Consider the following 140,535-nt stretch of genomic DNA (forward strand, 5'->3'; position numbering starts at 1 on the left):
TGTATACAGTGGTGTGAAAAAGTGTTTGCCCCCTTCTTGATTTCTTATTTTTTTGCATGTCACACTGAAATGTTTCAGATCATCAAACAAATTGAAATATTAGACAAAGATAACACAAGTAAACACAAAATGCAGTTTTTAAATGAAGGTTTTTATTATTAAGGGGGGAAAAAAAAATCCAAACCTACATGGCCCTGTGTGAAAAAGTGATTGCCCCCTAAACCTAATAATTGGTTGGGCCACCCTTAGCAGCAACAACTGCAATCCAGCATTTGCGATAACTGGCAATGAGTCTTTTACAGCACTGTGGAGGAATTTTGGCCCACTCATCTTTGCAGAATTGTTGTAATTCAGCCACATTGGAGGGTTTTCGAGCCTTAACTGCTTTTTTTAAGGTCATGCCACAACATCTCAATCGGATTCAGGTCAAGACTTTGACTAGGCCACTCCAAAGTCTTCATTTTGTTTTTCTTAAGCCATTCAGAGGTGGACTTGCTGGTGTGTTTTGGATCATTGTCCTGCTGCAGAACCCAAGTGCGCTTCAGCTTGAGGTCACGAACAGATGGCTGGACATTCTCCTTCAGGATTTTTTGGTAGACAGCAGAATTCATGGTTCCATTTACCACAGCAAGTCTTCCAGGTCCTGAAGCAGCAAAACAGCCCCAGACCATCACACTACCACCACCATATTTTACTGTTGGTATGATGTTCCTTTTCTGAAATGCTGTGTTACTTTTACGCCAGATGTAATGGGACACACACCTTCCAAAAAGTTCAACTTTTGTCTCGTCAGTCCACAGAGTTTTTTCCCCAAAAGTCTTGGGGATCATCAAGATGTTTTCTGGCAAAACTGAGACGAGCCTTTATGTTCTTTTTGCTCAGCAGTGGTTTTCGTCTTGGAACTCTGCCATGCAGGCCATTTTTGCCCAGTCTCTTTCTTATGGTGGAGTCATGAACACTGACCTTAACTGAGGCAAGTGAAGCCTGCAGTTCTTTGGATGTTGTTGTGGGGTTTTTTGTGACCTCTTGGATGAGGCGTCGCTGTGCTCTTGGGGTAAATTTGGTCGGCCGGCCACTCCTGGGAAGGTTCACCACTGTTCCATGTTTTCGCCATTTGTGGATAATGGCTCTCACTGTGGTTCGCTGGAGTCCCAAAGCTTTAGAAATGGCTTTATAACCTTTCTAGACTGATAAATCTCAATTACTCTGTTTCTCATTTGTTCCTGAATTTGTTTGGATCGCAGCACGATGTCTAGCTTTTGAGAATCTTTTGGTCTACTTCACTTTGTCAGGCAGGTCCTATTTAAGTGATTTCTTGATTGAGAACAGGTGTGGCAGTAATCAGGCCTGGGTGTGGCTAGAGAAATTGAACTCAGCTTTCCAAAGATGTGATAAACCACAGTTGATTTATGTTTTAACAGGGGGGGCAATCACTTTTTCACACAGGGCCATGTAGGTTTGGATTTTTTTTCCCCTTAATAATAAAAACCTTCATTTAAAAACTGCATTTTGTGTTTACTTGTGTTATCTTTGTCTAATATTTCAATTTGTTTGATGATCTGAAACATTTCAGTGTGACAAACATGCAAAAAAATAAGAAATCAGGAAGGGGGCAAACACTTTTTCACACCACTGTATGTCTAAGAAAAGTTGCTTAGACTATTTTTCAAGTGACTGCTACCTCTTTACAAATGTTCCATTTTTTCCCTATGAATAAGGAATCTCGGGTGTGCTATACTAAGGAAGCAGAATGGTTCAGCTTGGCTTCTTTTTTCTGTGTCCTTTGAAAAAAATGTCATGACCTAAGGATGAAATGAAGCATTAAAATGTTTTGGCTTTAACCTGTTAGCCAGGTTATCAGATTGAGCAATATGGCTGGGTATCGTGTTCCACACTCCCACCATCCTTTGTGTAAAGAATTAGCTGCTGTTCTAAGTTTTATTGCATTTCAACATAGTTTCTGTCCACTGATCCAAGGTTCAGTATTGATTCTGCATTCACTTAATTGATTTTGTAGCCTTCCTTCTTCAAGATGAAAAGCTTCAGTTCTTTCTGCCTGTCAGTGTAAGACATTGCTTGATGTCCCAGAATGCATCAGGTGGCTATTCTCTGGACTATTTCAAGAGCAGCAATATCTTTTCTGTAATGTGGTAGCCACAATTGTTCAAACATTTTCTAAATAGGGCTTTACTAATCCATTGCACACTTTTAGAACCTAACATCCTCTTGCTTTAAATTCTAAAGGTTTTCCAATTCTACTGTCCCTCCAAACAAAGCTGGGCTTCACAGCCTAGCTTAAACTGCTGGCTTAAAAGGAGATATATGGAGCATATTTGTCATGTAGGTAATGATTAATTATCCATTACACATATTTTGTCTGCAGTTCAGCCAGCTACTTATAATGGGCACTATAAATATCAGTGTAACACTGACAGCTGTACATGTTGAACACAACAGATCGGTGACCATTACACATTCGTAGTGCTGAAAGGAAAAGTACACGTATACAGATTGTTTAATTAACATAGTGGTGTCATATGTATCTCCATTTCACTCCTCTAAAGCTATTTCTTTGCTCTTGTTGCTTGGTGTTTGGATATTTGGATAAGCAAAACTACAGTATTCAGAGGGGGAAGGGAGGAAATAATTATCACGATGATGACTATTAATCACATTCCAGAGTATTCCACTTGGTTTTTAGAAAGACTAATAAAATAAAGGGGAAATCCGGTGTATGGGTATTTTAGAAGAGACCTTTTTTTGTAATCATTATTAAAATTACACAACAAATCAGCCATTAAATATTCTGCATTTGACCTGTAATGGGCACATGCACTGTCTGAGGGATTAGGAAATCCAGGGATTACAGCACAGCCCCCACTCTCCAGGTACAGGAGGCGGGATTATCCCAGACTGCCTTTATTTCCTATAGCCTGATCATTATGTTTGTCTGAAGGGAAATAACACACCAGTGGGCAGCACACACGATGCCGCAGTGGTTAGCATTGCTTTTTTGCAGTGCTATGGCCCTGGGTTCAATTTTGGACCTGGGGTGCTATCTGTGAGGAGTTTGCATGTTCTACCCGTCTTAGTGTGGGTTTCCTCTGGGGGCTCCAGCTTCCTCCCACAGTCCAAAGAGACACGCTGGGACATCAATTGGCTTCTCGTGTGAGTGTGTGGATGTCTGTGTCTGTGTGTGCCCCATGGTGCAATTCAAAATACAGTGTCTACCATTTTGTCCAGCTGTCCAGAAAAACACATTATTTTCCGACCCTCACAAACACCAACAGCGCTGTTCCATACCGCGGGAACCACACCCTTTCTATCACAGTGCCATCAGCACTCTACACGGCGTGATGTAGGTCACAGACAAGCGAAGGCTCATGATGGTGACCTTTGTAAGGCCAGATGGCGTGGATGTCCCGTCTTGTTTGAAGTTTGGAGACGATCCCACAGCCGTGAGAGTGTGGTCCAATACTTTTCTCTAATCTCATCTCCTGCTCTGCTGCTCCCTGCCCCGTGTGGCACTACAGCTGCAGCATCCTCGTGTGTCCCTAGACATCGCGCCGGGTTGGATGGCTATGTATCATCTTGTTCTGGAGGAGGGCGCGAGGCTCAGGAAGCTACTGGCTGATATTTTGAGACCGGCAGCAAGACCTCCAGCAGGGAGTTATGTTGCGAAGGATATGATTGCTGTGCAATAACAATAAATCGGTTTCTTTTCCATTTTGGGGGTGCGTATCTTTGGGGAGGTGGGTGGCAACACCTCACCCACCTCAGGGGTGGACTGGTTACTCTCCAGAGCATTCTAACTGCCTTTGGTACAGTACATCTGGTGTTGTCTGGGGCTTTGCAGATCCCTGGCTCTTGACAGGTCTCTGTGACAGTAAAATGAATCCAGGTACCAGCTCCATACAGCACATGAACAGTCTGCTGAGACAAGACACGTCAAAACCCAGTCCTGGGCAGCTGGGCCTGGCAGTTCAGAACTAAAAAAGAGGAAAAGCAATGAACACAGTCACATTCAAATTGTCTGTGTTTGGTCAACCAGACTGGTTGGTAAAAGGTTAGATTGTTCAACGAAACCTAACGGACTTGACAGTAGAGAACAGACAGGCCAGGGTGGGTGAAACAGCCTTCTGTAGTTTCAGTCCATTTCTAATGTCCTTGTGCTGTCGTGGAGCACAGCGGGAGTCTGCTCCAGGCTTGACTTTTGCTTCATCACTCTCACTCTGGCTCTTTCTCTCTCTCTCTCGCTGCAGGTGGTTGGCTTGGAAAAACATGTGGGGAAGACACTGGAGTACCTGGAGCTGGGGGCAGCCGTCAAAACCCTGCCGTACGGCATGGCGGAAGTAGGCGGGGGAGGAGGAGAAGGAGATGGAGGCGGGGGGGTCATCAAAGCTCCTTTCCACACCTCCCGGATATTTTCCACAATGGACCACAACCCGCTGAAATCCAAGCCCCCGACCTACAGCTTCCTGAACCCCTACGACTGGGCCAGGAACCAGTCTCTCCTCCTGGACCAGACGGGCTACCGCTCCAAGCGCAAGCCCTCGCTCAAGACGGCGCTGAAAACCAAGAAGATCTTCGGCTGGGGCGACTTCTACTTCAACATCAAGACCGTGAAGTTCAGCCTGCTGGTGACGGGCAAGATCGTGGACCACGTGAACGGCACCTTCAGCGTCTACTTCCGCCACAACTCGTCCAGCCTGGGCAACGTGTCCGTCAGCATCGTCCCGCCGACCAAGGTGGTGGAGTTCGAGGTCCTGCAGCAGCAGCAGCAGCAGCAGCAGCAGCCGCTCGAACAGCCCCAGCAGGCCACCATCGACCACAAGGAGTCCAAGAACTTCAACTGCCGGGTGGAGTACGAGAAGACCAACCGGGCGCGCAAGACCAAGCCCTGCCTGTACGACCCCTCGCAGACGTGCTTCTCCGAGCACACCCAGAGCCACGCCGCCTGGCTCTGCTCCAAGCCCTTCAAGGTCATCTGCATCTTCATCTCCTTCTTCAGCATCGACTACAAGCTGGTCCAGAAAGTCTGTCCGGACTACAACTTCCAGAACGACCACCCCTATTTCGGGTGAAGGATGGTCGCGGTGGCAATGGCGGTGCTTCGATGATGGAGGGGGGGGGGGGGGGCTGGAATCGGGGTGGGGGTGGGGGTGGGGGGCGTTGGCTGTTAGGGAATGTGGGGTAGTTTGGTGACCGTCCTCCGAGATCGGATTTTATTTTACTCCTCATTTCCCCTCCCTGCACGGGGATAGTGCTGCCCGTCTTTGTGCGCCCCTGGGAGACACCCGGAGGTGGGAGCTGGGATATCTCATTCCAGTTAGAGAGACTGGATTTCCCACCTGTTTCTTTTTTCACCCCTACCCGAGTTTCCACCTGTTTTGTCAAACCGTGGGGAGCGTCTGAAGGGACTTCTCTGTGAACCGCATCTGCCAAGAAATCCCTGAACCTGAACAGAGGCCCGTTCTTCTCTTTTCTTTCTGTTGTGACCATTGCTTGAGCCCTGGAACGTCTCCTTTCTCCCTCCTGGAACTGTAGGACTGGGTCGGAGACATGCAACTTTAACAGAAATGCAGAGGAGGAGGAACTTTGACTTGGATTCTGTGGCAGAACATACGGCAAATGGAAACACAACAACAAAAAAAAAAAGACAGCAGGGGTTCTGATGTGATACTGCAGGGTTTCGCCTAAACAGACCCCGACAGTTGGATGACTGAGACCTGGAATTACGTGATTACTGCAAAGGATACGGCTCTGAATTCATTTGTTCTTTCCTTCCTGGCTTTTGTTTTAAACGAGGCGCCTGCTCGGTCCCCTTTGGGTCATGATGAGCCTGCAGCTGCACTCTCCCCGCAAAACGGACCCCTTGGTGGAGAAACAGATGGGAGGCGAGCCGAGCGGTGGGAGGTGCAACATCTATCAGATCATCAGCCGGGCCTAGCTGAAGCTCTCCTGTCTTCGGCAGACTTCTGGGGAGTTTGCTGGCTGTTATTCATGACGATAGCATGGGGAGGGTTAGGTTGCCTCCAAGACTGTTATGTATGCTCTGTATTGTTATTTGCATAGAACCCTTTCATTTATTGACAGAACCGTTTCCAAGTCCTCTTTCCTTTTCAGAGAAATCTCTCCCCCACAGCCACCGAAACCCTGAGGATTAACATAGCAGCCTTTGACCGAACTATGCCCAGGCATTTGTGTTCTGCTCCAGTTTGCAGAGATGACATCACACACTGCCAGGTTGCTGCTGTTGTCCTGAAAGCAAATTGGCGCCCAGCCGTTTTCAGTCCGCTTCATCCAATTCAGGGTGGGAGGACAGTCGGAGCCTCTCATGGCAGGACACACCCTGGATAGGCTGTCAGTTCATTGCAGGGCTGGCACACACACAGACACACACACCCACACCAGGGCCAGTTTTCCCCGGCGCATCTGGGGGAAGCCCAAACACAGGGAGAACATACAAACACCATGCAGACAGCACCACAGGTGTAGAATTGAGCTCAGGGCCCCAGTACAGGCAGAACAATACTAACCCAAAAGCAATTCATATGTATCATGTTGCAGGTTACATGTTTATCTAGAATATAATATAGAGGCCTGTAATTAAACAGCCAGTAGAACATCATGATAGTGAAACAATCTTTAACGCCCCCTTATGACATACTGTACAGGTGAAGGGGTACAGGTGAAGGGGTGTTTCTGCTAGTGTTCTGTTAGTGGGTCTGGTTCAACTCTGTGTTGGGATCTGGGATCTGCCCCCTGAGTGTTTTAATTAAGATTGGCAGCAATCTGATCAAAAATACCCAAGTGTCTAACCTTGAGATAGTGGGCCACAGACATGCACTCGAAAGTGCATTCGGACAGCGTGATAATGCATGAGCAGTTATGGAGACTGCATGATCCACAACCGTGGTAAAGCAAGGACAATGCGTGGCAAAATCTAAGAATATATGAGTCCTCACAGCACAGCTGCAAACTGGAGGCGGAGACAATCCACAAAGGCTCCTCACCTTCATCCCATCTGAGCTTCTCAGCTGCCAGCTGTAATATTGTTTCCCATGATTCCTGGCCCAGCTGATCGCTGATCAGCCGATTTCCTAGGTTTAAAAGTGCCGGACAGCACACAGTCGTGGGGAGCAACTCCCAAAAAGGAAAATTGTTTTGACTAATTTACGAGAAATTAAAGGGCTTAGAAATGTGTTTTGGTTTTGCTTAGGGTTTCTTTTTTATCTTAAAATTGTATTTTGCTCTTTTTGTTTGTTAAATTTCACCCGGGAATAAGTGGATTTGTGAATTGAGTCCTGCTTGTTTGTTCAAAGACTATCTGGCTCTGGAGAGATGCAAACAGAATTTTGAACCACCGCTAAAGAGCATTGTGCTGCTGTAACCAGTATGTGTAGAAAATGTATTTCAAAAGTACAAGATCTGTATATATGAAAATGACTATTAAAATTGACTAAACTGTTGCTGTGGGATTCTCATTTAAAAGAGCACTCCGTAATGATGAAATACTTAGAATATAACAAGGATAAAGGGCTACTGGAAAAACATTGTGTTCAAGATCTCAGGCAGGTTATCAGTACAGCTATCCTTTCATTTCCTATATCAGGAATAAAACATAAAAATTTACATTTCTATGGTAAAAGAATCCTTGATAATGCACAAGTTGAAAGGAGAAGCACTGTGTCTCTTTACTCCTTTTACTTCATTCAGTAATGTCCATTTAAATTAAAAACAGGGGTAGGCTTTAGTGTGACGGCTTTATTTTGTCTCCCCTAGTCATCCAGCTCAACATGGTTGTGGTTGAACACAAGTCACTGATACACTTTGTGTTGCTCGGCATCTGCACAGCCTAAAGTAGTGCTATACCAGCTATGCCAAAGGGCCAGTCCCCTGGTCCTTGGAAGTGATGTCACAGTAGCAGCCTCATCTTGGGCTATGAGACCAGTTGTACCAACTGCCAAAACTGCAACCTGCAATCCAAATAGTTTCCTCTTACTTTAGACAGACAAGGAGATCAAATTCATCTCTAGGGCAAAAACATTTGCTTGCCTTTAAGAAAAATCCATTAACAACAAGCTCAAAATTGCCAGCAACCCTCAGCAGTTCTTTTTCTTTAGTTGCCTGTTTCTCCTTTATGTACAGAGTTTAAATTTATAAAGAACACATAACAGTGAATCCTTCTTGCACCTGGGAGAGAACATTTAAAATCTGAATGATGTAATCAGGCTGCTGTACACCTGTTGTAAAAGTGTGTGGGTGTATGTCTCATTCTTCGTCTCTGTAGGTGAGTGCTTGTGTCTCTCCATCTGCACGTACTGGTCTGAGTGACATCTGGGCTGCAAAAAACACAATCTCTTCAAATGCAGTAAAACTAAATTATCCTTCATTACCACGGCTTTTTACCTGCTTAGTTTTGACAACTGATTGTATATATGTTTTTTTTCTCTTCATACATGTTAAACATGTATGTGTTTAATATGTCTTTTACCTGCCTGCAAAGCTGGAACAATAAGGAGGTAATCATGGCACATGTGCTGGTGTGGATACCAGCTTATGTATGTTGTTGTATTGATGGCTTAAATCCAGGGTCTTAGACCTTCCTGTGCATGTCTGCATATTGGATCTATAATCTCCAGTTCATTCCATTTCAGCACTTTCCAAATGCTTGATTTATGGGTTAAAGAGTGTTGTATTGTGTGGGTGGCCATTACCCACAAAGGCCTATTTCAAAGAATGGGTACCCCAATGTTTCAGACTCCATCTTCCACAACTCCATCCGAGTTATAATGCGCAGCAAAATTAGACAAGAATATTTGCTGCAAGAAATGGATCTTTCAGCATTGAAGATTGGGTGATTTTGATTTGGGTGCTTTCCCTCTTTCTGTGATTGAATCCAATGGGATCTGGCAAAGTGGAGCCTTTTCCTACCCTTCCATCAGGAACATGTGTTACAGCTGGGTATTTTCAGTGAATTTTCCCCAACGACCCAGAGTCAGAGAAAGGTCTTCACATGGGCAGTAGAGAGGTTTTGGAGGGACCAGTGAGAAACCCTGCGCTGGGGAATTCGTATTGCACAAAAAAAAAGAAAACTGAACAATCGCCAATGGCTTTAGCTGAAATGAGATTATGCATGTTTTCCCTCTCTGCAATATGTGAAGGATGAAACTCAATTGAGAGAAAAGGGCAGCTGTCCGTTGTGTTTGCAGGAAGGTATGACTTCTTCTCAGAAAGCCAATTAGCGTAAGGAAATCGCTCGGGTGCCATGACCCAGCCCCAGAATAGCAGGCTCGGCTCGCTCTCGCAGCTCTGGAGGAGGAAGGCTGCGATTGCTGCCTCTCTCGGGATGCTCTGTTTAATAACACAGTCAATACTAATTGAATCTTCGTTTTGCCTCGCTCGATATCCTATTATTTTCTGGATCAATGGCCCTGAGATCGCAACGCAGCTGGTCGATCACAATGCTCTCCCTGGGGTCCAGGAGAGGGTTCTCGTGGTTTTTTTTTTCCGGTTGTTATTTTTGCAAAGGAAAATCGCAGCAAAGTCAGAGCTCCTTGTCCGTAGGAGCAAAAATATTCAGGGATGAGCTTGCAGAGACTGATGCAATAAGCATGCTTTAGTAACAGAAGGAAAAATATGGCCTTTACGTAGCGCTGCCTCTTACAGAAAGTATTTAAAAGAATAATTCCTTTGATTTACGGTGCCCCTTTCATCCCAAAGGATCAAAGCACTTTACATAGAGGAGGGGACCCACTTCATCCACAACTGAGGCTCAGCGCCACCTGGGTGACACACAGCAGCCTTTCGGCGCCAGCTGTCCCATTGCACAGCAGACCAGAGGGAGAAATTGTGTCACCAGCTGAATTAGGGGAGAACTTTACTGAGGTCGGATGGTGGATGTCCCAAATGCAATACACCCCCAGACACTGGGGTTATTGCCCCTCCTTTTACAAGCAGTGCCAACGGGATCTTTAATGACCGAGCACTCAGGACTTCGGCGTAACATCTCATGTAAATGACAGCACCCCCGACAGCACAGTGACTCCTGGTCATCATAATGGGTTTGGAGGTCAGAGCGCCACCTGCTGCTTGAGGAACCAGTAATAAGTGCACTGTAATAAGTGTACAGCAAGTGTAACTGTAATACGGTCAGCCTTCATTTGAGTAAAAGACTGTCAAATCATGGTAAAAGCACCTGATAAATTGTAATTGCAGATTGCAGGGAGTCGTCATTTGCAGACCGTGAGAAATCAAATGTAAATACATTATATCAAATTGGAAAAACAGGTAAGAAATGCAAATCAAGTGTAAATTTATCTCGTTCAATTTTCACATCAGACCACAGTCTGTGGCTTAAGATAGAGCAGGAGCTGAATTTAAGTGCCACAGACTCCAACATGCTTTCTGGATAGATGAACAACAATCACCGCAGCACATATTTAATTCTTTGTGCATTGCTGATGTGAATGACAATAAAATGATTTTTTCCTTCTCTCCATCCCCGAATATGGAACAAATTAAATTAGTTTTCCGTCTCTTTTTTTCAGAATGATTTCGTTTTGCATGCATGCATGTGACGCACAGCCCCGAATCCAAATTTGCTCAGCACTTGCAAATTAGGAGCAAATGTAATAAGTGTGGCAAACAGTACAAAGAGACTTAGAGAAGATAAATTACGAGAACACAAACTTAAACATTGGTGTGTTTTAAAGCTCAGGTTAGGGATATACTGTAGGTTTGCATGCTCCAGTTTGATAAAAGTGACTGTATGAACATGAATTTCTTGACCTCGCCTGACCCCTGTTCAAGGACACATTGTACTTTTTGCTGAGAATTGTTGTTAAGCCTTTTTTTTCCTCTCTACTCCACGCTATTTTGACGAAAGCAGAATCACTGTAAATATTTTTGACATTTTCTTTTTTTAATTTGCAATCGCCAGTTATATTTTTTCTTATATTGCACACCCAGGCAAGTGTGGAATTGTCCACCAGTCCAACAACAACCGGCGCACATGTTTCTACAATAAGGTGGCCTTTAGGTCTTGGTCAGCTGATTGATGTGTTCCGCGAGCTCTACAGGGGGGTTAGCGTCCACGTGTGACGCCGGAATGCCGAGAGCTCGGGTCGACTAACTAAAGCTCACACTTACAGCGCCCATATTAGAACAGCCTCCTCCAGTCCTGTGTCCCTCCCACTGAGATTCGGCAGCTGTGCACCGTGACATGAACCCGGCTCGAACCAGCGGCAGCGAGCGCGCTTCTTGGCACGCCCACGTCAAACTAAAGCGTTCGAGCTCAGCGCGATATTCGTCACTTAAGGGGTTCGGTGACGTAACTGAGACCTCAGCTGGGATGAACTTAGTAAGGCCAAATAGCTTTAATCATGGTAAGAAGTCTTCGTCAATTATATTGGCACATGGTCGTACAAATGAATCATACACGTGCACAGTTATTTTATTTTCCATTAAAACATACAGGGTGTGTGGAAACAGTTCGCTGGTAGGTGCTTCGTTAATACAAAGCGACATGAATTTCCTGGCAGCAACCTGATTCAAGGCAGTGATGTTCCGCTGGCGCAGAGACAGCGCGGTGCGGTCGGCTCGCTGCTTTTCCGCCGTAAAGATAATCCTGCTGTATGTTCGTGCTGTGCCGGGCGGCTCCCTAACCGTCCTTCGATAGATTTACATGTCCCTAGATTTACAGTGTTTCTCAACCTGTTTCTCTACCAGGGATCGAGTCCCAATTTAGAACCATCTAACCGCTTCACCCAGCTGAGGGTCACGGGGGAGCCGGAGCAACGGGCGAAGGCAGGATACACCCTGGACAGGACATCAGTCCATCCCGGGACAGACAGACACAGACACAGCAGGGCCAGTTTTCTTAGCAGCCAACTAACCTTCCAGCATGTCTTTGGGCTGTGGGAGGAGCATGGGGAGAACATGCAAACTCCCCACTGAGAGGTGAGATTTGGACCTGGGCTCCTGGAAGCATTTCTGATTACAAGAGAGCCATTTAGGCCACAGAGCTATCTGGGCTCTGAGGCAAAATAACAAAATAAAACAATGGAAGGAAAAAATATTGAATTCATCCATTATAGCTGTGTCTCTCTGCTTCGGTCCGTGGGGGCAGGGCAAAGCATTGGACAGCTTTGCTCTGGTACCGGCGCCGAACCAGGGATGTCAAAACCAACCCCCTCATGCCTTCTGGGTTTTGTTCCAATACGAGTCGTCAATTAAACAATTAACCCAATTATTAACTTACTTAGAGGATAGTTCAGGTGGGTAGCTGCGTCAGCGTGCATAGTCTGCAAAGGAAGAAGTAATAGGTTTATTCAGTGCTGAAAAGAGAAGAGAGAAAACACAACGTTTCGGCTGTGAAGCCTTCCTCACAGCCGAAACGTTGTGTTTTCTCTCTCCTCTTTTCAGCATGGAATAAACCTATTACTTCTTCCTTAGACAGGGGAAGATTCTTAAGGTCGTTTGCAGCTGATAACACAAAGCGTTCCCTTCCTCAGGAGCGAGTCACTGCCTATACCTATAAACACCCATGAAACAGTTTGGGATGGAGATATTACAATTATGCAAATAATTAAGCCCACTGTGTAACTGAGAGCTGTTTCAACCCCGACTTTCCCACAAAGAGATGCTGTTCAGTGCCAGACAGAGAGACAGACACAACTCCTACGCCGAGAGATGCAATTTGTTTGGCTAGCCGGTGGGGTTTTTCTGAGCCGGGACTAATTGGCATTTTAAGAGAATTGTTATAATAAGTCTGTTTGAATGGCTTGACTTCCATCTGCAGTCTGTCGCATTTGCAGTACTCCTTTGAACTGAAAATTGGATGGAAACTACGCAAGTCTCCGCTCCAAGCTGGAACATTTCATGGCTTTTAAATGTTTCTATTTCTCCTCCTCGCTGTGGCTTTAAGCAAAATGAAGAAGGAGACTTCAAATAAAGAGAAATGAAATTAAATCTTAACCGCAATTATTCATTTATTTTGTCTAGGAGGAGTTAAAGTGTGAATTAAGAAAGAATTGGCAACCGCTCGTCTCCTCTTCATTGCCACTCTTTCCTGTAGTTTAGTGATGTGCGTGTAAGTATGTAGTAGTAATAATAATAATCTGGACACTCCACTCAAAGCGCTTTACAGGTAATGGAGACTCCCCTCCACCACCACCAGTGTGCAGCGCCACCTGGATGATGCGCCAGTACTCTCACTGCACACCAGCTATCAGTGGGGAGGAGAGCAGAGTGATGAAGCCAGCTCATAGATGGGGATTATTAGGAGGTCGTGATTGATAAAGGCCAATGGGAGATTTGGCCAGGGTGACACTCCTACTCTTTTTGAGAAACGCCCTGGGATTTTTAATGACCACAGAGAGTCAGGACCTCAGTTTTACGTCTCACCCAAAGGACAGCATCTTTTTTACAGTATAGTGTCCCTATCACTATACTGGGGCATTAGGACCTACACAGACTGCAGCCCCCTGCTGGCCCCACTAACACCTCTTCCAGCACCAACCTTAGTTTTTCCCAGGAGGTCTCCCATCCAGGTACTGACCAGGCTCACACCTGGTGAGCTTCAGTGGGCTGCCAGCTGTGAGCTGTGAGCTGCAGGGTGATATGCCTGCTGGGACATTTTAGGAATATTTTTGTAATGTAACATGCGGTAACAAAATAAGCATGCTGTAAGAGTTTGATGCTTAAAATGAAATGATAAGTACTGCAAATGCACGACTTGGTGAACTGCCTATTTTACTTTGGGCTCCGTTCTCAGCTTATTGGACATTCATCCATCCTAGCAAGCATTACCTTGGGTTTGCTGGAAATTAAATTGTTCATTAGGTGTTAATACGTTTTGCAGCTCCATTGACGTCTGTTATTGGTTATTATATCTAATTAATTAATAGCATGGGGAATGAGCGTACAAACGTATATCTTTAAAAATTCGCCCTTTATTTCCGATGTAAATTATAAAAGGAATATGCAACTAACATTACAATATAATTAAGGTACTAAGGGTTGATTTTTAATAAGCTATTTACTGTTCTTATGTGCCAGATGTGCGAGTCCGGCGAAACCTTTTTTTTTAAACACCGGTTGCATCATCTGCACAGTATAGCCTAAACAAAAACAACAAATCCCAGAAAGCCTTTCGCTGGCAGCTTTTTTTTTTGATCGTCACTGCGACTGCGCACCCTAGTTATGAAACTTGCTGCGCAAGCGTAATAGCGCGTTCCCGTGGTCTTATGCGCCTTCCTCCTCCTGTCAGCCTGTGGTTTGTGTTATCAACGTGGTACTTGGCTACAACTCTTCTTTTTTCCCTCGACACGACAAGACTTCTCTCGGAAAGAGCCCAGACATGCTGTCGTTGACGCTGAGGCAGCTTGCACGTGTAAGTACAAAGGGTTGAAAAGTCTGTCGCTTTTCTTTATAAAACATTGTTCTCGCAGTTAGTAGTGTGAGACGTAAACACGAGTGTTCAGTTTCGAAAAGTGCAGTGCAGCAAAAAAGCAAGAGAGACTAGCAGGCTTCTTCTTTCCCTTTGACTTGAGCTATTGCCTTTTTTTTTTATACAAGCCGATATATATTATTTGTCCCAAGAGCCTGTCAGTGAAGTGGCTGTGGATTAAACAAGCTTTGATCTGGGAAAGAAGACAGTTGTGGGGGTTTTGCTGTTAAAACACGTGTGACCTGGACGATTGATCCAGTCCAATAATGGCACATGCGTTATGGCTGCCCGGCGCCCATGCTCTCTCTCAGGCTGTGCAGCCCGTCCTCCTTTGCCGAGGTCTGTGTGTGTTGAGCGCCGAGACGTGGCACCGTCTCCTCTGCAAGAGCCACTGCAGTAACTTTCTGCTCCAGTAGTTTCTTCAGCCTCTTATGAGCTGCTACCCAGCTCAGTCCCGCTCCCCCCAGCTGCACTCAAGGTGCTGATGATACCGCCGTGGTTATTTCTTGCTGAACTGATATCGATTTGTTTCTGCTTTTACAACTAGTGGGTAGTTGCGAAACTTTGTACCTTGTATCGATCGACTTGGTTATATAACCCTTTTTTTTTCGCGTGCTGGAAAAGTGAAAGTTGACGATTAGTTTCCTCGCTTTGACTGTAAATCTATATCTTCAGTGAGTACATGCTGTATGAATGTGAGCTTTCTTTATATAGAATAAATGAAACGTGAGTGCTTTTGTACTGCGGGACTGCGTTTACCCGGATTGCTTGAAAAGGGACAGGGGTGTTTTTTTTTTTGTAATTTTAAGAGAAAATTAAGGACCCTGCAAACTTTTTTTATTTTTTTTTTGCCGGCTCCCCAACAGCTGAGTGCACTTTCCAAGCTGGCACCTCACATGATGCAACCGCAGACGAGCAGTTTCATCATCCTGAATTTTAAAAACCGCGGCTGCAAAACTAAAGAGAGTAAAGAGAAGATCGTGTCGGCGACCCAACTTAACTAGTCGCAACTCCTTTACAGAATTAGGAATTGGCGGTTTATATGAAGGTTTAGAAAGTTCGCAATGTTTTTTTTTTAGTTATTATATTAAGTGCTTACGTGTACATAATAATCTGATTCGGGCATCATTAAGTGTTAGCTGTCTTTATTCCGGAGTTTTATGGAGGGTTACTTTGTGATTTACTTTTGCCTTTATCGTCAGGCGCTAATGATCTATTTTAATGTGAAGAAATTAAAATAGATGGTCAGTGTAGGTCATCAGCGGTTGGACCAGTGGTATATTCTACAGTTACAAAAGACACAACAGAGGGAAAGCCTACTCGAGTATAATTACATCACAAGACAGAATCATTTTCAAATCGTGCTGGCCGACACAATCACCAAAGGGTGTTGGAATAGTCCAGCGATATGGTCTACAGCTGTCAAGGAAGAAGTTCACCTGAAGAAGGCTCCATGGCCGAAACGTTGTTTTCTTTCTTCTTTTTTTCAGCATGGAATAAACCTATTACTTGTTCCTTCAAGAAAGAAGTTGGGTCGGTCACTTTTGTCCAGTAATGATTCTGTTTGCCTTACAGAGATGCGGGTTCCCTTCCACAGCTGGTGTTGGTCTAAATCTGATCACATCTCGTGTTGTACTCCATCCACAATAAAGTCTTGGATATTAGTCTGAATATGCATCGTTACCAGGTTTATGGGTCTCTCTGTGAATTGGGCCCAGGTCTGCTGGCGGTGGGCTCCCTCTTGGTGTTGATCAGCCTCGTGTGCTGCTTTCTGCGCAGTTTAAAAACACAAGAGTGTCATTTGTAAGGGGAGCTGCCAGAGCGTCCTTGAACCGTCCGCATGGGACAATGTTTTATCCCACTGCGCTGACAGGAAGCCAGGTAATCGTCTGTAATGAAGTGCGCGACCTTGTGAAAAATATACTGCCTTGTTTTTTTTTTATGTGTTTTTCCGTCGTTATGCGAGCCGCGCGCGGTATTGCTGCAGCACCAGGCTGGTGTAATGAATGATGTCTCGGGACTAAGGGAGCCCGTTTCTCCAGCTCCTCCCCCCCCTCCGTGTGTCCCAGCGTCCTTACCTGTGCTGCGCATGTGACACCGTGGGCACTGGGGGGGGCCTGATCAGAGGGGCTTGCAGCAACCCCCCCCCCTCCAGCCGAAGTTTGTGGAGGTTGAGAATGAAGGAGGGGTGAAACCAGGCACCTCAGAAGCCTTGAGGGTCTGGTGATCATGCTGGGCAAGTGTCCGTGTCTTCGCCCCACTCCAGGTTGTTCCAGAGCTGGGAGGACGTGGAGTCTGGTGCGCACTCCAGGCTTCCTGTCCCGTGATCCGGTTCTGGTTCGGGGCTGCGTGCTGGCTTGCCCAAACCGGGTACGGATAAAATCCGGGCCTTAGCTGGGGAATCGGGGCTGAAAAACAGCGAGGAGGCAGTCCACACCTGAGCACAGGCCAGTCCTACAGAAACCTCACTGTGTGTGTTTTTTTTTTCCTGGTTTGGCTTTGAAGAGTAGCGTACCTGTTTCCAAGTGCTGTTCCAATGCACCTGTTTCCTGCTGCATTGCCTTATTCCAGGATAAACGCCATAGTGGGGATGGGCTGTAAAAGGAGCTGGGAGACTGATCATTCATTAAATGCAGGACTGAGCAGCAGCCAGCACTGCCTGACTGTCATGACTTGGGCATGTAGCCTTTGTAACCTTTAGAGGCCTTCATTATCTTGAAAAATGTGCATGGTGGGTTGACTGCAGAGCAGGGGTGCGCATTCCCAGTCCCAGAAGGCCTGAGGTTTTTCTGGTCTTCATTCCATCTGAGCCCTTCATTACCTAATGGGAACCCCTTATTTGTTTAATTGGACAAGTTGAAGCCTTGCCCTGTTGTGGAGAAGCTGAAGATTTGTAGAGACCCTGTAAAACCTGCTGGGCACCAGCCCCTGGGGAGTGGAGTCGGGCGCCCCCTGCTGGAGGGGGGAAGTTACAGTTCCAGCTGTGGCTGGGCTGCTTACTTGACAAAAGGGCCTTCGGGGGTGCTTCAGTCAGGAAACGAGACCGTCCCAGAGCAGAGCTACCGGAAGAGCGCTGTAACTGACGTAGCCGAAACTTTAAAAGGCGGAGATTGAGGAGAGCTGCTCTCTGGTACACAGGTCACCTTGAAATCAAGGGAGCTTGTGGGGTCCTGCTGGAAGAGGTGGGCAGCCTCCCTCCCCCAAAATGTGCACATGTTCCCAAATGTTGATTTGTACCCGGGATGGGCAGAGTCTGTCTTCGATGGCTGAAAGTTAGCGATTGATTTAAGGCCTAAGCTGAAATCCCAACAGACCCATTGAGCAATTGGTAATTGTTTGGAGATGGGCTGAAATCCCCTATGTAAACCACAACAAAATAACCTCCTGGATATAGAAAATTACAAACTTGTTGTTTTTTTTTTTTTAAAGAAGGCTCAGCTCTCCAAATTAACCATTGTGTACTCGCCTGTCAACAAAAAAATAAGTTGCACAGTTCCATAGGGTGAATCACAAACCCCCCCCCCACACTTTTAGCTACCTGTAAATGTGATTCGTTTATAGATCCATTAGCTAAAGGATTTGTTTCGATTCTTAACTCTACCGCCACCCTCTTCAAAAAAGCCGGGGGAGCAGTTGAGTGAGCAGTCATTGAGGAGAGCAGAGCAGCTCGCCTGGTCTAAACAAGGCCCGGAGTGCAGGTCTGCTGTGTCACGCCCTGTCCCTTGTCCCTGCGCCCTGTTCCTCTGATTCAGCACGCTGTGCCATCTGCATGTCTCCACACAACTGACTTCAAAATCTGCTGGATTTTTCTTCGCTGCCGTCTAGCTGATTCACATACAGTAGGAGTTTTCTTATGGAGCTTTAAAAAAGGCTGTGCTTTGGCCCAAGTGATAAGCTAGCGAGACTTGCTCTGCCCCCTCCCCCCCCCCCCCCCCACAGTGAGACAAGACGAGAGGAAAGATGGATCTGGGAGTTGGAGTAGGAGAAGGGGGTTCATTGGGGTGGTCACACTGCACACACCCTTGCTTTAGGCTCTGACCTTCAAAGTTCCCTTTTTTATAGTTCATTTTTTCCAGAAATAACTTTCCTTTTGAAAAAAGACATTCATGTTAATTAAGTTCACGTTGAATGATTTTTCCTTTCAGCTGTACTGAGTTGATTGATTTTTAAAGGCTTCGATGCCATGTGCTCTAGTAGAAAGTAGAAGAGAGACTCCTAATGTCTAGTTTTTCCATTTTTTTTAGCATTTGTTGTTTGGAGTGAAACTAAAGTGACAATCCTAATAGGGAACAGGAAGTATATCATTTCTAGCTATAACCCGAACCTCAAGGACTGTGTAATGGGCTCGAGTTTTGGGAAATCTAATTATAATAAGTGCAGATGAAAGGCGTTGTGATTCACATGATCAGGAATTTCACTGAACGCAAAAACACAAGACACTTTACAAACGAGAGGAGACTGACCCATATGCAGTAGCTTGTCTGGCTGCTAGTAACTGATCTAAGAATCTCGGTCGAGCTGTTCTTTTAAAAGGTGCCAGGGGTTCGACTGCATAGAGGAGTAGCTTGTTCCTCCTCTTCTCAGTATTATTAAACACACTTCTCTGGAGTTTCTGCTGGTGTATTCTGGTTCATGTTTCACTTTTCTGGAATTTCGAACTTGCTTATGAAGACGTCCACTGGGTTGTGTCTGATTCCCCTTGTAGTCCTCTGTGTGCGAGATCAAAAAGATTCAGATCCTGACAGTGGAGGACATTCCTAAAGTGTCCAGGAATGCATCTGATTCTTCATCAGCCTGGATAACATGTTTTGGGCCACATCCAGCAGATGTATTCTTCCAAATGGACGTGTCCCTTCATGGTTTCAAACTGCACTTTTGACTGTGTAGTTGATACAATAGCTTTACTGCATACCAGAACTCTTTGTTATTGTATTATTAGTGAGAGGTCACGTTAAGATGGGACTGTCTTTTGGCATTCCTACTTCGGGATAGTGCCGTAAGTTTCCTCAGTTTTCAAACAGCACTTGACTTCAACATCCTTATCTTAAATCTCTCCTTTTTTCATCAAAGCAGAATCGCTGTTGTGGATCCGCATCACACATTAGTGCAAAAATGGCAGCAAACTGAAACACATTGACATAAATACATATTCATTATGTAAAAAAAAAATAGTGACCCAGATCATGCTGTATCAAATATTCCATTAAAATTTTAAAGACCAAGTCCACTTAGATTTTGCAACTTTATAATCTTTTTTTGTAACACATTTCGTACCCAGGGGGAGAAATTCTGTGCCAGTGCAGTGTATTTTATTATTTTTTTAAAAACCAGTTTAAGATAAAATATTCAGGTCGCAGATCACAGTGTCTTGGATAAATAGAGGGACAGTGGAACGTCCCAAAATCGTCACAATGCGTAACTTGCAGAAAATACCTTTTTCTGTGCATCGTATTTCTTCAAGATGAAACTGTGCATCAGTTTTATTTGTTACTTTGTCTTTGCATGGAAAAAACACTTGCAGAAAATGACATCTTGGTGATTTTTTTTTAAAAAGGTGATGACTCTGTGCACGTGCAGTTGGGTCTCAATCCAAGGTTCAGAAACTGATGGCGTGGCACGCTATGCCGATGGTGTGCAGAAGTCAGCCATTGGAGGTCACGTTGGCCGGGAGGACTCGGAAGATTAGTTGTGCGTTTTCCTTTTTGATCCACTAGGCTTTTTAATAAAAAAAACAAGAAGATGGATTGCTGAATGATGGTCAGGCGTTTCTCATCAGAAGCAGCCTGTCGGGTGGACTTTATTACTGGACATGCTGTGGGTTTGCATACTATATATGTGACATTCTCTGCTGCCTGTGGATTTTCCTCCTTGCTGTAGTATTGTTTCACTTTGCAATCAAAAGGACTATTTGTAACCAAGGGGCTCCTATTACTTTGTGACAGGTGAGCGGAATCGCCTGTCAGTCTGACTGATGAGCTTGGCAGTTGTCAATTCTCCTAGGTGTTTTTTTATATATATATTTGCTTTTTATTGTTGTTGCTGGCAAAAAGGCTGATTATTGTTGGCAGGAGTCCGAGTGACAGGCCTCATTTGTAAAAACCCACTCCCGTTTGGAGTTAAAAAACAACGCAGGAAAGAATCTTGGCATGGACCTGTTGGTTTTCATTTTATTGTTAGTTTTTCAGATTTTTTTAAACTGGGATTCACACTTTGTTTAACCCTTTGTGGGTCACTAGATTTAGGTTAGCTAGTGGTGGGCATTGAGAGAGTATTCATAAACCGCTTTTGGCAAACTCTCTTGTTTTGTGTCTCTGATCTGTGCCAGCAGGGCTGTCGCGCCAGCGGGAGGACAGAAGCCCTGCCCGCTGTGATCTGCAGTCACACTGGTGCCTGGCCAACAGTAGGGGTCGCCATGCTCTGACCAGTCATTCACCCTGTAAACCAGGGCTTTCCAATCCTGCTCCCTGCTGTCCCAGTCTTTCCCAGTTTCTCCCAGACTCCTCCCTGGATGGGACACCAGTCCATCACGGAAATTACGCCCCAGCAATGCAGGTCCTCACTGACGCAACTGGGGTAAAGGCTGCGTCACCTTCTAGAAATGGCCATAGCATACCTCTAACTTTTAACCGTTAACTTCTGGTAGTGTAAGCAAATAAGACGACGGTTTTAATTAAAGCTTTTGGTTCTGGTGGGTAGGAAGTTAACGGGTCGGTGATGTCTTCAGAAATCGGACCATGTAAGCCTTTGTAGCTGAGCAGCAGTATTTCAGATTTTCTTCTGAAATCCGTGGGGAGCCTGTGGAGGTACATGCAGCTTTCGTCTAGTTAAATGTGAGTGTTCGCCGCCATCACTGCCCTTTCAAAAATACGCAAAGAAGTGCGAACCTGCGGCTTTTCTCAGTGTGGTGAGCATGTTAGTGCTCCTCGGACTAACTCTGAGGTTCGACAGTGTTACAGGCACCTGCATTGCCGCAGTGGGAGTTTAGGCCGACGAATGGAGCGCGGCCGCTCTGTGTCCCCACGGAAGGCGCAGACAGCAAAGGACAGTTCCCGTCAGAAGTTAATGACCCATGTGATTTAGCTTTACAAAATGTGGCCAGCCTGTCTCCCTGCGCTTCTTTGATCTGTCGGGCTGGCTTGCGAGATTTCAGGCCTTGTTAAGTCCGGACAGCTTTCAGAATAAGGTGTCACCTGCTGGTGCTGCTGTGGATTAATCTGTTAACCTTTCCAATCTTTCACCTTTAGACCTCTGGCCCAGATTTGCCTTGGAGCACAAGAGGAGAGATTGACTGAGCTCTTGAGAAAACTAAATAGGTCTACCTGCCTGAGGCACCATTTCACACCTACACAAAGTCCAGAACTGGCTATGAAAGAGCAGAACCAGTGTCAGTCTGTCTGGACATTTCAGCTGTTGGCGTTTTTTTAAACGTCTAGGTGTTGTGCATACTCGTCATTATTTAAAATATCATTGTCCTCAGACACAGTTTCACAGTCAACCCTGACTGCTTCTGTTTTTTTTTTCCCCACTTATTACTTTTGGAGTTAAGAGATCACTGCAGATCAAGGTCACTTAAGCTGTCCTCTCTTGAACAGAAAATTAAAACGTGGTGGGTTTTGAGCTCGGCAGAACTGAGAGATAGTGCAGGCCTGTGCTTTAAGCGCAATGCACTGTACTGTCGCAGAACAGGGAAAACAGAAATCCCATGTAGGGATTTCTAATCGCTCCTAATTATGTTTTTAATTGGTTTTTAATAACACAATTAAATGAAGTTATACATCACAAGTGCGTATACAATCATGAGCACAGACTTCTAGGGAAACGGGAGCTCAAAGAGGAATTTTGCTGTAAGTTTCCGGGAAATATCGGCAAGACTCCCATTGGACAGACATGGGTGTTGTCTGTCTCAGGTCGGCTGTATTTCGTTATGTTGGTGAAACAGAAACCCAGTACGTTTCATTTAAATTTGACACATCTGTGAACATTTCATAAAAGCGTAGAAAATGATCTTGAAATATACATCTTTCCTCTGGATTATGAAAGAGTCGGCTTGTCTGTGGCATGGAGTCAACTGCCCTGCAATGGGAGTCATCTGTTCGGAGGCCCTAGAAAAGACTTTGTACCCGTGGGTCTCCTTGAAGTGCCAGCCCTCCTGAGTCCCATGTTCAGGACCCAGAAGATCAGGGGCAGACCCTCTTCTGTTATTCCAGCATTAATCTGCGCGTATGAGGCTTGGATATGAGTGGGGGCGAAACTGGCGAGTGGATTTTCCTGCTGCGTCCTTTTAACCTCCCATCTTAACGTATCCCGGGCTATCCCACCCTCCCATCGCCAGCATTCCCTCCTGATCCTCGCCGCGCTCCCACGGCTGTTGGAAAGATGGGCTGAAAGGAGAAGAGGTGGTGGGGGGGAGCTCACAAGTTCCCCGGACTTTGTGTTTTCTCCTAATAAAATTGTAAATAACGCTGGGGTGCCTTGATTTGATAAGTGAAAATGCTGAATGTGGACAATGAAGTGCACTAAAGCTCCCTGGAATACTGCTGATAGAAGCATAATTAGCCGGCAGTGCTGCGCGTATTGATATCTTGAAGACTGCCGCGGCTGTTCTAATTATATTATATTAAAGGATTCAAGAGGCTAAAGATTAAATCTGTAATTTATAGGGCTTTGCTGTAGTGTTGCCAGCTGCCTTGCTTAACCTAGGGCTGTGCAGAGGGGGACTTTGCTCTCCGCTGTTGGATTAGCCTTTGGCTTGCACGGAAAACCATTGTTTTTGTTCCTTTATGTAGGGTATCGCGGCAGGTTTATTTCGCCTGTGCGTTCACCATTTGCTTGCCGAGAAAGCCAGTTTAAAAGACGTTTTTCCTTTAGTTGCCTGTGATATGTTATTGTTGAGGAGGGGGTGGGGGGGTTGTTGTGTGTTTTTCCCATTCGCGCAGTCCTGCTTGTCTGGATTACAGCAGCGGGCTCTGTCCCTGAAAAGAAAAATGGCTTTGATTCACGTAACAGGTGCTGTATGCTGTGGCTATGTTGCCAAGCAATGAAATTATCCCTTCTTTTTAAAAGAACGTGCAGGAGTGGTCGATCCTCCCTCCTCCCCAGTTTCATTCTTAAATTGTATTCATCTTGTTAGTTGTCCATTGGCTCCGTTAATATTTGCTGTTCCCTGCTCCTCTGGGAGGCTGGTTCCCAGCTGGAGACCTGGGTGTGATATGAAAAGTATTCTGGGATACCTTTAAGGTTATGTTCACCTCCGTTTACCAAAGCTAGGCCTGCCGATCACACCCCACCACACACCTGGACAGGTGAGGCTCACTGAGCTGAGGCGTCCCACCACCTGGACAGGTGAGGCTCACTGAGCTGAGAAGGCGCACAGGCGTCCCACCACCTGGACAGGTGAGGCTCGCTGAGCTGAGAGGGCGCACAGGCGTCCCACCACCTGGACAGGTGAGGCTCACTGAGCTGAGAGGGCGCACAGGCATCCCACCACCTGGACATGTGAGGCTCACTGAGCTGAGGGCACACAGGCTTCCCAGCATCTGGACAGGTGAGGCTCACTGAGCTGAGAGGGCGCACAGGTGTCCCACCACCTGGACAGGTGAGGATCACTGAGCTGAGAGGGTGCAGGCGTGCCACCACCGGGACAGGTGAGGCTCACTGAGCTGAGAGGGTGCACAGGCGTCCCACCACCCGGACAGGTGAGGCTCACTGAGCTGAGAGGGCGCACAGGCTTCCCAGCATCTGGACAGGTGAGGCTCACTGATCTGAGAGGGCACACAGGCGTCCCACCACCTGGACAGGTAAGGCTCACTGAGCTGAGAGGGTGCACAGGTGTCCCACTGTCTGGACAGGTGAGAGGGTAGCAGTGAGACCTATCAGTCACACCTTGATTAATAGGAAGCGAACACAACTTTAAAATAATTTAATTGGGTTGCAAAATGGATTGAACCCACATCCAAGGTCCTCTCCTTTTGTTAGTAAGTCAGGATTGTCTAGGGCAGCTGCTAATGTTGCCTGTCGTCCCATGAGTGGAGATCCCTATCTCCATTTCTAGTTAAGTGTGCAAGCCAGTGTTTTATAGTCTTATGCATTGTAGAGCCATCTACCTCTTTAAGAGGTTTGAGCCAGTGTGGTTTCTTAATTAAAATCTAAGCAAAAGTTGCCATTAATCTCAGTCAAGTTGAGAAATGCTGTAGCGCGCTTGTGTACGCTGTGCTAGATTTTGCCATTACAGAGCAGCCTTCCGTCTCCAACATGGTTAACAGTGGATGTTCTCTTCTGGCTTCATAATAAAACACAGTAAATGCTTCTTGGAAAGAAATCTGAAGGAGAAAAAAAATAATATTACAGGTGCCCAGCAGCTTTCCTGTTGTTTTTTTCCTTTTTTCCCCCACTAATCTACAGTGACATTTTCAAGCAGATCACAGCGAGGTTTTAGAGTTCAAGAAAAAAAATCAAAAGGTGGTTTTCTGTCCTCCGTTTCTTCAAGCCTGCAAATCTTGTGAAAATGTCAGCTTTAACGGTTTCATTAGGCATCCTTCAAATGCCAGAATGGGTCGTTTCCTTTCAAATTTTATTTCTTTTTCATATTTTCATATTGGTGTGGCATATTGGGGGCTCCACTATAGTAGGGGCTTCATTTCGGGGGGCTTGGTATCGCAGGGGCTGCAGGCAGACATGGACTTGGATGGAGTGGACCTCCCAAATTATGGCATTGCCCCCCCCCCCCCCCCCCCAACACACACACACACACACACACACACACGACAACAGCCCATTTACTGTAAAACTTACTTTCAAAGTTTGAGATGACGCCAAACAGCCCAAACAAGTGAGCGTGACTGAGTGGAACGGTTTGAAATTGGAGGAGGTGTCATCAGCATGTCTCCTCTTGATGAACCGCGGCGCGCACAATCGTTGGAGCAGCGGGGCACAGAGGCATCCGAACGCGGCTCTGAAGGGGTGGGTGCTTGGGTGTGTGTTGTGTAATCCGGCCTGCCTGGTGAGCCTCACTCTCCCCCCCCCCACCCCCACCCCGTGTGTGTTTTCCAGCCCTTGGTGCGCCGCGTGCCCTGTGCCGCCGTGGCCGGCACCCGTGGTCAGCATGCCCAGCCCGTGGCCCAGCGGAGCGAGGGGGCGCAGTGGACCGGACGGGAGAGCCTGGCCGCCGACGACCCCGAGATGTGGGACCTGGTGCAGAAGGAGAAGGACCGGCAGCTGCGCGGCCTGGAGCTCATCGCCTCGGAGGTAACAAGTCGCTTTCCCGGGTACCCGTCGGGCAGATGGGTACGGTACTGGCGTGGCATGGCGCCACCTGCTGGAAACCTAGGTGCAGTGCTGCATGAGGGAATGCATGGATGAGCCACCAATTTCAAGCCCTTTTTCGGTTAATTTCTTCCGTCAAACAGTCTGAGTTTAGCATCCAGATTCAATAGTGGAGGAATGGTGATGATTCCAGCTTGCCGTAGCAGTTCAAAACAATACCAGCATAAAAATACTTGCCACGTGCTCCAGTATTTTATTTCGCCATTGCCAATATGTTTGCTTCAAATATGGCACAATTGTGTGATTCCCTGCCGAAGAAGACCTAACACCTCTGTGCTATTCCTTTGGCAATGGGGTGCATCAGTAAAGGGCATTGGCCGCTGTGCTTGATTGAGTGAATTTCCCCATTTTATTGTGGTCGTGGAGTTGACGTATTGTGATGGGCAGCATACGACAGAAGTCGTTTCCTGTGTTGTTGCCCCCGAGATGCAGGCCCCGCTAATTGCCTCGTTTCCCTGAGATCTTGCGGCGTGAGATTAGCATATTCCTGAAGGGCAGAAGCTTGCAGGAGCTGCTGGCTTGTCTCGTCGCGCTAGTTGCGTCTTGGGGAGAGTGGGGGGCCGTTCACACAGCGGGTGGGCGGGTGAAGGGGCAGGGCTGCCCGCTGGTTCCCTGACAGCCTCCAGACTGGTGTCCTGCTGACCAACCCTGCCAGCCCCATCCCCAGCTTTCCTGCAAGGAGTGTGCACTCCGTCTTTCATACAGACGCAGCCATGCAGTCCCCAGGTAAAGGGCCTCATAAGGAGAACTTTAAAGTGAAAGCAAATGCGGTGTGAGCACAGCTCTGCAATGTATACACCACGTTGCAGAGAGTGTGAGAAACCCAGACCAGGCCAGGAATAATGAAATTCCACATGTCAGATCAAATCACACCCGACACCATCATGTAATGATGTCAGATCGCACGGGTTTGCGCTGGGCCCTGTCTTTTATCTTCAATCTAGTTGATTTGCCTGCTCAGATCTTCTTTTAAATCCCGCTTATCTTTTCATACAGATCATTTTAATGTGCTCATCCGCAATCCTTAGCAGAGCCTGGAAGCCACGTTCTCGAAAATCTGCGCGCCCGCGTTCTTCAAACCGCTTTAATGTTCTTTTCCAAAAGCAGAAAATCGCATGTTGAAGATTTGCCACGTCGCCAAAATGCTTAAGAGCACAGCACCTCTGAAGTGTCTCTATCTGGTTTTCCATCTCTGGGGGTGTATTAATAAAGTGCTGTTGCATTTTTGTTATCGGGGCTTTTGTGCTGTTACAGGTTCTCCACTGTTAAAAACTGAACAATTCGTGTTTCTTGAAATAAGTTCTAGTGGGGGAAAAAAATATTTTTTATTAAATATTTTTATTTTATTTTTTTAGTTCTTGAAGTTCAAAGAAATCCTTCCATTCGTTCTTTTTTAAAACTTTTTATTTAAATATGAAGGGATTTACAGGTCAATCATATGTGAAATAAAGTAATTTACTGCTTCCATCTTTCATTTTACAATTACATTAAGTTTTTTATGTAATTAATTATTTGCATTGTCCCAGCATTGATAGGTTACATACTGTAGGGAAGCACAGTCAGCAAAAACATAACAAACAACAAAAAAGATTGTTTTATCCTCTTTCACAAAACAAAAGCAGGTCTCGGTGGGGCAGTGAATCCAATCCAGATCCATCAATTTTCTAACTGCTTTATCCCATATAGGGTCATGGGAGAGCTGGAGCCTATCCTGGAAAATAATGGACGCAAGGCAGGGTATACTCTGAACAGGAATGCCAGTCCAACACAGGGCACATAGACACAAACTTGAACACACACTTACCAGGGCCAGTTTTTCCAGAAGCCAATTATCCACCCAGCGTGTCTCTGGACTGTGGGAGGAAACCGGGGCAGCTGGAGGAAACCCACATGCAAACTCCACATAGACAGTACCCCAGGAATTGAACACAGGACCACAGCATGGCGAGGCAACTTTGCTAGCCCCTGTGCTGCCCTGTTCAAAGAAATCACACAATCAAATAGAATTTGCCAATAGCCCAAGTAAAATATCTTTGGCATTTGTCTGAACTGTGGAGTTTCAGTGTATTTTCATGTGGCTATTCATGCTTAAATGAAATAACTTTTTCATCCAGAATCGGAGCCTGCTTCCGAGCTGTGATTACCATTCCCGTTTGCAGGTTTAAAAGCAGCTCTCTTGATCCAGCCAACTCCTGTAACACACTGAGGGAGCAGCCGGGAGTGATCTGTATTCACGTAGCCAGCCTGGACACCATGGCTGCCTGTTCACAGTCCATCTTGTCCTTGCACAGTGTCGTTGCCCGAGGAGTAGATGCCTCACCGGTCACTGTATTGTGTGCAGGGCCGTCCATTCCCCCCCCTCCCGCCCCCTTTGGCCGGGCTGGGGGCAATCTCGCAGACGCCTGGCCAGGACCCTCTCCATCAAGTGCTGCTGATGGGCCTGGCAGTATAATGAATGGGTTAGCGCTGACCCTGACCCTGAGACGGGGTGACTTGAATGTATTACAACTAAGAGCGGTGATCGTTTAAAAAAAAAAGGAAGTTATCTTTGTTTAGTTTTTTTCTGCTCTTACTTTACCCCACCACCAGTTCTCCCATCCTTGAGCCAATGATGAACGATTCTTAAACCTCCTTCTTTTTTTTCCCCTTCCCTTTGTCAGAACTTCTGCAGCAGGGCTGCCCTGGAGGCCATGGGCTCTTGTCTCAACAATAAGTATTCAGAGGGATATCCGGGGAAGAGGTGAGCCCGCCTAGCGTGCATGCTGCTCGCAGCAGGGCCCCCTGGGATATACGTGGTGGCGTCACCACTGTAACAGGTCTGCGGTGCTGCTCCTGGAAGGCTGATGTGTCTGTGGCGTATGTAGGCTTCTTCAAAGCACCAGTACCTGAGAAACGTTTCTTAAATTGGTTCAAGTAGGTAGCTGCATCAGCTTGCATAGGCTGCAAAGAAACAAGTAAAGGTTTATTCCATGCTGAAAAGAAACACAACGTTTTGGCTCCATCCGAAGGAGGCTCCACAGATGAAACTTTGTGTTTCTTTTCTTCTCTTTTTTTTTAGCGCAGAATAAACCTTTACTTGTTTCATAAATTGGCCAGGTTAAGCTAGTAGTGTAGATGAAAAGCCGTGCTGGGTGAACGTGCATTAACACTCAGATCAAAAACCCCTACAGGCCTGGCATGACTGACTGCCTGCTCCGCGGTGCCTCCTTCACCCTGGACCGCTGACTTGCACTGTGCAGCACGTCCCCAGGCCTGCACACCAGTATGCCCTCGCACCTGTTTCGGCCCTGTGCTGCCAGGCCTGCCACTCGGGGGACCGAGGTGCCAGGGCACTTTGAGAACCGCCTCTGTGCAAATCGTTATTTTTGGCTGCTGATCTTGTCCTTCTCCCTTCGCTGCGTCTCAGAGTCATAGATCAGCCTGCAACACACAGCTAGCCCGGGAGTGAGAGACTGTGTTGCAGTGTGGGTGATCATTGGCATATAAATGAAACGACGCAGAAAGACCTGGTGGTCCTGCCAGCCATCTGTTGTTGATAAACTTTTAAAAACCAAGCCTGTCTAGGCCTTCGCCTCTCTCCCATGCTGTGCCTCTCTGTCACAGTACACAGCCCTCCTCTTCCCAGTAGAAAAATAGAAAACATTGTCAACACAGACTCCCTTGCAGATTAATACCACACACGCAGGTCTGGCCTGCTCGTCTGTGTGGCAGAGACAGGGGTCTGATCGTTTGATTACAATTTTTTTTTTGCTTGCATGTCACCAGGGTTAAGCCAAGAACAAATAAATAAAATAAAAGGGAATTAAGAATATTATCAAATTTTGCTAAATCCTCTTGTTTGACAGACCCCATTAAAGAGAGGATTGGATTTATAAAGCAGGCGACTTGAACTGCTTTAATTCCTCTTAAATGCTCATTTTGGGAGAATCCTTTTTTCAATAAATTCAGCCCCGGCACAATGGCGTGCCTGCAGGTGGAGGAGAAGGAAAGCCTCCGACTGCAGAAATGTAATAACATGCAAATCGGCTTAGAGCTTCAGTCTTGCTTCAGGAGTGGCAGCAATGCCAGGATTTAACTGACACACTGAAAGCCCTCTGATTTATTTTCCCTTCTGCTCCTCCTGAACCCCCAGCAACTTACCTGCAAGCCTTTTGTTTGGCTCAGCCTGATAAATGTAATCCTCTGAGCCTTTTTAATTTGCGACCTGTGGCCCCTCTCTTTCCATATGCACGCTGGTGTGGCCCTCTCCCTTTTGCCTAAACATGTTCGAAATCTTGTGTGTTAGAACAGTCCAAGGGCTTTGCTGGGAAGAACCCCAAAACCCTTTAAATCTTACGAATTGCTCAAGAGAAAGAAGGGGTTTGGAGACGCCACCGCTCCCGATTTAATGGAATAGCTCAGAACCTTCTTTTTTTTTGCCACACTTAGTTCAAGATTTTTAAAATTATTTCATTACATTTATCACAGGCCCGGTGTGGCTGTGACAATATCCTGCCAGTTACAAGGATGCGGGCAGTTCTTCTGGGTTTTTCGCCAGGAAGGAAACAGAAACGCATCCCAGAAGTCTCAGCCTTTTGACATTTCTCCTTTTTAGTTTCTTCTTACAGCTTTTCTCATTTTTTAATCTCCTGATTTCCCTTCTAGAAGGGTTGTGAGGAGCTGTTGCTCAAAACATGTTTTCGTTAAATGCTAAGTGGCAGGACACCATGAAGTTTGTGCTTTTAAGAGAATATGTGTCCGTTTTTCACAACTGAGATTTTTACCGTTAAAGGTGTTTTGTAACTGATCTGTGCTGGTTTCCCCACCTCCTGGCCTAGACGTTCCTTCCCTCTCTTTGCTCCACCCACACAGGCCCCTCCCCTTATCTCCAAACCCCTCCCACGTGCCCCGCCCTCTTTTGCGTCTCACGCCTTTTTGTCTGCCCTGGCCAGGTACTACGGTGGCGCGGAGGTGGTCGACCAGATTGAGCTGCTCTGCCAGAAGAGAGCCCTGGAGGCCTTTGACCTGGACCCCAAATGCTGGGGGGTCAACGTGCAGCCCTACTCCGGCTCCCCTGCCAATTTCGCCGTGTACACGGCCGTCCTGCAGCCTCACGACCGCATCATGGGGCTCGACCTGCCCGACGGTGGCCAGTTAGTAGCCCCTGCTGTCGTCGTCCCTTGGGTGTGCGCAGGGCCGTCTCAAGGGGGGGCGAAGGGGGTGCCAGGGCCCCCGCGCCAGCCAGACACCCCAATCCCCAATCCCACTTCACACATGCATAAAAATACATGTTTAAATATTTTAATAAAGCTCCACACAAAACTCTTATTTTAACTTGAGATTAAATCAAAAGTTAGTGGGAGAGCAGGTGCTTTATTCAGAACTGGAGGCCTGTCCCACACTAACTACCCTACATCATAGGCCCTCAGCTGCCAGCTACAAGTTATTGTGGCACAACTCAACTAGCTTGGGGAAAAAAGGGAGCCGGTGGGAAAATGGCGAGCACAAGCAGAGACAGGGCCAAATTTAGAAAATACTACAACGGGTGCGAGAAAAGAAAAAGGACGCAGAAGAGGGAGGATGCAAATGTGGCCCTTAAAGGAAAGGTTCGTTGTAAAAACCAGGAGCGAAGAAAAAACGGACACGGGCGGCGATCTCGACGAAGACAAGGATGCGTTGAGACACCTAATGGTACCGATAGCATTAGCAACAACGGCGATTAGTAGTTCTGTTCGGTTCTGTATTTCTGTTTGCGCAGCCCAGTCGGGCAGCTATTTCATCACCTAAGCGCTGCTCCCTGCCGCCAACACGACACACAAGAACCCGCCCACCCCTTGAGACGGCCCTGGGTGTGCCAAATACAGAATTATTTCCATAACTGAACTATTTCAATTCAAAACAGGCTAGATTTCTTAATCCCTCGGGTAGATGATTTGTTTGTCTGAAAAGATGAGGTTCAAATGGCAGTTAATGGGGTTTAGTGTGGGGCGAGGCAGGGAGTCAGAGCTCAGATGGGGGGTGTCGATCAGGGTGGGAGTTCAGATGTCAGCTGGGGTTCAGAGCTTAGCTGGGGTGTTGGTGAAAGTGGGGGTTTCAGAGCCCAGTTGGGGGTGTCAGCAAAGGTGAGGGTGTTGGCGAGGGTTGGGGTTCAGAGGACACTTGAGGGTGTCGGCGAGGGTTGGGGTTCAGAGGACACTTGAGGGTGTCGGCGAGGGTTGGGGTTCAGAGGACAGTTGGGGGTGTCGGCGAGGGTGGGGGTTCAGAGGACACTTGAGGGTGTCGGCGAGGGTGGGGGTTCAGAGGACACTTGAGGGTGTCGGCGAGGGTTGGGGTTCAGAGGACACTTAAGGGTGTCGGCGAGGGTTGGGTCCAGAAGACAGCTGGGGGTGTCGGCGAGGGTTGGGGTTCAGAGGACAGTGAGGGGTGGCAGCGAGTGTTGGGGTTCAGAAGACAGTTGGGGGTGTCAGTGAGCGTTGGGGTTCAGAAGACAGTTGGGGGTGTCAGTGAGCGTTGGGGTTCAGAAGACAGTTGGGGGTGGCGGCGAGGGTGGGGGTTCAGAGGACAGTCGAGGGTGGCAGCGAGGGTTGGGGTTCAGAGGACAGTTGGGGGTGTCGGTGAGCATTGGGGTTCAGAGGACAGTCTAGGGTGGCAGCGAGGGTGCGGGTCCAGATCTCTGAAGAAGTAATTCTTCTGTCTTTCTCCCCGCAGCCTCACTCACGGCTACATGTCTGACGTCAAGAGGATCTCAGCCACATCCATTTACTTCGAGTCCATGCCGTACAAGCTGAAAGTGAGTGTGAGATGCTCTATCGATTTATAATTCCCCTTCTTGTCATGTGTCCAGACTCGGGGCCCTAGAGAGAGACCCGGCTGTCCTTCTTAGCTGGCACGCCGTCGGGGCCTTGGGGGGTGGGGGGGGGCGCGTCCGTGCTCGTCCGTGCTCTTCAGCCGCGCGGTGATTGAGGTGCCGACAAAACCTCACCGCCGCGGAACTAATAGAAAATCGACAGGCTGTGGCCCAGACCGCTTTGTCGTGGAGGAAGAGGTGTTTGATGGAGTGGAGGGATCAGTTAATATACCATGGAGCTGAGAAGACACTGGATAAATGCTGCAGAGGAGCACCAGCTGTTTTTTTTTTTTTTTTACTGTTTTTCTTACTGCCCCTTATCTACCTCTCTTCCAGCTTACTGTCATCTTTTTCAGTACCTTCCAACTTACAGCCTTAAGGGGTTTTATAGCACTTTCACAGCTTGTTCTCTAAGAAGCAAGAGAAAATCTGTCCCCGCTGTAAGTCAATAATAGGCTCGTAAATGATGCATGTGAATCTTAAGAAGAGTGGAAATTAATTAGTGGTCAGTTAATTTTTTTTTTCCAAAATGATTATCGATTAGGGCAGCACAATGAATATTGCTGCGTTGCACCACTTGAGCCTGGGCTCGATTCTGTGTGATCTGTGTGGAGTTTGCATGTTCTCCCCAGGTTTGTATAGGTTTCCTCCCACAGTCCAAAGACATGCTGGTAAATCGATTGGTTTCTGGGAAAACTGGCCCTGGTGTGAGTGTGTGTCTGTGTGTTCTCTGCATCCAGGATGTGTCCCAGTTTGCCCCCAGTGCTTCCCGGGATAGGCTCTGGGCCACTGACCCCGAACTAGATATGAGGTTATTAAAAGGGATATAGTGATGTGAATTATTGATCACTCTAGGATTAATTTATATGATTCATATGAGTTGTAAAATTATTTTTCCTGTGCTTTTGATACAGGGAGAATACATGTTGTTGAAAATGGGTGGAAGGAGGGTGCCCTGCAGGCACTGAGTAGGAAGGCTGAAAAGATGCATGTTGAACTCTCTGTCCTCCTCGTTGTCTCTCACCCTGGTTAGATTGTTGACCAGTGCCTATTGTCTTTTCTGGGCCTAGCAGTATGCCAGATAGTACTGTGTTTGTCTTGTGTGGTGTTGTAGCAGTGCCTTCTCAAGGGTAGCTGGTGTCGGTGTGGCTCAGGGCAGTGAGCTTCAGGACCAGCTGGCAGATGGGGCTATTCTCTGGGTTCAGCTATGTGCCGAGCTCCAGGCTCAGCAGGGCCTTGTGCTGGTAGGAGTTCTAGTAACTGCTTTTTAGGTGTAGCCACTATCGTACAGCTCTCTTCAGTCTATTAATTAGCAAAAGATAGTATCCTAATTTATCCCTGCACATGTTGTTTGCTGGTTTTAATTTGGAGTCTATAATTTAAAATGTTGGTGTTTCCAATTTTTAGAAAAGAAAGACGGACTGTGGTGATGCTTCTCACTCTAGTTCATGAGAAGACTTTGCCATCCTATGCCAGCTGTGCTTATGTAGCGGACTCTTTTGTTGCTGGTGAAATGAGAAATTCCCTGGGACAGATGAGATTCAGATGATTAATAAGCATGATTTTCATGCTTATTAATACTGTTTTTTTATTAATACTGTTTTTAATTCACTATTCATAATGAACGTGTCTTGCCATTGCTACACTTTTTCATGAAGAAGTGCTGATAGTGTGCCTCTGCCTTATGAAACCTGGCTGGATGCAAAGATTAACAGAAATGTAAGTCCCAGGGATGAAGCACCCCACACCCACACACACCCCCACACACACACTGTGCACTGGTGTCACCGATGGCTGGTGCTGTGCCGTTTCAGCTCGAGACCGGAATAATCGACTATGACCAGCTGGAGGTGACGGCCCGACTCTTCCGTCCCCGGCTGATCATCGCGGGAACCAGCGCGTACGCCCGCCTCATCGACTACGCCAGGATGAAAAAGGTGCTGCGTGCTTTTCCATGGGTTTTCCTCATTTTTCCCTCCCTGATTTCTTTGTTTACTTTCCGCAGATGGAGTAGCAGCGATAATTTGTTCGGCTCATTGGCTTTGTCTCTGCAACACACTGTGTTTTGCTCATCATGGCTTGGTTTTTCTGGCGTAAACTGATAAAAAAAAAAATCTCCCCTCCCTTTGCTGCTGTTGAAAGCAATAGGGCAGGTATCTCTGTCCCTGGTCCTGGAGAGCCCTATCTAGAAGGTTTTAGAGGTCAGCCTTAAATCACCCATTCATAAAGCCCTGGAAAGTGTAATTGTGATGTGTTCACTTTAAAGAATTTAAAAAGAACTTAGCCCTGCTTTGTGCCTGTTGGTTGCTGGGATAGGCTTCAGCACCGCCACAATCCTGAATCAGAATAAACAGTTACAAAGTGGTTGGAAAAAGAATGTGGGACCAAAATCATTCAACAAGGCTCAAGGTTTCCTTAAGTTTACTTGCTGTTGGATCATTAACTTACCAGTGTTTTCGGTCTTTTGCAAGGTGACCTATAAGACTTAACGGGACTGACCTCTCCATGCTGGAGAATCCTGAACATAAGACATTGTGCCCATTTGGTAGTTTGTGCAATGTGGATTTAAATACCCCAGCAAGCAGGGCGTTACAGTATTCAAGACAAGACAAAACTAATGTGTTGACCAGCTTTTAAGAAGCAGTTAGTGACCACCTATTTCTGGAAAAAGGCCAGGGTATTGGCTTCGACATCAAGACTAGGCAGCTTGTTCCATACTTCCACAATTCTGTCTAAAGTAATGCCTTCTGTCCTGATGAAAGGATCTCATGTAGCCGTTTCTTACAAGAAGCTGGGATACCGGCTTCAGCAACAGGACTAAGAAGTCTGTTCCACACCCCCACCACCCTTTGGTTAAAGATGTAAAGCTGAGAGCAGGAGGATTATTTCCATGTGGAACTCCTGCAGCAGGGAGAGCTGGCCTCCTGCGAGTGGAAGCGTACACATGTTGATGAAATTGAAGGTGAAAACTCTCCATCCTGATGGATTCTTTTTGCATTCAAAAGAACGGCTTTACAGGCATGGCTGGCTGCTTTCTCTCCAGGTTCGAGTTTTCGCCACAAGGGCAGTAGGCTTGACTCTCAGTTCCCTGCAAGAAGTCATGCCAGCATCTGCACTGCTGTCACTTGAAAAGCAGCTTGCCCTACTGGATGTCAAGAGCTCTTCCCTCACATTAAGAACCCATTATTTTGCTGCATCTCATTCTGATGAACTGCATAATAACAGGACTTAATGCAGCAAGGAAAAACGAATAATATTGATTAAGGGGGGTTGGGGTGGGTGTGCAGGCCATTATTCTTAATTGGATGCTAAGAAATATGCCCAGTGAAATGGTTGAATTTTGTTTTGTTTGTGACAAGGTTTATTAGCACTGGGGTGGAAACATCTTAACTGGAATACGACCTGAATATGCTGACTGGTTAATAGGCCTTTTAGACTGAGCGTGCTCAGACAGGGATGGCACGGTGGCTCAGTGGTTAGCACTGCAACCTCGCAGCGCTGGGGCCCTGGGTTCAAACCCAGACTTGAGGTGCTGTCTGCGTTGGAGTCTGCCTTTATATGTTGGGTGTCCTCTGGGTGCTCTGGTTTCGTTTCACAGTTCCTTCAGGTTAATTCGCTTCTGGGGAAATTGGCCCTGGTGTGGGCGTGTGTGTGTTTGTGTCTGTGTATGCCCTGCGGCGCACTGGCATCCTGTCCGGGTTGTATCCTGCCTTGTGCCCAGTGCTCCCCTGGATAGGCTCCGGACCTATCCAACACAGCGGTTGAAAGAGATACGATGATGTGACGTTCCCAGGCAGTTTATGTTGCCTGTAGACTTCGGTATCCGCGGCAGACCTGAGGATTGTCTCTTTATCTGGGGAGCTTTGGGTAGTTGCACACAGTGATGCTAAATGTCTTGTCTTGTACAGCTGCTTGTGCTGCCAGATGAGCTGTGGGGTTAAACCAGTCCCATTCCTGCTCTAACGCTGCCGTTCGAGAACAGACTTCAGGTGCACAAAGCAGAGCTCTCATTCTCCAGCTGTTAGCTCTCTAAATTCAGGCATTTGGGCGGAATTAGGAAAAAGCCTTAGTTTTAGGGTTATAGAATGGATTAAACAGGCGTCAGTACCACAGTCGTCCAGAGCAGTTGTCTTAAAATCTATCTCCAGTATATTTGCGTTCTTATTGAAAAATAACCTCTGCTTCTTGTTTTTTTTGACATTTTATGCTTTCTTTTTCTTACATTCTCAGATTCACTGCTGTCTTGTGCAACTCTGTTTTGTTACCTGTGCACGTGTTCTCTGATCATTGCTTGTCTCTTTCCTGTTAAAGTATGTTCTGGTCTGTTGCTCTCATCCCTCTGCAGGCGTGTCCGTCTTCTACCTGTGCGGGTGTTCAGCGATTTGCTGCGTGATGAAAACAAACTTTGAGTCTCAATTTTCATTGGTTACCTGTGCAGGTGTGTTCTGAGCTGTCTCCGTTACCTTGTGCAGGTATGCTCTGACGTAAACGCGTACCTGCTGGCGGACATGGCTCATATCAGTGGCCTGGTGGCAGCCAAGGTGATTCCCTCCCCGTTTGAACATGCTGACATTGTCACCAGCACCACACACAAGACCCTGCGTGGAGTCAGGTGAGTGGACAGTGTTGGGGGAGGGCGGGACTTTAAAGAGAAAGTGTACAGTTGGTAAAACATGAATTCTGTCTTTGACCTGATCGTAGCGTGTCTCAGCTGTGTGGGCTTGAGGCCATTCAGAGACTAAACTGCTGCAGGTGGTCCTTGTAACCTATAAGGGACGCTTCCATGGTCATTAATTCATGGATAATTAAGAGAAGTTAAAGGTGTTTTAAGAGAGGGTCATGTTTCCTCCCATTAAGTTGTCCATGGCCATCCCTGTCCGGTTAAGGTGAGGTGATTGTTCCATCTTCCCCCCACTGCTTTGTTTACCACCTGTTCGCCTGATTTGGCCAGATCTGGGGAGCTGAGCAAGGCCAGGCCTGGTCAGTCCCGAGACGGGAGACCTGTACCGGGTTGCAGCTGTCAGTGGTGCCTGTGGTCAACAGCAGTACCTTGCTTTGTGCAGTCATGTGCCTGACTGTTCAGACAGCAGCGTCAGTCTGGGGTCGGGCCAGCGAGCTCCTGCAATTTCCGTAGGCTGACCCCCGGCATTCCACTGTGTCTGGCACAGGGCCGGGCTGATCTTTTACCGCAAGGGGGTGCGCTCCGTGGACAAGAAGGGCAAGGAGGTGATGTACGACCTGGAGGACCGCATCAACTTCTCCGTCTTCCCCTCGCTGCAGGGCGGCCCGCACAACCACACCATCGCAGGGGTGGCCGTGGCACTCAGGCAGGTCAGTCTGGCTCTCCGCCTTGGGATCGGCAAGGGTGCCGGGGATTGTTAAACACAAAATTCTCACCCCAGCTATAGGGCTCGGGCTGCCCCTCTGCGATCCAGTACAGTCCAGGCGTTTGATCTGAAAGAGTGTTAAAATGTTTCGTGCTCTGGGGCTCCTGCACTGGCGGTGTTTGAGATAAGAACTCTGGGAAAGAACGTCAGAAGTCCTGCGTTCGTCACCCGGTAAGCAGGTGATTGGAGGGAACTGGGGCACTGTTTTGCATTTGGACTCTTGTTAAGGACTGCATTACATGCAGTGGGTTAAAAAAAAAAGAATCGGGGTGGTTTTGGAGACTCTGCTGCTGTTGAAACCTCCAGCTTTTTATTGCTTTTCATCAGGAGGAGGGCTGTTTTTAAGCATTAACAACCTGAGTGATGGTGGTAATCTGAAGAGATTAATAATACTGGTAATTATAACTGAAATGGAGGGCAAGTTGGAAAAGAACCAAAACCAAATAAAAATACACAGCCGTCGCAATACCCATCAGTACATGGACAGGGGTTAATCTCTGTATTCAGTGCTTGCAGATATGGATAAAATGTTGAATAAAGATGTACACTTGAAGTACCTATGCTTTTGTTCTGTGTCAGATCTTTAAATATTCCCTCAGCGGACGGCAATCCAGAGGCACAAAAAATTCTCCCCTTTCACCTCTGTCTTCTGTCTCTCCCTGTTTCCATGGAAAAACATGCTACTGTTAGTTTTATTCACATTATGTGGATAATAGTGTTTTCTGTTTTGAATTAGACCAGCGCTTGGTCTAGGCTCCCCTACTAAGCTTCTATGGAGGCGGTACCGCAAGGAGCAATTTGCAATTACATCTTGAAGCCAGGAGAGTAAACGGTAAACTCTCTGAGGGATCTGAGAGAGGAGGGGGGGGGGAGTGCGGAAAAGAGGAGAAGGCTGAGTGGATGCCTCGTGATTTTCTGACAGTTGAGTGTCTTGTCAGATCAGAGGTGTGGCTGCGCTACAGAAGAATTGAGGATGAGATTTGAAGGATCATTCGGGGAATTTGAAAAGCCCTTCGGTGTTAGACAAGATCCTTATCTGTTTAATCCAACTAACCCATGGACTTAGCTGAAGCGCTGCCACGACTGTCTTTTTTTATTGTCAGGCTAAATCGTTTTGCCACCCCAAAAAATGATATACAGTTTAAACACCAACCAGAGGGCACAAGGGGAAATTGCGTGGAAGTGCCTTTAAAACAGAAAGCACTTCTATATGCAAAGGCTTATGGGAGTGTGGAACAAACTATTGTTGAATCCGATATCCAGCCGTTTCCTCAGAGAAGTCAAGATGAGATCCTTGAATCGATTAACTACTGGCGACCAAATTAGCCGAAGGAACGGGTGAAGGTTTAGTCCACGCTGAGAAGAACAGAAAAGCAACACAGCCTTTTGGTTGTGTAGCAGAATGGCATCCTCTTGTCTGTAACCTTTCTCGTCTTATGCTAGAAAAGTCTTTTCCTAGTTTTTCGGTGTTCTCATTCTCAGGGGCATGTTCAGATCTTGGAGTCTTCTCTCTTAATTGACAAACCCCCACCCCCTTCCTTGTGTTTGCAGGCTGCCATGCCCATGTTTAAGGAGTACTCCGCCCAGGTCCTGCGCAATGCCAAGGCCATGTCCAACGCCCTGCTGAAGAAGGGCTACACGCTGGTGTCAGGTACCAACCACAGCTGGGCGTTTTTAGTCTTGTAGGGGGACCCCATGATCTCAGAGTGGGAGAACCTTAAGGGCATTGACAATGTCAGACCGGTGATCTTCAGAATAAACAGTGACACACAAACCAGAGGGCTCAAGTGGGAACTACGGGAGACGCTCGTTTAAAAACCAAGAGCTAGAAGCGCAGAGGGTTGTGGGAGTGTGGGGTGTGGAATGGGATACCCAGCCATATTGCTGAAGCTGATACCTTGGCGTCTTTCAAGAAACAGCTAGATAAGATCCTTAATTAGCTACCAACTCAAGAAAGGTGCTGGACTTGGAGAGGCCATGCTACCGTTTGGTAGACAGTAGCTGATCGATCCGACAATCAAATCGAGACATTTCTTGAAAGAAGGCAGAGCCCTATAAGTAAGCAGTAGTGTTTTTCTCACACTTGTAAATGAATATTGTTGTTGGAGGTATAAGCAGGGTGTTGCAGGAATTATGACTCTTATGAAGTCTGCATTTCCATGTTTTGTGTGGCTCACAAAAGTGGCGCGTCCGCCCCAGCCTTATGATAAGAGGAGGAGCTTGTTTGCGTAGTGTGTACTGGGGAACTTCGCTGACTACACAGAGGGGAGGGGAAGGGCTGGGTGGGGCCTGTGAGGGGGCAGAGGAGAGGAGCGAGCTGAGTGGTGTGTGTTTTGTGGGGGGGGGGTTTTTGCAGGCGGTACAGACAATCACCTGGTTCTGGTTGACCTGAGGCCAAAGGGGATGGATGGCGCCCGGGCAGAGAGGGTGCTGGAGCTGGTGTCCATCACTGCCAACAAGAACACCTGCCCTGGGGACAAGAGTGCCCTCACCCCCGGGGGACTAAGACTGGGTATGATTTGCCAGGCATGCTGGGAGTGCAGATGAGTTTAGTTTCCAGAGAAGACAACTAAAACTGGGACTTTGTAGGTCCCTGAGAACAAAAGGGGAATTAGTCAGAAGGTAACTAATGGATACAAATCTGCAATACCGGTCCTTGACAGCCACCGGGCCTTTTGCTTATCATTCCAGCTCAGCACTTAATGACCTAATTAGACCTAATTATTTTGTTAAATTAGAACTTGAATCTTATCCAAGTCTTTGCTTATTGACTATTCAAAGCAAAGATCTGTCACCTGGGGGGCTGTGGTTCTCCTGCGCGCTGTATATGCACTACAGAAGGGTAATAAAAAGCCTTCTGCCAGCATGTGATCATTGAGTTTAGAGCCAAAACAAAAGTATTTTTGAAGGGAAGAAGGTAGCGGTTCTGTTTCCAGTCACCCTCGATGGGTTAGAGAGGAGAACCGGCAGGATTGAGTGTCTTTACCTGGAGCAGGGCCACCCCTGGTCAGTAGTTCTGCAACAACAGGCTTGGAGGTCACCCATCGATCTTCAGTGCTTCCCCCACTGTGTTCTCATGTTAGTTATCATGAATGTCCCATCTGTGCTTGCGGCGTACCTGCCCCATACCTGCAGTGACACACCCCTGTTGTCCATGGCTGCAGGAGCTCCGGCTCTGACGTCCCGGCAGTTCAAGGAAGCAGACTTTGAGAAGGTGGTGGACTTCATGGATGAGGGCTTCCAGATCGCAATCGATGTGAAGAAGAAGACAGGTGAGGGACTCGGCAGTGGTGCCGCAGGGTAAGGGGTGGGGGGAGAGGGGGTATTTAGGGACTAAGGAAAACCCTACGTCAGCAATATTAGCAGCACCACACTCCTATAATCACAGAAACCCAAGTCCTGATGTTAAAGTAGTGTTGGTGCACCTCTTTCTTATGGGAATCGTTTAAACAAGCACAGCAAAGTTTTTTTCAACACTATTCCCTGGTCTTAAAGTGAGATCGAATTACTCATGTTAACATCTGCCCCATTAATTGTTAAAACAAGGGTACCCAAGCCACATTTGTAAGCAAAACACCTGCTTCTTTTGAAATAATTGATATCTATGGAATTTGTAATTATAAGACCTTTCTTTTTTTCTTGCCGATGGAATGGCTAGGTTCAGGAAAGCGATGCTGTTCTGTTGTCAGGTCAGAGAGAGAACGCCCAATCTGCAAAAGCAAGTGGGAAGTCTTGTTGGGGCTCTTCAAGTTTTTTCCCCATTTCTTTCCACTCCAGCCAAGCTCCAGGACTTCAAGACATTCCTGCTGCAGGACCCCGAGACCAAGGCCAGGATTGCAGACCTACGGCAGAGGGTGGAGCAGTTCGCCCGCTCCTTCCCCATGCCCGGGTTCGAGAGTCACTAACCCTCCCAGCGAAGAGGGAGAGAGAGCGCAGTCGGGCACAGAGCCAGCCCCAGTCACCGCAGACCCCAGCTTTCTGATCAGAGAACAGATAAACCAGAATTCGCCTCCTGATTGAATCCTTCCCACTTGATTGAGCTGGAGACTGAACACTGAACACCCGGGCAACCGAAAAAGTATAGTTACACTCCTTTCCTGTTCAGAAGGCCTGTTGTCTTGTATTCTAAAGGAGCTGTATGACCCCAACGTCCTGCAGAAAAACAACCCGATTAAGTTTTGGAGAGGTCATCAGCTCTTGTATAATATGGTCACATGCATCTCTAATCCTCCAGAGCCTGATGGTTATAGCTTCAGGAAAAAAGTCTTTGACAGTATTAATTTACTGTTTGAGCCAATGAAAGACATTTGCAGTTCTGCAGTCACCGTGGTTATTTAAAGGTACCAGTTAATTACACTGGCTGGCCACCCTCAGAGGTGAGAGTCTGGCACCTTTAGTGCTCCAGGCCCCAGCTGATGCTCTGGAAGCGAGCCCCTGCTAACCACCCAATATGTTTCACTCATGTAATTGTCCTTGCAGCATGACTCAGGACCAAAAAAAAAGTAAATGTTTTCCAGTTTCTTATTCCTTGTGAATGACTTGTCGTGAACTTGAGTTCAGCCCAGGTTTATTGTGTCTTAATCTCTATTTTACCCACCCCCCCTTTTGGCAAAAGGTCCGTTTACACTTGTAAATGTAAGTCATTGATTGCTGAAGGTCCCAATCGCGTATTGAGTTATTTACTGTGATGCAGTGGGGCAACACACCCTTTGTTCTCTGAAAGAACAGTACACAGCCTCATGCAGTGGGTGCAGCTTTCAGAATATCAGGGAAGATCAGGTGCAGTAGATTTGCTGGTATATGGGGTCCTGCTGCTATATGTTGTAGGTCCATGCCCGTGCTGAGCAGTAGGTGTCAGTGGGGAGTCCCCTCTTGTGAGCTGGGGAGTGTCAGCTGCACACTTTCAATATTTCAGCTTCGCTTCTTTTCTCTAAGAACAGCATCACCTCCTGCAGGCTGCAATTATCCAAGGGGCAGCTGCTGCACAGGAGGAGAGAGGCTGGAGGAGGGACCCAGCAAAACAAATGTGAGCAGGAGGGAGTTATATAGAAGGTATTTATAGTGTTTTCAGGAAACCGTGTTACAGAGAATTACAAGCTAGAGCCGCAGAAGTGAAAGGCTTTGGTTGCTGTCATCCCTCCAGAACCTTCATTAGAAACTCTGTTTGAAGGGCAGATTTTCAACTCTGCGCCGTTAAATCACACCAGCAATTAGTGTTTGGACCCAGTTAGTGTTTGTCATTTGTAGTCATCAGTTCTCGTGTGCCATACCCATAGTTACCTGCTTTAAAGGTAACTGTATAATAAAGAAGAATAGATTCTCTGATGCATGAATGCTTATGGCATTCACCTGTAAAAAAACAAAAACAAACACCATTCCCTACTGAAAACTACCCTAATGGAGACCTGTGACCTCACAGTATTGTGACCGTAGAGCTGCTTTTACTGTCCACAGTCTTCTTGGGTTTAAACTGTTGTTTACAGGGCTTTAAGAACAGTATTTTGTGGTATTTTTCTACGTGGTTTAGAAACTGCCGCTTGTTTCTCTACCTGTTGGCTCGCGACGATGACTCCTGTACCTGCGCGGGGAAGAACGAGTGAAGGGCCACAGGCTCCCCTGAGCCAGGCTTCATCTTCCGACAGGCTGCAGGGAAGCCCAGGAAGTTCAGTGCTGGTGGGAGGGGCGGCGTGTCTTTCCCTGACGTTGCTGCAGGCCTGCGTGTGACCAGGAAGTTGCAGGGAGTCCGCTGTTGAATCAAGAGGCGATAAGAGCCCAGCCCAGTTAATCCCCGGCGAGTTACTGATTGGACACAGGAGAGGACTGTGGCCCATTTCTGAACTAGAGTGTGTTTTAATGGCTGAGCCACACTAGATCCCAGGATCCCTTCCCAGCCCGTTTGGATTCCCAAAGCAAACGAGATCACTTTCCAGGTGGCACAGCACGGTGCTATTTGACTTTTTACTTATCGATCATGGACATTGGCTTTTTTGTGTTCAACATCAGCTGTTATCCAGGAACTGAACCTTTTTAAAGAACAACTTGACCTGAAAACTACAAGATGTGATTGACCTACAGTGGGGTAGGACCTGATGCCCGGGAAAAGTTTGAAATTTTAATGCGCTACATATTATCATACAGAGCGAGTCGACAAACAGGTCGCAGCCGTGACATTTGGCACAATCTCTTGATTGATCTAAAATGTTTGAGAAATTAATATTTAATTGCCGCTAATCTACTAAACTTTTTAGATTTTTAAATGGAAATACATTTTCTTAAGATCTTTTGCACATTATGTGAGTTAACATGGATGACGAATTCAGATTATGCAGTAGATTTAAAAAACCTTGCCTACAGATAAGTCCTGACTGGGCTTGCAGATGTTTTTAGTAGACAATTTCCTAACCTAAGCTGTTCCATGTTTTTGTGTCTTAAAAAAATATTTTCTCTGTCTTATCGTCAGTCTCCCTTGTGAAAAACGGGGGTTACTTGATTGATTGAATTTACTGTTTTAGTATTTTTATTTTTTTGTTCCAATTATTGAAGCGCACTGCAAAAAAGGAGGCAGCAAGTGTTGTGTGAAACGTGGACTGTTGCCAGCAGAAGAAAGCTCGGAAAAGTTCCTTTTATCCAGTAGGCAGAAGAGCCAAACTCCTCTGTTTTCTGTACTGGTCTGCAGCCTTGCTTGTTGGAGTAACGCACATGGTCTGCTGTTTGTGATGACAGAAATTCGCTCTTTGATCACCAAAAGAGCCTTGATAAAGAAATCCCATTATAATGCAGATTTCTTTGTGCAGTTTTGTATCCTCTTGCAACCATCCAGTTGGTTAAATACAATACCAGCTTATTGATCAAAGACATCTACAGCAGGTTACATGGCCAATGTAACTGTCTGATTTTGAAATCTTTTCAATACGCCTGATCAACTTTTTCTACCCAGAGGATGACTAGCAATGAAGGTGAAGCAGTGTTGAGGCTTGGGGGGGGGTTCTGATATTTATTTTGGGTCCAGGAGTTCACCGTCCTCTTTTCTAGTGAGCTTAGCACTTAACAACAAAGCAACACAGATATCCATATGTATATCTGGACCTTCATCTGCTGTCCTCCCCACTGATAGCTGGTGTGTGGTGAGCGGACTGGAGCTCACCATCCAGGTAAGAGCTACACACTGGTGGTGGTGGAGGTGAGTCATTACCTAGCACAAGGGTCTCCTCACCCTCACCTAGGCCGTGCCTCTCGCCCAGACCCTAGTGCCTCACGCGAGGGGCCTCCCCAGCAGGTGGAAAGCACAAACACAGACTCATCCGGAGCCCAAGGCCCTGGCTGACTCGGGTCCCCCTCCTCACGTACTGCAGGGAGTGAGGAAGCCGGTTTCCCCTGGGGATCGGCATTCTCACAGCCTCCTGGCTACTGGAACGGAGGAGCTTAACTGTACGCTCGCATCGCAAAGTAGCTGGAATGCTTTTGATTTGGAAATAAAAGTTTGTCTCCTTAGAACTATGCATCAAAGATCCCATATTTTGTTTCTTGTATGAGGCTCCACTTATTCGTCAGACCGAATGACGTATTTTCATTTTGTGCAGTTTAATGGCTCATCTATACAGTTGTTCCCCTTCCTAGCAGGATGTTTAATAAATCTAAAATATGACAGTAAAGGTTTTTTTGTCATTTCTTAGATTCTCCCTTCTTGTGCTCTCCAGTTGTTCCATCTTTTCAGGATGTGCTGTGTAGCAGCATTCATTTTTATCTAAGAATTTAACAACAATCATGAGAAGAAAATACAGGCTTTCTTCATGAGAAGAAAATAAGGTGGCACTCGTGAGCTTGCTGTACACAGGGCTCTGTGCATCATTACAGGATGATAAGGTGGCACTCGTGAGCTTGCTGTACACAGGGCTCTGTGCATCATTACAGGATGATAAGGTGGCACTCGTGAGCTTGCTGTACACAGGGCTCTGTGCATCATTACAGGATGTTAAGGTGGCATTTGACATGGCAGTGTGATAAGGCAGGCTCAGCCTGCTGGAAGTTGTCGTGACCTAGTGAGAAAGGCCAGAGCTTTTATTTAGATCTGAGTTCTGTGTCACAGAGCGTGACTTCTACTGGTTTATTTAAATGCTGTCCAGCTGTTGATCCTCTGCCAGTGGGATAGATAAGTGTGACTCTCCTTTGCCGAGAGAAACGGAGAACAGCTGTTGAACCTCGAACTTTGATTCCCTCGTCTCCCGACGATGTTTCTCATGACCCATGGTCTGGGGACATTTAATCACTTTAGATTGCAAAGAAAAAGTGTTTTGTCTTTTTCAACAGCTTGGTAACAAAATAGCTCTCTTGAACTGCTTGCTTTCCAGACCCAAGAGTCTTAAAATCTGCGGCCCATTCGATTTTGGATGCCAAGTGTAAAAGTGAAGAAAATGAGCTGCTTTTTCGATGCATGAGGCTCGTCTTTGTGGTGTACCTTGTAGGGGGGATTCTGACTAAGAAGCGTTCAGTCATAATCCCACAGATGGCAGCTTCGCACCATTGGCCCCTCAGCCAAGCGCAGCCACTAAATGTGCTTGGCTGAGGACTCCCAGTCTCACACTGTCCCAAAATGGTTTGCATACGTCTCCTGCTCCCACAGAGGAGCATCCCCAACGTCCTAATATCCTATCAGCTTCACCTCTGGGCTGAGACCAGGGCGTCTCGGGACCGTGAATGCAAGTATGATCAGGTAAGGAACGAGCACTGCTGCCGCTGGTGTAAACGAGCACAAAGTCATGATGCAATAGCTGCGGTTTTTGTTTTGCCCCTTGGGTGAGTGGAAATGATTATACTTTGCAACTGTGTTATTTTTGTCAAGCTTTCCATCCCTGGGGTATACTCCTTTTGTCCTGTAAGATGACAAGAAAGGTCTTATCCTTCATTATAAAGGCTTTTTAGGACCTACTGTGAAAATCTAAGGAGACTTATCCTTAGTATCAATATTAACAATACAAAATATATATTTTAATATGAACAGGGTGGCAAGGTGGATCTGTTGTATGTTCTCCCTCTGTTCACATGGGTTTCCTCCCACAGTCCAGAGACATGCTGCCAGGTTAATTGGCTTCTGGGACGACTGACCCTGGTGTGCGTGTCTGCCCTGCGATGGACTGGTATCCTGCCTTGTGCACGTTGCTTGTCGAGATGGGCTCTGACTCCCCCCCACAGCCCTGAATTGGAAGAAGTGGTTAGAAAATGGATGAAGTCATATTAATGACATCATGTATTATATTAAATATAGCAAGTGATATGTTCATTTTAAAAAGCCGGTATTTCATTTCTCTAAAAAGAGCCTTGAAGTGAATACACAATGTGAACTGAACAGATAACTTTAAATAAAAGTTGTGCATTAGCTTTGGAAGAATTGCACTGTCATGGATCGTGACTCCTTGGGGCCTATATAAATTAGTGTTATTAATATAGATATTAATTATCTGTAATTGTGTTCATAACTGGCCTATTTGGTACGCTCAATTAAAAGCACTTCTGAGTAAACCAGTAATTTGGAAGTAATGAAGCCTGAACAGTTCAGGTGTTCTGTTTAGTTTTATATTGGTTTCCAGTGAAAAGACGCCTCAGCGGTCTCATTCCTCTTGTTGCGTCGCCTATGTGACAGCCCAGTTACCAACAGGTGCCAAAATTATCCTGCAATGGAGGAAATGCCGACGATTAATGCTCTGTAACCTGCTTTCTAGCTGGAACTGGACAGATTTCTGTTAGGGAACAAGTAATAGGTTTATTCCATGCTGAAAAAAAGAAGAAAGAGAACACAACGTTTCGGCCGTGGAGCCTTCTTCACCTGAAGAAAGCTCCACGGCCGAAACGTTGTGTTCTCTTTCTTCTTTTTTTCAGCATGGAATAAACCTATTACTTGTTCCTTTGCAGCCTACGCATGCTGACGCAGCTACCCACCTGAACTACAGATTTCTGTTAGTGCTCCCTTGCATGTTCGGCATGCTAATTTGACAATAAATCACGGCACATAATGCAAACCAATGGCAGCTGAAATTAATTGGATTCATTAATTTGTTTAGTCACTTGTCGAGCTGGAGTTTTTTTTAATTAAGCACCAAGGTGCTCGTGGAGGGGGTGAGTTCAGCTGGTGAAAGGAGCATCAAGGCTTTGGTGCTGTAGAAACGGTGGAATGATGCTGACGGTGGCGTTTCCATCCTGCAGCCTGATCAGGCGGAGCTAAGCAAGGCTGGAGGTGGGAGGTCTCGAAGGTTAACGAGGTTGCAGCTGTGGGAGGACCAGTAGGTGGCGCTCTTCCCTCTTGACAATCCATCCATTTTCTATCCGCTTCTTCCAGTTCAGGATTTTGGGGAAACCAGAGCTTATCCTGGCGAGCGACAAGCGCAAGGCGGGGTACACTCTGGAGGGGACGCCAGTTCAACTCGGGACACAGACATACATTCACTCACACCAGGGACAGTTTTCCTACAAGTCAGTTAACCTCCCAGTATGTCCCTGTACTGCAGAAGAAAACTAGAGCTTCCAGGGGAAACTCACGTGAACACAGGGAGACCATACAAGCTCCACACAAACAGCACCTCAGGTCCAGAATTGAGCTTGGGGCTCCAGCTCTGCGAGATGGCAAAGTTAACCCCTGTGCCACCATGCCACACTCCCTCTTGACCAGTATTTCCCAAAACAGAATCCCAGTATAGTGACCAAGGAGGGTATGCTGTGAGAGGCGAGTGAAATTCTGCCCACTTGCTCCCTGAAGATGTCCTGACACTGTTCAGAAGAGTAAGAGTTTTAACCCCCAGTGTCAGTGCAGACTGGCTGCCACATCACCCAGGTGAGTGCCACACTTCTTTATATGGGAAAGAATTGAACCTTCCTATATGTAAGGAGTTTGGGGATGAAAAGTGCTATATAAATCATATTAAAATTAAATCACCATGACTGCATTTGAACTTTAAAATTAGAAATGTTTTACAGTGTTTAACCATTGATCCCCTTGCATGTCAGTAACACTATTTGCATATAGAGAAAATCCCAGAGCTGTTTGACTTCACAAGTCATGTTTTAACAGATTCTTCTTAAATATAGAAGACAAAGACAAATGTCATAAGTGTGATGATGATCTGAAGCTGAGTTTCTTTCTAGCCTGGGATCTTTCTATACGGAGTTTGCATGTCCACAACCCCCCCCCGTCCCATGTGGATACTCTCCAGATGCTGTGTTTTTTTTTCCCTGATGTCCAAAGACATGTTGTCCAGGGTGATTGAGGTCTCCATTCTTCCCCAAGTATGTAGCCCCCTAGTATCCCAGGAAGGGTGAAGTCCTGCCTTGGGTCATGTGACTGCAACCCACCAAGACTCTCTAAGGATTAGGCAGGTCCTACAAATAGCTGCAAGGAACCCAGGGGCCACAGAGAGACACGGGTTGTGTGGGGTAGAATCAAAGCTGCCAAAAATAAGATGAGCGAAGAAAATTGCTGGAGAGCGGTGCAGGAAAAGGAAGTCTTGTGATGAATCTGTGTGTGTGTGGCAGGAAAGCTGACCGCTGGTGTCCCAGCTCTCTGCTCTGAGCCGCTGTGCTGGCGAACTGCAGGCACCATGGTGAGGAGACGGAGAAGAGAGTACCAGTTGCTTGCCTGTGCTATCGCTCATATGTATCCGTGAATTAGCCTTGCTTTTCCACTGTGTGCATCGTGCTGTGACAGTACCTCTCTGTGCTTAACTGCTTTATCCACGTCTTGGCTGAAGTCACAGGAAGCTTTCCCTTCGGTTGTGTCGTTAACAACCCCATGAGCATCACAAGCAGCTATGTTACCAGCTCTCTATCTTTCAGCAGAGCACCGATAAGGCCGGTGCTGTACATTTTCTGTGTTAATTTTACAATGATATATGTTTGCAGTGGTGGTGTCTTCACAAGATCCCCGTTTTAGTAAAGCTTATGAATTGTGCTTTGGGGGCAGGATAGTTTTTAGAATTATTTGCATTATTATTTTAGATATCTTGGTTGTTTTTATTGTACAACCTATATATCTCTGTTCTTTTGAGAATAAGACTGAAAGGGCTTGTCCAACTGTAGGCAAAATAAACACAAACCTATATTCCCATTTGTCAGCTGATGGAGTGCAGGACTGTAAACAGGTTTTGGGATTAGGGATCAGCCTAACCTATAAACTCCTCCTGAGGGCCTGATGGGACAAAGACCCCAGAGGCAGGGCTGTGTTGGGTTTCGTGATCAGTGTTTTCAGTGCTTTTAACTGGGAAATGGGTTCGGCCCAAGGCATATTTAAGAGGATGTCATGTCACAAAAAAAACAGCAAACATAGAGCATTATGTACAACAGTGGTCTTCATCCCTGCTCCTGGAGATCCCCAGTCCAGTTTTGCAGGTCACCTGTTTCTAAGGTTTAAGAAGACCTGTGTGTTATTGATGACTTAAGCTTGGTATCTGTTCAGTTAGGGGAACTTCAAGTCTGGAGGGAAATTGGGATTTGATCTCAAATTATCTTTAAACTACTCAATTTAAAATCACCTGCTTAATTGATCGGGATGAAAGTGTTGCGAGAACTTGGAGATGAAATGGTGGTCTTGAAGGCCTGCAGGAGCGGGCTCTCCACCCCAGGGTTTAGATCCCTGATGTGTACTGCTTTCGTCAGCGTTGTTCCCATGCTGTCAGGATCTATCCAGTCCTTTTTAAGTGCTGTTTAACGAGCAGGCAATTTGTTGTGCGACTTTATGGATTGTTATTCGTCTCGCGCGGACGTCGCGGGCTCTTCGTCTTAATGATGAACAAGAAGGCTGGTCGCACAGCCGATCCATCTTGGCGAGCAGTAATGGGGATTTCAAGTCAAGGAAGGCCGAGCGCAGACGGGATTGGTTGGAAAGTCTGGTTTATTAAGTTAGGCACAGTCGATTTGTTCTCGTTGTTATCGGCGTTAAATATGCTTAAGCAAAGAAGCATTCATAAATCTTCATGATACTGGGATTAGCCTGACGTTTACATGCAGAGAGGGACAGAAACAAATATCTTGAATTCTACGAGCGACTCCTTAGTCGCTGTGGCTGATTTCTAAATTTGTCATTTCGCACTGCGTGTGGGGGTACAGTAACCCCACCTCTTCATGTGCCTCCTCACTGCCACCACCCAAAAACTAGCCATCGGAGCACTCCTAGGTCTCCACACAGCTTCTGTGCTCACAGTGTTGACGCCAGCCTTCCCTATGAGCATCTGTGTCTGGCCCCGCATTGTGCTCTGGGCCGAGCTGTATCAGGTGTTGACGTGTTAGTGTCTGCTCCACTTTGTGGTTTGATGGAGCTGCTCTTTTATCTCTGCGTCAGGAGCGACCTGTTTTAAAGGCGCTATACACGAAGATGTATAAATATATTTAAAAAAAACCTTCGGCAGCTGTACACACAGACTACCAAATAGTTCATCTCGCTGCAGGAGTCTTTCATGCGTGTAACATTTTTATTTGCTTAGCAGATGGCCTAAACCAGGTAAGTGTGTCTGTGTTTAATGTAATTGCCCTGTCGTGTTCAACGTCAAAAGGTTTAATGGTGCAGCTCTTGAACAAAAAATCGAGGCTTTGTTAAAATGGGATCTCGGCAGGGTTAAATTGACCTAATTATGCCATCGGGTGTCCTGTTTGCTGAGAGAACAGATAGGAGAGGGTCACATGGCCTCATCCACTCGGGGAGATGAAAGAGAGCAGAGCACTCTTATCTCTCCGGATCCGCGGCCCCACACCCCAAGCCTAATCAGCCTCCACGCTCTCTACTGGAGCTAAATTCAATTATTTTGCTATTTAGTTAGTTTGTACGGCTCCCTGCTTCTCCACATCTCCCCTCAGAGCTCCCAGCTTCCTGAAAATAGCATCCAGTGCCACTGGCACTGCTCCGGCTCCTGTATTTCCTAGAGAAATCCCTAGGAGGATCCGCCGGTGAATCCGTCTCCAAGATACTTCCTGTAGAGCTTTTTGACCTCCACAGTGAAATTTAAAGAAGAAACCAACAGCAGCTCTTCTTTCCCCAAGTGCTCTTAACTGGCATCAGTCCTCCTCATGTCCAGTGTGTGCGCAGCCCTGCGGTGAAAGAAGGGGCTGTCTTGACAACGAGTTAGGGCAGCTGGGGCAAAACGCCGAGTACAGAGAGAACAGAAACTGGGAACCTGCGCATGGCCTGATGCAGATGCTTGCTCTGACGGGCTGATATTTGCGCCATGAGTGGAAGCACGTTTCGTTCAATTTTAGTAGTGAACAGTTTTTGACTGATCTGCTGTCCAGGGTATATTCCTGACTTGTGCCCTACTCTTGCTCTCTGGAATAGGCGCGTTGCCACTAGTGGTGGAACTTGGCGATCCTGGGGCCCCAGTGCAAACATTTTCGGGTCCTCCCTCCTCTTTCCAGGGGAGCCGTGGTAGCTCAGATGGTAAGGGCATCTGGCTCCTGACTGGATGGTCCCGGGTTTAATCCCACGTAGGAGCAAGTGATGTAGCTTGCTCTAATTCCTTCCAGATGGCTCCCAGGTCCACTCAGCCTGCTTTCCAAATGAGTACCAGGGGTAAAAGGCCGGCTGGAGCGTGATGCTGACCACATCACCTCCACCTCCAGTGTCGGATAGTTAAGAATATGGTGGCCCTTGCCCCCCATTCCCCCATGGGCCTTTATAACCCGAAAATGGACCTACATACCTCCTCTTTCCATGACATCACATGCATGCAGCACCATAATAAAATAGCTTACTCTTACATTTGAAATTCATCCCACAAGCCTCATGCTCCTCAAAGTCATCTACAGGTCTTTGTAGAGTGCTCTGACATGATATACTGCTTAATTTGTCACTCTGTTATATTTTTAGTAAAATGTCCTCTGTAGGTTGGATGAACATCGCCTGACTGTAATTCACTGCCCATGGTGCTGCTGTAGAGAATTCCTGATCATCGCTCTGTCAGCGTTGCATCATTTCCTCCCTGGTCTCTATGGGAGTGCTGCATGTTTACTCCCAGAGCTCCACGGGAACGCAAGCTGTGAGCTACAGTGGATTCTGGCTTTATGCATAACTGGTTGTGGTCAAAGCAAAAAATATCTCTGTTTTAGCCAGAGTGGCACGGTAGGACAGTATTTAGCAATTGGTGCCTCGCAGGGCTGGGGCCCTGGGTTAAATTTCTTGGGTACTATATGTGTGGAGGTTGCATGTTTCCTCTGGGTGCTCCGATTTCCTCCCACGGTCCAAAGACATGCTGGAGGGGAAAATGGGCTTCTGGGAAGACTGGCCCTGGGGTGAGTGTTTGTGTTTGCCCTGCAATGGACTGGCATGCTGTGTGCCAGTCGCTTGCCGAGACAGGCTCTGGCTCCACCGCAGCCCTGAATAAGAAAAAAGTGGTTAGAAGACCCACTTCTAACAAGAAGAATGTTTAACTCACTATCTGAGAGAGAAATGTGGGCCTGTACTTACACTGCAAGCAGGCAGGGGTTTGTATGGTCTGTAGCTCCGTCAAATGTTTTGCCTTCCCAGGAATCAGAGGCTTGCTAATGCTGGAGGGAAGGTTATTGTTATTTAAACAAGCGTAGACGATGAATACTCTTTCCACGTCCCTCAATCAGGTGAGACGCTAGGAGCGGCTGATTCCTGTAATTTGCCAGTATGGAATCTGTAATGAAGGAAGCGCTGTATTCCTGTGGAGGGTACATTTGCGCAGGTTCAATGTGATCTCGCATAAGAGCTAATGGAAAAGGGGGCATCTGTACCCCCGGTTTTAATGAGCGTTCCTGTCCTTCTCCGCCGCCTGCAATTACACGTTATCAGATGTGTCGGTCTCCCTGATTGCTTGTTGCCTCGTCCCTGGTCCTCTCGGATTGCACCTGATTTGTGCCAGCGCGGCCTTGAAATTGCCTCTCGCGGGGGGGGCAGGTTTATGACGGACGGTTGTGGAGGAATCCTTCAAATTGCAATGATGAATAAATATATTTCTGATCACTGGAGTGAAGCGCGGCGTCGTTAAGTGGGCAGCACTCCTGCTGAGTCCTTCCCAGGCTGTCGTCGTTGCCTTATTAAAGGAAGCATGACGATTTTATTTCTACAGACGAGCGTGGTTCTCCGAGGGCGCAGGGAGTGCCGCACAACGATTCCAGGATGGCGGGCGTCGAACTGGGCGGCACAGAGATGGCTTTGCGATGAAAGCCAGAACCGAGAGATGTCGCGTCCTCCCCCCGAAAAATCCTAGCAGAGGGGCAGATGATGTTGGAAGTCATCAACGCAAGCCATATCCCTCAAGGAAACGGGGGTCTGCGGTATCTCGTGTCAGCATGCCTTACAGCTGGGCCCTTCTGGATGATCAGGAATAGGGGGTAGAGAGGTAAGCAGAATCTAGTTCACTGCATCACAGCAACCCCCTTTTCCAAAATCCTTCTCCCACGCTGGTTGCGGCAGGCATTCTCGTTCTGCTTTTGCTCTGTGTTGACTCCACTACCACACTGCCGTCCCTCTTAAAAACGATGGCCTGGATCTGTCCCTCCCAGCTTAAAGCCCCCTCCCGCATACCCCCATGTAAGTCTAACGGGTAGCATTTTTTGAGACATGACCGCAGCAGTGTCACCCCCAAGACTCCCCAGATTACACAATGCTTCTGTAGTCCCTTGGCACATCGGTCTCAGTGATGCACAGGTCTGTGCTGTGTCAGTGTGGCACACCGTGGCAGTAATGTATAGTGTTATATCTGTCTGACACATTGTAGCAGTAATATACTGTAGTATTATATCTGTATGACATATGATAGCATTAAAATATGGTATTATATCCATCTGACACTATTGCAGTAATATATAGTATTATATCTGTCTGATAAAATATGGGGATAGTACAAAATCCATCAATTTCCTAACCGATTCACTCAATTCTGGGTCTCAGGGGAGCTGGAGCCTATCCCAACAAGCACAAGGTACACCCTGACTGGTACACCAGTCCATCACACGGCAGACAGACACGCACACACTCACCCCAGCGCCAATCTTCCCAGAAGCCTGCCAGTATGTCTTCAGACTGTGGGTGGAAACCGGAGCACCCGGAGGAAACTCATGTGAGTATACAAACTCCATGCAGATAGCACCCAAGGTCTTGATGCCTGTAGTATTATGTAATTGATCTGCTTGTTTAGATTTTTAATGTAACTTGTCTCTTTGGTCAGCCATGAGTGTCAGAAATACCCCCACTTCAGTATTTCAGTACTGTTTCCAATAACTTCAGTGCACACATCGTACACACAGCTTCTCTTCAACTTGCTGTCTGTAGCATGAGTCTCACTGAATCAGACACACCCATAGTGGGGGTGGCATTGAATCAGACACACCCATAGGGGGAGTGGCATTAAATCAGACACACCCATAGGGGGAGTGGCATTTAGTCAGACACACCCATAGGGGGAGTGGCATTGAGTCAGACAGGCCCATACTGGGAGTGATGCTGAAACAGACACACCCATGATGGGAGTGACACTGAATCAAACACACCCAAAGTAGTAGTGACACTGAATCAAAATGCCCATAGTGGGAGTGACAATGAATCTGAAACTCCCCCATAGTGGGAGAGACACTGAATCATCATGCCCATAATGGGAGTGGCACTTAGACACACCCACAATTCGCATTTTTCCTTCTGCATTTCAGGCAGCACACCTAAATGAGGGCAGCTCTGAAACTCAGAAATTGGTTCTGGTTTGATAATTACAAATTCTGGGTGAGATTTTAAGAGCTGAAAGCCTGTGATTCAGAGTGGGAGAAAAAACAAGACGCAGTGTTCCTCCAGGACTGTGGCTGAAAACTGCACTAAATTATCTGTTGGCTTTTTGATTGCTACGTCAATCATTGGCCAAAATTAATGAGGTCATAGGTGGAGGATGATTCTAGCTTTGTATTTGCAGACCAGGCAGTAAGTAAGTGTATAAAGACAGGAGGCCAACAAGAAGAAATCTTGCAAATAAAAATTTTATTAAAGCATTTACGCTGTCTTTAATACTATGAAGAGGGTTTGGGAAGTTCTGAGCCTGGTCTAGAAAAACAAATCCCAAGGCACCGTTGTGGGTTCTACTTATAGTCCATTTAGAGTCTTTTTAAAGAAAGCCAAATCCCAAACAAACTACCTTGATTTTCCTTGTTTTCTTTGTTTATACTTCGTCTTTTGCCAGTTAATCATTACAGAATAAAAAATCAGGCAAAGGATTTGTGACACTGGAGAAAACATTTGCTATGTGCCCGTAAACCCACTTTGCTTTACAATTTTAACATTGTACCCTGGGGTACTCATGGAGCATCTGATTCTACAGCAGTCACTGGTGCTTCCTTTGGTGCGAAGCTCAGGACTTCTCAGACCATGCTGGCGTTACCATTACTATTATTAGACTCTACAATGTTAATGTTATTTGGGCTCTATGCTGCTCGGGGCTGGACACTTTGCATTAGATTAAGGCATAGAGAAGGTGGGAGCTTCTCTTCATGTGAAGGCTAAGTGACAGAGGCGCCATGGCGACCAGGAAGGCCCTTGTGAGTTGCCGTGGAAACCTTCAGAATTCGGGCCCGTCCTTCTTCAGGTTTTTGTAGTCTGTGGTGACGGCCATGAACTGGTCGGAAGAAAGAAAGAGAGGAAAGTTGTTGGCAAAACAGCATACTGGGTGGCAGCAATTTTATGCATCCCTTTGTCCCATTCCTGAGTTCCTTAATGATCAAGGGCTGAAGTTCACACCTGACTGCCTGAGACAGGAGAATTAATTAGGACAGCTCTGCTTCATGTGATGTGAACGAAGAGACTAAGCACAGAACTGTAGCCCTCTCTTGGAGCACAGGTTGAGTTCTGTGGCTAAGATGTCAGGGGTTCACTTCTGAGTCATGTTACTAGCCAGCTGTGACGAGGATGCCACCCAGTGTGCTGTCACTCAATTGTGTGAATGCTACACTCTCTGGGATAGGTTTGGAATTAGTAGGTCAGGAAACCCTGGGCTCACACAATGATGACTCCTGTTGCTTGCTGAGCACTAGCAGGCTTGCTTTGACACTAGTGAGAGATGTGCTTCTCTTCCAGTTGGGCTCCTGTCAGGCACCATTGGGGCTCATAGACCAGTTCCCTGTCCCAAGTATTGGGAGTGGTAGTGTCCCATGCATACTTGCATGCTTTCGGTTCACTGCTTGAAGGACACACCCCTTTTAAAGCCATGTGATTCTGATGGCCAATCATAGGCCAGGAGGGTTCGTGCCAAGCTGAAGGCTTTTCCCTCATTGCCCAAATCCAATATGGACAACCGCACTGACCTCTCCACAGCCAATCAGGTGGCTGAGTGGGAGGGCTCCAACCTATGGAGCTTGCTGCCCTTCAAGTGAGGCTCTGTGAGTGGGCTTCTTAAAAGGGGTAAAACCACGCTTCAATCCCTCCCTAATGAGTACAGGGGAAGGTGCTGGAAAGCCTAAAAATTGTTGCCAGTTTTCAAAACAACATGATTCTCTCTTTTGCATATTACATGTATCAGTGAGCGTTTTAATATGGCTGAGCTTCATTATATTACAAGACTGGGTTTTCAATAGCGTCCACTAGCATGTTCCTGCAAGATTTACCTCTGTGGACTCCAAGCAACACCAACGTTTTGTAATGCAGTCGTTAATAGGGGCTGTATCATTAGCAGAATCATTGGAATCAAATCCTTTGTCCCTTCTAATTAAAGCTCTGAGCACGCCGGCAAACTTATTAGCTGTGCCCAACACATCACACACCGATAAAAGCCTTTATCATTAGCAGTGTAATTTTAAATGCACTTTGTAAATCATATGTATCAAGTCCTATTAATTGGCTTAATTTTCTACATCTCTAAATGTCCTTTCTTTCTTTTTGCCACGGGTTGCATCATGAATATTCAATCACTTTATTTTGTCAGGTCATTAACTTTTTTTTAACTGGATACAATTATAGCTTGTTCATACAATATAATCTACCGACCATAAACGGCATCAAACTGGAAAAAAACAGACTTTTCTTTTTACTTTGTGCCTTTTGTTTCCTCTAGTCTGCAGAGGCCCTGATCACTGGCTACTAGGTTCATCTTCCAGAGTAGATGTTTTGGGGTTTGTATATTATCATTTTGTTTTTTTTACTTTATAGTACTCCCATCTGTCACACACCTCCAGAGACAGTTTCTGCCTGGAATGATGTCCACTTACACATTTTGTAATAACTTTGTAAGTATAGACAGAAGAGGCCTGGATCAAAGGTTAAAATCCAGAGTACCACAATTTAGCTTCTGGGTAATACTTTACTACAAGCCCCAATGTTTTTAATGTATTCAGACACAAAGTATTTTTCTCTAGTGCTCACAAGAAATACACATTAAGTCACAGTGTGTTCCTGATTTACTCAAACTCCCTCTTGTTGGAAGCTGACAAGCCAGGTTTCCTTTCTTCTGTGGCCCAAAGATCACAGAGGGAGGCTGAATGAATATGGACAGGTCTTCATTTCTCTCTCCCTTTTCACTACATATCTAATAATCCTATTTTTAGGTTTCTCAGCCTACACATGTTCCGACTTATTAGATGATTCTGCATCTACTAGTTTGTAATCAACTGAAGCGCCTGCGTTTTTGTTTTTGTAAGAGAATTGCCATTTTTTTAAATATATACCCAAACAATCTGGAATCGGTGATGGATGAGGCTGTTGCAGCCTCTTGGGAGACAATGACACTCTTCCAATGTGCCTACCAGCCCAAGACATTTGCCTTTTCACACCCTGCAAGCTCAACTGAGCCTGCTGGGAGAGTGCGCACCGATTGGAAGAGCAGCACATCTCTCGCTGACATCACTGCAAGCCTGCTGCTGCCGGACAAATCACTAGAATTGCTGCTACCCGGCTGCAGTTGGTCAGTGATGACTTGAACTCGCAATGTCTGGGCTCTGGAGCTCAACCAGCTACCTGTGTAAGAGCTTTGACTGTTTTCCTTAAAAACCCCTTTAATTGACTGCTTTAATGGGTAACATGCATGTGAGTTTTTATTGTGACCCAAAGTGCCTGAGGTAGGATTGAAGCACTTCCTACTGATAACACAGCATGCTCTCAGTTGCCTGGCAGGACTAACGGGGGCGCTGTTAACCCTGCTCAAGACTAACTCACTGCTCGCTCATAAAGCAGAAGCACTAAATTAACGCACATTCAAAGCCATTCAGCAGAAGCCCTGATGCCGGTCCCTAGGCATGGCCAGAAGGCTGATTATGTGTTTAATTAACTGAATCACAAATGAATGTTTTTTTCCTTCATGGCGGGGCAGACACTAGTGCTCCTCTGGGCGCACAGTTCATCCAGAATGCCATGCTACATGCCGGTGCAAGCCGGCTGCCACTTCTAGCTGCCTCCTGCAAGTTCCTACCCTTGACACGTTTCGGAGTGGATGCCATGATGCAGGGGAATGTGATTACGTTTCGCTTGATACAAACAGAGCAACAGCTTGTTCGTGAGAGGGCTTGTGTTTGAGGACACCATTCCAGGAATACCAATGGGCTCGTCCCCAGACGGACTGCAGGTTACTCTGGGGCACCAGGGCACTGCGCCCACTTCCTCCCGCGTCTTCTGGTTTTGTCCCAGCCGTGGTCTAGTTTACATAGCTGGTCTAATTAATTAGCTGCATAATTGGAATACTTCTAGAATACTCCGAGTTAACTGCACCTTTTAATGAAGTAAATGTATTGTGGAATCAAGGTGGAAGAGACCTTAAGAAAAATCCTAAATATGTCTCATTTAGAAAATAATTAGGCTAGTTGTTTAATTAACAGCTCAGGTTGGAACAAAAGCCTGAAGACACCCGGGTCTCCAGGAACTGAGTTTGAGACTGCTGGTCTTCCAAATCTCCTTAGTGCTGGGGCAGATTATCATTACTGTAGGGGAAATGGCTGTCGGGCCTTGAAAGGAATGTATTTGGAGTTTTTTTTCCTCTCCTCCCTAGCTTCTTTAGGATTCCATGGAGCTCTCATGGAATCTAGTTTGCATATGTCATGTTCAGCTTAGACATCTTCCCAGCCATGACAGAATACAAGTTTTGCTTTCAGCTGTGATTTTTTTCCTCTTCCATATTTAGTTTTATTTATATTTTTTTTCATCTGATAAGCTTGCTGTCATTCCCCTTTCTCTCTTTCCCAACTGTTGTTGTTATTATTATTTCAGACCGGGTTGGAATTTTTATATCCGACCTTTGAGCACCCCTGAGAATTAAACATGCAGTGTGGCGACCTTTTGTCAGGTGCAATCTTCATATAGAAACATGAGCTCGGCTTCGCAGGCACCTTCCTCTCCTGCTGTGTGTCTGCAATACAGATTAACAGCACGACTGCTTTCGTCTCTGTTCCTGGGAGTGGCTGACCCTGTTCCTGGAGACCCCCAGACCAGCCAGATTCCGGCTTGGACCTTGGATGCCTTATGGATGCATCTTCAAGAAAATTTCATCAGCATTACTAGCGTATTGGCAACCTCTGTCAAGTTAATATTCTCTAAGATCATTTTTGGATGATGTATAAATATGAAAATAGCCCTCTTAGATGGAACTGTAGACAAGCAGCCTTTTGCACAAGCAGAGTTCGTATGAACTGGGAAGACTGTATCAGTTTTTTAATACAGGCTGAACAAGCTGAGTGACTTTCTAAGCTCCTTCATCAATTTACAGTTTAGTGTCTTGATACAATCATTTTTCTCCATGTCCAAGGCTGACTGAATGATCCCTGCAAATCCCTCAACAGTGGATTAAGGACCACAGGGGCTCAAGTGCAAATTAAGAAGAGATGGGTCTATGATGGAAAATGCTTGGCGGTTCTGTGCACAGAATTAGAGGGATTTGGAAGAAACTGCCCAGCAATGACATGGAACCTAACATTTCAGGATCCTTCCAAGAAGCGTCTGGCTGTGATTCTAGGATGTGTGTAGGCTCAGTTGGCTGCTTACACATCAAAAGGCTAAGACAGGCCTGATGGCTTCCTCTCATACAGTCTCATATAGTGTTGAACAGACAAGCCTACAAGGGGACTCGGCTCAAGTATTTGAAATCCTCAAAGGCTTTGGCAAAGTCAACCAGGCAAACGTCTTCAGAAGGAACAGTGTAACGTGAACGAGAGGGGACAAGTGGAGACTATTTGGAAGTGCATTTAAAACTGAGAGCAGGCTTTAGGTAAAGGGTGGTGGGAGTGTGGAACAAGTACCTCTGCCATGTTGTTGAAGCCAGTACCCTGGCTTCTTTCAAGAAACCGGTGGGTGAGACCCTCCGTTCAATTTGCTACTAACTACCAAGCAGGTCGAATGTGCTCTCGTACGTGACTGTTCTCACGTTCTTTCTTGTGATCCTTCTTGTTTCTGTCCTAGAAGGTCCGCCTGGCTGAGGCCCCCCTACTGGCTGGGCTGTTCTGAACACCGTCTTGTGCGTCGATGGAAACGAGAGGAGGGGCGGCCCCAGAGCCGCTCACAGCGCAACAGAGAAGCACAGAGGGAGAGAGGCGGGGCTGGAATGACTTTACCTTGTACTGGTAGGAAGGACTGAGCTTGTTCCAGGGCTCTGGGTTGTTCTTCCTGTTCCAGCTGCCGTTGCGAGGCCGGCCCAGGTAAAAATCGCATAAAAAAAAGAGAAAGCTTGTGGTTGACAAAGGGAAAGCACTGCGTGACCTGAGAGGAGATCGCCAGCTGTGTGTGGCAGCAGCTCACACACTCTTAAACAACATGGAGCCCGGCAGCAGTCAGGCGCCAGTACTGTCGCACTTGTACTTGTACGCCACTACTGTTAATTGCAATAGGGTGGGAGAATTAGTCACAATAAGTAGTAAAAATAAATAGCAAAATAATTGGGGCAAATCAAAATCAACTTGAATATCCTCTAGGGTTGTAAAGAAGGCCAGGAGCATTATGGAATGTGTGCCTCACCCCCTCCATTGTGAATTCACACTACACCCACCTGGGAGACGCCAGAAATCTTTCACCTCTACTGCAGTGTCTCTCTCAAGCAATGCAAAGTAACTCTCTTATCTCCTGTAACGCTCTTGTACAGTCTTCACTGTTGGTCATGGCTGTTGTGTTGTTGCATTGGACTGGACCATAAGGCAGATTTCCCCCAGAGGAAAAAAAAGGTCTGAATTGAATGTGTCTCTGATACAGCCTCGCCCTTAGCAGGGCACAGAGCAATTATAAAACCCCTACAGGTTCACTTCCTGGCTCTCCAATGTGCGATGATGCTGCCAGCACTTTGCCCACTCCATAATGAACAAACTAGGATGGGCTACCTCCCCACTGCTGGCCCAGGAGTGTAAAACTGGGCCTTTTTCAATTTCAATTTCAAGTTTTCAAACATGCACATAAAAGAAGGAAAACCCCAATGATATGGTATGTGAACAGCACTGCCTTTGCCAGGAGGGGAACTGACTCAGTGAAGACATCAGGTACTACTGATTTCAGTGCAACAAGATTCTGTTGTGATAGCAGAGGGCGTTAGATAAATGAGATAATACTAGACAAAAGCTCCTTCCCAAGTCCAGCTCCTTCCAGAAAGAGCTGCGTAACGGCCCAAATAAGAAGAGGAAATGACTTGACTTTCAAGAGAAGACTGACTAAACGAATTTATTACTGTGCCGTTGTTTAACATGGGCTGATCGATTTGGCCCCAGCTGCCCAAGTCTATTGAACTTGGCAAGACAGGCATCGCTCACTGTGGACTCTATTAAATCAGACCACTTATTTGACCGTATCAATGCGAGCAGACTGCTAAAGTGGCTGTGATGGTGAGGAAAAAAATGTGCTCCCTGCAAATTTTGTTTGATTTCCCCTTATGGACCACTGTTGAATGTTTTGTTTTTCAATATACTTAGTGTACAGTTTCTTTAGGGTGTCCTTGGTTTCTGGTGCGATGGCAGAAAATGTCATATAACAATAAATTAATTTAACGATAAAAAATAATTTAAAATGATTTATTACTGAACAATTCTGAGCTAATTAATGGTCGTTAAGTGAAGAGTAAGACTGAAACCTGCCGATATAGCCACCTTTCAGGACCAGGACTGGAGAAGCTGTTCATAAAACAAGATGCATGCAAAGGAATTGAGCTCCTGTAGCATGCTTGTGTCAAACTGTATCACACAACCAGCTGACAGGAGTTATAGAGAAATTCAGTGCAACAACATTTCCATACCTGTAGCTTCTGAGTAAGGAAGACATCCAGTTAGACATTTAAGCTGAAATGTTTCTTGATAAGGCAGCATGGTGGCACAATGGTTAGAATTGCTATCTTGCGGTGCTGGGGTCCTGTGTTCAATTTCTAACATGTGCTGCTCTCTGTGTGGGGTTTGTATGTTCTCCCCATGTTTGTGGGAGTTTCCTCCTGCAGTCCAAAGATATACTAGTAGCTTAACTGGCTTCTGGGAGAATCAGTTTTTATATAAGTGTGTGTCCGATTGTCTGCCCTGTGATGGCGTCCCATCCAGGGTGTACCCTGCCTTACGCCTGTTGCTTGCCATAATACGCACCTGCTGCCTTCCAAACCTGAAATGGATAAAGTGCTTGGAAAAAGTGCTTAGAGGGTGGATGGATGTTTCTTGACATTTTATCTGGACATCTCTGTCTGAGCCGTGCTAGCACACCTCTTAGAGAACAGTTTACCTTTCCTGCATAGGATAAAGACCCCACAGTTCCATCCACTTTGGTGAAAATCCTCACTGGAAGAACATTTGCCATAGTTAATCATAGGAAAACAAAATTGGAGATTCAGTGTTTTGTAACTAGAACCACCAAAAGACTCTGTAGCAGTTGTCGGGACACGCCCACATTTCTCCTCCAGAATGTGATTGGCTGAGGAGCTGGGAACTCTCACCTGACGTGGGGGTGGAAGATCGCAAGGCGGAGCAGGTAGAGGGAGGCCCCGCCCATTCCTAGGCCAATGAAGAAGAACAGAGGGATGAGCTAGAGGAAAGAGAGAAGAGGGTGGGAGTGAGACATCAGACGGAACAATACCAATACAACAGGCGTGACACACATAGGTAGTGCAACCAACGAGATCTTTCTTTCTACCCGTGTAAAACTACTTCAGGAAAATAAAGTCTAAAGGCTACTCTGTAGGGGTGTCTACGGAGACAGTTCCTGAAGTCCAGTTTTCAAAATCAACAGGTTTATTGTCCTTTCTTAATCCTTTACCGTCCAACAAGCTTCATCACAGAGAGTGGTGTTGCCCTTCAATACTGAACGCAAGCACATTGCTCTCACTGTGAAGCTCACCTGCCTGCCTACAACTGGAAAAACTGCTTTGAAAGTCTTAGCCCAGCCGTGTGTCCCACAGAGTGAATTTTTCAGGAACTGTTAGCGTTTCCGGGACTCTGTTTGCCCCAGCTGGGAGGTTTCTTCCTGTGCTCACAGCTTTCCTCCTGTCCTGTCTGCGTGTCGGGGTTGTTGTTCTTGAACGCGGCAGTCCAGGCAGGCTGGTGGAGAGGACGTGGACCATTTTTGGGAGGTGGTGGAGGGAGGGGGTTGTGGGATGGGGGGGCAGCTCTTTGGCATTCTGCGCCAGCCGGCTCCTGCGTGCGCGTTGCCCATCAGCCGGAGTGACAGGATCAAAGCGAGAGCGGGAGAGATCCGGAGTCGTTCAGGGAGCGGAAGGGGGGGAAGGGGGGCATTACAATAGAAATGCATATTAAGGATGAGCCCAGGAATTTTAATCCACTGAGACGTCAGGCAGCGATCCTTTTTTCTTTCTTCTCTGGGTCTCGCACAACCTGTAAAAATCCGGAGCTAGGATCTGGTCCGATCAAGGGAGTGCGGATTTGTCTGGTACCAAGGGGCGCTTGTGTCCTTTGCTCCGGCTCCCCTAATCCCAGTCCTCAGGAGCAGCCTCCATCTCCTGGTTTGTGCTCCCAGCAGGCTCTCCCTGTCAGTGCTGATTCAGGGATCCCCAGTCCGGCTCCTCGAAGGCTGGTGTCCTGCAGGTTTTCCAGCACAAAGACCACCATCTAGTCTCCAGTTTCGGCAAGGAGAAAAATGTGTTTTTTTGCAAGGCCCCAGCTGAGGAAATGGTGACAAAAGGTCAAGAGACAAACAGAAAAAAAATATGGGTACGCAACAAAAAATATCCCATCAGTTTACATTGAAAGACGCCGAGGTCCTTATATTATAGTTGTATGTTGGCGTTCTGAATGTTTCAACAGAGTCTGGGTAAAATGTCTTCGGTCACATAGTGAAATTACAGCTGGGCTGCCGGTTATGAAGGGCTTGCAGCGTTCGGTCATCACATCGCTGTTTATTTAATAGGGTATCATCAGGTTCATCTGTCTTTTTCTTGCACAGATCTCTTGTTGGGGGAGAAGGCTATCCTCATGCGCGCTGCATTCCTGGTATGTGTACAACATATAAACCAACCTGGCCGTGAGTTAAGGCTCGCATTGCAGATGTGGGTCAGAGCTGTGTTAGGTCTACCCGTGGCAAAACTTCCTTCAATCATGGCGCCAATTGGTAATTCTATACATGTGCTCACCCGGTCAATTTCTCCAGAAACCACAGACTGTCTTTGGCCTGAGACAACTGCTGTTCATTATAACATGTTCTGCACTGTTCGTTATCATTATTCCTGCTGCTCGTTTGATTGATTGCTATTTGCACCTAAGCACTCCAGTAAAAATTCTGTACTCAAAGCTCACATCCAGGAAGGGCAGAGGGAAAGGAATTGTGTGTTATATGCTGTAGATCCAATTCTTTCTCATGTTACAGCCCACTGCATTCTTTCACTGAGAAGAAAAGTCAGGCTTCACACTGTAAACCAGATTCAGAGCTCAGTGAAATGTGATGAACGCACACTTTAGGATATTCCTGAGGATGTTAGAAGGATATTAGAAGGGAACTAACTTCCTGTTGTTATTTCTAATAACCACTGACAACCTTAAGACCCGGCACATGGCCAGTGTTGGGGACTACAGTACCTAATGAGAGGGAATGGAGTGTAATTAGAGAGAGATTTGTGGGGAAAATGTAGCTGCAACAGGTCTGTTAAGCATTTTGTCTGGGTGATACAGTCCAGAATGTGCCAAAGCAAACTTAACATGTAAGAAACCAATTAACAAAAAGAGATTTGGTTGCAAAACTTCAGTATAGTTGGGCATGTTGGCACAGTGTTCAGCATTGCCGATGCACAGTGCCTGGGCCCCGGGTTCAATACCAGAGGTACTATCTATGTGGAGTTTGCATGTTTTCGCTGTGTTTGTGTGGGTTTTCCCCAGGTACTCCTGTTTCCTCCCACAGTGCAAAGACATACTGGTACAATAGGTTAATTGGCTTCTGGAGCAATTGGCCCTGGTGTGAGTGTCTATGTCTGTGTGCCTTGTGATGGACTGGTGTCCCGTCCAGGGTGTAGCCTGCCTTGTGCCTGTTGCTTGCTGGGACAGGCGCCGGCATCCCCAATCTTCTGGATTAAGTGGTTAGAAAACAGCCGGCTGGATGCAATACAGTTTTCAATGTCACAAGAACACTGAAACATTTATTACCAGACTCTTTTTCTTTCTGTATTAGGCCAATGTTATCTCAGGGAACAGCTGGGATTACAGAGAAAGGCTGTGAGTGTTGCTACTTTTCCCGTTCCGTTTCTTCTCCAGTCTGAGTACTGAACACCGCTTGGCACCTGGGCATCAGTGACAGTTTATGCGCCTTTTTTGTGGAGCTGCAGTTATCTTCTCGTTAAGCTTTTCTTTCTCTGTTCCCCGTTACGTCTTCTCTTCCGCGATGATCTGACAAGAGTCCCCACCAGCTGCTTACCCAGTTGTGCTGAAAACTGTCACTTGACGGGGAAGAATTTTGTTTACCTAACGCTGAGGAAAAAGGATTCGCAGGCGAGCGGGAAACAAGTGTTGCCGGCGGTTTGGCAATTTACACCTCCGGTTGGAAAGCGAGAAACAAACGCCCTGTAGGTATCTGCGAGGAGGCGCTGCGCTCGCCAGACTGTGACCACCACCGTGAACTGGCGTGGCTTTAATAAAGAAGCGGCAGGGGTGGTGGTGTGTCTGGTATATTGTTGAGAGTAATAGTATGTGAGCATGTAACGTAGAAGCTGTGCACTGTGGAGCGATGAAATGCGGACATTACCGAGCAAGTTAGAGAAGTCGCGTCAGACGGTGTATAGCAAGTCTACGTCGCGGCACAGGCACAGGTCTCCTGGTGTGGCTGAGCGGGCCCCTGTCGAGGGAGTGGCCTAGGGCGTGCTCCCGACTCGCGAGCGACCGGGATGTCATCCTGGCAAAGACCAGGAGCCCCGTCCCCATCGCACACCAGCTGCGAGTCCCACATGGCCCTGTTAGCATGCGCTCTTCATTTCATTACCCCACTGTGCGCGTTTTTCCTATTACGTATTTTAAAAAGGACTAGCCGGCTTCATAACGCGCCCTTCATGTAAGGTGACACGAAATCAGGCGAAATGGATCGGGCCGCGACGGAACAGCGCCGGCCTCACGCTCGTGCTTTCGGTTCGGCTCCCCCGCCTGTTTGGTTGATACGAATCCGGATGCGACCGTGTCTTGTTTTCGGATCCGAGCGGTGAGCGCTTGCTGAGCTCTGGCTCCGAGGGCACAGCCTCGTCTATCAGCTGATGTCTCTGGCGGCTCTGGCTGGCTGTCGGTGATGCCGGGGCTGCCTGCCAGTGGTGGTTCCTAACCCACAGCCAGCCTGTGCATTATGCATTCCTGTGGCACAGCACTGCGATGCCGGCTCTACACTGTTTAATAAATGCTTCATTGACATTACTGGGGCCAAAATATCCCAGAAAGCAGTGCGGCATCCTTTCACTGGCTGTGAGCACAGAACAGGGAACTGGGTCACAACTGAAGGAAAGTTGCCCACATTTAAAAAACCATACTGTGATTCTGGGAAAAGAGTCCCTTCAGAAAGACTCAGTATCTCTCTCTAGGTTTTTGTCTTGACAAACCCTTCCTGGAGAGCGGCTGAAACATGCAGGATTACCTTTTCCTCATCTACAGTATAGGAATCATGGCCTCTTTTGAATGAGCCTGCTAAGGTAAGAGTTTGAACATTAAGTGAAACATGCTTATTTCTGTACTCTTTAATAGCAAAGTTGCCACATTTCTGGGTAAAGGGTTTCTGATGCCAGTTTTAATTGTCCAAAAGCTTGAGACGGCTTGCACTAAATGGAACGTGTATCGCTGAAACTACTAGGATTTAAAATCCCATCCAGATACTAGATAACTCATCAGCACATTTTGCATGTACAAAAGATAGAAATCATAACATTGGCTGGGAGGAAGACATCAAACGTCCTCTTTCATTGGCAGTCCATATTCTGGATGTGTTGGCATGAGAGGCATTGTTCCCTTGGGGCACTGGGAATTCTGGTCCCAATATGGTGACCACTCAAACTGTGCTGTAGGGGGCGCCATCCTTCAAATTACATTTTGAATTGAGGTCCTGGGCACTTGGTCATTAAAGATCCCATGGCACTGTGTGCAGGTGTAGGCAGATTAAAGTCAGCGGACTTGTACAGTCTGACTGCCCTGAAGTTCCCCCTTAATTCTACCGGTGCAGCAATTTCTCAGTCTTCTCTGATCTGCAGTGCAGTGGGGCTGCTGTGTGTCCCCCCCCCTTCCCCCACTTTTGGGTGCTGCACTTCAGTGGAGTTTGAAGTAGGTCCTTTCCCATATGTTAAGTACTGTACATTGGGATGAAAAACACTATACAAATCTAATGCAGTGTGCTAGTTGTATAAACAGCACCCAATCACTAGAAGCCAATAAAGAGCAGTCTGTTGCTTGACTCTGGGTGAACTACTTGAATAGTCATAAAAACACCAAAACGTTAGTCTGTAAAAAGTCACAACAATTTTGCATCTTAGTTAACAAGCAAATGATGATGTGTATTACTTCTCTGAAAGGTTTAAGACCGAAAACCCATTTTTGACATCGCTCATTGTAACTGGCACTCATTGCTGTTTCCAGTGGATTTTAGTGAAAAATGTATGGGGAATTCACATGCATTCACCGACTCTGTTATGTGAGCAGTTCTTGCTCACTGAATCAGACTGCTAATGCATATCTTGCCTACATATAAAAAATTGGGATGTGCAGCATTTTGTTTGTTATTTTACACGGATGGACATACAGCACCAGAAAGAAAAACACTTACTGTATCTGAGCACCAGCATTGGCTATTGTTTCCCCAGCTTAACTGACATCAGAGAGATGTTTTTATAGATTTTGTTACTCTGGACCTAGAAAAAATCATTTCTTAGTGCCAGTTTAGGGCTAGCTTTCTAAATTAAACCTCCGTTAAATTAAATTAAACCTCCATTTTATTCACATTTATTTCACTTTATCCACAATGCCTTAAGTGAGGTTTTAATGGTAGTTTTTTTAGTCTTAGTTTGTTGTATACTTGTGTGTTTTTGCAGATGAAAATTTGCAGATATTTTGTACTGTGCTCATCAATAACAATCACTCCAAATAATGGCAAAGATTTCAAGACGAATTGAAACACACACTGCACGTTAACTATTTTGATTAACATGGAAAACATAAACTATTGCTCCACAGGAAAGCAAAGTACTTTTTACCCTGTTCCTAGAGGACTCCCTAAGCAGGAAAGAATAAACTCTAGGATCAAGGTTAGCTTTCTGCTTAAACTATATCTTCTATATAGTTCTATTCATTTGACATTATCCACAATTCCTTAAAGGAATTTAATGGTAATGTAGCTATATCTTCACATTTGTTTTGCAGATGGAAAATTGCAGAAATTGGACATTTCTGTAAACAGAAAAGATTTGTTTCTTAATAAGATTTGGTTTGGAGTTAAGGTCAGCTTTCCAATTACATTACAACTCTGACGAGGTTTTTCCACATTATTCACAAAACCTCCAAAAGGATTTTAATAGTAACTTGTCATTTGTTCACTTCTATGACAGATCAATATTTCGGATGCAGATTGTACTCTGCACATTAATAGCAATTTCTCCAAATTATGAACAAAATATTTGTATCTGGATCTAAATCCAGACTACATGAAAAATATGCTGAAGTATCAAGGAGAAAACGCCACCAAATGACTCAAAATGCAATTAAACATAAATTGTTGAAGTTTTTCTGATCCTAGAGGAAACTCTAACCTGGAATTCGAATACTGAACAACAACAACAACAACAACAAACAACAACAAACAATAATAATAATATTACACTTACACCAGGATTCTTCTTGGCTTGTCGAACTAATAAACGAATCATAGTTTTATTTTACTTTTTTACTCCTGTCTTGTTCAATCCAGTATTTTGTCCGGTATTTCAGACTCGGGTTTCTGTTTTGTTTGATGTTTTTCGAGAGTGAGGCTAAAATGTAAGACACGATCCTATGGTAAAGGGGGAACTTCTCGGAGCAGGTTCGACGTGAGGAGAATCTTTATTGGATCTGAAACCTGTTGCGCGAAAAGCCGCATAAGTAGCCGGAGGGGGCGCTGTTATCTCATACCGTCTCCGACCAACATCTGGGTTTCCTCCGGCGGCTGGAGATCCGCACGTACTGCATGGAAAAGAGGCGGATTGAGCAGAATTGAAGATTTTAGAAAGGAAACAGTCTGCGGTTCTACATCTACTGTCCAACGGCAGCTGCTTTGGAACAAATGCATGCCAAGAGTGTTCGACACGGGGAGCTCGAATAAGCGTGTTTTCTACAGTATAATACGGAATCACCTTGAGAAAAATGAATCTAAAGGCTTCTATAGAAATAGTTTTCTTCAGCCGATTGGGTCTTTTCTATGTGCACCTATAGATCATATAAAGGCTATACCCGTACCTAGTGATTCTCATGTTTTCTAGACCTAGGAAAGCAAACTCCCGTCTCGGCCTCTTCTGCAACAGAAGCCCTCTGTGTTCCACACAATGGGGGTGAACAGTTCTCACAAAGCTCTGCCTTCTCTGAAGAGCGCTAGACCACTCCATGCGAACGAAAATAAAAGCGGCTTCTGAAATTCAAGCCCGCGTGCAGCAATTATGCTCAATCAACCAGCGTCCTTGAAATCCCTTTTTTATTTTTTTTGCATTTCTTCAATTACAGCTCACCCCCTTTCACAAAAAGTAGGTCATGGGTCCTAAAATGTTTGGGTGCCTTCCTGCTACAATAGCGTGGATTTGTATTACTCTTAAACAATTTTATTACTCTGCCTATTTATTCGGTACAACTCCGTGGTATGTGTCCGTGGTTAAATATTACAATACACTGTTGTCATGCGGAATATTAAGCCTTTGTTATGGGAAAAGAGGGATAAGACAAAGTTTATAGCACAGGCCAGACCAGTTCATGAAATTCCATCTTCATTTATAAAAAAAAAAACTGGCGACTGACGTTTTCTTTTCCCCGGCCCTTACAGCGCCTGAGCCGTTCCCATAACTTCTTCACCCGGGGGCTCCGAGCTGGAGCGAGCCAAAGTAAACACGCTGGTCCCCCAGGAGCCTGCGCACTGCGAGCAGCTGGGGGCCTTGATGATAAATTGGAGAAGCTGGTCTTATCCGTCAGGACAGGTTGTTCTCCAACTGAAATGCACTTCGGCTTGTCATCACGGTGGCTTCACATCTTCTGAAGTCCCAGAGCTGCCAAGTACAGTAGGTTTCTGAGAAAGATTTAAAACACTTGATGACTCATTGCAGGTGGCATGGTGGCACAGTGGCTGGCATTGCTGCCCCATAGCACTGGGACCCTGGGTTCATTTCTGGATCTGGAGTGCTGTCTGTGTGGAGTTTGCATGTTCTCCCCATGTTTGAGTGGGTTTCCTCCAGGTGCTCTAATTTCCCCCCACAGTCCAGGCTGGTAGGTTAATTGGCTCCTGGGAGAGCTGGCCCTGGTGTGAGTGTGTGTCTGTGTTTGCATGTGCCCTGTGATGGAGTGGTGTCCTGTCCAGGGTGTACCCTGCCTTGCGCCTGTTGCTTGCCGGGATAGACTGAGACCTCTCTGACCCTGCATTTGGAAGACGCAGTTAGAAAGTGGACGGATGGATAAATGGTTAAGTTAAAACTGTTTCCTTAGAGAAACGACTGGATGAGATCCTTGGATGAATTAGGTCAAAAAGACATATGAGCTGGATGGGTGGAATGGCATCCTTGGGACACCCTCAGTTCCCCTGCCCAGAACGATCCATAGCTCTTTCTTCCGCTGGGAAAAGGGGGCTTTCACAACCTTACAGAAAGGTGATCCTGTTAGAATCCACGCAATGTTTATTTAGTTCAAGCTGTTCTTTCTACACACGTATATCTATGTATGCATTACTTTAATGCTTTTAACTGCAATTCTTTTTTTTTATTTTATTGAGCAGGGACAGCGCATGGCTCTTTAGCTTGAAAGCTAATTCACATCTGTAGCCTCTGGGCAGGACACAGCCAACAAGGTGCAAGACATGGGCATAAAAATATCAAGACATAGCTTATGATGAATAGAAAGTGGATCCTTAGGATGGTAAAGTGCACAAAAATAATGGGATGTCAAATTAATAAATATGTCGAAGTTTGCAAGAGTTACATCAGAAGACAATCGCTTACAAAGATCAATGGCATGCTGTTAGTCATTTATGGAGACATCAGAAGATTAACGATTACAAGACTGATTTGCTTTAACGCCATTATTTCACATTGGCTCCATGACTTCACTTTAACTCATTGCCCGTAGATTCTGTCTGCTGCAGGGTGCCAAACGCACCTGATGCAGTTCTCCTTCTGGGGTTGAAACGGGGCTGTGGGATCCCCAAAACTACCCGGTTTCAACCTGTGCCAAGGGAGTCAGGCTGAGCAGTGACTCCGCCAACTTGAGATCTATTCGTGCTGAATTTGGCTGTTTACCTGCCAGATAGTACCTCCAGCACAACTGCATTATGCTGTGCAACTAACTCCCACTGCGCAACACCAACAGCGTGCCATGCATTGTGTAATCACACCGATCCGATTGCTTCGGGGATCAAAGAACTGTACTGCTGCTGTGATCTAGCGCAGCTCCATTTATGTTGAAAGAGCAGCTGCTGTTCAGCGCTGTCAGTATCAGGCACTTCACCACCGCAAACGGCAGCTCGAGTCAAAACGTGCGTTAATTCGGATAACTTCAGATCATTACGTTCCTTTGCACCAATCTGTTTTCTGTTGTTTTGCAAGTCCGCGGTACACAAGTACACTGCAGCTGCTGCTAATTAGCGGATTTTTATAATTGAAGTGCTAACACAAGACTTTACAGCGGAGACACATTTTCACAGTTTGCAAAAATGGTGCTAGAAAGTTGCGCAAGACTCTGCGCAAGTCTTTTTGCACGCCTTGTTGACTTCAAGAGGAGTGTAAAAGTGGGACATAATTTGCTCTGATGACACTGTTTGCCAAAACAAATGTGACTGGAATAGTTTAACTGTGAAGTAGCCCACTTTTACTGTAAACCCTGATGAAAACAAGGAATCAGCATGAAGGCCTTAATAAAATATTCTCGTCAACAACCTTTCAGCTCAGGTGTGTGCAAATTCACAATTTTCACCTCCAAGCAGAAATATGCAGTGCTAGGCACAGCGTGAAAGTAAACACATTCACGGATTCGGGTTTTGCAGCCCACTGCATAACAGGCTACAGAAACAGATCTGGGATCTATTTGGATGAATTTAATTCTGCTGTTTTTTTTTTACGCATCACAAATTCGAATGCTTTACCAAGGCCATTGTATTGAACCGCTTTCAAAACCAGAACTCTCTTCTCTGTCAAAACAAACAAATTCACCCAAATCTTGGCAAAAACTAACAATTTAAGGCATTGCATGGAGCTAATTATGAATGTAGCCGATAGCATGATTTGTGCTCGGCAAAAAATAATAGTTTGTAAATAGAGATGATCCAATTTAAGATGCTAGTTCCTTAGAACAAGGATTGGTCTCTTAGGAAAAGGAAACAGAAGCTGTGCTTGCATTCTTTATTCAGCCTCTCTGTGCCCTATTCCCCTGGGTGTTCCGTGTTTGTTTTAGAGAGACAAGATTAAAAACTGACAGGGCTGTCTTTCTCCTCTGTACACTACTTGAGAGAACGCCCCCCAGAAGGGCTGATGGGACATGTGAGCCACTGAGTCCCAAGGGATTCTGGGGAGGAGGTGGGCGGAGGATATTGGGCCTGGCAGTCACAGGGATCGGCACCCATACGAGAACTCTCACTTCTCTTGCAAGGGGGGCACAGCTCCGTCTTGTGGTCCCTTAAACTGTTACTGCAGCACAGAAGGAGGGAGTTAGCGGACTGTGTCGGCAAAACGTGTTGGTAGAAATACACAGGTGTTCTTTGAAGAAACCATACGCTGGGCCATTGCATTAAACTTGATGCATATATGGGCGGCACAGTGGTTAGCAGTGCTGAGACCCTGGGTTCAATTCCAGATATGGGGAGCTGTCTGCGTGACATTTGTATGTTCTCCCTGTGTTCATTTAGGTTTCTTCCCACAATCCAAAGACATACTGTACTGGTAGGTTAACTGGCTTCTGGGAAATCTGGCCCTGGTCTGGGTGTGTCTGTGTGCCCTGTGATGAACTGGTGTCCTGTCCAGGGTGTACCCTGCCTTGTGCCTGTTGTTTGCCTGGATAGGCTGTGATGACCCTGAATTGGATCAGTAAGTTAGAGAATGGATGGAATACAATTGTATTATTAAATTATATTTTGTAGGTCTGATATGTAAAATAAGGGATAACATTCAGCTCTCCATGTGCTGCAAAGTAAACCTAAAATTGTGAATTTTTGGATGGACGTTATTTTTATGCACTCACCTACAAAATAAACAGTCAGTGGGGGGCATCCTACAGAGGTTTGAACAAGGGTGCTGAAAGACCTGGAGATTTCATTAGGCTCCAATCCCCCTCTTTCATCTCACTGCTGCAGCTAGAGCACAGCTTCCTGCTTCTCGTTTGAGAACTCCAGCAAAGATCCAGCTGCCCTTTTGCACCTGAGTCCTATCGATCAGTGATTGATCCTGCACTTGAGTACAGGCACTTTGGCTCCAGCCACCTCGTTGCCTAATGTAATTAAAAGCACGTCGTGCAGCACAGCACAAAACCCAGGCTCGGCCCCCATCGCTGATCTGCATTGCTGGTAAGCAAGCAGCAGATGATGGCTGCCTGTATCCGCTCGGTCTTGCAAGACTTCAAAATGAAAGCATTTTTTCCTCCCTTTTACTTTTTAGCTTAGCTTACTAATAAGAACATAAGTGGTTCCTGGATATGAAGAGTGCGCGGACGATAACATTTTTATTTATTATTTTCCACGAGATCCATAAAGGCTGCTGTCATACAAGTAAGCTGGGAAAGGAGGCTTGAAAATGAAAAATGAGCTGTGTTTTAAAAAATAGAATAATGTGCACAAACACGCATCTTTTGTCCCCCCCCCCCCCCCCCCACCCACCCCATCACCATGCTCTTATTCCCTGCAGGACTGAATTCGCACCAAGAGTAATCAGATCACAAGCATGAAATTTAAATGTTTTCCATCCACAATTTGCCCATCAGGAAGAGTGCTTTTAATGAGAGTTTGCGTTAAAGCTAGGACCTGTTGCATTGCTCTCGTTATCTGCACGGTCACCCTCGCAAAAAGGTTATGTTTACCTGCGTTGCAACGAAATACATTAGCCGACCCGTGCAATCGCGGCCTCTATAAATTTTAGAAGAGGTAGTGTTAGCTCTAGGGCAGGGTGCACGTCCCGTGGGCAGTGCTGCGTGCAGGATGGAGCCGATATATGTAAACATCTCAGGACCTCCGGCGGCGTTCTGTTCCCAACCCCGACCCCTCCTTGCGTCACACCGATGATGAATGATTACGGCATCACCTGCCGCCCTGTGGAATTCTGGGAAGCTCGGCTTTACCGCCAGTGCCAAGGGTCCCTCAGCGCTTCTTGGTTTTCAATCCCAGCTGAGCTCTCTGTGTGCTCAATTAAAATGCTGGATCAAAAAGCTGCTCTTTAACAACTGGATATTTCAAGGCAACAGTTATCCCCAGATCTGCATCCATTAAAAAAGGAGACTGAATGGAGGCTGAGCCTGCTCAAACAGGCTCAACCCTGGCTGGTTGACTGTGGCCAGGGGGGATTACTCCAGGAGCAGTGCTGTCAGGGGTAGGGTTGAGATCAGTCAGTCAGGGCTGTATTATCTCCCAGTGTAACAGCGTCCTCTGTGGTTTCCTGGCCACCTGCAGGCTTGTGGTGATGTCAATGAGAGGCTGCTGCTCCTCCAATCAGAGCAGAAGCTCCTGTCTATCGCTGATGACTGGGTTGAGAGCTGGGCAGGTCGGAGGAGATTGTCTGCACTTCCTCTTTCTGCCCATGTGGCAGCAGGGGCCATCACTGTTAGCTGAGATGTACAGTAAACACACAGCTGGTGATTCTAAATTGGGTGGGTAGTAAAAAAATGTTGATTATAAATTCATAGATCCATTGAAACATATACAGCGTATCTTTTAAGAACTTCAGATTTGTACCCCAGGTGAACAGGCTGGGGGTGGCATGGTCGTGCACTGCTTAGCATTGCTGCCTCATATCGGAGTGGGGAGTTTGTATGTGTGTACAATGTGGGTTTCTTCCCACAGTCCAAATACAGGCTGTTTGGTTAATTGGCTTCTGGGAAAACTGCCCCTGGTGTGAGTGTTTGTCTGTGCATTTGTCTTGTGACGGACTGGCGTCCTGTCCAGGATGTACCCTGCCTTGTGCTCATTGCTTGCTGGGATAGGTTAGAAGTGACAGCATTGTTTAATTGCATCCATTCCTTGGACATAATTGTTTGACTTTCTACCTTGCTGTTCTGCATGGTGACTCATCTCCTTTCTCTGTATGTGGTATAGAAGTGCTCTCCGAATATGCACATACTTAACAAGTGTTTGTGTGGAGGAAAGTCCTTCCCTTCTAAGATGCACCCCACCCTCCACCCCTGGTGAGATCATCCCATTTTCTGATAACCTGTTAGAAATTCACAGAAAGCTACCAGACACTGCTGTGTTTGAGTGAGCTCCTTTTTCATGCTTGGGATTGTGTCTTCTGCATGCTGCCTCTCATGTGGCAGGGCTGTGTTTTGCTTGGAAAGACAGTGACAGTCCCCACGCTGCTGGTTCCTGTGTGCTTTCTGTTGTCAGTGCTGTGTTTGTAGCTGGTACCTGGCACTTCTTTCCCATTCCTGCTTCTAATTGACTCCCGCTCTTTCAGATAGCGGCGAGGAAGCTGGGTTTTCACAGGCGCTTGGGTGGCAATCGAAGTCGGGGGGAGGGAGGGGACTTCTTGAATCTTCGGAAGGTTCTCATTTAGATGAAAAATGACAGCGCTGCTCTTTTTGAAAACAAAACGCCAGAGAAGAGGCAGCGCAAGCAGCAGCTGTGCACCGTTTTCATTCCCTTCCCTTCGCAAGATTTTTCTTTTTCCTTCCTTCTCTTCTGTGCTTGCCAGGCACACACTAACACACACGCACACCGCGTCTCTCCGCCTGTCAGAAGAACCTCACCGCTATAAAAAAGGGGGGGAACCACTGTGTTTGTTCTCTCAGCCCCCCCCCCCAACACCTCTCCCCTCAACCCACCCACAGCTCCTTGCCTCACGCTGGGATTTTGGGAGTTAACAACAAAGACTGGCAGCTAGTCTTCATACCTGCAGCCCACTCATTGATTTGCTTACCTCGCTGGGGTGTCAACATCTACATTGAACAAACTGCAGTACGTCCAGAATTCAGCAGCCAGAATCCTGACCAGGTCTAGTGCAAGTGATCACATTACCCCTATCCTGGAGTCCTTGCACTGGCTTCCTGTCAAATTCCGTGTAGACTTTAAAATCCTCATGCTCACCTATAAGGCTCTGCATGGCTTGTCACCTCAGTACCTGTCTGAACTATTATCACCCTACTCCCCAACTCACAACCTTTGCTCTTCTAATTCTGCTCTCATATCTGTCCCCCAAGCCCATCTAGATTCTATCGGTGACAGGGCCTTCTCCTGTTATCCCCCCAAGCTCTGGAACTCTCTCCCCAAGGATATCAGAGAGTCACCTTCTCTAAGCTCCTTCAAATCCAGACTCAAAACCCTCTTCTTCAGAAAAGCCTTAACTTAACTGGTTCCATTCTTCACCCCTCTGCTCCTACTATACTTAGTACCACCATCCACGGTCTCCTCTGTGTATTGTAATTGTGTTTTATCTTGTGTATTCTTTTTATTTATTGTTGTCATTCTGTAAAGCGCTTTGAGAAGCCACCTTTAATATATAAAAAATAAAGTTTATTATTATTATATTATTATTTCTGGGACTTGACTGACATCGGGCTGAAGGCCAGGAAGCCTGCGTTCTCGGCTGACACCTCTTTCCCTTCCTATTGGCTGGGATCAGACTTCACAGTCACTCAGACAAGCGGCTGTCGGAGGCCCAGCTCATACACACACACACGTGTGCAGTCACATCCTGGGAAAGGTGTGTTTTTGCCCACCATGGGGCCACACTGTGGACTCCTGGCAGTGATAAATGTCATCAGTCAGACTCCCCTGAAAGGGTTTATACTTAGCTCTAATAACTTTTTCTTTGCCTTCACTTTAAACCACTGTGGGACACAAGGCAGCAAGAGCACCACTTCCCCTTTTCTAACATCCATCCATTTTTTATCCGCTTCCTCCAGTTCAGGGTTGCAGGGTTGCTGGAGCCTATCCTGGTGAGCAACGAGCTCAAGGCAGGGTACACGCTGGACAGGACGCCAGTCCATGGCAGGGCAGACAGATACAGACACGCTCACACTTGCACCAGGGCCAATTTTCTTTTTAGACCCTATTGTGAAAATCTGTGGAGTCTTGGGTCTTGGGTGGCACGGTGGATCTGTTGAACATCCGTTGTATGTACTTCCTGTGTTGTCATGGGTTTCTTCCTGGTGCTCCGTTTTCCTCCTACAGTCCAAATCATACTGGTGGGTTAATTGGCTTCAGGGAAAATTGGATCTGGTGTGAGTGCCTGTCTGTGTTTGTGTCTGTTTGTGCCCTCTGATGGACTGATGTCCCATCCAGATATATCCCACATTCCGCCTGTTGCTTGCTGGGATAGGATCTGGCTCTCCTGCAACCCTGAATTGGATGAACCAGTTAGAAAATGAATGGATGGATCTATCAGCCTATCAACTGCTCTGACAGCATGCCGGTCTGCCACACTGCCTATGCATCTATTCTGTCTGTCACACAATATTTTCTTATTTTGTTCAAAGTGACCTTACGGCAGTAAATACGGTTGCATATATAATCCTTCTAGCAAAAGTATGTACTCTTTACAGTCACTGTTGTGACACATTTCATTTTAATGACATAATGATGATAATTCCTTGCATAGACATAGTGCTTTTCATCCCCAAAAATCCCAGAAGCACTTCACACATAGAGGAGGATGATCGCTGTATCTTCCACACAAGAGCTGCCCCCACCTGGCTGACACACAGCAGCCCCAGTGCACAGCAGAAGCGAGAAGTGAGAAGCTGGTTCTTGAATTAAGGAGGAGGTCAGAATGTACAAACTCAGAGAGCAATTAAGCCACAACCCTGGGGTTATAATCTCTACTCTTACAATCAGTTCCAGTGGGTCTTTAATGACGGAGCAGTTTAGGACCTTGGTTTAATATCTCACTTGTTGTTTGGGTGTCTTTCACGAATCACAATTTTCATAGTCGTGATTTATTTGCTGTGCCTAGGCTCTCGTCCATTTCTATGAATAGACATACTGTACACAGATTTAAAAGGGAGATTAGGATGCTGAAGAGCCCCTAGAGAGATTGTTTGCATTTTAATCAACTTACATCTCCCAGTCCTTTGAAGCACAGAAATATTATTACAATTTTCTGTTTAGTCGACAGTGGTACCTATCTTATTTTTCAAGCTCATATGCGTAATTTAATGGTGAGTTAAAAAAAAACAATCAAGTTTTGGCTATTTTTATCTAGCTGAAGCCCAGTCACCAACAGCCAGAGATCTTCATTAGCAGTGTGAGACTTTGAAACAGCACATCCTGGTGGCCAGAAGCAGAATGACAGTTCAGCTTCTAATCAGAATGGAAGAGGAGGCCATTCAGAAGAGCTACCATATCTCATGTTATGACCTGCCTTGTGTTCTCAGTTTTAAATTCACCTTCAAGTAGTTTTCACTTGTGTCCTCTTGGTTGGTCTTTCACTGCTGGATCTGGAGAACTCCACTGGGTTGACTTCGTCAAAACCTTTAAAGATTTTCAGCATCAGATTTAGGTCCTGTGATGTTCTTCTCTGATCAAAAACGAAGAGATTCAGTTCCTTTAGCTTGTCTTACAGGGCTTTCCTTGGTGCCTGGGAATGTAACTGGTTGCTTTTCTCTCGACTGACTCCAGAGCAACAACACGGGCACTGCTGACTATAGTCCAGTTCAGTTTCACTGATGTTCCCATTGAAAACTCCTGCCAGAGTGAAGAGTTGTCCGTGCTGCAGCCCATGATAACCAGGTTGGCAGGCATCGGGCAGTGAGAGGCTTTTCTTAGGGTGCTGTTGGCAGTGTGGCTCTGCGCGACTTGACCCAGCCTAGTTGATGTAGCTCATGTGAATGAGTGAGGGGCTCACCTGCTGATTCCACAGGCTTTTTCTTTCACTTGCCTTTCTCCACGCTCGTTCCACAACTGCTGGGGTGTAGATCCTGACGCCTCTGACTTCGTGATAAAACTGCTTGATCGGCTTCGGAAATGTCCTGGGCACAGCAGCGTGGCCCCTGCATGCACTGAGGCCACCTCTAAGGCCTTGATTTCTGGGCTGTGCAGGAGCCTCACCCCGATCTCCACAGCCTTAGGAGTGGGACGCCGGGCCTTGTGGCTTGGGGACTTCATCTCTAGGCTAGGATTCCCACAGCCCCATGGCACACCAGGGAGACAAAAGTAAACGATCACCCACCCAGTAATATTTTGTATTTTCAAGATGGGGGGGGGGGAGGGTCCTTAAAAATAAATCCGAAAAAACAATCCAGGTGAAGAACAGGGCTCGTACACGTATACTTTCCTAACAAATTGTATTTGTGCTGTATCATTAGCTTTAAATATTGTAACAGCACCGTTGCCAAAAAATGTTGTATATTTGGACCCTATGCGGTAGCTGTTTACGTCTCGCGCGCGGGGTTCGAGAAAGCCGGGTGTACTCAGCCAAATCGTAGAGTCCGGAAAGCAATCAGGGCGCCGTGAGGACGTGAAGTAGGAGCTCAGCTGGGAAACCCAATAGCAAGCACCACTGTGGTAGAAACGAGCCCTTGAGTATCCCGGGAGCCTGCAGGTGTGGTGATGGTCAAGAGGCGTGATCGGGTGATTCGGTTCTGTGCTGGCGTGGGCGGGATTTGGAGAGGGCTTGTGTCTGAATATGGGGAGCCGTGACAGATGTTTTTGAATTATCAGGTTTTCTCCATAAATAGTTGGTATCTTACCTGATATTTGTACAGTATATGCAGTAATAGTATAATACAGCACAGGTTTAGTACATTTTAACAGGGCAACACCATTTAAGGACATCTTAATTCTTATCAATAGAGTTCTTTGCTGTCATCTTCAGTTTCTTTAGATGGTTTTTTCATGCACACACAGATATTATACATGCATGTTTCCATTAACCATAAGATCACTTTATTGGCCATACACAATTTCAGCTTGCTCTCCATGAGGCACACAGACAGGGGGAGAAGCTTGGGGTCAGAGCACAGGGTCAGCCATTTATATGGCGCCCTTGGAGCAGTTGGGGTTAAGGGCCTTGCTGAGGGTCCACCAGGGTAGGATTCCTCTGCCAGCCGTTGGATTTGAACTGGCAACCCTCCAGCCACAGGCGCAGAGCCTGAGCCACAGAGCCACCGCTCCACCCATACAGAGCTGCAGAGTGTTAAAGCAGTATAGGATTCTAGATTAGTAATAGAAATTCCTGTACGCAGAGCCCTGGAGTTAACTTGTGAGACTTTTATAAAAGCACCAGGGTAAATGAAGTCAGCAGGTTGCAATGGATAGTGGCCAGACACAGACCATTTGTCACAGCCCTGCATTTACCACAAGACAGGGGAAACGGAGCAAAGAGAGCTAAAGCAATGCACATATCTCAGCCAGCTGCGCCTGTTCCGTTCGGGGCTGATCTATTGTTAATGGAGGCTTGGCTAAACAAAACATTATTGTTTTGCCAGGGAGAGAACACACCCGAGGGCAGAGATGATACTAATCCACATGCCTTGCACACACACCCAGTAGCCTCGCAGCCTTGTCAATGGATCACAGTGATTGGGCTGACTGCTTTCCTGAAACCTCTCCTTCTGCTCAGTTCGTCTTCTTAAGATTTCAGAAAGCATCACTTGAAAGGTGGACGGGTGGACATTGCCACATGGATCTGCCTCCAAAATCAGAGATCTCTTTCTGTTGTCTTGATACCTTAGTGACTGTAACAAATTGTAGTCAGCATTCTGGTACGAAATGGTAAGGTCTCTTTTTTGTACTGCAATGACAAGAATGTCATCAGTGGTCAGTCTTGAACAGAGAAGATTATGAAGGCCCCTGATACACACATAAGTAAGAATTTAAGGTAGATTACAAAAGAAAGGAAGCCATTAGGCCCATCCAGTCTGTTTAGGTAGTCAGTTAATTTATCAAAGGATCATATCCAGACGTTTATTGAAGAAACCAGAGTATCGGCTTCAACCACAGGCAGGGATGGATTTTGGTGTTCGTAGGCCCTAGGCACTTTCACTCCGAAATGTGCAAGAAGAGGGGTAAACGCCAATTGAATGACGTCAATTGACATGATGCACCTTAAACTATTCTAATGCAGAACCCATGATTGATGGAGCGAGTCAAGCGACCATCACTTCCATACTTCTAGTGTCTAGAACAGCCGCTAGACAGAGCATGATTATTGATTTGGAGCACCTAGGGTCAGTCGCAAGCCTGTTGTTCCAGCTCGTTTTTCGTTAGTCACTAGTGTTTCCCTCCTTCGTAGGCCCTAGGCACTGTGCCTACAGAGCCTAATGGGAAATCCTGCTCTGACCACATGCCTGCATTACATGTTCTTCACTCCCAGCACCCCTTGGGTAAAGAAGTGCCCTCTGTTCTTGGTTTTAATTGCAGGTTTCACTTGTGTCCTCTGGTTCGTGTTTTGCTGTTCATTCTGGGAAACTACGCTGGGTTAAGCTTGTCAATCCCTTAGAGAATTCTGAATACTTACATCAGGTCCCCTCGTAACCTTCTCTGTTCAAGACATAAAAGATTCAGTCCCTACTCAAACTTCTCAAAGACACTGACCGATGTAACCCAGTGTATTTCTTCACATTGAGACGTGAGACAGGGGCTGACTGACCTCCTCTCGTTTGTAACCTTTTTTTAATGTTTTTAGAGCTCCAGTGCCAGGGGAACCTGCATCCAGCGTTCTCCATATCTACCACCAGAGGCACTGTAACAAAGTCTCTCCCCACCAAGCCCGTGCCAACTGATGCCAGGTGCATTCGGATAATTTCGCCCCACCACTGTGATGTCATGGTCGTAGTCACTGAACGGCCTGGAGGTGAGCCTTTGTAGTGCCTGCAAGTGCTATGGCCCATACCAAAGAGTGACTTGCACACTGCCTGCAAAAAGTCCTGCATGTCAGCCTCTTTGGGATAAAAACACTATATATACAGTATATGCAGCTGGTGATTCTAGTTATTGCTGTTGTTTTAGGCTTTTTCCATTGTTGCACAGTTGTCCTACAACACAACCAATGCACGGAAACACGATTTATTAAAATCACGTTCAATTATCACAGCTTTTGTGGATCAGATGGTAATTTCAGAATGTTGTTGGAAAATCAAAGTGAAGATCAATTTTTATTTGATTTTTGCTTTGCTGTAAAGCGTAGAAAATAAATATTTGTATTGCTATTGATGGAATATATAATGTAGTGAAGGTTATAAAAACCTGTGCAATATTGGACAGCACTGTACCTCCCCCTCTCATAATATTAATAATAAGAATAATGTAGGGACTGAGCAGAACACACCTCTCTTCTCTGAAATCTATAGGGCACTGAGGGTTGATTGTGGACCTGTGAACAGACTACATGCCCTGCGAAAGAAGGATATATTATTTACAAGTTTATGAAGTGGGAGGAAATTGATTTTTCCATCTGTGACTCAATCAAAGAGAATTGTGGATCGTTGCCCTGGCCTGTGTTTTGTCACCCACCAATCTTTAAATTAGTTCTTTTTAAAAAAATTAAACATGATTGAAAGCCACGTAAATCTTGTTTTGAATGACCAAGGTCGAAGCCCCAGTGGTATGGGTCACTACGAATGTCAGACACAGGTTATAGGGTGCGAGCGTTAGACCTCTGCAGAGAATCGGGGGATTCGTGGATTAGTATACTGCGGTGCAGTTTAGTTCATATTTTGGAAAAATTATTCAAATTGGAAGAAGAAGTAGAAGGATCTATTCTTGAGAAATTACAAAATACAAAGTGAACACTTCTAAGAAAACTCTCATCAGGAGCTTCTGACTCAGTCAAATGATTTTAAGTGCAGCCAAATGTTGTAGGATAACCATAACCCCCACATCACCCCTTATCACCAACTGAGAGGTACACATTACCCACATCACCCACATCACCCAGCTGATGGGTACATGGTACCCCACTTCACCCCTTATCACCAACTGAGGGATACAGTACAAATTACCCACATCACCCAGCTGAGGGGTACAGGGTACCCCACATCACCAGCTGAGGGACACAGTACATATTACCCACATCACTCAGCTGAGAGGTACACGGTACCCCACTTCACCCCTTATCATCCACTTAAGAGGTACAGTACACAGTCCTCCCATCACCCAGAGCAGGAGAAACACAGTGCCACACACCACTGCTTATTACTCAGTGATAGTATACACCAGCAAATAAGCATTAATTAAACTTTAGTTGCATGGAAAGCTATTTATTGCATATAAAGACTGAAGAAAATCCTGTTATATATACACAATATCTGCATTAAAATTTTATTTTGCACGAGTGCTCTACTTTTTCGACTTTATTTGGAAGCCGTGGTCAAGAGCTAATTTAAGTGAATGGCTGTGCTCTCAGGAAATTGACCACAGAAAATGAACTTAACAGGCAAACCCATGGATTTCCAAACAGGTTATTCCAACACCTTTCAAAAATGAAAACATGCCTGCACTCACACACCTATTTCACACCGATGAGACCGGCACTGCTGTAACATCACTGGACACAAAGATCTGTCTGAGCCCCGGCAGACACAAAACTCTGCTTCAAGAAACACACAGCGTTTTTTCCTGACCAAGTGCTTTGCCAAGCGTGAATATGAAATGATTCTCTTCCTCACGATCAATAGTACAGGGTAAGAGCCAATATATTTTTTAATTTTCAATCAGATTTGGTGGGATACCTCCAGGCGTTTTCATTAAAATGACAATAAAAAGCTCACTTGACTGTCATTGCCTGCACCCAGCCTCACATTAGCCAGACGGGGGTGGAGAACAATAGGGAAGACACTGATGCACTGCACATTTCTCTGCAATTATTACATTTAACAAAGAGTGGGGATTAAAAAAGGGAGTAGAAGAGCCACAGAAGCTGTTTCCTACGGTTCTTCATTTATTTCGCTGGGCGGCTTTAAAAAAAATAATAATACAAACACAAAATCAACAGGAATGAGCCCCATGTCAACCTGGGAGATGTTTCATTATAGCATTACACGAAAGAAAGGAAATTAAAAAGGGTGAAGGCAATAAAATCCAGCATTCTTGAGTTTCCCTTAACACTTTTTTAAGTGATTTCTGTACTTGTTTCCTTTTCACAGATTTTTAAAAAGCCATATGCACTAAATACCTAGCTCCACCATGCTTATCACCCACCAGTGAAGTGTGGCCACATCTGGGAGACACACAGCGGCCATTCTGCACTAGCAGCCCCATCTGGGAGACACACAACCACCATTCTGCACCAATGACCCTAATTGGAGACACACAGCAGCCATTATGTACCAGCAGCCGGGACATTGGCTTAACATCTTTACTCTTACAAACAGCGCCCAGAGATCTTTAAAGATCAATTAGTCAGGACCTAGGCTTGACGTCTCTTGTGGAAGGATGACATCTGTAACAGATGTCCCTAGTCACCATACTAGAGCATTGATTGGGAATTGCTGGCCCAGATATTTAAAGGTCATTATTATCTGTACTGTACTGTGGTGCATTAGAGACTCTCTGGCACTTCTCCTAACGTAGCTGTAACTGAGAATAGATCCTAAAGAGGTCTTTCACATCATCCATCTGTGAGTGGCAGGGTAAAAGAGAAGATCACTTTATTGGCCATATACAATTTCTTGTATTAGGAATTTGTCTTTTCACATACCCCAACATGCTCTCCATGAGACACACAGACTGGGAGAGAAGCTTGGGGTCAGAGTGCAGTTGGGGTTAAGGGCCTTGCTCAGGGGCCCAACAGAGTAGGATTCCTCTGCCAGCCACAGGATACGAACCAGCAACCTTCCAGCCACAGGCGCAGATCCTGAGCCACAGAGCCACCACACTGTAGGAACTTAAGCCGGTCTGTTGTTGCACAGTAGTGAAGCTACTGATAAGGAACTTAGTTACGGAGAAAAGCATGTTTGTATGCTCATAAATCATTAAACAGTATAAATCATTTAAATCTTGAAAGACCGGCATGGGCTATGAAAACTTAGTATGGTACTCTAACTGTGAATTGAATAATGGTAATTAATACTTTATGACTAGACGTCCACAGGGTCTTTGAATTTGATTTGAACCACAACTTCTTGCACAGAAATGTTTACTGAAGCACTGTGTGAACGTATTGTCGATACCTTTGGCTAGAACCGTGTCTAGAACAAAGTTTCTCAACCCCAGGCCATGGGGCCCAGGATGCAGCAGGTTTTCTTTATCTCTTTAAGTTCTATACAGTTCTGTCTCTGAGAGACATATTAAACTGATCCAATTAAGGTTTAACTGGAGTACTTTATCTCTTTATCTCTTCTCTTGGCCCAGCTGGTGATGACTAGGCCTCAAACTCAGTTCCCGGAGAACCTGTGTCTTCCAGTGTTTGTTCCATCAGAGCACTCAGTTAACATTGTTACTCTAATTCTGTAATTAATCACTTAATTGTAGTACTTCTAACCAGGCATGGAGATGTTTATAGGCAAATGGACCATTTTTTAAACGAATGAGATGAGGATCAAGAAAGGAGGACCCTATAGTCTATATGTCTAATGAAGAAAGTAATGAAGCTAATAGGTTAATTGACCAGAATAAAAAGTGGAAGACACTAGATCCTCCAGTAACTGAGTCGGAGAGAGATTCTGTTTTCAGAAGGCACAGACACCCAGCTTGTCTTTGGTCCCCGATCTCTGGTTTGACATGCGTGCTGGGTGTTCCCTTCCCATGTGGTTGTGCCTGGCATTGTGGGATTTGCAGACCCCGGCCCAAATCCTGCCGTGCCTCTCCCAGCAGTTGGCGTCTTCCCTTTCGTCAGCCAGCTTTGGATCAGCTCAGTCCCACAGGTGTTGCATACCTGTATGTCTTTAGCTGTGCTCCACGGCAATTAGTAGCCCAACGTATCTTATAAGTTGCCGCTGCTATCGACGGTCGGGAAAATAATGCCTAGAAAAAAAAAATCAAACTATAAAATAATTGAATTAAAGATTGCCGTGTCTGGTCAGCAGTTGTTGCAGTTTCCATTGAAAAGCTATTCAGGCGTGGAGTTCTAGACTAGCTCAGCAGGTACCTGTGAGCCATTAGTCTTCATTTTTCCCTGGACCTGCGAAAGGGCTCAGATGTCTAAAGTACAAACCAGAATTTATTGAGCCGGCCGTGTTTGACTAAATGAAAGAAATTGTCTGTCTGCTCGTGTCTTGCCAGCAAGGAGCATGGCAGTGGCCTCGGGCTAATCGCGCACCTCACAGGAGAGAGACGTCCGAGGGTGGTGGCTGGGTCAGACGTTTCTCATTTGAGACCAGTTCAAGCCGTAGCTCTCGTCCAGGTCTTGAGACCCCGCTTGTCCTTCTCAAATCAGGAGCCTCGCCGCTTCCCAGACACACACGCCACACAGAAAACAAAAAACAAACCCTGGAGGATATCCTGCAAGAGTTTGACACCCAGCTCCTTCAGCCTTCTGCAGGACACTTGCAGAAATCCCTAATGATATCGGAGCTGAAGTTCTGGAAGATTTTAATATGTGAAACCATCAGGGTGGTTGACAGATACCTACTCCTCACCTGAACATATTTTCCTGTATCTGTCCCATCTTGTCTGCACATGATGCAATGTGGAACGGTATTAGTTACTAGGGCTGCAAAGTACAGTTTTATTACTGGACTCTGTTAAATTAAGGATACTTTGTTTTAGTGGCTTATTTTATTTTTCTGCCTATTTTTAAAGCCGTAATCAGCTTTGATTAGGTTCTCTGCATCCCTAATCTAATGTAGCAGTGTCTGACAGCAGTGATGGGTGGGTGGATTTTTTCACAGTTTTTTTTTTACATTCAAGAAGAGGAAAAAGGGTACGTCAAGCTTCACGTCTGTGTCTCACCGACACTGGATTCCTCTAACATAAAAACCTCAAAACAGGCAGCCGGGGGGAGGGAAATATCAGAAGCTCACACCAAACATGATTATTTCTGATGCTATTGATTTATTGAGTTTGCTTTCCTCCAGCCTAATAGCATTTTTTATCGTTTCCGCTTCTATTCTGTTTTTTTTAAATAAATGACTCAGACGCTACAGCTGAGGTGGAGAGGGCTAAATGTACTATTAATTAATATCAACACGGTAGCAAGTCGCTGTCCTGGATTCGATTCCGTGTTTGTGTGTGTACCCGGTGATGGACTGGCCTCCAGGAGTACAGCCCTGCCCCGCGGTCTGTATCTATCAGATTAGGTTCCGGCTCTCCCTGACCTCCCTATAGCATGAACTTAATTACTCCAGCGCCGCTGGGAAGTATACCGAGATAGAGGCGTCGAGGTGTAGTCCACACAGAGAAAGGGCCATGCTTTTTTTCTGTGAGGAGAAAGGTGGATTCAGCACTACAGCACTAAAGACTTTTTATTTTTTGGTGGTGGTGAACTAGTCCCATCCAGCGTTGCTATTGCAAGACTTTGCTTCTTGGTCTTCATTCTAGCTCCACTCTCAGTTGCTTCATTGAACTAATAATGTCATCGATTATTCGACCCTTTTCATTGTTTTCTGCTCCGAACCAATCGCAGCTGTCGTGTTCTTTTTCAGGGAAGCATTCCCGTAAGCAGGCTCTTGCGCAGTGTGGGTGATGAGGGGCAAAAAGAGAAAACAGTATTTCTGGAAGGAGATGGCTCTGGGAAACTGGGCCCGGCCCCCTCTGTACCCTTTTGTGCTGAGCAGATGGATCAGTGTGCACTGGCTACAGCTCTTTGCAGGTAGGCTGAGGATCCCTGGGCTGGTGGAGAGGATGGGGAATGACAGATATTAACGAGAGTCTGGTGCAGCCCTCTGAGCCAGGAAGGGGGGGGGGGGACAGAGATCCGACTGCGCTAATTGAAACAGAAGGAGATGGATACTGGAGGATCTCTTGTCCCTCCTGGCTCAGCACTTTAGCGTCTCTCTGCTCATTTCCTTTTATTTGGAGTTTTCCTCCCCATCTGAATACGAGTCAGAATTAATACTCTTTCTCCGCAATAAAAAGAGGTTGGAGATCTTAAAGGGCCCAAGTTGGATTTCTCTTCGTGCAATGCAGCTGCATAGCCGATACACTGATGCGTTTTGACTCAACAATCCAGCTATAACAATCCAGCTAGCGAAGCAAGTGGGTACTGCATGAAACAAATTAGATTTCTAGGAATCTGTAATTTCAAATCGGCCCTCTTGCTGCAGGCTGGCTGAAGGCAGAACTGCTTTTCGCTGTCATTAAATAACAAAATACTTTTTTTCCCCTGTTTCCATAGACATCAACCCAAAGAGCCATATCCCAGCGGGTTTTACACGTCACCCAAAAATAACCAATTTCTAAAACCATGAAACAATTTTATTTTGCACTATTAAGCAGATGATCCATTGAAATAAGTACTTTAGAGGGCATTGGAAATGAAAGCATGAACATCCTCCGGCTCCCAAGGGTCACAAATTAACTTGAACAAATTGATCAAACACTCATGTGCTTCAAGCCTTACGAACTGATGATTTAAAGATGGCTTGCAGAATGTGGCTCTCCAGGACGACGACCGGCCTGCCAATAATGAGATCAGCTCAGCCAACCTCTGCCTGGTTTCTGTGGCTGAACACAAGTGCAAAGCTGTAGAATAATGAGATTAATTTAAATTAGACAACATTGCCTCTAGGGCAGACTTTCACAACCCTAGCCCTTGAGGTATCATTGTCTGCTGGTTTTTGCTCCAAATGAGCTCTTTGTTATACCTGCATATCTGAATCCTTGATTGAATTGTGCATTTGTTTAATTAGAAATTTGTCATTGTTTTCAACTGCTTCAGAAGAATATATCACATCACTTCTTAGATTTAAAATTTAACCTGCCATCCCTAAAGACCTAAGAGCTAAAAACACAGTTATAATTAATCAAATGATTATAGCCTTTAATAAAGGATCGATGAAGTGATTGAGATTCAATTTAGAGCGTGCGGGAAGTTACACTGATCCCTAGGGGCCTCCAGTTATAGAGTTCTGACAGATATTTAAGGACTTCTTTCCCGGGTTTCTTGTAGCTGGTAGTTTAGGCCTCGCAACACCCAGCAAGCTCTCCAGTACCAAGGCTGCACACCACAGCTCTGCAGCCATCAGGATCAATATTACAGTCAAAGTGAGAAATGTGCTCGGCCTCAGCTCAATTAAGCAAAGACCTGGGTGGGTGGCTAAGTCGGTGAATAATGGGAAATGCCAATTGTAAACGTCAATCCTCCGGAGACCCCCAGAATGCAGCCTGGAACCACAGAACAAAGAAGGCCACCCCTCTGGGAGGGCAGCATCAGTCGTGAATGACAAAGAGCAAGTGATAAATACAGTGCAGCTCTGACAGCGGGATTTTTATGGGGGCAATTCGTATTCTGTTTCTATCCCCTTTACAACTTCTGCCACTTTTGCCCAATTTTAATTGCTGCCGTCAGTAAAGCGCCCAGATGACGCACGTCCCAAGGAAGCATGAAGAAAAAAGCCCTGCTGCAAGACTGGCATTCCCATTAAAAATAATAAGATGCACCCCTCACGGCAGATTTTCTTTCCCCTAGCTTTCTCAACACACAAGCTACTGTTACCGATGAAGGCGGCGTCTTGACAGGTACATGGGGCCGGCTTCACAATAATCTGGATTCGCCGAGCAGCAGCCGGGAGGAAAATCGCCGCTCCTGGTGTCCTCCACGCACCAGCTTTTGGTCTCTGGCCATTTAATTACTGGCTGCTCTGATTGATCTGTTCGTGAATGTGGTAGACAGAAAGAGGCTTGATTCACAAACTGTGCTTATGTGCACCGGTCCTCCAAGGCTGCTGTCCATAAGGGTTTAGAACCTGACATGTTTAAATCAGGAGAGGCCAGCCATGATCTCAGCGAACCGCACCGTCTCCTTGTTTTCGTTTTTGAGCTGAGTGCCGTAATTGGATCAATCAATGCCATGTTTCTCCTCACTGGAGAATTTTACCACCGAATCCTGCAGGAACTGGCTCGGGGCCTCAATGTCTGGGGATAGACATCTGTTTTAAAGGGGCTTCAATAGTTCAGTCAAATTAAGGACAAAACATCATAATGTCAAATTAAGGGTAAAGGCTATAGCATACTTAATACTTTGGCTTTAGATAAGATCAGATCACTTTATTGGCCATATACAATTTCTTGTATGAGGAATTTGTCTTTTCGCATACCCCAGTTTGCTCTCCATGAGACACGTAGACAGGGGGAGAAGCTTGGGGTCAGAGCGCAGGGTCAGCTACTTATACAGCGCCCCTGGAGCAGTTGGGGGTTAAGGACCTTACCCAGGCCCACCGGAGTAGGATTCCTCTGCCGGCCGCCGGATACAAACCAGCAACCTTCCAGCCACAGGCGCAGATCCTTAGCCACAGAGCCACCGCACTGCCCCGGTGCTCTTCCTGCTGAAGAAATGACAGGGCCTCCTGACTTATAAAGAACTGGTGAAAAAAATACTGTAATGGTGAAGCTGGGGTGCAGGGAGGGGTGCGTCAAAGATGCACACAGCGCCACCTGCAGCCAGGGGGCATTTACACACTGGGAAGCAGGAGTGTGAAATTCAAACTTGTTACATCAACATGAAAATAACTTTTTGGTCTATCTGACCTAATGACGAGTCCCATTAAGTCTGTAAGATCTTAAAAATCTGTAAAAAAAAAGCCTGAAGTGCATATAGCCATTGTGGCCTGGATCTGACACCCCAACAACCTTCATTAACAGAAATGTGTATCTTTTGTGTCAAACAGGGATGGTAGCTCCAGTTCTCATTTTTCATCCCATCCCTTGAATTAGTTAACTGAATTTGTTATTTGGAAAAGAAGCCAAAACCCTTTTTTTTTATTCAACCTACAGTAATCAGTTGCAAATTGAAAATCAAACCTGTAAAACCTACAGGACTCCAAGACAGAAGGATCGGGGAAATACTGGAATGGCGTGCAGCTGGAAACAGATTGAAACTGCAATCCAGGTTTATAACTCGAGTCATTTCTGCATCTTCCCATCTGAGCCTGTTTGTGACTAAATCGACCTTAATTCTTTCTTTATTCGAGCCTTCACGGCTTTCAGCCCGGGATCTGTCGGAAATTTCAAGTCATGTACACTCACCATTCACATAAAAGTGGCGCATTTCTTGGCAGAAACGGAAAAGGGTTTGGAGCAACGCCAACGAGCAGATCCGTCACATAACTGAGGAATGCAATGCCGAAGGCCTGGTTTGGGAATCCGGGCGCTGTCCTGCACGTGCCGTGGGATGGCAGGGAGTGTCTGAAGTACGCCGGAGCCGTGTGAGACATTCATAAGCTGCTCGGCCCTGGCATCTCAAGATGGGAGGCTGTGCAGGCTCCTGTGGTTTGGATCTCCGGCTCCAATTTGTACATAGCCATGGGGGACATCCAGGGGATTTACTGTCTCTAGCTCAAAAAGGCCTGATCCTGCGTTAGCTGGAGCTGAACACGCACCGGTGGAACTTAATGAGCCTTGCTGCACTGTGCTGTGCCTGCACAGCCCTGTCTCTGCCGTCAGCCAATCTCCTGCCTGACAACTCCCATCTCTCCTTCAGCTCCGAAAAAAGGTGCTTGGTGCTCTCTTTCTCTTTTTCGACTAGCTTTTATTATTGATTCCCTACAGTACAAAAAAAAAAGAGCAAAAAACGAGGGCAGCCTCTGTGCGGTGCAGAGGTTTTCAACAGATTCCAAAGTCCAGGCCTTCCTCAAATGTACGGATGACATGTCCGGCACATGCAAAGGCAGGACTTGCAGCAGGGGCCCCTCCATGCGTGGTGGCAGTGCAGACGGTATCAGGCGTGAGTTCTAGACTTGCAGGGAAAAGATATCGCAGTGTGCGGGCTAGCTCCACCCGACTGTAATAGCTTCTTCCCGCTGTCAGGCTCCTCAACACCCTGGAATCTGCTTGCACCCGCTCCAATTCCAGAAACAGGGTTTAAATCCCCCTAGTGTGCTGTGTATATTGTATTATGTATTTGCCTTGTCATTTGCACTATGTGTATCGTGTCTACGATGTCTGTCAGTGCCCTGTCTGTATTTGCTCCGTGGGCCAGGAAGAACGATATTTCGTTCCACTGTATACTTGTATATGGCTGGAATGACAAATAAACGTGAACTTGAACTTGATTTGCAGCTGGTGCACACAAAACAAAGTCAATAGTCAGGGATAGATTTTGGTGTTCGTAGGCCCTAGGCACTTTCACTCCGAAATGTGCAAGAAGAGGGGTAAACGCCAATTGAATGACGTCGATTGACATGATGCACTTTAAGCTGTTCTAATGCTGAATCACGTGATTGATGGAGCGAGTCGAGCGACCATCACTGCGATACTTCTAGTGTCTAAAACAGTCGCTAGACAGAGCATGATTATTGATTTGGAGCACCTAGAATCGGTCGCGAGCCTGTTGTTTCAGCTCATTTTTCGTTAGTCACTAGTGTTTCCCTCCTTCGTAGGCCCTAGAAATTGTGGGAAATGGGAAAATAATGGGAAATCCGGCACTGGCAATAGTGTGGAGCTGTTGTTTGGGATATAGACACACCTGATCAGAGGGTCGTGGGTTCAAATCCAAGGCAGCACACTGCTGCTGCCCCTTATTATCTGGAGGAGATTACTCCACATATATAAATGGGAATGGCAGTGATTATACAAGTGATATGGTAGTGCCTCTCTTGCCTCACTGATCTAGAGCCCAGCTTGGGGCTCCTGTCTGTGTGGAGTTAGCATGTTACTCAGTGTTTGGGTTTTGGATGATATTCTGATGTCTTCCCAAAGACAGGCTACGTGCAATCATCTGTTCTAAATTGTCCTTACCTGGGGGTGGGGTTCAAGGGGATTTTATATTTGCGGGGTTATTTTTAGTACATACTGTACTGGATATATGTCTATAGAGGAGCTGAAGCTCGTGAGTGTGACACCTGGAGTCCTCTCGTTTCAGAGAGTAAAGTTGTGACGTGTCTCATGTAATCTAAACCTACCCTCATACATGGGATTTCTGGTTTAAGTGACTTTATTCTTGACACACACCTGTCCTGGACTAATTCATTCCTTGCCCAAATTCAAAATGAATTCGGTGACCAACTTCCACCTGTCTTCCTTTGCCACTGCACAAGACGAAACCTACCCTCCTTTCTCCTCGACTGCACTGGAGCCGGGCCTATCGGAATGCAATCACCTACTTAATCTGCGTTTCGGGCCCTGAAGGTTTCGGTTTCTGTCTTTTCTGGGACTTCTTCCTCAAGGGCCAAGCCAAATCCTTGCAGTGCAACAGCAGTCAATTCAATCCGATGCCTGCCTCCTCCTCCCTCTTTCCGTCTGCACTTGAAGGCTTAGGTTCCTGCCATTACCTTTGTAAATGTTTCGTCGTTTATCTTTTTGGGAGAGCGCGTGCGAAAACGAACACAAGCTCTATTGATACTGGCAGCTGATGTTTACCCCCGTCTGGGTCGGCTCTGTGCAATCGCTCTTCCCTTCCAGAGATGCCCTGTGCCGTTTCACTGGCAGTAATGAATGAACCTGTTCCAAGCAAATGAGTTACATTTTCACAGTATCATCTCCCTCACACTCTGCCACCCCCCACCCCCCCCCCAAGCATTTACATGCAAGCGCTTCTTCACCTCATTTAAGTTGATGCTTTGAGCTCAAGTCCCCTGCTGTATACTCTGTGTGTGTGTGTGTGTGTGTGTGTGTGTGTGTGTGTGTGTGTGTGTTGAAGGGACATATATTTCTAGCCATTTGGGAACAAGATCTGAAACAATGTTCCCACCACAACTGTAACACTTGACTAACCGATGATGAAAGGACAAATTTAAAAACAAAATCTTTAAATTTAGATGTGCCAAACACATTAGTTTGGGGCCCATGTTCACCCCTTTTGGAGGTCTCGTTCAGTGGAGTACAGAAAAATGAGTAAAGACTGAGAGTCAGTGGGAGATCTTTAGGTCAATAAGAATCCAAACTAGAGTGTGTGTGTCTGTGTAATGATTCTGCACCTGTTAGTTTTGTGACAGTGGATGTATTCCAATAACACAGCAACAAAATACAAAAATTAGCCCTCACCCTGGTTTAAGTCTTGCGGTAAAAGTCTCTTTCCATATCTATACAGTAAGTGTTTGAAGACGGACATTTTGCTTTTCCACTCTTATGCTTCCTAATAATATTGATAACATTCAATCAACTTTTATTTAGTTTACTTTTATTCATACTGTGCATTGTAAGGGAGCTGTGGGACTTTAGCAAAAAAAATAAATAATAGAGAAACTATTAAATATATTATTTAAAATACATACCAAGGATAGCTCAAAATACCTTACACAGCATGTATAATTAAAATATAGCATATGTAATTAAAATCCAATGAGTCTTTAACCAAGTTTTAAAGATAATAAGTCAGAAATTATGTTAGGAAGGAGGGTGGTGTGGTGGCTCTGTGGCTAAGGATCTGCACCTGTGGGTGGGAGGTTGCTGGTTCAAACCCAGCACCACCTGTGGCTAGCAAAGGAATCCTACTCCATTGGGCCCCTGAGCAAGGCCCTTAACATCAACTGCTCCAGGGGTGCTGTATAAATGACTGACCCTGCATTTTGTCCCCAAGCTTCTCTCCCTGTCTGTGTGTCTCATGGAGAGCAAGCTGGGGTATGCGAAAAGACAAATTCCTAATGCAAGAAATTGTATATGGCCAATAAAGTGATCTTAATCTTAAAACATTAGCCTGAAAGTCTGTGAACACAGTAGGTGTAGTGGCCATTATTTTATATAGTGAATTTCATGGTACATAAACTCAACGCACTGTATAACAAAATAAACAAAAGAGAACAAAATACAAAATTTAAATAACTTAAACAAAAACTAGCATATAACAATTTGAAAGAGCTAACTTACTTGAAGGCGTCTACTTGGGTTTCCGGTGTTCAGAGTTGTATTGGGACCTGAAATAAGGCCAGAATCCAATTTAGTATCATTTTAAAAACTTAATTTCATCAGCAGATACGAAACAAAGCTAATATCACAGGTCCACAATGGGTCAGTAGTATATTCCTCCATGCTTTATCCAGTACAGGGTCATTGGGGAAGCCAGAGCCTATCTTGGCAAGCAATGGGCATAAGGCAGGATACACCTTGGATGGGACACCAGTCCATTGCATGGCACACATGTACTCACAGCAGGGCCAACTGTCCCAGAACCCATTAACCTGTCTTTGGACTGATGGATGAAAACCAGAGTTCTTGGAGGAAACCCACGTGAACACGAAGAGAACATACAAACTCCAAGGAGACAGCACCCCAGGAACCGAACCATTGTGCTGCCCTAGTGTATTCTTGGTAGATTTAAATGAAAATTCCCACAGATGTTCTGCATAGCTGAGCTGACTGAATTTTTCTAATGGATGGAATGCAAAAGAGCCAGTTACCCTGTCCTTAGGCAGCAATGGGATTGTGTGTTTGAACATGTGTCTGAGATGGCAAAGAGAGGGGGCTTTATTTTCAAATTTAAGAAAACCCCCTGTTTTCGTTGATGGCGGGGGGGGTGTTTTAAAAATCCACTTTTAATGAGTAGATTTCCGATACGAGGGCAGTTGTGACAAGAGTCTTGTTTGGGTTTCCACCTCTGCTGGCAAGCAGCGCACAAACAAACAGTAAATCAGCCTGACAGCCCTTCTGCTTAGTGAACGCCTAATTACCGTCCTAGCTCGACAAGGGGAAAAACTCAGCTATTCTGCAAAACTCATCTCCCAATCACAGCCAACTCTTTAAAACAATACACTGGGACTGCAACTAATAACTCTAGCCGTGATGATTAATCACCCTGTGCAGAGTCGGTCATTCTTCTGAAAGGAGAAAGGTGGGGGGTTCGTAGTCCTCAAGTGTATCAGCGAGTCTAGACCTAAGATGATATCGATCAGAAAAGTATCCCTTGCTTCTAGGAGAAGTGTCCTGTTTAAGTTGAAGCAGCATTACTGTGTAATTATTTTAGCAATAAGTTGGTTTCATTTGTGAGTTGACACAGAGTTTGGGGACTAGAGTTCAGTAGAGAAGACCAACACCCCCCCCTCTCCGTGGAGTCACATGACAAACAGGGTAAAGTTCAACGACAGGAACGAAATACAGAACATGTATTAGAGACTAGTTTACAGGTAGATTGCCACCTTATCCACATGTAATAACTGGACAATGATTGTGCATAGGCTACTCACAATATTCTGAATTTCTGCTGCTAGTTATCATGTGTCCAGGGCAGTGGGCATGTGTCTGGTCAGGTCATGTCTCTTGTTTCCTGGATTGACACGTCTAAAAATCCGGCTCAGGATTATTTAATTCTGGCAATCTGGACAGGTAGATACAGCAATGGGCCAGTCTGGGACAGACTGAGATGGGCAGCAGCTCAACAATCAAATGGTAGGAGGCAGATTATCTAAAAAATTAATAGAGAGCATCAGCCGTATTGTTATTATGTGTAACCTTCAAATAATTGTGTGTGGTCTTTTTTTTCATTCTGTCCTTAACAAAAAACAAGTCAGTTAAATCCTCCTGTACAAAGCCCTGTGACGACTTTGGTCAAGAGCTTCTTTTCCGAAATGTATAATAAGTTTTATTTCCATTCACAAGGTCCTACTGAAGGTTAAATTTTAATTAGTACATTTCAGTTACTAGCGTTTCTGTAACAAAAAGGGCAAAGACTGCTCTCTACTTCATGCGTTGCCTGTTTCTATTAAAACTCCGCTCAGCAGACAATGTAACAAAACAAGTTGGCAATAAACTTCTGACTCCTACAGCCTCTCAACTTCACTATTAACAAGAACACAGAGCTTAATGGCTTAAGATGAATGAAAGAAATGGGGAAGTATATTAATGTTGCACATTTATCAGCCCAGTACACTTCTGTGTGGTGTTTCAGAGTATCGTGTGCCTTGTTTTAAGGTTCCCCACAACTATGCCGCTCAAGAGGAAGCACTAAATCTTTTCTGAGACCCTTCTTGCTTGAGTCAAAAGCTGCTACCGACAACAGAGAAACAACCGCCAGTGATTCTGGGATAGCGATAAAAGTGACAACCGGTTGGTTGAGGTTGTCCACATCCCCTGTAGCATCATCACTGCTTTAGCCTCTGTGCTGTAAAGTGTTTCTCGGCTCTACAGGAACCCTGTAACTTCGCGAGTCTGCGGTTTACAGCGCCACAGTGGAGCGGAGATTTGCTGTCATGAGCCCAGGGTTGACGAGAGCAGCGGCCTTTATCCAGCCTTCAGGCAGGGGATGTGAAGAGCGAGTGAGGCTGCTCTACCTAACGGGTCATGGGTCGCCTAGCCTTTACTTACGGGTCACTGCTGACCGCCTCCACTTTCAACACCAAGCAGCGGGCAGTGCTGCAGCCTCCCCCGGGCAGCCAAGCCAGGAAGGGGCTAAAATGCATTGAAAGGTTTATCATTGTGTGTCTGGTGTACGAGGGAGAAAGGGGCAGGGCTGCTGGATTAGTGCATGGGGCGCGATCCCATTGAGGAGCGCTGCGAGAGACAAAAGTGGGAAGGTCACCCAGAGCTAATGCATCCCTTTGTCGGAGAAAATTGTCATTTTTCCTGCTCTGCTACCGAGCTTTTCAGCCTCAGCGTATGGCCATAATTTGTTTTTTAAATTTGTTATTGATGGGCTTGGGATGAGATGGAACGGGGGAGAGCGCACTTGTGTGTGTGTGTGTGTGTGTGTGTTTGGGCTGGGAGGGCTCTGCAAGCATCTCGGCATTACCATTTAAATGCTGGCCGGTTTTCCGATGCACGCGAACCCAGGGGACATGTTGCCTGCTCCTGAGCTGGAAAAAAAAAAAGGACAAAAAGAAATCACTCAGTCTGACATACATAGGTGGCTTGGTTTTTCTTTCTGCTTTCTAATGCAACTTTGATGGGAAGCGACAGAAGTTGAAAAGGATATCTTTTCAGAAACGGCCTGCTGCAGTCAGGAAGATTCCTTTATTTTCCGAAGATTGGACTTTTTCTCCATCCATTATCTCTAAGAGACCGAGGCCACCGGTGTCACCAGTATAGAAAATGACAGTTTACCCCCCTTTTTTTACCAAATGAATATATAATCACTAAAGATATTTCATTATGCTACTGACATTTGCCAAGAAATTCGCCATTTTAAATGCTGTATGTAGTATTTAATACACTGAAAAATCAAGATGATTTTTCAGCACAGTGATTAGTAGTGCTGCCTCGCAGTGCTGGGGCCATGGCTTCTTCTGTGGAGTTTGCATGCTCTCCCCATGTTTGTGTGGCTTTCCTCCAAGTGCTCTGCTTTCCTCCCACAGTTACAGGACATGCTGGTAGATTAAGTGGCTTCTGGGAAAACTGTCCCAGGCGTGACTGTGTTTCTGTCTGCGTGTGACCTGCCATGGACTGGCGTTCTGTCCAGGTTGTATCCCTCTTTGCATATGTTGCTTGCTGGGATAGGCTCCGGCTCCCCCCCCAACTCTGTACTAGGTAAAGTAATTAGAAAATTGGTGGATGGGATTACCATAAATATCTGGCTGCTTTGTCCTGAAATAAAACATACCTCTTCATAAGTAATAGGAGCTTCAGTACAGTGCATGCATCATGTATTAATAGAGCATCAATGACTGCACACAGGATTTGATGGGCCAATGCAGGCACAACTACTAGTAACTACTACTAACTGCCCAAGGTGCACAGCCTACTGTATATAAGCACCAAACCAGAGACCGTTCTCTCTTCGAAAGTGGGAATTTTTGCCCATCACTGTAACAAGCACTCATTGCACTCGGAGTTCTGTTACGCTGACACTGAAGAGTCCCTTGACTCCTGTGCCACTAAGACGCTTCAGTCCAGCCCTCCACAAGACGCTAAGGTGACAATCCAGCCAGAATCACAGATTGGGAAAATAAAGCCTAACACCCCACAGGAATGTCACAAAGAGACGGGCGACTAGAATCGAACCTCTTTCACCTGGAGGAGGGGAGGCCGCAAGAGGGATCTGATTCAAGGTGAGATCATTTAAGGGACGGAGTCGTTCACACTGCCTTCTTCGAACTCTGTGATGAAATGAGGTCATGAAGGTCACGGACAAAAATAAGGAGGAGACGCACTCGGGCTGAAAATAGAGCGGTTTTACACCAGTCAGCTCTGCTCTGGAATCCTTCAAGAGATGAGTGGAGATCTGGGAAGAGCTTATTTTCACTTGAATTTCCCGTCTGTTATTCTTGAGCGCGTTTTTTTAGCTATCCCATCTAGGAAATGTATGCATACGCCTAAAAATGGAAGTTTGTTATTCCTTTAAAAACCTTAAGTTCATGGACAATTTCCAAAAGGGCATAGAAAACCTTTTTTGTTTTGTTTATATAACACCTTTGATGGCAAAAATATGACCTGTCTCTTTAATGGTTCCCAGCCCTACTGCGTATAAATAAAGGACACCCATCCCAACCCACTGAACAAGGCGTTGGTGTCAGTAGACCCTGTGGTGCTTTTTTTCACGTTCTCTGACCAATTAAGAGCTTCTAGTCCTTGAAGGTAAATGCTTTTATATAATACGTAAAGGTTACAACGAGAAAACATGGCCAGTGGTCTGAAGGACACCTGAACTGTGAATCTACGAGTTACTAGCCGGATATAAACAGATTTTCAGGTCTCTTGTCCAAGTACTGTGTCTTTATTTTTGCGGGTTTCATGTGGTCAGTCTCAGCAGAAGAGGCAAAAAATACTTCTGGGAATAGCAAACCACTACACGACACAAAGGTGGACTGAGAACCCTCTGGGTAGGTTTTATTAAATCGATACATTGTGCTACAGGAAAGACTCCTGGTACCAAAAAATACTTAGCATCTCACCACGTGTAGTGGGTATTAAAACTGTTGGTCAAGCATTTGTAAACCAAGTCAGTAGTTGTAATATAACGTCCACTTTGTTCCCGTGCTTGTTTGTAACATTTACTTTTGTTCCTACATGTTTTCTCTTGAGTCAGCTTTGTGTAATTCTGTTTCTTGGTCTTGAACAGCCGAATCACCCTGCAACTCACAGCTAACAGCCCACTGAAGCTCAGCAGGTGTGAGCCTGGGCTTCCCCTGGATGAGAGACCTCCTGGGAAAAACTAAGGTTGCTGCTGGAAGAGGTGTTAGTGAGGCCAGCAGGGGGTACTCACCTGGCAGTCTGTATGGGTCCTAATGCCCAAGTATAGTGACTACTATACAGTAGTTACTGTAAAATGCTACTGTCCTTGGATGAGATGTAAAATTGAGGTCCTGACTCTCTGTGGTCATTAAAAATCCCAGGGTGTTTCTCAAAAAGGGTAGGGTGTTACCCCAGTGTCCTGGCCAAATTTCCCACTGGACTTTACCAATCATGGCCTCCTAATAGATTGGTAGATGAGGCGGTTTTTAATGTTTTGAAAACTTTCTGTCAAAATACTGGTTACGGTGAGTTTTGAAACGTCTGCGATCTGTTCTCGACCCGCGAGCTCATAGTGCGCGTGCGTTCCTCCGCTATAAATGTTTTTCCTTTTTTTAAAATTAGGCCTCCGACAGTTTATTGTGGTGATGCCATCAAGAAGCGCTGACATTTGAAAATATCTTCAGCAGCTGGCGAAGACGGTTGGAAGAAGCCGTATGAAAGGTTTGATATTGAAAAGGTGAGTTGCGGTTTCTTATTTTATTTATTTTTGTGGTAAAACATACGGAGGAAGTTGCTGTTTTTGTCAATACTCACGTTGAGACGAAGTCGCTGGTCGGTGTGTAGTTTCAAAATATCGTTATTTTTTTATCTTTATTGGTTTTGCTGCTTCGGTCACAGAGTGGAGAGGATATTTTGAGGCAAAGCAAACCACAGCATCAAACAGCTTTGAAATAAGAAACAAACGTCTGGCTTTGGTTATGAATATTACATAACAATATTACACGTAAGTGTTCGGGCCAAATTTCCTCCTGGCCTTTACTAATGATGGCCTCCTGATAATCCCCATCATCACTCTGTTCTCCTCCCCACTGAGAGCTGGTGTGTGGTGAGAGTACTGGCGCACTATGGCTGCCGTCGCATCATCCAGGTGGGGCTGCACACTGGTGGTGGTGGAGGGGAGACTCCATTACCTGTAAAGCACTTTGAGTGGAGGGTCCAGAAAAGCGCTATATAAGTGTTAGGAGTTATTATTATTACTAGTTCAGGTGGGGAGCTGCGTCAGCATGCGTTGGCTGCAAAGGAACAAGTAATAGGTTTATTCCATGCGGAAAAAAAAGAAAGAAAACACAACGTTTCGACCGTGGAGCCTTCTTCAGGTGTGAGAAAGACATAGTAATTATTATTACAGTGCCATTCTGTAAATGCTGATATAGTCTTGCAGTTCAAAAATTAAACTAGTAAGAGAGGCGTAGCACCAGAGGCACTCTGTGGGTGACAGGTCCTTCTCTTGCTGCGTCCCAAAGCTCTTGAACTCTATCCCTAAGGATATCAGAAAGTCACCTACCCCAAATGCACTTAAATCCAGACTCCAAACCTTTCTTTTCAGAAAGGCTTTTATTTAATTAGTGTCTGTGTCTGCTCCATTTTCTAACAACCTTATATCTTCTGCTGCATCTCTAATCGCTTTCTTATATGCTTGTTTTGTAACTTGCTATCCTCAAAACTGATTTTTCACACCTACTGTAAAGCACTTTGCGAAGCTGCTATTAAAGGTGCTATATATACTGTAGAATAAAGTTTTTGTTTTTATTCCTCGCCTGTGCTTTTCCTGCCATGTGCAGAAACAGCTTGCTGTCTGTCCAGATGTGCAACATGTCGTCTTTCTGCAGTGCCAACTTGGATAGCGTTTTATTTGGTAATACCTTAACCTAAATGACAGATAATGGCTCCCATGAAGCCGCCTAGCACCCCCAAAGAAAAAATCTCCACTTGTTCAGTTGCGTTGGCTTCCTGTTCCACAGAACTGAATTTGGAGGTGACCTGTTAATTAATCATGATCACCCCACGCAAGATTCAGATTCACAAATGTGCACAAAAAAAAAAATAATTACTGCCAAAATGTGGAGACAGGCCTTCTGTAATTAATTATGTGTTTACTGGCTTCCCACAAGTGCACGAAGACAATACTGTGTGTATAAATTGATCTAATTGCATATTTGACATTTTCCATTGCAGTTCCAATATAGCACTGAATAATAATTCCATTCGCAGCTTGTCGTGATGACCTTTGTTATTTCTGCAGGAACAATAGTCTGACACAGTCTCTGCTTTGCTTCTTCTGGGAATTAAGTTTTTTTTTTTTTTGGGGGGGGGGTGATGTGTGGTTTAGTCTGAACTTCTCTTTGACTTTCAGCTGCTTTATCTCTTCAGCTTCAGTTCAAAGGGAGATGATTTAATAAACTTCTGCTTGGGTGTGCTGAGTTCAGTAAAAAAAAACATGACATTTTACTGTATCGCAAAGCCTGTTATTCCTATCTGATGCTGTTTAAGCCCATCCTGGTCTCACAGCTAACAGTCCCAGCCCTGTCCTTTTCCAGTGGGTATTCTTCCCAATGTTTTCATTTCAAATGGTCAGCATTAACTTGTAGGCTTTTAGGAGGTGGGAGGAAACAAGATCTGGGGAACATGCAAACTCCCCACATGCGTCCAAGGCCAGATTCAAACTCAGGTCCCTGGAGTTGTGAGCCAACTGTACTAACCCCTATCCCAACATTCTGTCTGATCCCATTTCTAAAAAAACCCCAAAAGATTAGCTTTTATTTCTTGCAATTGTAATGGAAAGCATTTTATTGACTACCATGTACTGTTATGCTCTGGAGACATTGACTTATCTCCACGCTAAGTGAAACCAAGCTGAGTGACCACAAGCTCTTAGTGAATTCAGAAAATAAGGCAGTTTGTCTTAAGCAGCCCAACCTTTTGGCAGTAGTCTGCATGACATACTGTAAACTGGATTGTTTTAATTGCTTTATATTAATTTACCAGCATATTAGTATCCCTTCCTCTGACACTGCCCAATGAATAAAGGCTCTCTTTGTTACCCCTAGTTTGAATCCTCTTAAGAACCAGTGGAGCTAGCAGAATATGCAGAGCAGTTCAATTCCACAAACTATCACCACTTTAATTGAAGGAAGTCCTGTTAGCTGGACATCTAGAATAACTGAGACAGGGCTGCAGATACAGTATTTCACACCTTGTGGAAAACACTCCACACCCTGTTCCAACTATTCCTGCTGCTTGTCCAACAAAGTGTTGTGTTTTGATTGGTTAATATGTTGAGCTGTGAGCGAATCAGCCTGTTCTTTGACAGCATATGGTGTAACCACACCTGTCGAGCTTAGTGGTGTCCAGGAAGCTGTCTGTTCAAAGCGTTTCAGTGTAACCTCTGAAGTTCAAGGTGTATGGGAGTCAGCTTAAATATAGGAATTTGAACACGTATGATGTTCCTCTGGTGTTGCTAAATTGTCCAATTAAGCATCTGGCCTCACATCAGGGCCAATTTTCCCAGAAGCCAATTAACCTGTCAGTATGATTTTGGGGCGGCAGGAGGAAACTGGAGCACCTGGAGGAAACCCTGTGTTCGTGTGGGAGAACATACAAACTCAACGCAGATGGCACCCCAGGTCCAGAATTGAACCCAGGGCCCCGGTGTATGGGTTTGTAAATTACACATTATAAATGTGTAATAAAGGAGCTATCCATGTGTATCCACGTGGTTATACATTAATAAAGCATTTTGAGATGGGAGTGCTTTTCTAGTTAACACACTGCTGCACATTATCAGGGGTCAACACAAACAGGTTAATCACCTTCTTAATATAATCTGATTTGTAATGTAAAAGTTAAATCCCTGGTCCCTAATTTGAAGTGTGGGAACAGAGGTGAATTTTAAATGCCATCTGCACACAATAGAAATGTAGAGAGATAAACACCAGAAATAAACAGGAATAGAAAGAGAAACAAACAAACAGGTTGCAGTTGTCAGTGCCGTGAGATAAAGGTCTTAAACGCAATGCTAATAAATTACTGGAATAATCCAGCAGCTCGGAGCGGACCTGTCAGAGAGGCTCTTTTCCCCATCTGTCACTCGCCCCCCCCCCCGCCCCCTCCGGCTCATTAAGATTCCCTTCGCCAAAAGGTGACTTCTGAAGTGCGCTGTGTGACAGCCGCCCCCTGGTTCAGCCTGAAGGGAGCACAGACACACTGACAGGTACCAGGGACCTCTCTCTTCCCTGGGGGGGGGGGGGTTAGCGGGTGCTGGTGGTGGTGGAGGGGGGGTGCTCAGACTCCAGCAGGATTATCGAGTCAAAAACACCCCCCCCATCCGAAGAACCTACAGAAAATGGATATACCCAGGAGACATGGTCGCAGGTGCCATGTGGCTCATTCTCCTCCCTGCCCTCTTTCCCTCCATCTCTCCCTCTGTATCATTCCCTGTGCATTCTCTCTTTCCTCTCTTCCTTTCCCCGCTGTTCCTTCCCTCATTCCCAGCCTGCAGCCCTTCATCTGCCGAATCAAAAGGCCGAAATGTGTGGTGCTGAGAACGGCATCTCTGGAGCTCGTGCTCTTCGGCACGAGGGCAGAACAAGCTCTAATTCTGGTATCTGTGTTGTAGAAACGAAAGCAGCGTAGTGACATAATTCAACACCCAGCTTCAAGTGCTTCATCTTAAAAAAATAAAAACTGACTGTTTGAATCTGCCTGAAAATGGAAATTTCGGGCTGTTTGTTCAGTTCTGTCCCCTCTCTCTTTTTTGGTGTTCCTTCTATTGGGGGGGACTTTGAAGTCCTGATCTGAGGCTAAATGGCCGCTTTGTTGCAGACCATACTACTTTCCAAAAGATGAGTTACACATAGAAAGCTAGAAAAAATGTGAAGGAGGCAGCTGGGATTTGTTCATTTATATGCTGAAAAGGGCACAGCGTCTGAAAATCGGCAAGTACCGAAGATGAACAGCTCCCTAACTGCTTTTCAGCAGGTCAGGGCTGTTCATTCCTACAAGTTATGCCGGCGTGACTTAAAAGGACAAGATATTTCTTTTCTAATTCAAAGTACAATTGATTGTTCAGATATTTGCCCCACAGATATTGAAGTGTGGTGTTATTTTTATCTTTATTATTTCATTATTGTTTGCTTTTAAAGTGTTTGAATTTATCTTTGCATTTAAAGCTAAATCTACACTGCCTTTTTGATGCTTCATTGCTTGCATTTCTGAAGAGCAACTTGTTCCACTGCCTAATGCACAAGTAACACTACCTTCTCAACTTCCTTGCCATTTTTTTTCCACAAAACTGTGTAAATTTACAACAGATTATACAGTTTAAAGAAATTGTTAATTTCATTACATTGCTGCCTTGTAGTTCATTAAACATAATACTTTGTACTGAGATTCCCCATCCTGGACCTTGATGCCCACCAAACTGCCTGGTTTCATTCCAGCCAAGTTCTGGATTCAACAAAAGAACCCTTACTTGACTTTACGAGGATTAATTGGGACTGTTTGGGTGTTTTTGGATTTTCATAAATCAAATAAAATCCCGAACCTTGGAATAGAAAAAAATCTTGTACATATTCCGGTCAAGCAGCCTTGCAGTTTAATGAAGTTACTAAGCTGAGTGGGAATGAAAGGCAGCAGGCGTGTGGGCCTCCAGGACCAGTGTTGGGACAACCAGGAACGTCTGGGCTGCACATTAAGTAAGTGCCTTTGTGATTGAGCCATTTGGAAGCGGCGGAGTCACTTTTGTTTTAGCTGACCGTAAGATGAAAGCAGGCAGCACGGTGTCAGAGTGGTTGGCATTGCTACCTTGGAGCACTGGAGCCCTGGGTTCGGTGCTGGGTGGAGTTTGAATGTCCTTCAGATCCTCTGTGTTCAGTTCTGGAGCTGGGGTGCTATCTGCATGGAGTTTGAATCTCCTCCCCATCTCCACGTGGGTTGTGTCTGACTGCCCTGAGGTGGACTGGTGTCTGGGCCAGGGTGAATCCTGCCTTCCAGCCATTGCTTGCTGGGATGGGCTCTGGCTCCCCCACAACCCTGAACTGATGCAGCAGTTAGGAAATTGATGGATGTGGAGGTTCAGAGCATGACAATTATTTAGGCTATGAGTACGCAACCTGGCTCTTCCACTTCACGCAATTACAAGTCTGTGCAAGTCTTCCAAATGTAGTTTTAGTTATAGGTGATCTTGAGCTCCTGGGTCAATTAAGTAGTAACAGATCAACTGAGTAATGAGTGAATGGGAAAGTTCAAAGTCATGCAATTATGTGGTGTTTAAAAAATGGGTGAGCCAAGATTGCCTATCCCTGTTTTAGATTTTCAAACAGATTACCACGGACCCGACTTCCAAAACATGGAAGAAGACCGGGGCTGAATCATTCACAAATCACCCTCTTTGAAGTAAAGTTATTTTTCTGACTTTTAAATGGAAGCTTTTGTGATTAAGGGCAGCACTGACAGGTATCAAGCGTGACACAGTGCTTCCAAACGGAGTCTAGAGAACTAGGCCTGGAACTATGAAAGAACTCCGCCCTCATTGTCTCACTGGTTGCCTCAAATCCCATCAGGTTTCCAATTAATGACTCTCACAATGGGACTTGGTAATGCATTAACACCCTTGTGATTAGTGTGATCTAACCAGAGTTCTTCAGCAAGGGCTCTGATTTCTCATTAACGTGGAGCTGTAAAATAAGAATCCAGAGAGGGTAGTAGCGGAGTGGAGGCAACCTTTTGCAGTACATCGCTGTTAAAAAAAAAAGACCAGGTAATTAGGGAAATCACACATTTTTCTCCATTTCGCAACATCTTGGTGCCCTTTATTTCTGAATAAGTGCTTCCAATCAGATGTGTTGACCCTGCGTGTCCCACCCACGCTGTCCAGATTAATCGGCTGATCGAGGACACCATGTGCCCCCTGTCACACACTACCCCCACACCCCTCCCCGAGTCTCTCTGCACCACAAGAAGCACCACTAGCCTGGGACTCTGGAAGGGTGTCACACCGGACTGTTGTCCAATTAACTTAAACAAAGGAAAAAGAAGCTGACAGTGGCTGGGGTGGGAGGAGGGACACTTTTCATCTTAAATTCACACCAAATGTCACCAGAGGACGTCTGACGGCAAAGCAATTAAAATGTAAAGCAAGTGGAGCAAAACTGTTAATTGTAGTTCTGTGGGTTTTTTTTCTGCAGACAAAGCTTTTGTATTGTTACTTTCAGAGGAACTGTTAATTGTCTGCAGCAACCTGGGACTTTTTGTAGGTGGGTAAAATAAATATTGTTTAAAAAATCGAAAAACCGAACTGCAAAAAAAGTATGTTAGTGTATTGCATGCTCAGTGCTACGAAAATGATGTGCATTGTTTTGCAAAGATCTGAGCAGCATCATGCCATCATATTGACAGGCCCTGGAGTCCTGTAGACCTTCCAACCAATCAGAGTAGAGAATCTTGAATTCTTTGGCATATGATAACTGATGCTATTGCACCTAATGAAGACAGTCTCATGCTGTACTCCCAGCCTCCTCTCCTATCCTACTTTAAATCCTGTCATGCCACCACAAGTGCATTTATGGTTTTGTCCCCATTTGACTTGTTTAATTTTTTCAAAATCTAAGTGCAAACTCCGGATTGGCTGACGGTGATATGGGGGTGACATGTGATGAGCTGTGAGAAAATGAGAGACGAGGACTTTTCAATCTTGTCTGTTTGTTAACACATCAGACACGAGCACTTGAGCTCGTTTGCCCTTCTCCCTTATTACCAAACGGTGTGCCAGCAGCTGAAGAAGTTCAGAAAAATTAAAGCAAATTAATCCAAGAGTCCAGGTTCCAGGGCAATGAAGGGAACTCGCATAACTTTTTTTTTTAAAGCATGGTTGCTGATAATGAGCTCCTCAGTGTCTCTCCCTGGCTCGTTTCTGCAATGCTGAGGGGCAGCTCCATGAAAACAACCCAGGGATCTCGTTAGAAAGCATTTTCGTTAAGGATTTCTAACCCAACTCCCCCCTCTCCTCCCTCTCCTCCCTCCCCATTTAGTGTAGGAGACAATTGGAATACCTCCAGGCACCTGGCTTGTGTCCGATAAGTCCTCCGTCTGGGATCCGGGAGACATGTCTGGCAACTGACAGCTTCTAAGGTGCCACTAGCACAGTACCTTTAGAACGAACAAGCTCAGAGTCTAACTAGGACTGCAACAAAATGAACCTGATTTTTTTCTCATATAAAATCTGTTTGAATGACCCACTCCAGCCTCCAGTTTCCATAATCTACCTCTTGGTACAAGTGGCCCCATCCATAAACAACATGATCCCATTTTTAAAAAAATTCTGGACTTCTCTTGACTTCACAGACCTCCAGAAACAGGTGCCGTTCCCGTTCCCGTGCAGTGGTGGACTCCATGTTATCATTCCAGGACAAATAGCTTGGCTGAATCCCTTCCAGTGAAGCACATGCCTCGCATACCATTAAAACCAGTATAAAGCATTAGCCTTCTGCACCACTGCATGCATGGCTGTTAGGATAAGGAAATAACCCAGAATTGACTAAAGTTGGGTGCATGATGGTAGAAGAACCTGCTGTTCTGGGGTTAGCCTGCTTTCTGACACGCTTTGCCACAAGGAGCTTGTAAAGCTTTCAGAATTGCTTTGACCCGACTTTAGCGTTCCTGCGCTGAGCTTTGCAGGATTTCCTTCTGCTGTTTCACGGTTTAAGGTTTTTAGTGCCGCTCACCCTTTGCTTGTTGTTCTCCGGACCTCATGCCATACTTCACTTCACCCCCGCTAGGCTACGCTTTGCATTGCGTTTCCCTGTCTTCTGTTTTGTTTTAGTTTTTCAGGGCCCGACACTAGGAAGATTCTGCCTGGATTATTGGGCTCCTGGTTCACGGCTCTCTGCTCTTCTCCCTGTCGCCCCTGCAGTGGGGGAGCTCCTCCTGGTCCTGTTCACTTCCTCCTCCGGCTCACAAGGTGTGGAGCAGCTGCCCAGGCAGCATACAGAGCCTAGCAGAGCTAGGTGGCAGCAGGTTTCAGCCCAGCGTGCCCGGGAGAGGAAAGAAAGAGAGATGGCGCCAGGCCTCGTCCGCATTATTAAGGATCTCAGATGACTAAAGGGGAGACAGCCGGAGCTGTGCCGGGGCCTCGGTGTGCAGATTAGCAAAGGGAACACGGATACAACCCCAGGGGCCATTTCAATTCTCCTCCATTTCCAGCTCATTGACCACGAGCCATTCTCGTGCAGTTTTCATCTACTTTCCTTCGCCATCCTGAGCTTAACTGCAGCTCATCATAATTGCGTTTATGCCACCTGTATGGTTTTAATGCTTTTTGATATCTCCTTTTATTTCTTTTCTCTTGTTTTTTTTTCCGCAGCTTGTTGTGCAGCCAGACAACGCATTCGTAGCAGACATTTAATATTAATTTGCAGAAGGCCTGCATTTAACATAGTTGCTGTAGATCATGTTGAATTAATGATGCGTTTCTCTGAAATGTTTACCCCACATGAAAAGCCGTGCATAGTATAACTGTTCTGCCCACCATTGCTTTTAAAAGGGTAGCTTTTTTCCATTATTAATTTTTTCACTTTATAACCAGCAGCGTGATTCTCTGTTGAGCTTTCTCCTTAGATGCGCATGTTGAAATTGCAGAACAAACTGTATTGGGGACCGGCAAATTTCTGAAGTTTTCCAGAAAAGGTTTGCTCCCTGTTAATGCCAAGTTGAGATCCCCAAATCCAACCACAGCTCTTATTGTCTTCATCTTTAGAGTAATGGGTATTCCTTCCTTAAGTCTGATGGTATGATTCTTAAAGCAGTAATTAACACTAATCTAGGGTTTACCTGATACTAATAATGCAAGAACAATAATGCTAATCTTGGGGTCAATGAACCATTCCAATCCAATACAAATTGGATTTCAGCTCCAGACTTCAGTGATAGATAAGTAAGCTAGGCAGCTGTGCAATACGATGAAGTAATGAGTCCCTTGGCAACAAATGGAGAGTATTTGTGAATGGGTAATGATAGCCTTTTTTTCTGCAACAGATCAGCGTGAGGGCTCTCCTTGGCTTGGATTTATTCCACTGCAAAGCCCTTGCGCTGCTGTTGGCTAGATAAAGCAATGTGTAGAATGCAAAAATTTATGATAAGTTCAAGACAAGGGCTGGGAAATCATATCACCACAAATAATTAAGGTGCATTCATTGCGTGGTCATTTACAAGAAAGGCACGATGTCAGCAGATTGCATTGGATCCCTTGCTTAATATTTAATGACCTTATCTGTTTGACATCTCTTAGGGGCAGGTAGTGGAACAGGCTCTGGGATGCTTGCCCCTTCTGTTAGAGGGTGAATGATAATGATGACGAGTAAAGTTTGGCAAGAGTGACAGTGTGAAGTAGTGAGTATGAGCTTCGGATCCTGAGAGTCTGGGGATCAAAGCCCAGATGCAACTCTGCTCCTCTGCACCTGGGAAAGGTACTGTACCCTAATTGATCCAGCGATCACAACTGTCAGCTGGTACTGAGACACAGGTAAACAGAAGTGGCTTAAATTAAAGCATCATCAAAAAATGAATTCAAATGTTTTTTGCTCTTGTTACTCTTTGCTTATGCCCTTTTGATTCTGATAGGAGGAGTTAAGGTGGCATGCTGAAAGAGATGCAAGGTTTTTAAAACTAGCCTTTTTAAAACTAGAGGGCTTGAGCTGGTGAGCAAATGGGATCTGTTCCACAGAGGAAAAGATCCCTGATTTTTTTGTTCTTTGTGTGGAGGAAAGAGTTAAATATATGGAAATGAGAAGAGAAAGTGTATATCTGACAAAAGGATGGATGCCTGGAAAGAGGGTAGGAAAGCTTTTTTTATTTTTTTTTTCAGCACAGGCCCAAAAATAAAACCTATTTCTTGTCCTGTTCCAGGGCAGAAGGCTTGGGGAGGATTGCCATTTAGAAGCCAGCAGGATGACAGAGGGTGAGAATCAGAGCCACAGTGACAAATTTGCGCTCACAGTAATAAAAAAGCATATTGTAGCCGCGCAGCCTCCTGTAGATTCAGCTCTATCAAGGGGGAGATAAGAGGCAGTATCAGAGAAGTTATCTTTGCCATGCACAGTCAGGAGGACAGGTGCACCGTTAAACATATTTACACCTCCCGGCAGAGGCCAAGCCCCATGAATTATTTAGCTCTTATCTCTCACAGTGCAGTGGCAGCCACCTCCGTGTTCTACCCCTAACGAATCCTGACTGCAGGAGCTGTTCCTGGCCCAGGAAAATATTTATTTGTTTGATGCTTTTATCCAGAGTGCCTTACAAATTTACCCATCTGGGCATTTTTGCTGGAGCAATCTGAGTAAAGTGCCTTGCTTAAGTAAGACAGCAGTGCCCCATCCTGGACTGGAACCTGTAACCATCCGATAATAAATGCAAAGCCGAGATGGCTACTCCACACTGCTGTTGTGACTGCTGCCAGTCTGGAAAACAAGGCAAGAGTGAGGACTTACATTGAGAGATACAATAACAGGTGGCAAAGAATGGAATGTTTGTCTTTAGGATGGCAGTAAGAGCTTTTGAAATGGCAATGAGAATAAGAGAATTTAACCATCCAGTCAGGCAATGGGAGTCTGGGTTGGCATCCGTGTTCTGCCCAGCACCCATTAGCACCTGGCTTCACAATCGGTGAAATCAAGCAAAGCTTTCGGTTTAAATGAAAATCAAACAGGCAGGGTTACCCTTGAGAAAGTAGAAGGGTACATAGGATAGCAGCATTTGCTTATCTTTTTCACTGTGTAAGGCGGGCTAGGAGAGTTACTTTCTTAATTGTAGCACAAGCAAAAACAGATGCTACAGATGGAGCCTGAGCAGGGAAATATGCGAACCCACCCCAGTGCAGCCAACAAGCAAGGCCCACTGCGGGAAGGGGAGGGTGCGGCAGATAGTACAGGCTGAGAAGAATGCAAACCCAGGAAGTTGCCGGCAGTCATAAATCTTGTATTCCCTCGGTCCCTTGCTGTGCCCAGGATGTATTGGCTTCAGCAGCACCTCGTTTCGATTTTGCTCTGCAGCCCAGTGGTACCCGAGGACCCTGATGTTATATCGAAGTAATTTGGCTTAATGATCTGGCGATCAGGGACTATCCTGTCAACCATGTAATTGATCCAATCGGCTCTGCACCCGTCCAATCTGCTCGAACACAGACACACACACACGTTTGCATTCCTGTGGGGACTCCAGGTTGTCTCTCATTCTGTTTTTACTATTCCAAACTTTCACATGGGGTGAAAGCAGAATTTTTTCATATATTTAAATTTAAAAGAAAATGCTGATTTGTTTACACAAGAAAGAGGATTTCTAGCATTGGGATGTCACCACTAAAATCATCTGTTTATAAGGAATTACTATTTTATTTGGGACATTTTATCAAATTTTGTTCCGGCATTGATGGTGATATGTGCGCACACATACAGATTTTGCCTCACCCTCCATGCTCCTGGTTGCCCTTTTTATGCATCTTCACACCCCCTATCAACACACACACTTTTTGCTTCTTTCTGTCTGTGCTGCAACCTTAAAGATCGGAATTTTTCAATGTCAACATCAGCCTATTGTCTGCTCAAAAGACAGGGTCTGCTGATCACAGCAAGGCGAGGAATCCAAACAAGGTTTTTTTTTTCCTAGGATTGCCGTGCAAAGCATTTTAAGAGGTGCCTTCTTCATTAAAACAAGGGTAGCGTCGGAGATGGTGGGGGATGGGGAGGTGTGGAGGCCAGGGCAGTCGAACCCTTGTTTCCCCACATGCTCAGTGGATTCCAGATTTTATCCAGAGCCAAAGACTTTGCCATCTCCCTACTCTACCCTGATTTTTTTTCATTTGGAGCCATTAAACAAGACCCAGATTTATATTGGAATATATATATATATATTCATATATTCACATATATGCACACTTTTACATACAGTATGTTCAAGTGCATGTGTATACTGTATACAGTATATTCTCAGAGTGCATACTAACACTGCCTATGGCTTTGCTGAAGGAAGGAGCCAGTGCTCCTTGAAGAAAGTGCTGCTGCCAATGGAAGCAGTTGCATCCTTGGATACTCAAGGAACTATCCAGGTAGATGATATTCCAGCTTTCCGTTTTCTACATTAAGACAATTGACCGTAATGCCAAGCAGAGTTGTACAGTAGAATGTCGCATCTTCATTTTTTTTTCTTTTTAATTCTTTGATTTCTTGAGGAAGAAATTTCAATGCTATTGAGAAGATTTCTTCACAATACACATCTAAAACAATTGATACACGGGTCAGTGGAAGGATGAAGGATGCCCAGACACAGGTTGTAGAACTATTGTTTGCAGAAGCAGTGAATGAGTTTAATGTTTCCATTTTCTGTATCATGACTGGATCCTGGTGCGTGCTTGTTTGGAAGCACTTTCAGACGGTGTTCTGATAAAATCACCTTCTTCACAGCATCCCTAGTCGAACATATAATGAACCTTTTGGAGCAGGTTGTCTTCGGGGAGATTAATTGCTTTCCCCTTCCCCCTGTTGCATTAGGAACAAGGCACATTTATAATTACTACATGTCCCTCTTTCACACACCTATTGTTGAAAGTTTCATTTGTTCCTTAACCTTTAGCTAATGATGCATTGCTAAAGCCCATTGGCTTTGCACAGTTAATCTGTTATATAAAGGGAATGAGTGATGGGGCTCTAGGTTGGCTGAGCTCACTGACAATGAGGTAGCCGTTCACTCTTGGGACTGGTGCGAACAGGACGTTCATCTACATTAGCGTTCACAGTGGCAGTTGTAAGTGGAGCTTTGACATTCTGAAAACCCGTTGTTCTCTACCGCATAACGGGAAGCTAAACAAAACAAGGTCTGCTGTAGCAGACCAGAGTAGAAACAAACATCCTTTCCCCGTTTTCTGCTTGTAGTGTTCCTTCCTACCCTTCTGAAATCTTTTGTGACCCAAACACATCTTAGTGAAGCATCTGACACATTGGAGAGGCTGTGGGAACTTGTGTAAAGTCTGACCAATTCAGTGCTATTCTAATACTAATCATTAACATGGCGTTACAAATATGACATTTTGTCTAGGCTCTGAGATGTGGAGGTGGAGGAGGTGTTGGCCCTTGTTATTATTGGACCAAGATTATAACACTTTGGCCAAGGGCTTGCGGTTCTAGCCCCTATCCCACAGAAGGAGCTAAGGGGGGGGGGGGGGGTGTCTTCTAGGACTGCTGAAGTTACCTGCAATTTTTCATCAGTAATGACCTTAACACCTGTACCATGCTCTGTACCCCTGTACCCCAATGCCAGGCCTAGCTGAATGCAAACACTAAGCCCCTAGGGTTTGCTGCTCACTGTGTAGGTTGGACAGTTTGGCCTGAGCTGGCAGAGAGCAATTTGTATGCCAAGTGCCAAGCTAGGGGCTGCTGTTCATCTTTAAATATTTGCAGTGCTGTGCAAACACCCAAAAAAAATCTCCACCCCACCGAAGCATTTCGACTGCAGCTAAAACAATTACTCGTCTGTCTGCAGGGCTGGAAGAAGCATTTTGAGAATTTTTCCTCTAAACCTTGTGTTGTTTGCTTTCAAAGTTTTTTTTTAAAGACCTTTCTCAGCAAGTGTAAACAAGGCAAAGGAGAGAATCCGTCTTGCGGGACTGAAGGATCTGGGTTAGCTCCCTGCTTAGTGTGATGATTAATTGCAGAGTGTAGTGAGGCCCGGCGCCGGCGGGGCCTGCTCCTCTTTCCAGATGTTCTCCTGGTCAGCCAGAGCAGCCGGGAGGCTGGCTGACCTGAGCTGCCTGCCCTGGTATCTGCCTCCTGATGACAAGGCACTGTGCCCATGGGTGCCCTTGTCAAAGCAGCAGATGCTCAGAGTGCTCCTGAACAAGGGGAGGTGAGAAGGACCAGTTCTGCGCCATTCTTTGTACAGTCTCAAACCTGCAGCTTTACAGCAAAGAAGATTTCCAGTTTTAGCACTGCAGCAGCTAGTATACAGTGACTTCTTCGAGGTGAATACCTTATTGGTAATACTGCAATGCTAAACCGCATCTATAATACCACAGTGCTTGCCCCTTGTATGTGTGCATAGCTCACAGTGGATACAGTAGTTCAGCAGTACTTCTGTAAATGTACTGCAACTAATGTCACAATCTTATCCAACCAAGACACTGTGTAATCCTCCTGAGAACAGGAAAAGGGCAGTGGTGCAAGGATGACTGCTATATATAATCCTATTCCAGTTTCTTCACAGTTGGTACAACACAAGTATGGCTCTAAGTTAGTGGCAAATGCAACCCTGTGAATCTAAGCATCAAGGTAGAATTTCAGATTGATGGGCGAGAACAAATTCTGAAATGCATGGGCAAAGGATGATCCAGAACACTACCTGAAGCATTGTTCTTTTCCTCTTTAATTTTACAACATTGAGATGTGACTCTAAGCTATGAGATGTTTTTTTTTTCTCGGAAGCGTTCAATACTAATGATAAAAGATCCTGCAAAAAACAAATCTAAAAAAAGGAAAATGTCCTTCGTGAGACACAGTCGGGATTGAGCCTTCAGCCTGATTTAATCACTGTCGGCTGCCCCAGTCCCCCCCCCTCCACACACACACACCTTCTTGGAAATTCAGGCAACTAGGACAATAACTTGATAAAAGAGGAGGATCATGCCAGTACAGTGGAGTGAGTCAATCATGGCAGCAGCCTCCCGTGATCCCCTAAGTGCAAACGCTGTGGCGGTGGTGTTGGCCACATTAGACAATTGAATAGCCTCTAATTGGATCAGACAAGGAGAGCCCCCCACCCTAGAAGCTGCCCTTGGTCCGACCTCTCTTGGCCTCCCCCGTCTCCTTGCTAATTACCATTCCTGGCAGCTTTGAGACGCGGCTCACTTGCACTGACCCCAGATGCCACCCCAGGAGGCTGGCTGAGACGCAGGGCCCCGATGTTGATATTTAAAGCACGCTCACACACGCTTGCTGAAGGTACTGTACTTACACCACCGCTGTCCTTGGCGGGCCCCTGGTTCATCCCTTCCAGGTGCTTCATTCTGCACAGCCTTGTTACTTGCTATGCACCCCCTTGCCTTTGTTCTTTATTCTCCGCACCTTTCCTGCTTTCAGCATACTGATGACGTGCTGCCGTTAAAAAAAAAAAGTCAAGTGATAGTCGTCACTTTCTTCTGGTTCCATTTAGTGCATCTGCATCCAGGTGTCGGGACAGAAGGAAAAAAGAAACTTAATCCAACAGGAGATACGACGCCTAAAACTAGGTTTCAGCTAGTCTGCATTTTTAAAGAACGAGAAATACAATGCTCAAGAGCAACTTCAAAACATTTTTTGCGCTTGCTGGCGAATCATATCAAAAGATCCAGATGAATTACAGCGCAGGGGAGATAGACCTTGTGGTGTGTGGGCTGGAATGCCCTACATGTCATATCAAACCTAACAAAAAATTAGGGGACATTTTTGTTTCATCTCCTCTCAGGATTTTTTTTAATTAAAATGCTTTATTGTTTGCATGGGCTTTGTCACAGTATGTTTTTTTCATTAAAGAGAGACCGTTAGGTATTGATCTCTCCTTAGATACTAGCGGGGTTGCAAATCTTAGAAGATGCTGTATATTTTGAGATCTGGATGTCTAATAATTAAGGGCAGTCAGCGCAGAGACACTTCTGCTTGATTGTCAGTGTGTATGTACGCACTCTTTTGCCAGTTCTAATTACTGTTCTGCTAATTTAGAGAGTATTAGTATTAAATACTTTAAAAGTGATTATTTTTAAATCAATTTTGTGAATAAAAATAGGACAGGATTGAATACAGTTATTGGAAGTAGTCAGGGGGTGGGGGTTGGCCATGTTTCCCAGCTGGTTAATTAGACTGCTGATTGGCTGAGATTAATTGAGAGTCGTGGGCGGGTGATATGGCAAGGTAGGATGATGGCGGAGCCCCAAGTTAGGGACAGAGATGGGGGCACTTTGTTGTATCACACCAGCAATTAAGGGAAGACAGTTTCTTGATACTTCTTAATTGCTGGTGTGATTTCCGATCCTGACTTTTGTATGCTAATTGGTTTCCCTCCATGCACAGTTTAAAAATAAAATCAAGACAGTATTTGTGATACACAGAGATAACTAGATGCAAAAAGATGAAATCATTCTTAATAGCTTTGGTGTTCATTTTAAGAAAAGGCTTTTCATTTTGTGATTTATTTTGCCCATTGTCTCTGTCCATCTTGTCTGTTTCCTGAACAGCTCATTAAAATCTGTTCCAGATTAAAATTGGTTTTTCGATTTAAAGAGTTTAAGTATTTGGCTGAAATACACAAAGCTTGTCATAATAACAGTTGCTGGATCATGTAAGAAGCCACGATTCTGTACATTGGGTCCCTGAGTTCAGTTCTGGATCTGGGGTACTATCTGTATGGAGTTTGTATGTTCTCTTTGTGTTCACATGGGTTTCCGCTGGGTGCTTCCTCCCACAGTCTAAATACATACTGATAAGTAACTGGGTTCTGGGGAAATTGTTCTTAGGAGCAAGTGTGTGTGTCGGTGTGTCTGCCATGAGACGGACTGGTGTCCCTTCCAGAGTGTACCCTGCCTTGCGCCTGTTGCTTGCCAGGATAGGCTCCAACTCCCCCGCGACTCTGAATTGGAAGAAGGTTAGAAGATGGATGGATTCTGGGAAGTGTTCTCAGACACAGCTCAGTTTAAGTATTGAGTACCTCCATTACAGCACGTTTTATGCATTCCTGATCAACATATTATCTACTAAGGAACAAGTAATAGGTTTATTCCATGCTGAAAAAAAGAAGAAAGAGAACACAACGTTTCGGCCGTGGAGCCTTCTTCAGGTGACACCTGAAGAAGGCTCCACGGCCGAAACGTTGTGTTCTCTTTCTTCTTTTTTTCAGCATGGAATAAACCTATTACTTGTTCCTTTGCAGCCTACGCATGCTGACGCAGCTACCCACCTGAACTATTATCTACTAATAACTGTCCAATTATACAGTAGGTCAATACTTAAAGGGGACACTTTTTCATAACACAAAGGACAAACTTTGCTATAGCTTTCAAACTGATTACTCCCATTTTTCACAATGCAACCAGAAGACCAGGTGACAGTAGTGCAGATTGCATGGATGTGTAATTAAAAATGAAAGAATTTGAAAGCATCTTTGTGTCGATAAATTGTTCCTAACCTGTCTTTACCAAGCAATCAACTTTGGTACCTTCATTCCATGCCATTGTGGGACTTTCAATCTTCCAAGTTACATACCTCATTGATCTTTAACCCAGATGCCGCGGATCACTAATGAATATTAGTTGGAACAAAAACTTGCAATCGCTTGGAATCCATATGCAAAAGTCTACTATCCTTGATCTATGCTGTGCAACATGTGTGGAACCCTAGAAGTAGCTTGGCGATGCCCTTGGATTCTTGAGATACTAGGGTCATGTCACTAGCCGACTGTGACTGAGATCCTGCCCCAGTGGGTATGGCTGGGATTACTCCATGGGAGCCCTTTCAGCTATTGACGAAGTGGCAGCTACTGTGATTTACTGGGGGTCTCTGGAGACTCCACAGGATACCAACTTTTCCTTAAGGGCCTATGTGTGTCAAGACACGAATGGAACTTGCTGTTGGGTATTTCAAAGGGAAAATATTGGCATGGCCTAGGACACCCATGTGAGCAAAAGAGCCATTGACAGTGACTGGAACCTTAGAAAACTGGTTATTGCACAAATGAATGGCAGTTTTCAGATTCAAAACAAGCAGGAGGGGATTAAGACTTTGGAGTGCTATGAGAACGATATGAATATTTTTAACAGTGGAATCCGAAAGGACTGCATTATCTTTTTTCTTTTCCTTTGACAGCCCCCCTCCCCCTCCTCATTTCCTTCAGAACTCCTCCTGTAGATATGTATCACAGTGTCTTGAGTTTCAGCTCATACAGGCTTTAATCTGAGTCCCTGTGGCTGGGGCTCCCTGGCGGTGCATCTCAAGTGATTGCTTCAGATGTATGAGCTGCTGTGGTGTAAATGGGCTGTTTATGACCAATTCATTATCTGAGTCATTGCCAGCTCGCTCTACCGGCCAGTCTGCTCATGGTGAGGTAAGTGCAGCTGTCACCTGGTGAGCCGGGGACTAGGAGCACACAATCTTCCGTATCATTCCAGTTATTCTCGATCAAGTTTTATCTCAATAGCTTTTATCATAAAGTTCAAATTTCCATCTACCGAGAAAAGATATTTTTCAGTGTTGAACAACCACCTTAACTACTACATTTTTCAGTGTTGATGCCTTAGCTGATTTTTATTAGCTTTCTTTTACCTGATACAACAGCGATTTCAATTCAGACCCGCCCCAAATTGTTTTCTGCCACTGGTAGTGATCAGAAGCATCTAAGCTGGTTTTTCGTGACTTGATTTCCTGTTTTCCCAATGCAAAATATGGGGGAAGTATGCATATTGTGAGAGCTGGGAAAACATCCTCATGTTCTTTTGTCTTCATGTGGTAATTGTTATTAATGCACGGAGAATCCGAGAATCAAGCTGCATCAGAGGGAGTAAAGAGAGAGAGCCTTCCTGGGTGGTGACTAGAACATGGGAAATCAGAGCTGATTTATTGGTCTGCTTTCATTATACAGCATAACAAAAGGTCAGATGGCGCTGGATGTGCCTTCACAGTAATAGAACATACAAAAGCCCATAAGCCTTTTTAGATACAATTAACCTTTAGCTTCTTCATTACGGGTGGGAGAGGCAGGGAGGCTGTGTGGAGGACAAAGTGTGTCTGTGTCAACACTGCCGCCCTCCCAATTTTAATACAAAGTGCGGGAGAGTGAGCGTGGTGGGGGCTCTGCTGCTTATTAACTCCGCTCTGTCTCTCTGCTGGTCTCTCAAGTGCTTCGCGCCAATCTCTTGTGCTCAAGGCCTCGTATTGCATTTGTCAAGCAACATCTTGTCATCATACTGATGCCACTGTGCACATGTTGCACAAACCCTCCACCTACCTTCCTTATTGTCGAAAGCACAATTTATCTGTGCAGCCTCCGAGATTAAAATATAAAGAACAGTGTATTCTCTAGCACCCAGGGGAGCTGGAGAATGAGGAAGCGCAATCATTGCTCAGAAATGGAATCTTCCACTTTATTGGCAATGGCCAACTTCAGATCTTCACTTTGGCTCACGGTAGTACACATTTAGAAAACAAACCCCTTGACTCTACACCAAACTACTGAGCAATATGCTACAGGTCCCTAACCACTCCTTATATCCCCCAGGCACATCCAGGGTACGGGACCAACAGGTTCAAAACGAGAATTATTTTTGCCAGGATAGAATCCCTTTTCTTGCCTTACATCCCTCTTAGATTTGCCCATGTGTGTCTGTGTAAGCTCTCATTCTTCAAATGCCTTCCGTTGTGCTTGTTCTCTATACTTTGAACGAATGGCATATTTGTTTAGAAAACTATTCAGCTTTGTGCTGGTCATCCTTTATAGCCGGTGTCCATCTTGGAAACCAGGGTTGGTTAAGAAAGGGACCACCCGATTCCGCCACAACAAAGCGATCGGCTCGACTTCAAACGAGGAGGATAAGAATGTTTTTAAAGGACGTCGGCGGCAATCCCAGTTTCTGCACACTGGAAGAAAGAGCATTGATTGAATTCTGTCCTGTGTGTCAGTCGGGGGTGGGGTAATTTTCTGCGTGGTGCATCAGAGGGGTGTCTTCGATCACCTGTGTAAAGAGGCCCTGCACTTGGCAGGAGAACAATGAGATGGACAGGGGATCCTCTTGTATCACAGCCATCTGTAATTACCGGGTAGCCAGGCTGGAGACGTAGTTTTTCATGAAGCTTGCAGAGGAAACAGCCTTCTGTGTTGGAATAACAGTTCCTTCTATTCAGCTAATTTGCAGCTAACTGCTGATAAAACCCAATTTAGACTGCCGCTATAATGAAGCACATCTGGTCCTCCCCACACACTCATCTCCAGACTACAGCGCCTGCAAAATAACCTCCAGATTGTCTGGGGCTCAGCAAGCAGTGGGGTGCGGAGAACTGCCAGCAAAAGGTAAAAAAGGAATCTGGAGGGAGACGGATCGAGGGAGGAAGGAGGGGGGTGGGAGAGTGGGGGGTCAGATGATACCTCAATTAGCTGCTTCTTTCTCCTCCTTTTTTCTGATTGAAGAGCATACTCCTTAACCAGCACATCTGCCATTGCATCATGCATTTAGCAAGTATACCTTCCCCAATGGCTTCTCGCCCCAAATGCTAACACCCCCTTCTGCAGGAAATGTTTCGACAGTACATACACTATCACAACTGCTATTCCAGAAAAAATGTGCATTCATAGGTGTAAATTATAAATGCTGCTTTAGTTTTTACAGATCAACTGTGAGCCCGTGTTTTTTCAGTTTTTCACAAGTCAGTGTTTTTTTTTTCCCTCTGCTTGCCAGGAAGTGCAGTGTGGCTTGGATTCACAGCGCTGGAATTATGAAGCCGAATATTTTTTTTCCATTTGTCCCTTCCTGACTGTGTAGCGGAGCGTGTTCGGACACAGTGACGTCATCACCCTCCCTGCGCGTAGCAGGGACCTCAGCCCCCCTGAGCGGGGGAGGTCTCCTATAGCTCGTGCGGCTGGTTCCCTGTTGCGTTACGCTGGAGACCCGGGTTCGTGCCCCAGGTGCTGCGGGATGGAACGGGCGGGGTGGAGCGGCGGAGGGCAGGTGCCCACGCGGAACCCTGATGGTCACAGCTGCGGTCCGGCAGTCTTCAAAACGAATTTGAAGTATGGAAAGCAGGATCCCTGGGTTGTCAGAAAGGGGCAGATGCAGCATGTTGAGGTACAGAAAGGAATTTGCTGGCCCCTTGTGATTGCGAGAACACAGTTTTTAAAAGGTGGCCAGAATGTGTGAAGTGTGGTCATTCGCAACAGAGCTGCAGTGAACATCTCCTCACACCATAATCACACTCATTCTCTGCTATTTATATTGTACCCAAGCGCCATCTTGCTTGGGTACAACGATTCTTCACTAATCCTGGTCTGTAAAAACTGGCCTTTTCCTGTAGTATTCAGTTTAGTTCCAATTCTATGCTACCGAACCGCATGGACGTTCTGAAGTGATCGTTCCCTTTCCCCACCTGTTTAGGCATCTAACCTCTTATCCTACACTGGATCAAATCAATGATTAATGTCGGTGGTTCCCAACTTTCTCCATTACAACCCCTTTAACTTGCTACAGACTTTCTCAACCCAGTAACAAAAGCACATTGAGACTACAGTATATGGAACCACCCAAGGAAGATGTTGCTTCCTGGGCTAATTTTCCAATATTATCCCACTCTTGTAGTGCTCCTGTGTGTGAGCCTGATATTGATAAATAATGTAATGATTCGCAAAGCATGTGCACTTACCAATGGTGAGATGGTACCTGTGCCTATCAGTGTGCACTTGTGTATCTTTTACAAATGTAGTACATTCTCTGTAACACAAGGCACTCTGAGCCTCTGGCCCCTTGTTACAACAAGACCTTCAGGTTCTTTGATAAAACCTAGGTTTCAATGACTTAAATGAGCTAATTGCTGCCTTAAGAAAATCACAATGACTGTGATATTTAGACACCAGTTCAGGGGAGGAAGGAAATGTATGAGTATAAGCAGTACACTATGAGCAATCAGCATTAAAGAGATGGAATTGTGTGGGTCTGCGCATCACAGAGCAATATCCCTTTGAAGCCCTGTAATGTGCAAGAAAGTAAGTTGTATCTGACATTTGTACTGAAGCGCCAGCACAGAGAAATTTAACTATTGATATTTAAATCTGCAGAGGGTTTGGAGGACACAAAGGCAACAGCTGAAGGCATTATACTTCCAAATAAAGATGTCACAGAGCCTCTCAGATCATTTCACATGCAGAGACAAAAGCCACTGGAGGGAGATGGAGTCTGCGTGCGGAGGTGAACTCAATTTCTGAATTTAATTGTTTTTCTTTTTTCATGGAATATTCACATGACCGGCTTCTTTTTTAACCTCTCACTTGCCCCTCACCAGCGCTGCACGCGGAACAGGTACGAGCCAGGAGAAAATCAAGGACGAGTGTTAAATAATTCAGCGGGGTATCATCACAGACACTGCCAGCTTGACTCTTCAATGACCTGACAGGGCACAAGAAAATGAATCAGCACAAATTCCACACCTGTTCAGCAGAAATTCCTGAGCTGACATGAAGGAAGAGAGCAATATTGTTCCAAAGTTATTATTAATATTCAGGGATGATGAGTTTGGTTTTCCTTCTCTGCATCCATTCATTTTCTAACTGCATCATCCAATTCAGGGTCACAGGGGAGCCAGAGCCTATCCTGGTAAGCAGTTTACTGCAATGAGAGAGATCTGTGAAAGGAAGTCCTGGGTGCAAGACGGTGTAGGTGAGTATAAGTGTGTGAGATTAATGTCTCCTCCTCCCCCCAAACTCTGTTCTAAACACCATAACTTGAGGTTCTTTTCATTTAAGGATTAGGAGGCTGTATGATTCTCTAGTGAGTATTTGAGTAGAGAGCGCGTCACTAGTAAGAAAATAGGCTGGTCTCTTGTGTTGTGAGGGAGTTTTCTCGGTTGGCTCATTTTCGGATTAGTGGCGTTTTCTTGGATGTCGAACAGAGGTGTTGTGGAAGACAGGCGCTGCCCCCGTGGACTTGTGATTGACAGTAAACACTTGATTAGCAGAAAAGGAGAAGGGAGGGAGAGACCGAGAGAGAAAGTAAGTAGAACCTCAGCCACTTCACAGATTTCAGCGCTCAAGCTGAGAGCGCTTGTGGATCTCGTTGCTTGACATGTTCAGGGAGAGACACTTCGGCAATTCTGGATGTGAAATGGGTGTCGTTGTTTGATGCGATTGATAAAAGTAAGCACGCCTGTAAGGTGATTCATTTTTCCCAAGCCCAGAAGAATCAGCAGCAGTGCATCTCCTGTTTTCGGTCCCAATCTGAAGCCCATTTCTGCAGCACTCTGCCCCAAAGCCTGTGTGACATTGAGACGGTCCTTCCTCCCTTAGATTCCCTGCATTTCATCTTTGGAAACACAGTCTGTTCAAGGATAATTATTCACAAGGCCCGGCAGTGATAAAAAGAGAAACCAGGATGCTTGTTCATATCAGGTCTGCAGCACTGAAGTTGGATTTCATATGTGCAATGTCTAAAGTCGATCATATTGAAGTCTCGTCATGCCCTAGAGCTTCAATCAAAGATATCGTAATAAGACACGCATGATGATGTAACCTAGAAAAGTCATCTCACCCTATTTTTAAAAATGTGTTAACTACATGCAGTCATAAGGATACAGTGGCCACACGCTCACTCGGTGCCAGCCATCCAAATACAGGAAGAAATAATGCTGCCCCTTCAAAGGAACATAAAGGATGAGAGGTAGCAAGATGGAGGATCAAGACTGGGGATCAGGATCCCTGTCCCCTTTCCAATTAGCCAAGACAGGGCAGACGAATAAGTGCTGTGCCAGGATCCGGGCTGGGCGAGAGCCGGGGTGACCTTGTCACTGGGTTCTGATGACATCATTCATGTTGCCTGGCAGCCTGGGCTAAGCTGGCAGGATAATGGATGGGTCCTTTCAGGATCATGACCTTTCCTTCTCCCTTCCTCTCTCGCTCTCTGTCTTCAGCGGTCTCACTTATCTTCCCCCTCCCCTGCTCTCGTTCTCTCTTGCCCACCATCTGTCTCTCTTGTCTCCTTTTGTCTTTTTGCCGTCACTCTGTTCTTGCATCCTTTTCTCTCTCTGTTGCCACAGTGCTCAAGCTGCCTTCCCTTCTCTTCCCTCTCATTCTCTTCCCCCTGCCTGGGCCACCCCGCCCCCCTCTGTCTCTGCCTCTGCCTCTATCATGTTTCTGTTTGCTCCCCAAGATGCCACTACGCACCACAGCCATGGCTTTCCAATTAATAGCCATGAATTGTTCTATTTCTTGACTACAAATACCATGCAAATTTAGTGATGAACAACTCAGATAGCACAGGTTTGAAGAGGATGCACTATACTCTCAGCTTTTCCCACTGTAAGCTGCTTTGTTCAGAGCAGTGAAATATCTTCCTGTAAAGGTGTGTCACGTGTACTTGCAGCTGGTGGTATGTGTCTGCCATAGCCCTTTGCAGTCCTTGGGTTCCACACAGCTAAAATACGCATTTTCATTAAAAACAAATGTTTAGTGCAACTAATTTTGCAGCCTTTGCAGTTATGCTATGCAGTGGTTGATGAACTGAGCACACTTATACACCACTGCAGTGCTAGAAATGGCATATTTTGCATCAACACAACTTGACCTGCCTAGATTTTGATAGACTAGACTGAATTGTAGTGAACTAGGCTTCACTAGATACTATTGCACTGAACTGGACTGTAGTGAACTATATGCTGCACTGGAGAATACTGGACCAAGTTGGACTTTAAAAAGGACTGGACTGGACTGGACCAGTTTTGTTCTGTACAGGACTGAGCTGTAGTGTATTATAAAGCACTGCACTGGACAGCACTGGAGCGCTAGTACTATAGCGAACTGGACCAGGTTGATCTGGACTGGATGAATCCACCTCCTTCGAATGACCCTTGAAGATGCAGGCTTGCGTTGCCTTTTCCACGAGGACGGCCCTGTACTGAAGACAGCATGGCTACCAAGTCCATTAGGCTTCCTCTGCGTGAGGCCTGGGGACAGCATGACGCCTCCTGAGCTGTGAGAGAGAGAGCCCTTCACTCATTTATAGTGTCTGAAGCTCCATCATTAACCGCACACTGCTCAATCAGACCAGCGAGCGAGCGCGAGACGGAAAACGGACGCCAGGCGATTGCATTGCCTCGCCTTTGGTTGTGCGTTTCATTTCCCTGCTTAATGAAAGCACCCACCTTAAATGGGTCTTATCAATTGAGCTCCTCTGATTTTTTTTATAAAGACACTCTTCATCACCTCCTGTTGTTTGATGAAATCCTTTGCTTTCCTTTCTCCTTCTGGTACCAATTTACCAAATGCACAGTCGAGGTCACAGGCACTCCGGCCGGTGAGCTCTCTGCAGATTTAGCACTAAGTCGATATATTACAGAAGCCAAGGCATGGGCTATTTGTCAATTACCTGCATTTTGTACCGAACACAATTCCGTCCGCGAGCTCAACCGATCGTAAAGGAAAAGGGGAGATCGTCTTTGTGTCATTACCTTTCGGAGTACCTCCAGCTTCTGAGTGGAATTGTGATTTAAACTGAGGGGGTGGGTGCGTGGAGGGTGGGGGTGGCTGGTCAGAGTACAGTCTGTAGATAGGGCTGCCAGCTGTACAGTTGTGTGTAGCTGCCTGGAAACGGAAACAAATAACTTTAGAAAAGAACGTGAAAAGAACACGTTAAAAGACTACAAATGAGAGAAGTCTCTTCCACCATTATTCTTTCATGTGCTGTTTGCACTACCAGACCCGGCCACAATATTAGGCCCTGCCCAATAGCCCAGTGGGTTTCTGGGATGAGAGTGTCGGCCTGTGGGATTCCATTGGCTCCAGTCCAGTCATGCACCGCCCTGCTGCTCCGAGCATCTGTGCATTGGACTGAGGAGTTCCTAATATTATGGCCACAGAGTGTAGCTTACTGCAACCAAGAATCCTACCCAGCTCTTTCTGGCAAGATCTGAAGGACTCAACAGCAACATGACTGTTCCAGATTCCCACACCGCTCAGTGAAAGAAGAGCCTTAGGTCCTAAATTTCTGAATCGAGCACAATCACTTTGCCAGTTTGACACTGTTACCTAATTTCCAAGGCACAGCATGAAATTTGTCTTACTTTTTTTTTTGCAGTTTCATCATTTTCCTCTTTATTTGCGGCAGTTACCTCTACAAAGAATTTGCTATTTCCTGTCAGAAAATTAGCACATCACCTGCATCTCCTCCGTGTGCCCGCACTGTAAACACAGCACACAGAGGCACAGCAGAGTTAGACAGTCAATCTAGAGTTTTTTAACCCTGCCAGTCCACTCCTCTGCCCCGTGTTATTAATATTGTTCTCCCGCAGCACTATTGCAGGCATTTTCGTTTTTCTCTTATTACAGATGGAAAGATGCTGATCTGCATGGAAAAAAAAATAAAAATTGAAGCAGTACATTAATTAAGTGCAGCAATTTGCTTTCCTCTCCCTTGTTGCCGGGACAGCTCTGAAGATTGATTAACCTGGTGGTGGGATATGAGAACCTTCTACATCTATATCTGTTTCTAATTGTGATGGAAAATCTATTTGGTGGCCAATATATTTTAAAATGTCAGGATTTCTATTGTAATCTTATGCGCTTGGTTTGGGATTTTCTTTTGCAGGCTGTCTGATGAAGGTCTGTACTGTGAGTTATTATTAAACGGGCATATTAACAGCAAATCAAGCTCAATTCTGACCCTTTTGTTCTGTTGATATTTCCATTGTTCAGGATTACAGGACTTCTGTGGCTCAAAAGAATGTGCTACACTGACAGGCTGAAGGAACTTGGTCTTTTTAATCTGAAGGGAGTGCCCCACACTGACATGCTTGAGGAACTGCATCTCTTTAGTCTGAAGGCAGTGTGCTAAACTGACAGGCTGGAGGAACTGAGTCTCTTTAGTTGGAAGGGAGTGTCCTGCACTGACAGGTTGGAGGAACTGAGTCTCTTTAGTCTAAAGGGAGTGTCCCACACTAGCAGGCTGAAGGAACTGCTAGTTCACTCCCTGGGACACTCCCTTCTCTTTAGTCTGAAGGGAGTGTCCCACAGTAACAGGCTGAAGGAACTGAGTCTCTTTAGTCTGAAGGGAGTGTCCCACAGTAACAGGCTGAAGGAACTGAGTCTCTTTAGTCTGAAGGGAGTGTTCCACACTGACACAATGAAGGAACAGAACCTTTTTAGTCAAACAGAGACAATGATGATGGGAACTGATACAAGTATTCAAAATCCTGCAAGGTGCTCTCACAAAGCCAACCCAGCAGACTACTTCAAGATTAACAGTGAAACACAAACCAGAGGGCACAAGTGGAAGCTGCTTGGAAAAGCATTTAAATCCAAGAACAAGGGGCAGTTCTTTACCCAAAGTGTGGCAGGAGTGTGGAACAAGCTACCCAGGCATGTGGTTGAAGCCGATAACCTGGCTTCTTTCAAGAACCAGCTGGATAAGATCCTAGGATTAATTAACTACTAACTACCAAACAATCTGGATGGACCAACGGCCTCTCCTTGTTAACCCTTTAGAGGATCTGTTCTATTTGCATACAGATTCATCAATATTCCACTGATTATCAGCTACCTCTTACTATGCCTCCACTTGTAGCGGAGCTAGTTCGGACACGGTGACGTCATCGCCCTCAGCCGCCTGGGCCGGGGGAGGTCTCCTTTAGCTCATGCGGCTGGTTCCCTATTGGGTTACGCCAGAGACCCAGGTTCGCGCCCCAGGTGTTGCGAGATGAAACGGGCAGGGTGGAGCGGCGGAGGGCATGAGCCTGCACAGAACCGCTACAGTCACACACTCTCAGCAAATCTTTTTATCCAAAACGCGGTGTGTTCCAGCCCGGGGTACAGCACCAGGCTAAATACGCGGAGAGAGCTCTACGTGTGTGCTCTCCTCCGATTTCTCCTTGTGCTGCCTCCTGAGAACGTGGTGTGCAGGGCCCCTGCCACGCTATCTGCTTGAAGGACCGCGCGCTGTTTCTAATTAAATCTGATAGTTAAGATGTCACTGGGAAATGTCTGTGTGGCCCCGCAAGTGACAGCTGGGAATCGGGATTCGATACGCCAGCGCTATATAACTAACTAGACAAATTGGTCGGTGGCTCTTTGCAAAACAGGTCAAGCCTGTCAAGAGAGCTGAGTCGGGACCAACACACACACATGCCTCAGTCCTCCTCAGATCAATTGCTTAACCTACAAGCCCATGTTCTTCTCCCAGGGCTTAATCTTCTTTTAATCCTGCACTAATTCATCCGTCTTTGGACTGGTAATACAGCCACTGATTAGCATTAGTCCTGCTCCTCCCTAAATTAGCATCAGGTTGTCCAAGACTAGTGCTAATCAATAGTCTGTGAAACCACGGTTTTATGACTGAGGAATGCTAACAGGGTGATCTCGTGTAACCAGCACATTTGGCATCGCTGTTAATTAAGCCTTAATTCGCTGTCATCCTTTCAGCCTGTGTGCGTAAGGAAGCACACAGCTTTGCCATCTGTGAGCTGTTTGGGAAGCTGGAGTTCTGCTTGACAAGTAACGGCGCGTGTGGACGTCTGCACCATGTCGCAGTCCTGAGTGGGGTGTACAGGACTATAAAGCCTTGCTGCTTTGTAGTCCTATAGACACCACCGTCTGATTTACACGCGGCCTCCGAGTAAAAGTCGTTGGTTAATTTAAATGCAAGTCTCCATGAATGAAGTGCTCTTCCAAATGAAAAAAAATAATATAATACTGTATCTAGAGGCAGGTGCTTGTTCCAGGCTTCTGTAATTGCAGTGCTCACAGTACATTTTTGGCACACTTTAATTAGATATAAGAAGGCACCCCACTGTTCGGCTGAAATCCCTCTGTTCTTACTGTATATGGTGCCTTTCCATGATGAGAGCCTTGTTAAAATGATTTCCAAAGCTGGGTTTTAATTGGAGACACTTTGAAATGTGACAAAAATACACTATACACTAATATAGTGTATTAGAATTTGGATCAATAACATTAAAATGACTGTAGCGAACTGCATTCCTGTTTTATCAAATGTCATATAAGACCTGGCACGGTGTAATGCAGTCGTGTTTTTCTAAAAAGTGTAAACCTTGCAGCTTGCACAGCATGAATAATTGAAAGAGCTGGTGCTCAAATCCTTGCAAAACGCAGAAAGTCCGCATCTCTGCTCCGGGGGGAATGCCTAACGGTATCTGTTTCAGCCGTCAGCAAAATTGATTACTGTTAATTTCAAATAAGGTGCTTAAGCATGCCTTCTAATCAGACTTTTAATTATAATTCTGAGCCATTAGGGTAATTTCAGTGGGAGAAACAATGCATCTTCAATGGGGCCTGCAGCCCGCCCCACAAAACACGAAAGCAGGCTTATCCGGTCACAGCAAGTTGTTCATCACTGTTGGACTCTGTGGGTGCAGCTGAGGTCACACCCTGAAGCCAGCCACCCCTTGCCCCAAGCCTACACCACTATATGAGAAACTACCCCCTTAATTGAGCTATTTGTTTAATTTGGCTAGATATTGGTTTTGCCAAAGCGTGCCCATCTTCTGCAAGCTTGAGAAAAATAAGCGCAAGGTGCATGCGAGGACCTAGGTGCAGGGTGTTGAATCAATCTGGTTTGATTGCTCTTGCCTTTGGACCTGACTGCCCCAGCCCCCTCACCTGTGGACCCCTCTCGGGGGGCAGTTCAGGGTGGCACCCTTTGGGAAGTGGACAAACGGTAGACGTGATGAACTGGAGCATGTGGGCATTTTTATTTTTTTTTTGGAGTTGTTTAATAATCCCCTGACCGTTTCATTACAGTAATCAAAGTGGAATCTGCAGCAGTGGCAGGATGAGTTAGGGAAGAGGGCTCTGGCTCATTAACTTTGAACTGCGGCAGATAGCTCCTGGACAGATTGGAATTGCTTTTGCAGTACACGGCTCCGCACTTAAGAGATATCCGCTCTATCTGCTCTGCGATCTCGGTATCGCAGGCTCATAACTCCTTTTATTTTCCTTTCGGGGCAGATGGTGAGATAGAGCTGGCATTAAGAGCTTTTCTGTAAGCCAGTCAAGAAGCAAGGATTGACAATCGGGGAGAGAGTGAGAAGGGTGGGGGGGGGCATCCGACGCAGGTCAGTTCAGTGCTGGGGTGGGTAGAGGAGGGCAGGGGAGGGGCAGGGGTTAACCCAGGTCTTGCCATTGACACTGGGGTCACTCAATTTCCATTTATTTGTTTACGGGCCCCCCTTAAACTGTCCCTGACCAGCACAGAACTCCAATGCATGAACAAAGACTCCTGCTTGGCTTTCTGTGGCAGGCATCGGCGCCAAATGAGCTCTATGGCTATCTAGTGCCCTGCTCTGCTTATGGCCTTCATCGGCCAACTTCCTCATGAGCTGCATTTAAAATAACTAATAAATATTCAAACTCCTTCTAGGGGCGTCTCTATGCCTCCACCTGCTGTGGAAATACTGGGGAGTGGACGAACCCCTGGCCTTATATGAAAGAGGTGATTTTATATGGTGCAATACATCATAACAGGACCCTCTCCTATTTCAATTTCCCATTCTTCTCCACTGTTTACGGGCCCCGTTCTTGTGTGCAATCAGGAGAGCAGAAGACCAGCAGCCATATCACCCTGCAACTCACAGCTGGCAGCCCACTGAAGCTAAGCAGGTGTGAGCCTGGCCAGTACCTGGATGGGAGACCTCCTGGGAAAAACTAATTTCCGATTGGCCCTTATCAATCATGGCCTCCTAATAATCCCCATCTATGAACTGGCCTCATTACACTGTTCTCCTCCCCACTGATAGCTGGTGTGTGGTGAGTGTTCTGGCGCACTATGGCTGCTGTTGCATCATCCAGGTGGGGCTGCACACTGGTGGTGGTGGAGGGGATCCCCATTACCTGTAAAGTGCTTTGAGTGGATTGTCCAGAAAAGTGCTATATAAATGTAAGCAATTATTATTATTATTAATTATTATCACCGGGTGCACTGCTTCTTCTCATAGACCAGACATCTATTAGCTACCAAAGCATCGCTAAGTTCCTAGCAGTCGAGCAGCTAGATCAGCCTCTTCTCTTCAACAGCTTCTTCTCCTTTTATAACCTTTCTGATGTCACTGGGGGCGTTACCTTGCAACTCATGATCGAGGAAGCAAGTAACATGCCTGAGACAGAGAATCAAAGAGCACGTTGAGCACACAGAAGAGGCCGCTCGCACACTTCCACACTGCTTTCTTACTCGCTCGTGTTTCATCTCTTGCGCACAAGCGTTGTCCTAACAGCAAGGCATCACGCTGTCGTTCTGTTATACGTGCTTGTGAACGCTAACCCGAGGAAGGCTGCGAGCACCCAGCAGAAAAAGAAAATCTGGAGTATCCAAAAATATGATCAGTTGCATCAGTCGAACTCAGATTGGTAGGTGGGGGTGGGGTGGGAGATGTTTTTGAAACATTAAAGATTTTAATCACTCCCTCCTCCGCCCCCCAAAAAAACAGCTCTGAAAAATAATTGACATGGTTTTTGATGAAAACCGCCTTCACCGCTGGAGCTGGTGGGGATCTGGAGATAAGCACGCCCCAAAGACAAGAGGATTCCCCATCCTGCAGCCTGATCGGATCCCGGAAGTTAAGCCAGGCCAGCGGTGGGCAGTACCGAGATGGGAGACCTGTAACGAAAGCAAGGTTGCTGCGGTAAGTGATGCTGGGGGACCAGTAGGTGGCGCTCTTGCCTCTGAAACAGAATGTTCCAACTAATGCCCAAGTACTGTGACTGGGGACACTGCTGGACTGTGCTTGGGATGAGATGTTAAACTGAGGCCCTGGCTTTAAAGATCCCACTCCTCAATGGACTGTCGTATCCCACTCTGACTTCACACAGTCTACTAAAATTCCCCATTTAAACCTACTGGTACAGTAGTTTCTCTCGCCTCCCGCTGCTCTGCTGTGCTAAGTTGTGCCGTGATTAAAGCCAATACCACAGCTCCCACAAACAAGCAGACCGATTGAGGTGCCAGGATTACTGGGCCCGAGAATCCAGGGGTACACAGAGGAGGACTCCCCAGTCCCTAGGAGACGACGCACCGGAACACGACGGGCCGGGGCCGGGATTAGACGCACAACTCTCTCTGCTTCCCCGCTCACCTGTCCGGCACTGCTGGCCGTGTCTAACAGGGGAGGGCTCGGGGCGAGGCGCGTTTTGGGATCTCGTGTGCTCGCGGACAACCGTGTTCAGAAAAGACAGCGGTCGATTCCGCACCAGGTGGGGAAAAGATGGTAGGAAGGTATTTGCAAAGAAACAGAAAACCACTGCATACGTTGCAAGTCAGCGCATCTCCCCACCAATTAATTTGGCTGACTGCGCTTATCTACAGCAATTGACGTTCGCGCCTATTGAGACGGCTGGGATTCACTGCAGCGATTCGGGTGAAGTCGCTCTCGGCTACACCAGCAGGCTTATCTGGTGTTTGAACCCTTCTACAGTAGTTACACGTCCAAAACGCTAACCGCCGCTCCCCTGACGCTCTCTCTTTTTTTTCTCCAGCAAATCAAACATTTTATTCCAGCCCACAGAGTCCTGCTCCACTCATAGGGGAAGGTCTCCTCCGGCGCGCGCGGGCGTGAGCAGGCTCCGCGCGAGACGGCAAAGACTGCAGCGCGCGCTGCCGCCCCCGGCACGCGTTCGTTTTCCTATCTAAATTAATTATCTCCTCCTGCTACCTCTAACAAACCTTATCATTAAATGTAATCATAATAAATAAGAGCTGGGGAAATTTTCTCCCTAGCAGTGAACATTACACGGGGAGCGCGGCGATCATTAAGTAGCGGGGTCGGAGCCATCCAAGCAATGCCTATAAACTACCAGCGCGCTTACCCGTGGCTGCGAGCAATAACTCCCCCCCTCTCTTATCTAAGCTGATTAAATAAAGGAACACATTTTTCCCCTTGCGCTGACAGTAATGGAAACGCGCTCCTCGTATTAACTGCTGAATTACAGGAGGTTAGGGTGATGGATCGGGGCCCCGCGGTCTTGGCCATCTTTTATAACCGAGGTACCCGGAGTTGTAAAAGCTCGTTCCCGCTAACCCAGCGGCTAATGCAATTAACAGCCGCGGGCCGTTAATTATCCTGGCAGCAATATGCGTTAATGGTAATAAACTCAAGCCCGCCGAGCTCCGGACGGCAGGGAAGAGAATGAAATGCGGTTTAATTTAGACACGGAAAGACAGAGAGAGAGAGAGAGAGAGAGAGAGAGAGAGAGAGAGAGACTGGAAGAGCGTGTGTGAGAGAACAGTGACGGTTTGATGATCCTGGAAGCTCTACAGCCAATCAGCCTGCAGCCCTCCCCATTTCAATCAGCTCTTTAATTAGTTAATTGATAATTAGCTGGAGCTGCTGTGTGCTTAAAATGTCAGCAATGGAGCGGGTGATAACGTGGAAAAAGAGTGGTAAAATGGGTTCTTTTCAACAACAACAACAACAACAACAACAACAAATCTGGCCTTTTCTGAGGCGGTCTTAGCGCAAGGTTTGGGCCTGTACTGGCAACTGCACGTCTTTAAAGATGAACCGGTTAACCTAAACCGCGCGGCTCCCGGCGGATCTCCTCGGTGACGCCAAGCCAGCGAGCGCGAGGGGCCGATGGGGCGGTGACGTCAGTCCGGGTCCCGGCGGGCGCTCTTCCGACGGAAGTGTAAGACCACAGTTGGTAAGTGTTAAGAGTTTTCAGTTTGTAAAGAAATAATTTTCAGATGCGAGAGGGTAAAAGGTCGTCGTGGCGACACAGGAACTATAAGAGAGATTTAGGCGGGCTGCTAAGGAGGAGGAGCGTTTTAAGCGAGTGGGGAGTTAAGGTCATCGATGTGTGCGTGTGGCTGCTATTGTGCCGTGTGTGACATGTAACTACTCTCCGAGGGAAAAGACTATACTGCCTCCTTCTTTCAGTCTTCTCCATTATAACGGCACCGGATCGTGAGGAGGAGCCGGCGGTGGGCAGCTGTTGCGCTTCCGACACGGCCAGGTGAGTGGGTATAACGCGCCTGCCTACCCGAAAGAGAAAGTACGCTCCCACTACTGCGTGTACCGTGAAAGTTAGCCGCTTACAGAAGTTTTTACCGACTGGTAACGGAGGAGTCCGCGGAAGGTCGCCCTGAGAGAGGGGCCTTTGCTCACCGAGACAGGAGCAGGGGACGATTGGCGGGGAGCGGTCTTACTCCCGGGTGTCCGTGTGGGGTGGTGGGGGTGGAGAACTCATTTCTGCGCATTATTACGTTCTGAACTGTGGCGTCTGCGGGGCTCTTCATTTTCCTCGCCGGCTCGTTTCTCATTTCAAGGGCATGTTACCGCGCTGCCGAGAATCGGGCTGCGCTATTGTGTCGCCTGGCAGCTTGATGCATTTATATTTCCTTATTACGGGAGCTCCGGCTGATAAGACCCGGAGAGGCGTCGCGGCGGAGTGACAGCCCAGCGTGCGGCGCCAGCTCGCCCCGGCCTGTCGCCGCCTGCCAGCAATGAGCAGATCAACTCTTTTACGGCGACATCTCTATGACGCTCCGTCATTCCTCTCGGCACGCAACTCGCGCAGGGAAGATTAAAAAAAGGATGCGCTGGCAGCTGCGGTCCCTCGCCTGGGTCCGGAAGACCTGTCTGGGCTGCAGATATCGGGATGGAGAAGAGGAGGCGGGTGGGGGCACTGTCCTGTAGCAGACTCCCCCAAAACAAACAAACAAACAACCTATATAAAGATGAACTCGCACAAAGCTCTGGCGAGTAACATCTAGGTTCTCTGAAATGGGCAGAAATGATGTTGAAAGAGCAACTTATTTGGCTTCTTCACAAGTTGGACTTGGAGTCCAGGTGCACTCTTCAGTATCCTCAACCAGGTGAAATGGTGAAGCTCAACACCCTTAGGAGATCTTGTGTAGCACCAGAATCAAGGGAAGATATCTAAAAAGGATGCAACACTCTGGTAAACCCTTGCTTTACATGCAGTACTAGATGCAATTTTGGATTACTGCTTTCTAAATGATACATTGCTGCTCTGCAGACCAGCCCACGGAAGGCCAACAAGGTGAAGTCCTGTTAAAATCCACAGAAATGTCTTTCTTTAGGAGCCCAATCCTCTGCAGTGCTGAGACTTGACAGAAATCCTGTACTTGACATCCTGAACAAAGGCCAACCAGAGGACTAGTGTAGGACCAGGCCTGCGACAAAGACCACTGTTACAAGTGGAAATTAAGAAGGGATGTATTTAGGAATGAAGTCAGGAAGCGCTTCTTTACACAAAGGGTGGGGAGTGTCTGGAACAAGCTGTCCAACTAGGTGGTTGAAGTTGATTCCCTGGGAATCAGCCACGAATAAACTGTGCAAGTAACCAACTAACAGTCGCTCAAGAAAGATGGGGCCACATTGCCTCCTCTCCTATACTGTGTAACCTTCTTACATGCTGTTTTCCTCCATCTACTTTCTGACCGCTTTATCCAGCAGAGGGTCGCGAGGGCTGTCGGAGCCCATCCCGGCAAGCTAAGAGCACAAGGCAGGATACACCCTGGATAGGACACCAGTCCACGGCAGGGTACTCGCAAACACACCCGCAGCAGGGGCAGTTTTTCACACCAGAACGCAATTAACCTACCAGCATGTCTTTGGACACTGGGAGGAAACCCATGCAAACATGGGGAGAACATACGAACTCCCCACAGACGGCACCCCAGGTCTGGAATTGAACCCCGAGTCCCAGCACTGTGAGGCAGCAATGCTAACCAGTGCACCACTGTGCTTATTACATCACCCACCTCGGCTACAGGCTTTGCCCCAACAAAATGTGGCTTCCCATCTTTAAGTTGGCCTCGGAATTCCTGGGTGTCCCCAGTTTTTGTGCCCAGGACAGTGTCCAGTGGGAAGCGAGTGAGAGGAGGAATGATCAGGAAAGGGAACGTCTGTCTCTCACAGTGGCAGCTGGCCCTGGGAGCCCACTAGCTCTGCCAAAGGTTAATGAAACGATTTTCATTACCCTCCAGTCGGCTAATTTGAGCAGATGATTAAACAAAAACCGTTAAGCACGTCGAGGCGCCCGTTGGTTTCAAATTAACACTTCAGTTCTTTTCTTCAAATTAACTTCTTCCATCACACACACACACACCTCTCCTCAAAAGCTTTAAGAAGCTGCCTGTCTGGCCAATTTAATGATTGTAAGGCTGTTAAAAAAAAAACAAACACTTGAGACACCTAAAGACGCAATACAGATGGAGTGAAGGGAATACCTACAACGATTTGAGATGGCTGATCCAGCCATGTGTGGGGGTTAGTTTAGCAAGAGAGAATGGAAGTGAAGAAAATGGGGGAACAGCTGTAAATCCAGTTGCTTCCAATGCGCTAACCCCCCTACCCTAGAATCTTTCCTCTGCTTTCTCCATCCCCCAGTCAACGCGCAGTGAAAATTCCCAAACTGGACGAAATGAGAGCTTCAGTCCAGTCCGCCTCGTAGGCGTAATTGGTGGTTGATGTTTAAGCTGAAAACGTCACATTGCTGGGCATCATGGTGGCACAGCTCTGGGGCCCTGGGTTCAATTCCAGCCCTGGGGTGCTGTCTGGGTGGAGTGTGCATGTTCTCAGCGCGTTTGCGTGGGCTTCCACTGAAGCACAGTCCAAAGACATGTTGGTAGGTTAAGTGGCTTCTGGTAGAGAGTGTGTGTGTGTACGCTGTGAGGGAGTGGCTTTCCACGAGGAGTGTACCCCACCTTGCACCCATTTCTTGTGCAGTGACCAGTTCCCCCATGACCCTGAATTAGATAAAAGTGGTTAGAACCTGAGTGATTCAAGCAGCAAAGGCCCTCTCCTGCTACAGCCCACCTGATGCTAGCTCGAACCTAGGTCATGTCACTTGTTAACTGCAGAAGGGCAATGGAGCAGAATCATTCTCTCACAAGAGGGTGCTGGCAGGTTAGGACATGCTGAAGGAGCAATTAATAGCACAACCTGCTCCACCCACTCGAAGCAAAAAAAATGAAAGAAGAAAATGCATAATTAATATGAAGGAAAAATAGTGGCGACTGCATAATCATTCAAACCCTTTGCCGTGGCAAATGTAACTGGTGTTACTAAACATAACTTGGGAAGGAGGTCAGTTTCTAATCTCACATTTCTACTTCCCTGTGCGTAAATGTGCACAGCACCACCTGCAGCCTGGGAACGTCTTTTCCAGCACCCCTCCCTGCACCCTAACTTTATCTCCGACCAGCACTATTGTTTCCTCAGCGGGGCGAGCTGAAGCCAAGGAATTAAGTTCGCTGTCCCGTTCCATTCATTGACTCACTTCCTCATTATTAGAATTTGACCAAAAAACTGAGATTAATGTTAGTGCACAAAACCTTAACGAGGCGCACACTCAGGTGAGCGGCCTCTGTCTTGGTGCAGTAACAGCAGCTCACGTTACTTCAGAATAAACGCATCTGTCTCTATAAGAACCCTCAATCAGGCAGGGAATTTCAAGTAAAGGTTCCCCCATGAAGGCTAAAGTGCTTTCTGAACAACACGTGGGTAAAATTAGTTTAAGAGCCCAGATCAGGAGACGGGTATAAAAACATTTCCAGGGCACTGAACACCCCCTTGAGCAGAGTGGAGTTGATCATTAAGAAGTGGAAGGTGTATCATATGGCACAGACATGCCTAGGTCCAGCTGTCCATCTAAACCGAGTGGACAGGCAAGGAGGAGGCTGGTTAGAGATGTTACTGTGACGCCAACGGCAACTTCAAGAAAGCTAGAGTTCCGAGGCTGGGATAGGAGAAAATACTGACCTGTGTGGTAAAGGAGCAAGAAGAAAGCCATTAAGAAAGACACCTGAAAGTCCTGGAGGGACTTTGCAACAGAACAGTAAAGGGCTACTGCAGAGATGTGGCAGATATTTTCTTGTCAGATGAGACCAGATTGGAAAATGCTACGTCGGGTGCAAATGACACAGTGCGACACCATCCCTACTGTCAAGCGTGGGGGGGCAGCATTACAGTACAATTCTGCTTCTCATCAGTGGGAACTGATCCCAGCTCCCACAAGCTTGTCAAAGAGTTCTGGGGAAAATGGATGGGGCAAAGTGCAGGAAAATCTTAGAGAACAACCTGCTGCAGTCTGCGGAAGAAGTGGTACAAAATGTCAGCTTTCAGCAGTTCCTTGACCTGCACTGGGCCAGAGCTCCTCTGGAGTGGTGTGGGAGTAAAAGTGAATGTCCTTA

At 46.0% G+C, this 140,535-nt stretch overlaps 3 protein-coding genes across 3 annotated transcripts; 2 read left to right on the top strand and 1 right to left on the bottom strand.

The window, feature by feature from the left end:
- Positions 1 to 3,386: 3,386 nt before the first annotated feature.
- On the top strand, positions 3,387 to 5,084 carry nxph4 (neurexophilin 4). Its single transcript, XM_088921134.1, has 2 exons — positions 3,387 to 3,458; positions 4,263 to 5,084. The coding sequence occupies exons 1-2, from the start codon at positions 3,387 to 3,389 to the stop codon at positions 5,082 to 5,084; spliced, it is 894 nt and encodes a 297-aa protein (XP_088777260.1).
- Positions 5,085 to 14,277: 9,193 nt separating this feature from the next.
- On the top strand, positions 14,278 to 45,642 carry shmt2 (serine hydroxymethyltransferase 2 (mitochondrial)). Its single transcript, XM_088914237.1, has 12 exons — positions 14,278 to 14,398; positions 25,505 to 25,699; positions 28,438 to 28,517; positions 30,709 to 30,909; positions 32,465 to 32,546; positions 34,418 to 34,540; positions 37,076 to 37,215; positions 37,772 to 37,934; positions 39,542 to 39,641; positions 40,347 to 40,502; positions 41,155 to 41,262; positions 41,768 to 45,642. Exons 1-12 carry the CDS (start codon positions 14,366 to 14,368, stop codon positions 41,893 to 41,895), a joined length of 1,509 nt encoding a protein of 502 aa, XP_088770363.1. The 5' UTR covers positions 14,278 to 14,365; the 3' UTR covers positions 41,896 to 45,642.
- Positions 45,643 to 55,935: 10,293 nt separating this feature from the next.
- coxfa4l2 (cytochrome c oxidase hypoxia associated subunit FA4L2) lies at positions 55,936 to 70,401 on the bottom strand. The gene is made up of 4 exons (XM_088909927.1): positions 70,177 to 70,401; positions 63,829 to 63,917; positions 61,493 to 61,553; positions 55,936 to 56,583 (listed from the first exon to the last, which is right to left on the bottom strand). The coding sequence occupies exons 1-4, from the start codon at positions 70,216 to 70,218 to the stop codon at positions 56,527 to 56,529; spliced, it is 249 nt and encodes an 82-aa protein (XP_088766053.1). The 5' UTR covers positions 70,219 to 70,401; the 3' UTR covers positions 55,936 to 56,526.
- Positions 70,402 to 140,535: the final 70,134 nt, after the last annotated feature.

The sequence above is a fragment of the Atractosteus spatula genome, chromosome 1, assembly GCF_055471065.1.
Source record: "Atractosteus spatula isolate fAtrSpa1 chromosome 1, fAtrSpa1.hap1, whole genome shotgun sequence".
Taxonomy (NCBI): Eukaryota; Metazoa; Chordata; class Actinopteri; order Semionotiformes; family Lepisosteidae; genus Atractosteus; species Atractosteus spatula.

What these genes read in the sequence shown, in the direction of transcription:
- nxph4 (XM_088921134.1), top strand. Translation starts at nt 3,387, where the DNA reads ATGGTGACCTTTGTAAGGCCAGATGGCGTGGATGTCCCGTCTTGTTTG. An exon ending in TTGGAGACGATCCCACAGCC is followed by an intron (nt 3,459 to 4,262) that starts GTGAGAGTGTGG and finishes CTCTCGCTGCAG; the next exon opens with GTGGTTGGCTTGGAAAAACA.
- shmt2 (XM_088914237.1), top strand. Translation starts at nt 14,366, where the DNA reads ATGCTGTCGTTGACGCTGAGGCAGCTTGCACGT. An exon ending in ACTACGCCAGGATGAAAAAG is followed by an intron (nt 34,541 to 37,075) that starts GTGCTGCGTGCT and finishes TACCTTGTGCAG; the next exon opens with GTATGCTCTGACGTAAACGC. An exon ending in GGGCTACACGCTGGTGTCAG is followed by an intron (nt 39,642 to 40,346) that starts GTACCAACCACA and finishes GGGTTTTTGCAG; the next exon opens with GCGGTACAGACAATCACCTG.
- coxfa4l2 (XM_088909927.1), bottom strand. Translation starts at nt 70,218, where the DNA reads ATGATTCGTTTATTAGTTCGACAAGCCAAGAAGAATCCTGGT. An exon ending in AAGCCAAGAAGAATCCTGGT is followed by an intron (nt 63,918 to 70,176) that starts GTAAGTGTAATA and finishes TCTTTCCTCTAG; the next exon opens with CTCATCCCTCTGTTCTTCTT. An exon ending in ATCTTCCACCCCCACGTCAG is followed by an intron (nt 61,554 to 63,828) that starts GTGAGAGTTCCC and finishes TCGCAACGGCAG; the next exon opens with CTGGAACAGGAAGAACAACC.